Source organism: Canis lupus, chromosome 23 (genome assembly GCF_011100685.1).
Source record: "Canis lupus familiaris isolate Mischka breed German Shepherd chromosome 23, alternate assembly UU_Cfam_GSD_1.0, whole genome shotgun sequence".
Lineage (NCBI taxonomy): Eukaryota > Metazoa > Chordata > Mammalia > Carnivora > Canidae > Canis > Canis lupus.
Window position 1 is genome coordinate 4,302,759 of NC_049244.1, and position 144,179 is coordinate 4,446,937.

General features: G+C 40.1%; 1 protein-coding gene across 2 annotated transcripts; it reads left to right on the top strand.

The window, feature by feature from the left end:
- The first annotated feature begins 5,771 nt into the window (after positions 1-5,771).
- PDCD6IP (programmed cell death 6 interacting protein) lies at positions 5,772-92,707 on the top strand. Of its 2 annotated transcripts, none has more exons than XM_038570338.1 (18): positions 5,772-6,066; positions 24,403-24,457; positions 26,320-26,389; positions 30,416-30,543; positions 33,196-33,349; positions 35,182-35,282; positions 37,526-37,657; positions 45,426-45,648; positions 46,666-46,789; positions 49,377-49,554; positions 58,128-58,239; positions 59,820-59,989; positions 75,727-75,975; positions 76,322-76,456; positions 78,055-78,149; positions 85,847-85,970; positions 87,862-88,052; positions 89,156-92,707. In XM_038570338.1, exons 1-18 carry the CDS (start codon positions 5,858-5,860, stop codon positions 89,328-89,330), a joined length of 2,625 nt encoding a protein of 874 aa, XP_038426266.1. In that variant the 5' UTR covers positions 5,772-5,857; the 3' UTR covers positions 89,331-92,707. The 2 variants fall into 2 exon arrangements, with proteins under 2 accessions (XP_038426266.1, XP_038426267.1); XM_038570339.1 differs by having other exon boundaries at positions 37,541-37,657.
- Positions 92,708-144,179: the final 51,472 nt, after the last annotated feature.

The window sequence follows — 144,179 nt, forward strand, 5'->3', positions numbered from 1 at the left end:
TACTGGGTATTTACCCCAAAGATAGAAAGGTAGTGATTCAAAGGGGCACCTGAACCCCAATGTCTATAGCAGCAACATCCACAGTAGCCAATTATGGAAAGAGCCCAGATGTCCATTGACGGATGGGCAAAGAAGATATAGTATATATACACAATGGAATATTACTTAGCAATCAAAAAATGAAATCTTGCCATTTGCAATGACATGGATGGAACTAGAGGGTATTATGTTAAGTAAAATAAATCAGAGAAAGACAAGTATTAAATGATCTCACTCATATGTAGAATTTAAGAAACAAAACAGTGGATCATATGGGTAGGGAGGGAAAAATAAAACAAGAAATCAGGGCAGTAGACAAACCATAAGAGAATCCTAATCATGGGAAACAAACTGAGGGTCGATGGAGGGGTTGGGAGTAGGGGGTTGGAGTAAGTCGGTGAGGGGCATTAAGGAAAGCAAGTGATGTAATGAGACTGGGTATTATATAAGACTCATGAATCACTGAACTCTATCTCTGAAACTAATAATACACTGTATGTTAATTAATTGAATTCATTTTTATTTATTTTTAAAAAGATTTTATTTATTTAATTTTTTATTGGTGTTCAATCTACCAACATACAGAATAACCCCCAGTGCCCGTCACCCATTCACCCCCACCCCCTGCCCTCCTCCCCTTCTACCACCCTTAGTTCGTTTCCCAGAGTTAGCAGTCTTAAGATTTTATTTATTTATTCATGAGAGACACACAGAGAGAGAGAGAGAGGCAGAGACACAGGCCGAGGGAGAAGCAGGCTCCCCGCAAGGAGCCCGATGGGGACAGGACTCGAACCTGGATCCTGGGATCACACCCTGGGCCAAAGGCAGACGCCCAACTGCTGAGCCACGCAGGCGTCCCAATTAATTGAATTTAAACTAAAAAATTTTGGTGCTATGTAGACAAAATTTACACTCCTGTATGTGGAAAAAATGACTTTTTTTTTGCATACATTTTAAAATTTTTTTAGAAGTTAAATATGCAAATAGATTAAAGAGACAAATAGTTCTTTATTACATATTGCAAAAAACACAGTGCCTCTGCCCAGCACCATTCCCTGCTTTCCGTTCCTTACACAGGATGTGTCTCTACAGGTGACACAGGGGTACCATTCTTGCTGTTCTTGATTTGTCTCTTTGTTTCTACTCATCTCCTCCCCTGAGGCCGGCCCCTGTCCCCTGGCTACCCAACACTCTAGAGTGTGGAGTAAGGAAGTGGGGACACTGCATTAACCTTCTGCCCTTCACTCTCTTTCAGACCCTTCCTCTCAGCACCCAAAGGCCTTCTCTTTCTTACATTGTGGGAACTTTCCTTCCATCAAACCTATTTACGCTCTTATTCCTTTAAAAAGCTCTTTTTTGTGGCCTTCTGGGCATGGCTACCATAAGCCTCTTTTTCCTCAACAAATCTTGATGCCAGGGGCACCTGGGTGGCCCATTGGTTAAGTGTCCCATTCTTGATTTCAGCTCAGGTCATCATCTCAGGTTCCTAGAATTGAGCCCAGCAGGGAGTCTGCTTCTCTCCTTCTGCCCTTCCCCCTCCGCTGTCACTCTCTCAAATAAATGAATAAATCTTAAACAACATCAGCAAAGCTTAACTCCTCTAGAAATCATAGGTGCTTAATTTCAGGCTATTGTCTCAATATGGACTTCAAAAACTCTGTTTTGAAACTTACCTGTTTTCAGTGGGGTTCTATCCTTCTAAAGAGGCGATTATTTCCATTGGTTCAATCAGTGGGGATAATGATGGGTTTACCGGAACTACAGATTATCAGGGAGGAAAATCTACTGATTTAATATCCTCCCTCCCCAAACATTACACTGAGACTACTATACTCTATGAATGCATTTTATGGAGTTTCACTACACAGATGGAAAATCAATGTTACCATTAAGTTTGGAAGCAAGTGAAACTCATTCTTGGAATGGATCACTGTTGCTCCTTAATATCCAGCCTCCCCCTCCTTCATGGGCATGGAGAAGACTACCTTTCCCTGTCCCACTGCAGTTTGATGGGACCATGTGAGAGGTTCTAGCCAGTTAGATCTGAGTGGAAGTGAGGGCTGAGGCATTGAATAGCTGCTGCACGATGCCATAGATTTCTTCTTCCCCTTTGAAAGTGGCATCTCATGTTGAGATAATTAGCTGTCTTATATAGGTCTTTGTGTGCATAAGGGACAGATGTGTATTTTGTTAGGATACTAAGATTTTGAAATTGTTTATTATCGGAACACAAAGGTAGCCTATCCTAATATACCGTCCTTCTTTGGCCACTGGCCTACTGCCTAATTAATGATTATTGCCTAATTAACAACACTGGCGTATGCCAAATTCTTTTCAAAGATTTATTTATTTATTCATGAGAGACACAGAGAGCAGCAGAGACACAGGCAGAGGGAGAAGCAGGCTCTCTGCAGGGAGCCCGATGAGGGACTCTATCCCAGGACCCCGGGATCACACCCTGAGCTGAAGACAGACACTCAACTACTGAGCTACCCAGGCGTCCCTGGCTTATGCCAAATTAATGAGGGTATATTACTGAGAAAGGCGTGTTACTTTGATAGTAGAAATCTAATTTTTTTTAAAGCAGTGAAACTGATTTAAAAATATTTACTGAGTGCCTACCACATGCCAAGTGCTGGGTACAACAGTATTAAAAAGAAAACACAATTTGCTTACATTCTAGTGGGGAAGTCAGACAAAAATTCAATCAACAACAACAAAAATATTTGCTAGTTCGGATAAATGTTTTGAAGGAAATAAACAATGGCTGAATTAGACATTAACAAAGGGGGAATCTAAATGGTATGATGGAGAGGAGACATTTCAACGTATGTATATGAAGAAAGTGAGGGGGGGAGTATTGTCATATTTGGAAAGAAAGATCTTAGTGATTTTGAGAACTGAAATAAGACCAATGTGACTGGGCAGTAATAAATGAGGAACAAGTGACAAAATATGAAATTGAAGAGATAATGCAGAAATAGATCACACTATAGTAAAGAGTTTGGATTTTATTTTAAATTCCATCAGAGGATCACTTTAATCTTTCCTTTACCGATGCCATACAGTTAACCACATCTATGTTCATTCCCCATCTGCCTCAACAAATGATTTATCCCACATCTTTCTGACAGTTAATCCCTCTCTCCTACCCTCCCAGTTATGGTTACCCTTTCTTCTCCTCCTTTCATGTGCTTTGCGCCTTAGGCTCTTCTGATTCTTCATTCTCTCTCCAGTGGATCATTTTTGTCAACCAACCTATAAGATACTCCATCATATTCTGCCTTAATAATATACCTACTCTGATCCTATCTATCCTAATTGATAGCTTCTGACCTATTTCTATCTCTCTGTGTTCCTTTATAGTCCCAGGGATTTAAAAATAATTTGTAGGCTGACTGCTGATTCCAAAACAGGACCTCTCTCTGAAGCTCTAATTTCATAAGCCCAATTGTGAATTTATTGACTCCATCTGAATGGCTAGGTCCAAACACTCCCCATCGCCTGCCCCCATCAGTGGATGATCAGTTTTCCTTGTATTAGTAAATGATTCTACTGACCACTCAGAAATTCAGGCACTGAAGCCAGGAGCCATCCGTGGTCACTCTATTCTCTTCACCTTCCTATCCTGATTATCAGTAAATTCTTCAATTTGTAACTCAAAAAACACATAAATTTAGCTCACTCCTGCTAATGTTAGCTTTCTTGACCTCTTGCCTGGATTTCTGGCATGATCTCATGACTTGCCTCCTTATTTCCACTTTGCCTTTCTTTAATACATTCTCTACTTAGCAGCCAAAGTGGCTATTTTAACTTAGAATTTTTTATTAATAAAAAACCCACAAAATTTGGTGAAATAAACTTTTATAACAAAAGTAGCATTTGTGCTGTAAAAAACTTACACAAAAAAGATAGGCAAAACCCATAAGTAGAGCTGATGGCTGTCAGGGGATGGGCAAAATGGGTGAAGTGAAGTGGGAGAGGTTTCCAGTTACGGAATGGATAAGTCATGGAGACAAAAGGTACAGCACAGGGAATATAGTCAATGGTATTGTAATAGGATTGTACGGTGACATATGGTAGCTACACTTGTGGTGAGCAGAGTATAATTTGCAGACTTGTAAATCACTATGTTGTACACCTGAAACTAATGTAACATGGTGGGTAAGCTACGCTTCAATAAAAACATTAAAAAATGTAGCAAAATTCAACTATTACAAAAAAAGGTAAAAATAAGAAAATAAAAAAATATATTTCTACTTCCAAAGATTACAACTGCTAACACCTTACAGTATAATTCTAGATTTTTTTTTGTAGTACAGATACACATATTTTGTATTTGTAATCAAAGTGAGATACTGTAACATATACTATTCTGTGACTCAAGTTAAACATTTTTGCTTGGAATATATCATAGATGATATTTATTATGTACTTCATACTACATCCCATCAAGAGGTACAATATCAGGTTGATACACAGGGTGGCTTTTTAAAAATGTAAATTCTAGGGGCCCCTGGGTGGCTCAGTGGGTTAAGCATCTGCTTTGGGATCAGGTCATGACCTCAGGGTCCCTGGACCGAGCCCTGTGCCGGGCTCCCTGCTCAGCTGGGAGCCTGCTTCTTCCTTTCCCTTTCCCTCCCCCTCTCCCCCTGCTCCTGTTCTCTTTCGCTTATGAATTGTCTCTCTCAAATAAATAAAAATATCTTTGATAAAAAAATATAAATTCTATCATGCCGGGATCCCTGGGTGGCGCAGCGGTTTGGCGCCTGCCTTTGGCCCAGGGCGCGATCCTGGAGACCCGGGATTGAATCCCACGTCGGGCTCCCTGCAGGGAGCCTGCTTCTCCCTCTGCCTGTGTCTCTGCCTCTCTCTCTCTGTGACTATCATAAATAAATAAAAATTAAAAAAAAATTCTATCATGCCAGTATTGCTTAAATTCCGTTTATCGCTTCCTTTGCATTTATTCTATAATACAAATTCTTTAAGTAGGCCTCTAAAGCTGTGATTGATGGATGCCTGCTTACCCCCCCCCCCCCCCGATTTTATTTCATTCCACTCCCCATAGGGTCTTTACAGTTTTGCCACAGTTTGCTTCAACTCCCAGAACAAGGGCGGTGCTTGCGTCCTGGGGCGCTTGCGCTTGCGCTCACTTGATCTGGGAGGCTCTCCCTCGCCACTCTTCCCTTGTAATGCCAAGCACCTGTCACACCGCAGGTCGTACGTTAACCTTCCCCGAGACGCCTTCTCTAATCATCTTGTTTAAGCCAGGTTCTCCCACGGGACCTTACTATCGCACATCCCAACACCCTGTGCTGCGCGCCGTGCCTTGTCCACCTTCGCACCTGCGCCCTGACCTGACCGTGAGCTGCACAGTGGCAGGATGGCTCAGCCGGCTCGCGGCGCCCTCAGGCTCTGTGCTTAGCAGTCCCTTCAGTGAACTGCCATAGGTCACAGTAGCCGAGACTGCAAGGCGGCAGCACCTACTTCAGAGCTGTGCGAGGGGAGGAACAGGGACTTGCACGCGAAAGCGCTCGGCCGGCCGCCGCAGCGCTGAGCTGGGAACCCGAACAGCACCTGCGGGAAGAGCCGGCTCCTCGCCGCGCGGCCCACGCCGGGCGGGCCCCGACGACGCTGCCGCGCCGGCTGCTCACGTGACCCCGGCGGCGCGCCGACTGCGCCTGCGTGGGGGCTCCCGGAAGTGGCCGGACCCAAAGCCCCGGCGGAGATCCCGTCCGTCGGCTAGTTGGTCCGCCCGCCCGCCCCTCGTCACCGCCCCGCGGTCTCTGCGGCCCGAACAGCGGCCGAGGTGCTCGCCATGGCGACGTTCATCTCGGTACAGCTGAAGAAGACTTCGGAGGTGGACCTGGCCAAGCCGCTGGTGAAGTTCATCCAGCAGACGTACCCGAGCGGCGGCGAGGAGCAGGCCCAGTACTGCCGCGCGGCGGAGGAGCTCAGCAAGCTGCGCCGGGCCGCGCTCGGACGCCCGCTGGACAAGCACGAGGGCGCGCTCGAGACGCTCCTGAGGTGGGTGGGCCTCGGGCCGGCGGCGGGAAGGTGGTCCGGCCCGGCTGCCCCGCGGCTTCCTGCGCCTTTCCGGGGCCTCCCTCGCCCCCGCGGCCGGAGCCGGAGCCGGAGCCGCCCCGCGCCGCCCCGCCCCGCCCCGGCCGGCGTAGGTGTGGCCCGCATTCCTTCCCGGTGGGCGGGAGCGGCCGGCGGGCCCTGCTCCCCTCTTCCCGCTCCGCGGCTCCCCGGGCCGCTCCCCTACCGGCCCCGCACGCCGCAGCGCCGCAGCCCCCGGTCGGCTGGGGCTCGGCCACCGTCCACCCGGGTCGCACGGTCGGCCCCGACTGCACCCTCTGGCCACATCTTCCTCGAAGGAATTCTCACTTTTTGGGGTCTTCGGGACTCCACCCTACCCCCATTTTTGCATCACCGCGAAAACTTTCTTGGCCAGGTTGAGCTTTCGTAATAATACTCGTTGCTTGAAGGAGTGGGGTTTGGGGCCCTGGAACGAACGTCTAGTACTTACTACATTTAATTTGAGATGAGCGGTCTTCTTAGATTCATCATGATCGAATGACGGAAAATCACAAAGGTTAGGAGCTACAATTATTTGAAATTAAGCTTCAGTGACAGAGTGTTCAAGATCGGTTGTTTAAAATCCGTTTGTTCACAAGCAGGTATGCACCTGGAGTGGATTTGTTACCTTAACAAAAACGGACGCCTACGAACTCCTGCTGTATTTTACGAGGGTTCCGTTTGTGGTACTTTTAGGATAGGACGACGACATTCTTCTAGTACTTTTTTTTGTAAAAAACTTCCTTTTGCCTACTTGGTAGTGTGTCTCATTTCCTATGTGGAACATGTTCTGCTTGTTTCACAGGGAAACAGCTGTATTAGGATGCAAAGAGAAGCCCAAGTTTGTTTGTTAGTTTGTTCTCGTGTCTGAAAAGTCTAGGAATATTGCTTCTTTAGCTTTAAACATCACTGGAGATCATCTTGCATCCCTGATGATTCCCTCAGTATAGGTGAGCTTTGTCCCTGTTTTGGAGACATGCCCCCTCGCAGCTCTACTATAATTACCGTGGTCTGGAATACTCAGGATCTTAAATAGGACAGTGCTTTTCTCATCTCTGGCAAAAGTCCATGGGAGGGGACGCCTGGGTGGCTCAGCGGTTGAGTATCTGCCTTGGGTTCAGGTCGTGATCGCGGGGTCCTGGGATCCAGTCCCGCATCGGGCTCGCTGCATGGAGCCTGCTTCTATGTCTCTGCCTTTCTCTGTCTTTCATGAATGAATAAATAAAATCTTAAAAAAAAAAAAAAAAGTCCGTGGGAGGTCTCTGATTGGATTGGCTTGTGCCCATTTATGATAATGGGAAATAGGGGAAATAGGCTAATTTAATTGCTCTTGCCTGAGTCACGTTGCTGGTTTAATTTTTCCATCCCACATGGATCAGAGCGGTATTGATGTGGATTGGGAAAGGGCTGGTTCCCCAAAAGGAGTATATTGACTAGACTGCTCAGAGAGATTGTGACCCTTTGGTGTCATTTTTAAAGATGTGACTGTTGGTTGCAAAGATCATTAGTTTGGTACTTCGTTTGAACACTTTGTTAAGGTAACCTAGGAATTCTTAGCCATTTTTTAGAACTAACATACTTTAAGAAAATCTCCAAAGTGATTTTTATGTAGACAAAATAATATTCAATGAGAGTTTTCTACCACTAGTATTAAAAAGCATGACGGCGCTATGACATTGTGATAACAGTCTTGTTAAGTAGATTAAATTTGGCCCTAACTCTTAAGGAGCTTGGAGTTTTCAGAGACAATTGGTGCACAATTTTAAGGCTAAAAGAAAAGAGGGGATGGCGGTTTCAATAGGATTTTGCTGTGAACCTTAAAATCGTCACTCATTTGTTCAGTCCTTATTCTTTTCTCAGGCATAAATGTGAGAACTATTCCTAGGTACTAGGGCTGTTGTGGAGATAGTGTCTTTGAAACTAACCATGTGTCATCAGTCACCTCTGTATTATCCTTTTCTAGCCCATTCATTTAACAACTATGTATTTTTTTCATTTCTTGCCCTTCTAGTGTGTTAGGATAAGCTAATAGATAGGCTACATTCTGTTAAATTTTAACACGAAAGTGTGTATAAAATTTCCTTGAGCATGTATGCTATAAAAATGAAACAGTTGTGAGACAGTCACGCAAGAAGAATATCTTTATTTTTTGAAATTTTGTTTTTATTTTTAAAAAATTTTATTAATTAATTTGAGAGAGAGAGAATGAAACCTTGAGAGAGCATGAGCAAGGGGGGAGGGGTAGAGAGAGAGAGGGAAGCAGACTCCTCGAGGAGCAGGGACCCTGATGCAGGACTTGATTCCAGGACCCTGGGATCATGACCTGAGCTGAAGGCAGATGCTTAACCCAATAACCCTAGGCACCCTCACATTTTATTTTATTTTATTTTTTTAAAATTTTATTTGTTTATTCATAGACACAGAGAGGCAGAGACATAGGCAGAGAGAGAAGGCGGCTCCATGTAGGGAGCCCGATGTGGGCTCCAGGATCACGCCCTAGGCCTGAAGGCAGACACTCAACCGCTGAGCCACCCAGGTGTTTTCAGAATTTGATTTTTTTTTTAAAGTAGGCTCCACACCCAGCGTGGAGTTCAAACTCATGACCCTGAGATCAGGAGTTGCATACTTGGCAGCCAGGTGTCTCTGGAATCTCTAACTTTATTTTTATTTTTATTTTTTTAATTTTTTGAATCTTCAATAATTAATAATTATGTTTCGGCAATTGTGTAAACTGAATGTTAATTTACATTTTTTGAACTTGGTGAATTTTTTATTTTATTTTTTTAAAAAATAATTTATTTATTTATTAGAGCACATGTGCATGCAAGCTGGTAAAAGGGCAGAGGGATAGGGACAGGAAGAAAATGTTAGCAGACTTCCTGTTGAGCCAGCTGAGCATGGAGCCCAGAGCAGTGCTCATCCCATGACCCTGAGATCATGACCTGAGCTGAAATCAAGAGTTGGATGCCTAATTGACTGAACCACCTAGGTGCTCCTAATTTAATGAACTTTTAATAAAATTTTTGAATCAGAAGGTTGGAGCTAATTTCTGAAGAATAGAAGCTAGCTTGATAAGTCCTGGTACCCAGCACAATATAGAGGTCCTGTGATGGACTTGTCTTTTTATTATTACTAACTCATAGAGATCTATTAAAATTTCCTAGAATATCCATTTGTACTTGTAAGTATGATATTGAGAATGGACATTATCTTTTACAAAGTTTATTTAACTAAAAATTGATAGAAGAGCCTTGGTAAACTTTAGGGTGATCAGAGGGAAACCATGCTGTTGTTTTTTTTTTTTGGGAAGGAAAGTTCAGATATCAGTGCCTGTGTCTTTTGTGGCAGTTAGGTTTTTTTTTAGAGAAAGCTTCCAGTCTTCTATGAAAAAGCCTGGTTGTCAGCTTTCTGAAATTTGATCCAGGGGAATGGAGGTTGGGGATTTTAGCAATCATATATGCAGTCTTATACCACCTAGTTTAGTGTGATACTTGTATTAGGGTTGGATTTAGCTGCAAGTACGAGATCTTAAATTATCAGTGAGTTAAATAACGATTGTATTCTTGTGTAGAAAGCTGGAGGTAATTCTGGTTGTCGGGATGGTATAGTGGTTCTGTGAAGTTCATCAGGCTTGAGTGTCTTCCAGCTATCTGTTCTGTAAACCAAGAGTCGTTTTCAAGGCCCAGATAGTAGTCATACCCAAGTTTCAGAAAGTAGGAAAGAAGAAGGGAGAAAGGAGGCAGAAGGCTCAGTTTCTGGAATATTTCCTGGAAACTGCCTCCAACACCCCACTCATATGTTATTGGCTGTTCATATATGTCCACATCTCCTAGAAGGATAGAAAAAGGAATTTTTATTAAGGGCAGTCATATACCCACCTGAAATCTGGGGTTCTATTAGTGAGGGAGGAGAGAGAATGATGCAGGCAGTTAGCACTCCAACCATAGCCTCTTGGTCTGCTTCTTCCCACCTTAGCTGTGCTAGATATCCCTAACATTTTCCTCAGAGGAGTGGAGCTGGGAGACTAAAGGTGTCTTTCAAAGATTTTCAGGCATACCTTCTCTTCTCAGACTCATGCTAGATTCTTTCCTTGAGTATCTCATGTTTCTTAATTTCTGGCTCCTCTGGCATGATTTGGTTTATATTTTGTTAGCTCCCTCCCCTCTAGGCAGTCAGATTTTCTGCTTTCTCTCTCTCTGCTTCATTCATCCACTTCTCACCTTTTAGAAAATTTCCTGAAACCTCTTGTATACTATTGTGCTGTATCCCATTGTCTCTCCTCGTGCATTTACATTTTTAAAATATTTTATTCCTTTTTTAAATGGAGTTTTGGGAGGAAACAGAGAAGGATGTTTATTCAGATCTCCGGTTAACTGGAAGACAGTTAACAGGCTCTCCGCAGTGGTTTTATCAACTTGCATTCCCATCAGCAGGAATATGTGAATTTTTTATTCCTCCACATTTTTGCTGATACTTGCTAGTTAATAATTTAAATTATTGCTTTTTGTGAAATGATGGGTGAGAGATGGTATCTTGTTTTCGCTACATTGCCCAGATTTCTCTGAGGTAGAACATCTTATATTTACTGGTCACTTAGTTTCTTTTAATGCGAATGGTCTGTTCTTTTTCTTTGTGCATTTTCTGGGTTGCTTGTTTTTCTTTCCTTACTGATTTTTAGGAGCTTTTACATTTTCTGGTTATTTATTCTTTTTTTTTTTTTTTTTTTAAGATTTTACTTATTCATGAGAGACACAGAGAGAGAGAGAGAGAGAGAGAGAGAGAGAGAGAGAGGCAGAGACACAGGCAGAGGGAGAAGCAGGCTCCATGCAGGGAGCCTGACGTGGGACTCTATCCTTGGTCTCCAGGATCACGCCCTGAGCTGAAGGTGGCGCTAAACCACTGGGCCACCAGGCTGCCCTCTGGTTGTTTATCCTTTTCCCGTCATGTGTATTGTAAATATCCATATTTAAGTCTTGCTTCTTAATTGTTTTTATGATGTTGTTTGTCATACAGAAATGCTTGCGAAATGTTTTATTTTTATAATCAGTAGTTGTAATTTTTTCTTATTCCTAATGTGCATGTGTTACATGTGATTTTCCCCATTGGTCAAATTTGCTAAGGGCTTGGGCCCTGTCTTTTTTTTTTTTTAAACAAAACAAAACAAAAAACAAAACAAATCGAGGGGCATCTGGGTGGCTCAGTTGGTTAACTGTCTGACTTCGATTTAGGTCATGATCTCAGGGTCCTGGGATAGAGCCTAGAGCCCGGCTCCCTGCTCCATGGGGACCCTGCTTGTCCCTCTGCCCCTTCCCTGGCTTGTCTTTCCTCCCTCTCTCTCAAATAAATAAATACAAACCTTAACCTAGTGTATGTTTTTTTGGTTTGTTTTCTGCGTTTGTTACTCATTTTTCTTTTTCCCCTTTTTGTATTGAATGATTATCTTTTCATCTTTTGTTTTTCTAATACCTTTTTTTTAAGGACTATATGCTTTTTCTCAGTCTTTTGGTTACATCCATAGGTTTTGATATTAGTATTTTCATTGACATTTTTTAAAAAAATTTTTATTTATTTATGATAGTCACACACACACACACACACACACACACACACACACACACAGAGGCAGAGACATAGGCAGAGGGAGAAGCAGGCTCCATGCACCGGGAGCCCGATGTGGGATTCGATCCCGGGTCTCCAGGATCGCGCCCTGGGCCAAAGGCACGTGCCAAACCGCTGCGCCACCCAGGGATCCCTTCATTGACATTTTTTTAAGAGTTTGTAGTTTTTGTTTTCCTTAACTCAAGAGTCATTTATGTAGGTTTTGTAAAAATTCTAAATTTGTTATTCTCTTGTGGGTTAATATTTAGTTTGTTGTGTTATGGTAATATTTTCATTTGTGATAAGTAAAGGTGATGGAATTAGTTTCAAAATTTCTGAATTCTTTTTTCAAGCACTAGTGTTTTATAGATCAGGAAAGAAAATATTGCTTTTCCATTTTACTTCACAACTGTTGCTTACATTCTGATTGTTAGTTTGGGGAGGAATATATTAAGATAATTTTTAGTGCTAATGACATTACTAGAAGTTTGTTATTCAAACTGTTTGGAGGAAATTAAGATATGTAATAGTTGGCCCTTCATCTCAAAAAGTATCTGTACTTGGCTGACCTTGATTTGGCTCAGTAATTTTATTCCATAGATGAATAAATATGGTTTCTTTCTTTTTTTTAAAGATTTTATTAATTCGAGGGAGAGAATGAGTTTGTCTGCATGGTTGAGCTTGTACAGAAGCTTGTGTGAGCTAGGAGAGGGGCAGAAGGGGAGGGAGAAGGGAACAGAGAGAATCTTAAAACAGGCACTCACTGAGTGTGGAGCCCAGCTAGAGGCTTAGTCTCATGATCCTGAGATGGTGACCTGAGCCGAAACTATGAGTTGGAAGCTTAACCGAATGAGCCATCCAGTCTACCCTGAATAGACATGATTTAAAGGAAGATTAAAAGAATCTGATTAGTTTTTCTGTGTTCTGACTTCTAACATTTGTTAAATAAAAAAGCTTCTTAGGACTGTCTTTATTCTGTGCAACCTTAAAGGAGAATCTTCTGCACACAGATTTACGGCCATACAGTTGACTTTGTGGCAGAATTAGACAAATATCCTGACCTCTTGACTCCCTGACTTGTTACTTTCTACTGTGCTGCAAAATGCTTTATTAATGATTCTTCATGTGATTAATTAGGTGACGAAAGATGTGTGAAAATGAGGTTCCAGAAGGATCTATTAACTCTAATACGTGGTCCAGCTCTTTGTATTCTCTTGTTCTCTCGGTAGTCAGTGGCGACTGGAGCTGTATAGGTTATGTGAATATGCATTGCAGTATCGCTTTGGCCACTGTGGATTGGTTGTTCTCAATCTTCACATGTTCCCCTTAAACTTCAAAACTAGAATTTCTTTCCTTTTTTTTTTTTTTTTAAAGATTATTTATTTATTTTAGAGAGCAAGAGCGCGCGCAAGTGATTGAACCTGTGCACACACACAAGTCAGGAGAGGGGCAGAGGGAGAGACTTTTCAAGCAGACTCTCAGCAGAGAGCCTAACATGGGCTTGATCCCATCACCCATGAGAATATGACTTGAGCTGAAACTAAGAGTTGAAGGCTCAACTGACTGAGCCACCTAGGTGCCCCTAAAACTAGAATTTCTAATGGGAATTTGTTCTATACCTGCCCTTTGTATGTTCAAAAGGATGAATTCATTTCCTAGGTTTTTTTTTTTTTTCCCCTGTGAGCTTTTAAAAATTGAGCTATGGATATTTGCTCTAAGGTGACTGAAGTTTATAAAGTTATTGGAGAATGTATAAAGGTACTGCTGAATAGTTGCAAAATAATAATCTATAGCTATCATTTATGTCACATATACTATACATCAACACTATTTTAAGTACTTAGCATGTATTGTATAATCTTTTTCCACATGCTTAAATTCACTGATCTATTACCTCACATTAGGAAGGGTTTGGAGAGGTTATTCATAACTTACACATAGTCTAAACAGCTCTGAGTTGGTGGAGTTGGGATTCAAGCTCAGGGTCATCTGACTTGCAAGCCCAAGCAAGTTTAGGGTTTTATAATTGATAAAAAAAATTACTTCTAAAATATTAAAGGTATGTTTGGGTTCTTTGTAGCATTATTTCCCATAACACTTCTCTTTTCTTTTCTTTTCTTTTCTTTTCTTTTCTTTTTTCTTTTCTTTTCTTTTCTTTTCTTTTCTTTTCTTTTCTTTTCTTCCATTTTTAAAAAAGATTTTTACTTATTTATTCAAGAGAGACACAGAGAAAGAGAGGCAGAGACACAGGCACAGGCAGAGGGAGAAGCAGGCTTCATGAAGGGAGCCCAACGTGGGACTCCATCCAGGGTCTCCAGGATCACGCCAGGGCTAAAGGCTGCGCTAAACCACTGAGCCACTGGGACTGCCTCCTTCCCTTTGAAAAGGGAAAAGGAAAGGAGGAAAAGTTAAAAGGAAAAGGGAAAATAGGAAAAGGGGGGGGGGGAAAAAGGGAAAAACGGGGTAAACGGTTACCCCTTTCCAATGGCACACTGGTGAACAATTGCCCCTTTCCCCCTTTTTCCCCCTTTCCCCCTTCCCCCTTCCCCCTTCCCCCTTCCCTTCCCCCTCTGGTATAGGACCCTGGTTTGCTTTCTTCCTACTTTATTAGAGGTATAGCCTGAGCTAGAATCTGCTGATCTAGTAAATCATATTTAAATGATAGAGAGGTGGGTAGATTCTTTTGCTTCTGTTCTTGTTCCCTCTCTTGGAATTTTGAGACCTGAGATCAAGGTTGAATTACAAGGGGTGGTATGATGGAATTTTTTTAAGGAGTAGTTCATTGTATTTAGTGCTACTGTAGGAACAGCATTTTGCCTGTGGTAACTGCAGTTATCAATGGCTGCTTTCTTTGAAAAGCATTAGTTGGTCTCTCTTGGAGTTTACTCCATGTGAGTCAGATATTGTTGATTTCCAATGACTGCTGTCCCATAGTACTTTATTTTATACTTTTTAATATAAACTTTATAATAAGTTTTATATAAATTTTATAATTTTTGAGGATTCCATATAACTTCTGGTCATTCAAGTATAGGCTGTAAACGCACTGTTTTCCTACACAACTTAAGTTTTGAGAGTTGACCCCCAGAACTTTGAATAGAGTAGTTAAAAAAAATTTTGGACATTCTGTTGCCTTTCTCTTTTTTTCCTGATCCATTTGCAGAGAAAGTAGCTTCTTGCTTACTCTTTAGAACAGAAGTCAGCAAACTAAGGCCTGCCCAGCTGCCTGTTTTTGTATTGTCCACAGCCACTTCTCTAGTGGACTAGGGCTGTGAGCCTTGGGGACCTTGCTGGAGTGTTCCCTTCTGTTGGATCCCCTTTATTCCCAGCGCCTTCCTCCCTAGCCGCTGGTCACATCTCACTGCTGCCCAGGGTTTGCTTTGGTGCCACCTACACTTGGCAGTGAATGTAGAATCTCAGACTGGGAATTGGTGATTCAGCAAATTGCCTTGTCTCCAGCCGCTGAGCCAGCTGCCCAAGTTGAGATGACGGCTCTCTGGGAGAAGACAAGGGTGTGCTGGAATTTGGGTGTCACTAGGGCCAAGAGTGAAGCTGACTGTATTGGGACCCTCTTTACCAGACTGGATACTCTTCCTTTGGAAACGGCTCCAGCTAATGACAGTTGGACCTACTGTGCCCCCTAAGATGGCCTAACTTAGATAAAGAAGCTATAGGTCAGGCAGGACTTTTCTTTGTTGTTATATAAGAAACTACACATTATCCTTGGTTTTGCCTTTTGCTTGGCAAAGCCTGCAATAGCCCTTCTCAGAAAAAGTTTGTAAATCCCCACCCTATAGCCATATGGGCCTTCTTACTGTGCCATGCATACCCTCAGGCACACCGTTGCCTTCTAATGCCTCAGGCCCGTGGTACTTGCTATTCTGTCCTGGGCATTTTCTTTAGTAGCTCCTGTTCATTATCAAAACAGAATTTTGAGTTTTACTTTTCAGAGATAAGGAAAAAAGTTACTTTTTAAAAACTTTGCATTTTACTGATTTATTTGTTTGAGGCTTGCAATAAAATGGTGAGCAAAGAGACCCAGTCTCTACTCTTAGGGAGCTTAGAATCCTTTGAGAGAAAAGACATTTAACATAATTTTACAAGTAAATATATTACAAACTGTGATAAATTCTATGAAGGCAGAGTTCAGAGGCTTAAGAGATTATAAAGGGAGAGGGGAACTAATTTAAAACAGGAGTTAGAGTGACTGCCCTTATACTTTTTTCTATATATTTTTAAAGATTTCATCTTATTTACTAAAGATTTTATTTATTTATGAGAGAGTGTGGGCAGATACATATGAGTGGGGGAAGGGGCAAGGGCAGGGGGAGGGAATCTTTTAGGCAGGCTTCGTGCTGAGCAGGGAGCCTGATGCAAGGCTTGATCCCAAGACCCATGAGATCATGACCTGAGCCAAAACGAAGAGATACCCACTGAGCTACCTAGGCACCCCTGCCCTTATAACTTCTGCCACCACTGTAGAACACCCTGGTCCATGCTACCATCATCTTTTTTTTTTTTTTTTTTTAAGGTTTTATTTATTTATTTGCTAGAGAGTGTACAAGCAGGGGGGAGGAGCAGAGGGAGAAGCAGACGCCCCACTGAGCAGGGAGCCTGATGTGGGGCTCTGACACAGGGCTTGATCTTAGGAACCTGAGGTCATGATCTGGGCTGAAGTCAGATGCCCAACCAATTGAGTCACCCAGGCACCCCGCTACCATCATCTCTTGACTGGATTACAGTAATAGCTTCCTGACTGATCTCTCTTCTGCTCTTGCACAATTGCACATCAGTTTTGCACACAGCAGCCATGGATGATGACTCTGCGAAAATAGGTTAGCTCATGTTATTCTTTTGTCCAAACTCTGTGATGGTTCCTCTTCTTACTGTATATAGTAGAAGCCAAAGTCTTAGAGTTGTACTCAAGACCTCATTACTACTTTGATTCCATCTCTTACTGTTTTCTCCTGCACTTGTTCTATGACCTTACTGGCCTGCTTGTCATGGCAGGATATTTTCAGTGATACTCCTGTCCCAGCTTCTTGGCACTTGATCTTCCATTGACTGGTAATGCTTTTATCTCACTTATCTACTTGCCTCATCACATCACCTCCTTCATGCTTTCATGATGTTTTAGATTTTTACAAGTAACCACATATAGTGAATCAAGACCCCAGTCTCTTTTTTTTTTTTTTTTTTTTTGATTTTATTTATTTATTAATGAGAGACAGAGGCAGAGGGAGAGGCAGGCTCCCTGTGAGGAGCCCGATGAGGGACTCAATCTTGGGAGCTCAGGATCACACCTTGAACCTAGGGCAGACACTCAACCACTGAGCCACCCAGGTATCCGAAGACCCCGGTTTTCTCATATCATCCCCTATAACACCTTGTCCTTCTTCCTTCTTTTTCTCTATAATCTATTTTATTTTTATTTATTTATTTTTTTGTTTCAAAGATTTACTCATTCGAGGGAGCTTGAATGTGAGCTGGTGGGGAGGGGCGGACGGAAAGAATCTCATGCAAAGAGAAAAACTTCTAGAGAAAAAAAGTTTTCAGAGAAAAAAATAGGTGAAGACCCTAAGCCAGGAGTGAGCATAGATAGACTAATGACTAGAATGTGTAGTGAATATTCTCAGATGAGGCTGAATAGTTGAGTGATGGCTAGATAATTCCAGACTCTGTCAAAAATTTTGTATGTAATTTGAAGAATAATAGGAATCCATTAAAGAGTTTAAGTATTTAATATTTCAGTGTTCATTTTTTTCCAGAGTTCATTTTTTTAAGTAGAAGAATACTCTCCTACATAACCATAGTACAACTTTCAAAATCAGGAAGTTAACATTGAATTGCCATTTAATCCATAAAACACATCCAGATTTTGCCAGTTCCCCCGATAATGTTGTTTACACGTGTGGTATCTAATCCAGGATCCTGCATTGCATTTAATTGGCTCTTTAGGGATCCCTGGGTGGCGCAGCGGTTTGGCGCCTGCCTTTGGCCCAGGGCGCGATCCTGGAGACCCGGGATTGAATCCCACGTCGGGCTCCCGGTGCATGGAGCCTGCTTCTCCCTCTGCCTGTGTCTCTGCCTCTCTCTCTCTCTCTCTCTGTGTGACTATCATAAATAAATAAAGAAAAAAAATTAAAAAAAAATAATTGGCTCTTTAGTGTCCTTCAGTCTGGAACAGTTTTGTTTTTCCTTGTTTTTCACAACCTTGACATTTTTAAAGTGTACAGGCTACTTTGTAGACTGTCCTTCAGTTAGGGTTTGTCTTATATTTTCTTGTCATTTTTGCATTTTTGGACAGTAGTACCACCAAAATGCAGCTCTTGTGTTTTCTTTTTGTTTTGGTGTCTTTCAGGAAGAACTTGATTTTGATTTGTCCTGTGCTGCTAATGTTTAACTTTATCACTTGGTCAAGATGATATCTGTCAGTTTTGACCTTACAGTTTTTTTTTTTTTTTTTAAGATTTTATTTATTTATTCAGAGAGAGGAGGGAGAGAGAGAGGCAGAGACACAGGCAGAGGGAGAAGCAGGCTCCATGCAGGGAGCCGACGTGGGACTTGATCCTGGGTCTCTAGGATCACACCCGGGCTGCAGGCGGTGCTAAACTGCTGCGCCACCTCTGCTGGCCATTGACCTTACAGTTAATAAGTATATTGATAATTAGTATTTCATGGGGAGATATTTTGAGTCTTTGTAATACCCTATTTCCATCAAACTTTTTTGCTTTAGCAGCCAGTGATGTATCTTACCTAAAACATATTATACTCTGAAAGGTGCCAACTGGCGATTTTTCTAACTCTGTTATATCTTATAGTGTTACTAGGTGGCATTGAACAGTAGGTTAGCACTTTGCTGTTCACATATTTATTTATTTGCTTCAGATTGGTATTCTTATTTTCCTCAATGGGTTATGATTTATTTAAAATTTTCTGGATTTGGCTAGCAGGGGCCTCTTTTTTTTTTTTTTTTTTTTATTTATTTATTTATTTATTTATTTATTTATTTTTTTTTTTAGCAGGGGCCTCTTAAAGCTAGTTCTTGTGTCTTTGACATGTTCTTTTTTTTTTTTAGTGCTTCCTTAACTCTGACACATAGCAAGATGCTTTAGGCTTGAATCTTGAATTTTCTTGGTCTCAGGAATAGAATCTGCCATTTTTTAAAGGAGTGTTAGCTCCTAAAGCAGAATATTACTCATCTGGGCTCTAGGTGTGCTTATTGCTGCTGAGGTATAACAGGGCTTCGAGGCCCTTTCAGTATATACGTTTAGGAAATACACTCACACACACATTTATACCTGTTTTTGTATTTCTTCACTATATTAAAAAATAAGTTCACACTGATATCTCCAATTCCAAGCAGAAGCGACAGAATTTATTCTAGCCATCTCTCTTCCCATGTTTGTAACTCCTTTCTCTGATAGTTAGAAACTTAGCTTACATTATCTTCAGTGTATTTACTTAATTGCTTAATTAAGTGTTTTCTGTTTGTAACCAAACTCATGGCCATGTCAGCCAAAAACTTGGTCTCAGATGTGCTGCCCCTCCCCCTGAAAAATTTGCCTCAACATAATAAGAGAAGAAGATAAGGGAAGGAGGAAAGATTACAGGCCAGTTAGAAGGCTTGTCCTTGGTTACTCGCAATCCCCCTTTGCTAGCTCAAAGGTCATCCTGATGAGAGAGAAGACTCCTTCATGTTTGATGATTATTCTGGCTGCTGTGTGGAGAACAGATTGAAAAGAATGAGAAGGAGCTCGTGGGTGGCTCAGTCAGTTAAATGTCTGCCTTCAGCTCAGGTCATGATCCCAGGGTTCTGGGATCGAGTTCTGCTTCGGGTTCCTAGCTCAGTGGGGAGTCTGCTTCTCCCTCAGCCTCTGCCCTGCTTCCCTCCACTTGTGCATGCCCTTTCTCTCTCTCTCAAATAAATAAAATCTTAAAACAAAAAATGAGAAAGGACTCAAAGAGACAAGGGAGGTTGGCTAGGAGACGTTTTGATTTAGTCTAATTCAAACGAGGATAGAAGGTTTTTTTTTTTTTAAGATTTTATTCATTTGAGAGAGAGAAGCGTGCATGGGGGGGGAGTGGGGGGGGGGTAGGGAGGAGCAAAGGCAGCAGGAGAAGTGACTTCCCACTGAGCAGAGAACCCGAAGCAGGGCTTGATTCTAAGACCGTGGCCTCATGACCTGAGGGAAGGCAGAGGGCCAACCAACTGAGTCACCCAGGTGCCCCCAAAGGTTTTTTTTTTTTTTAATCCAGTATAGTTAACATACAGTGTTAGTTTCAAGTATACAATATAGTGATTCAGCATTTCTGTACATTACTAAGTGCTCAGCAAGATAAGTATATTCTTTTTTTTTTTTTTTTTTTTTTTTTTAAAGATTTTATTCATTCATGAGAGACACAGAAAGAGAGGCAGAGACATAGGCAGAGGGAGAAGCGGCTCCATGTAAGGAGCCTCATATGGAACTTGATCACGGACTCCTTGATCACTCCATATGCCAAAGGCAGGGGCTCAACCACTGAGCCACCCAGGCATCCCGATAAGTATATTCTTAATGGGGAAGAACTTAGAGCTTTTCTTTCCCCTATGGTCAGGAACGTGACAAGGATGGCCACTCTGACCACTTTTATTCAACACAGTATTAGAAGTCCTAGCCACAGCAGTCAACAACAACAAGATATAAAAGGCATTCCATCCCGTACACAAAAATCCCATTTACAATTGCATCAAAAATAATATGATATCTAGGAATAAACCTAAAGAGAAAAGAGATGAAGATCTGTACTCTGAATACTGATGAAAGAAATTGAAGACGACACAAAGAAATGGGAAGTTCATGGATTGGAAGAACAAGTATTGTTAAAAATATCTATACTGGGATGCCTGGTGGCTCAGTGATTGAGTGTCTGCCTTTGGTTCAGGACGTGGTACTGGAGTCCCAGGATCGAGTCCTATATTGGGTTCCCTGCATGGAGCCTACTTCTCCCTTTGCCTGTGTCTCTGCGTATCTCTCATGAATTAAAAAAAAAAAAAATCTATATTACCCAAAGCAATCTACACGTTTATTGTAGTTCTTATCAAAAATATCAACAGCATTTTTCACAGAACTAGAACAAACCTAAAGTTTGTATGGAACCACAAAAGACCCAGAATAGCCAAAGCAATCTTGAAAAAGAAAAACTAAGGTGCCTGGGTAGATCAGTTGGTTAAACATCTGCCTTCGGCTCAGGTTGTGATCTGGGAGTCCTGGGATTGAGCCCCGGGTAAGGCTGTCTGCTCCCTTAGCAGCAGAGAGTCTACTTCTCTTTCTCTGTCTGCCCTTTCCCCTGTTTATGTGTGCTCGTTCGCTCTCTTTCTCTCTCTCTCTCTCTCTCTCTCTCTCAAATAAACATGAAATCTTATGCTAGAGGCATCATAATTCTGGACTTCATGTTCTATTACAAAGCTGTAATAATCCAAACAGTCTGGTACTGGCACAGAATAGATACATAGATCAATTGAACAGAATAGAAAACCCAGAAATGAACCCACAATTATATGGTCAGTTAATCTTCGACAAAGTGGGAGAGAATATCAGTTGGTAAAAAGTCTCTTCAGCAATTGATGTTTGGGAAACTGTACCACTTTCTTAAACCATACACAAAAATAAGTTCAAAATGGATTAAAGGGGAGATGCCTGGGTGGCCCAGTTGGTTGAGCATCCGACTCTTGGTTTCACCTTGGGTGGTGATCTTGGGGTCATGAAATCGAGCCCTGCATTGGGCTCTGCATTCAGCTTAGAATCTGTTTGGGATTCTTTCTCTCTATCCTTGCTCCTCCCCTCCGCATTCTCTCTCTCTCAAATTGGTAAATCTTTTTTTTTTTTTTTTTTAAATGTATTTTTATGTTTGAGAGAGTGAGTGCACATGAGAGAGAGCACAAGCAGTAGGGAGAGGGGTAGAGGGAGAAGCAAACTCTTTGCTGAGCCAGGGAGTCTGATCTGGGACTCTATTTCAGGACCCGGGATCATGACCTGAGCCAAAGGCAAGTGCTCAACTGACTGAGCCACTCAGGCGCCCTGGGTAAAGAAATCTTAAAAAAAAAAAAAATGAATTAAGGACCTAAATGTGGGCCTGAAACCATAAAAATCCTAGAAGAGAACATAGGCTAACTTCTCTGACAGTTAGCAATTTTTTTCTAGATGTGTCTTCTGAGGCACAAGGGAAGCAAAAGTAAAATTAATCATTAGGACTACATAAAAATAAAAAGGTTTTGCACAATAAAGGAAACAATCTATAAAACTCAAAGATAATCGATGGAATGGGAGAAGATACTTGTAAATGATATATCCAGTGCAGGATTAGTGTGCAAAATGTATAAAGAATTTATAAATCTTAACACCCCCAAAATAATTCAGTTAAAAAATGGGCAAAAGACATGATGCACAACAGACACATGAAAAGATGCTCAGCATTACACATCATCAAGGAAATGCAAGTCAAATCTATAATGAGTATTGCCTGGGTGGCTCTGTCGGTTAAGTGTCCTCCTCTTGATTTAGGCTCAGGTCATGATCGAGGTCCTGGGAATTGAACCCTGTGACCGGCTCCCTGCTCAGTGGGAAGTCTGCTTGTCTCCCTTTCCCTCTGTCCATCCCTTCTTCAAGTGTGTGCATGCATGCTTTCTCCCTCAAATAATAAATCTTTAAAAAGTAAAACTATCATGAGATACCACCCCACACCTGTCAGAATGGCTAAAATAAAAAACATATACAACAAATGTTGGTGAGGATGTGGAGAAAAAGGAAACCCTTGTGTACTTTTTGGTGCAAACTGGTGCAGCCACTGTGAAGGACAGTATGGAGGTTCCTCAAAAAATTAAAAATAAGGGTGCCTGGGTGACTGAATCAGTTAAGTATGTATCCCACTCTTGATTTTGGCTCAGGTCGTGATCTCAGGGTCATGAAATCACTGTGTTGGGTTTCACATTTGACATGGAGCCTACTTAAGATCTTTCTCTTTCTCTATCTCCCTCTGCCCCTCTCCTGATTCACTTAAAAAAACATTAAAAATAGACCTATCATATGATGCATTAACTACACTACTGGGTATTTACCCAAAAGAATATGAAAAACTAATTTGAAAAAATATATGCATTGCTATATTTATTCAAACATTATTTACAATAGCCAAATTATGGAAGCATCCCAACTGTTCATCGATAGATGAACGGATAATGAAGATATGGTACACACACAATACACACAATGGAGTATTTCTCAACCATAAAAAAGAGTGAAATCTCACCATTTGCAACAACATGTATGGATCTAGAGGGTATAATGGTAAGCAAAATAAGTCAGAAAAATGCAAATACCATATGATTTCACTTGTATGTGGAATTTGAGAAACAAAATAAATGAACAACAACAACAAAAGAACAAACCAAAAGGCAGACTCTTAACTGTAGGGAACAAACTGATGGTTACCAGAGGGTAGGTGGGTGGAGAAATGGATGAAGTAGGTGAAGGGGATAGAGTACACTTATCTTTTTTCTTTTTTTTTATTTAATTTTTTTAAATTTTTAAAAAGATTTTATTTATTTATTCATAGAGAGAGAGAGAGAGAGAGGCAGAGACACAGGCAGAGGGAGAAGCAGGCTCCATGCAGGGAGCCCGACGGGGGACTCGATCCTGGGTCTCCAGGATCACACCCCAGGCTGCAGGTGGCACTAAACTGCTGCATCACCGGGGCTGCCCTTTCTTTAAGTTTTTAATTCCATTTAACATACAGTGTTAGTTTCAGGTGTACAATACAGTGATTCAACACCATACATCACCCTGTGCTCATCATCACCTTTGTCCCCCATCGCTCACTATCCCCCCTCTAAGAAAGTGGTCCAGTTTCATTCTTTTGCCTATTGCTATCCAGTTTTCCCAATGCCATTTGTTGAAGAAATTGTCTTTTTTACATTGGATATTCTAACCTCCATTGTTGAAGATTAATTGGCCATATAATCATGGGTTTATTTCTAGGGAGGATGGAAGCTTTGATGAACTGTTGTGACAGTGGTAGAGATAGAAGTGGACATAACCAAAGCATAATTGAAACTTAGTAAACCTGTTTTAGGGGTGTGTGGTGGCTTAGTGGGGGCATTCAGCTGTTGATTTTGGCTTGGGTCATGATCTCAGGGTCATTGGATCAGGTCCTGCTTTGGGCTCTGGGCTCAGTGGGGAGTCTGCTTCTTCCTCTCCCTCTGGCCTCTGCTCCCCTATGTGCCATTCCCTCCCCCCTTGCATGTGTGCTCTCTCTGGAATAAATAAGTAAATCTTCGAAAAAAGTCATTTTACCAGATATATTAATTTGCCCAATTAATATAAACAGTTACCTTAATAAGAAATAGTATTTTAAGAAATATATTTGTTCTCGCCAGATGTTAGTTTGCTTTTAGCCAATAATACTTGGTAAGTATCTTTCTTTAGTGGTATGAGTCTTTTGTTCACAGTTTTTTTTTTATTGCATGCATTTTAGGTTCTGTTTTACACGTTAAAAAGTGTTTATGAACTTTAAGATGACTGAATTTGTGTGTGGACCACTCAGAGTAAGCATGAATAATTTTCATGTATTCTTAAGCCAGTTGTATATATATAAATATGTATAATATTTAGCTCTGGTAATTATAAATTCTCTTCTGTTTTTTAGATATTATGATCAGATTTGTTCCATTGAACCCAAATTCCCATTCTCTGAAAATCAAGTAAGTTATTGATTTTAATTTGTTTTAACGTTATATAATAATAATGGTAAATCACCTGTTTTCTCCCATACATGGTATGTCTTTAAAATAAATGGTGCCACTTTACTATTTTTATGTTTTTATGAGACCTTTTGATATAAGCTAGAAGCTTGTAAGCACATCTGATAAGAATTGTGGGTTTTTTTTTTTAAGATTTTATTTATTTATTTATGAGAGACACAGAGAGAGAGAGGCAGAGACACAGGCAGAGAGAAAAGCAGTCTTCACGCAGGGAACCTGATGTGGGACTTGATCCTCGGACTCTGGGATCATGCCCTTGGCTGAAGGCAGACGCTCAACAGCTGAGCCACCCAGGTGTCCCGAATTGTGTGTCTTTTTGAAGAGTCTTGTGGAATTCTATTCCTGTCATTCTGTAGTCACTTCTGGATTTTTTTGGAGCATTGGACTGTGTTTTTTGTTTTTTTTTTTCCTGCAATATGATCATATCAGTATGATTTATTGACTAACAATCTGTAATGTCCTTCCCTTTGGTTTTTACAGAATTAAGGAAGAAACTATAATTGAGGAAGTGTTAGTTTTAGTTGATGTGTTTTAAAATTTGACACAAATTATGTTTGCATATAAAGTTGCAAGTTCTGATATGATTAGATGTTACATGGTAAGAATGCTTTCTCTTAAAAGCCAGCTATTGAAAATGGATGATTTCTTAGTTTTTTTTTTTTTTTTTTTTTTTTTTTTTAGAGACATGTTAAAAGTTTTTAGTTTGTGTGACATTTCTAAGTTTTAAAATATGTAGTTTATGAGGGCATCCTGGGTGGCTCAACAGTTTAGTACCGCCTTCTGCCCAGGATGTGATCCTGGAGACCTGGGATCGAGTCCCACGTCAGGATCCCTGCATGGAGCCTGCTTCTCCCTCTGTCTGTGTCTCTGCCTCTCTCTGTGTCTCTCATGAATAAATAAATAAAATCTTAAAAAAAATAAAATATGTAGTTTATGAAAAGTGAACATTCTTGTACTGAAGTTTTACAGGTGATATAATATCTTGAAACTTGCTTTAAAATATTTGAGGAAAAACATGTTTGGGGGCTAGGGGTGGGGCAGGTGAACCAAGAAGGACGAAAGGTCAGAACTGGTGATGGCTATATGGGGTTCATTATTTTATTCTCTCTAGCTTTGTGTATATAGAAAATTTCTCTAATCCTGAGTTGCAAAATTTTTGTGTGGGATTCCAGTACATAATTTTAAAGGGAGTAGGTTCTCTTTAACCTTTATGTTTGGAATATTTTAGAAGCAGAGTGAGTGAGATGCAGTTTTAATTAAATCAACTTTTTATTTATATATAGCATACATACAAAAGTGACTATATCATGTGTATAGCTTGAATATATATGTATAAGTACAACCCAAATCAAGAAATATTATCTCCTCTTATTCTCCCAAAGGTCATGCTTTTCCTACTTTGTCATCATGGAATAGTTTTTAATTTTATCTTCTGGGAAACTTGTAGTACTGACTTTGTTGCCTTTGCCTCTCTTGGCTTATTTTACCGTCATTTAAGTTTCTGTTCTGTTCAAGCCATTGTATGCTGTAAAGATGAATAAGATACTGTTTTCTGGAGGGAATAATGTGTGTATAATTACTGAGGCAGAATGGCTATTAGAGATATCTTAGTGCCAGTATTTTACTTTTAAAAAAGTAAATTTTATGGTCCCAGAAAAGGGAAAGGAGTTACTTGGCTAGAGAGGATAATATTTTGACAAGATTGATCCTTTTCTTCATTGTGTATTTTTCTTCAAAAAACCTAATATTTAATAAGATCCAGGAAGGTAAGGTAATTTTCTGTTTTCTCTCTTTCTATCAAGATCTGCTTGACATTTACCTGGAAGGATGCTTTTGATAAAGGTTCACTTTTTGGAGGATCTGTAAAATTGGGTATGTAATTATTTTTATAAAAATAATAAGAGACTTGGTCTAAACATGTTATTTTAGAATATTTCAATATTTTTGAAGTTGCTCTCCTAACAACTCTGTGCAAATAATAACAATTTTTATATTTTATTTTCTTTTTCATTTCAACTTTTAATGTTATTTCCAAATATTTGTAGAGAGCCTATGCCTTGCCAGGCACTGTCCTAGTTATAAAAATGAGTAAGACAAGGATGCCTGGGCAGTTCAGCAGTTAAGCGCCTGCCTTCAGCCCAGGATGTGATCCTGGAGTCCTGAGATCAAGTCCCACATCGGGCTCTGTGCATGAAGCCTGCTTCTCTCTCTGCCTATGTCTCTGCCTCTTTTTCTCTCATGAATAAATAAAATATTAAAAAAAATAAAAATGAATAAGACAGTTGTATTCAGTCTGTCTAGGAAGACAACTGATCATTCTAAAATATAGTGTGTAGTATACATGTGTATATGAACAAAGTTATGGGAACATAGATGAGGAAGACATGAATTCTGCTTGTTGAAAGAAAATGATGTTTGAGTTAGGCTCTGAAGGATGAATTTGTTTTCCCAGCTAGGAAATAACATTACAGGTAGAATATTATAACCAAAGGTCAGAAGAGTGAAGGTTTTTTTGATCTACTAGCTTGGCTGGTTAGCCTCTCTGTGCATCGGGACGCCTGGGTGGCTCAATGGTTGGGCATCTGCCTTTGGCTTAGGGCGTGATCCGGAGTTCCGGGATCAAGTCCTGCATTGGGCTTCTTGCATTGAGCCTGCTTTTCTTCCCTCTGCCTATGTCTGCATCTTTCTCTGTGTCTCTCATGAATAAATAAATAAAATCTTAAAAAAAAAAACCTCTCTGTGCATTAATTTTCTCATTTTTGAAGTGAGGAATAAATAGTATTGTGAACTACTATTTATCTCATTGGGTCCTTGTGTGGATTAAATGAGTGAATACACATGAAGTCTTTAGAAGAGTATACAATAAATATTAGCTGCAGTGAATAATAGTAATATTGTTTTTTATACATAATTACATGTAACATTTATAGTATGTATGCATTATAGAGTATATAATATAATAACCTACAGTACAAATTATATATAATGTATATTAATGTAATTATTGTTAAGGCTCAAAACTATAGGTTGAATAGAGGATCATGGAGGGTGAAGACATTGAAAAGTAGATTATGAAGAATTGGAAATGTACTATGAATTTGTACTCTTCTCTTATATGTTAATAGCTAATGTTCATTGAGTCCTTATTCTGCCTAGGCACTATGGAAGGGGCGTCACACATATTATCTTACTGAATTCTCCAAAAGCCCAATGAAGAAAGGCACTGTTACTACTAGTTGAACATACTGGTTTAGAAAGATTAAGTGACTTTTTAAGGTCATAAGGCAAGGATTTAATGAAGTGGGATGTGACTCCAGAAAGCGTAACTCTAGAGACTAGAGGATACAGACAGAACCAGTGAGGTACATGGTGAGAGTTAATGAGATTAGACAAGGTGGTTATTTTTTTTTTTTTTTTTTTTTTTTAGACAAGGTGGTTATATGTGGGTCAGAGAAGGAGTGGGTGTGAGTGACATTTCAGAGTTTGAAACTAACTGGGTCTGCTATCTTTCAGAAAAGAGTAGTAGTTGAAGGTTGACTCCCAGATTTATAACTTGATTTGACTCTTTGAATATTTATTCCTTCCAGTAGACAAGTTGAGTTAGACTTTTCAGTGTTATATCTGGGTAGACATTTTTTTTGGCATTTGGAAACTGGATTTAAAACTCAAAAGTGGTAGAGACCCTAGATTTAGGAACAATTATCATTAAATGATAATAAATCTATCTCCTCTTTTAGTCTATAGATTGGGGAAAATGTAAAAGCCAGAGCTAGGGAATATAACATTCAAGGGAAACAGGGGATGAGCATCCTGGGAAGGAGGATGAGAAAAAGCTTTCAGATCTCAGAGGAACCAGGGAAAAATAGAGACATGGAATTGAGTACCAGAAGGGGTTCAAAGGTCAGGTAGTTTAATGGTTTCCTGAACCTGGCTGCACATTAGAATTACCTGAGGAATTATATGAAAGATACAGATGTAAAGATACAAAATGCCAGATATGATAGGAATTTTCAAGGTACGTCAGTGGAATTAGTATCTTTGAAAATACCTCCAGGTCACTAATATTCATTCAGGTTGGAACATCATTGACAGAATTATTGTGGCAGAGGTAAAATCTTGTAAAGTTGGAGAAGTCATTTGATTTGGCAATGAAAGACGTTCCACTAGGTGCATGTTAAAGAAGCCAGATTGCATCAGGTTGAGGGGTGGAACAAAAGTGAAGAAATGGAAACAGCAAATATGGATTGGTCATTTCAGAAAATTTGCAGTAAAGATTTAAGGACAATGGAGCATTATGCTGAGAGGGAGACCAGATCAAGAAAAAGGATTTTTAATGCCAAATGGACAGGCTGAGAATAAGGTGCAGATGGCAGAATTAGGAGGTATTAAGTGAAATAGATTAAGTGATGAACCAAGTGTCTGGAAGAAGTGGGAAGCAAAAAACAGCATAAATAGAGCAGGAAGTAGTTCATCAAGGCATCTCCAGTAGCAAGTATTGGGATTAAGTATCCTTCAGGAATGTGTTGGTTAAATAAAGCCTGGGTTTATCCACTCATTGGAATATTGTGTAATTTTAGGGTACTAAGAAGGAGAATGGAAATCTATTTTTGTTCACATGTAAAGCTCTGTTCTGTTTCTCAGTGCACATAAAAGTTATTTATACTATATTGCAGATTGTTGTGTGCAGTCTAAAAAGCTGTATATAACTTGATTTAAAACTTTGTTGCTAAAGACTCTAACCATCCTCTGAGCTTTTGTGACTTGTAATCACTGATCACAGATCACCATAATAAATATAATAATCATGATGAAAAAGTTTGAAATATTGTGTGAGACTTAACAAATGTGACACAGAGCTACAAAATGAGCAAATGCTGCTGGAAAATGGCACTGATAGACTTTCTTGATGCCACTAACCTTCAATTTGTGAAAAATGAAATTATCTGCAAAGCCCAATAAAGTAAAGCACAATAAAATGAGGTATGCCTGTAAGTTTGTCTTTTTGTGATCAGCATATTTCACTTAGCATAATGTCATCAAGGCTTATCCATGGTGTAGCATGTGACAGGATTGCCTTCATTTCTAAGGTTGAATAATATTCTATTATGTGTAGATGCCACATTTTATCTGTTCATCCATCAGTGGACACTTCGGTTTCTTCTACCTTTTGGCTATGATTACAGGTGTACAGGTGTACCTTTTTGTGACTGCTCTCAGTTCCTTGGGTATATACCCAGAATTGGAATTTTTGGATTATATGGGAATTTTATTTCTAATTTTTTGAGGAACTGTCATACTGTTGTCCACAGCAGCTGCAGTGTTTTACATTCCCACCAACAGTGCACAGCAGTTCCACTTCTTCCACATGTCTGCTCACAATTGTTTTTTGTTGTTACTGTTCTTGATAGTAGCTGTCCCAGTGGATGTGAAGTGTGTAGTTTCTTGATCAGAGTTGTATTTTAACAACATAATCTGCTGGCCTTCTGAGAGATGTATTGGCATAAGGGAGTGAGACTTGGAGGTACTTGCATTGGGTTAGGTTTGTAGTAGTGAAGAACTGGTTTGAATGTGGTGAGAATAGAATTTTGAGGGAGGCAATGAGAAAACAAGTAATTTATTTGAATTTAAGTGACAATTGACAGAGAATGACTTTTCATTTGGAACCTAACAGCATTGTGGACTTAAAGGGAGGAAAAGAATAACTCATTGACCTTTTGAATTTTAGATGATGGGAATATTGTGGAAATAAGTGCCTGGCAGGACAACATTAGAAATATGGGCACTATTTTGGGTTAGAAAACAGATTTGGAAACTTGTTTTTGTGAGAGCCAATCTCTGAAACATTCATTTTCTTTAGAAAAATAATCTGATAAATTTTTCCTTCTTAATTTTTTACAGCTCTTGCAAGCTTAGGATATGAAAAGAGCTGTGTGTTGTTCAATTGTGCAGCCTTAGCTAGCCAGATTGCAGCAGAACAGAACCTGGATAATGATGAAGGATTGAAAATCGCTGCTAAGCATTACCAGGTATGCAGAAAAGTAACCATGTAATGATCAACACTAAGTTGGATTAAATTGAAAATAATTTGTATTTAGGTTTGTAGATGTTTCTTTATACACAGATATTTCCTTGAAAAATAATGCCCTTTTTAATGAATTGATTAATACTTTAAAACCCTTAAACTACTTACCTATAGCTAGCTCTATTTTTCCTCACCATTGTATACCCAGCACCTAGCACAGTGCCTGGCACATAATAAGGGCTTAGCAAATGTTGGGAGAACAAATGATTGAATGAGGTGAAGATCTTGGTAAATCCCCTTTAAATAATTGACCTCATTTAAAAATTTTGTACAATTGACCCTTGAACAGTGTGGGAGTTAGGGGTGCTAACCCCCTGTACCGTCGAAAATACACTGTAACTTTTGACTCCCCTAGAACATAACTACTAAATAGCCTACTGTTGACCAGAAACCTTACTGGTAATACAAACAGTCCAATAACATGTGTTGTGTATATTATATGTATTATATATTTTATTTTTACAATAAAGTAAGCTAGAGAAGAGGCACCTGGGTGGCTCAGTGGTTGAGCATCTATCTTTGGCTCAGGGTGTGATCCTGAGGTCCTGGGATCATGTCCCACATCGAGTTCCCTGCAGGGAGCCTGCTTCTCCCTCTACCTATGTCTCTGCCTCTCTCTCTGTGTGTCTCATGAATAAATAAATAAAATCTTAAAAAAAAAAAGTAAGCTAGAGAAAAAATTGTATTAAGAAATACATAAGAGAAAATACTTTTACAGTACTGTACTGTATTGAAAAAAATCCCCATGTAAGTGGATCTGTGTAGTTCAAACCACTATTGTTCAAGAGTCAAATGTACATTACTTTAATACTTTTTTTTCTTAGAGTGAGACACATCTAAAATTTCACCATTGTCGTGAAAGTTAAGACCTCTTACTAAGAAAATTTTAACTCTGAGACTTGGAGAGGTCGTATTTTTTTTTAAATGTATTCAGATATGTAATGTTCTTAAGTTAGCTAAATTTAGATTTTAGGTATTATTATTTACTAATATGGCATATTTTGTGGCAGTATATAACTTTTATTTTGGTTTTCATTTAAAGTATAAACAGTTGCTGCTAAGTGATATGTATGATTATATTTTCATGTTTTATGTTGTAATTTATAAAGTGTGCTCATGTACATTACTGTCAGATAAACCTTGTTAATTCATGTTACATATTGTCATTCACATTTTACACGCAAGGAGACTGAGAGGTCAGAGAGTTAATAAAGTGGTTCATTGGGGTTTCAGGTGTTCTGATTCCAAATTTTACAGAATTCCAAGTGGTGCTTCCAGTGTTTTCATTGACCCTGGAATTTGCTTGTCCTAGAGGTAGAGTCTGAATTTTCCTGTTATTTAAGTTTATGGGTGAGATGAGGAATGCTCTTCTAAGAAAGTGAAAAGAAAATACATTTTAAGCAAACAAGATGCCCCACGTTGTGGCTTGCCATGCAGTTTTGAATGGGCATGATGACAAACATGATGCATGTACCTTTTCTTTTTGAGGCTGTAAAGGGCCTCAAACATTTAAAATGTTAAAATGAAGTAAATTTAATTATTTACTTTTCTATTACTGTAACTCAGTTAATTGGCATGTGATATCTTAGAGGGCATTCTCAATTACTAAGGACATTCCATTCTGGGAGTCACTTCTGTGATTCATAGCAGGTCATCTAGTGTGATGGAAATGGAGGAGTGATATTAGTAAGAAGACCTAGACCCTAGGCTTGTTTAGGCTGTTTTCCATCAAGATGTGTGTCCTTGGCTATGTTCTTTAATAACTTCTGTGGGCCTTCACTTCTAAGATTTGTGAGAGAGACTGGATGACTTGCTGTTCTAGTCTGTGATTTTCTTAGTTGATTGAGCAAGTTCAGGTCATTACCTCTTGCAGTTGTTCTAGTTTTATAAGATATTTCATGACTGTAGAAAACATGATTTTCACTTTTAATACAGTTAACCTTGAGTCATCTCTGTGTTGCTTCTTTATATAACCCACAATATCTTTTAATCCCAGGCTGATGTCTTACTTTTTCCCAGAATCATTTATTTAGTAAAAGCAGTTACTTTTGTGTTAATCTCAGCAAAATATAATTGGGAATAAGAAATCTGATGGGGAACATTTCACTAGGGACCTTTGAAAGCCAAATAAGAATCATTAGTAGTGGATAATAATGCTCTTCTTCAGAGTACTAGGTACCTATACTATCTGAGGTTTTCCCTAAGTATGGCATGTTTAATTATTTGACAGATGAGTTTGTTTGGGACTGAAGTAAGTACTAAATGCATTTAATAATGTTTTATCCGTGCCTCTGTTCTCATGTTAGGCTTGGGGAAGTATATCTAAAAATAAGTTTAATCAATTTGTCTCTAAAGTTACTGTATTCTTTGCTGCAATGTACTTTTAATCTTTGTTAGATCTTCTGTTAACTATATAGCACTTTAGAAAGATACCCTTGTTGTCTGTAGGTCAGATGTTTTAGATCTGTAACAATATAAGAATTTAAAAATAGTAACTGTTCAACTAAATTAACATTTGAAATGACTTGTGTGTAACAGAAAATTGTCTTACTGAGTTTCTGTAGATTTTAAAGAAGTTCTTTTTTCTTTCCTCTAGTTTGCTAGTGGTGCCTTTTTACATATTAAGGAGACAGTTTTATCTGCCTTAAATCGAGAGCCGACTGTGGACATATCTCCAGATACTGTTGGGACCCTCAGTCTTATAATGTTGGCACAGGCCCAAGAAGTTTTTTTTTTAAAAGCCACAAGAGGTAATTCTAATTTTTCTTCAATTTTGTTGCATTTGAAAGGAAGGTGATTAGAATATAATATGTTCAATGTAGAGCTTTATTCTCTGAACTTGACACATAGGTTATTGAAAATTTTCAACTTTCCTTTTCTGAAATTAAGGTGGTACAAAATAAACATTTATGAATGTAGGCTGTATTTGCAGCATTTTATGAAGTACGTAGTTATTGTCTTACAACACTAAACTCTGGTATAGTATTTATGTAGGTTTGTAATGGTTCAAAAATTCATTCATTCAGCATATTTAATTGGGTATCTACTGTGTGCCAGTTGTTGCTCTAGCCTCTAGATGAAGGTTGCAGACAAGCAGGATTCTTATTTTCAGAAAGCTTACATTAGTGTGAGGAAGATGATAAGCAAGAAATAAGCTAAGGTGATTTTATTTTATTTATTTATTTTAAAATATTTTATTTATTCATGAGAGAGGCAGAGACAAAGGCAGAGAGAGAAGCAGGCCCCATGCAGGGAGCCCAATGTGGGACTCGATCCTGGGTCCCCAAGACCACACCCCAGGCGTGAAGGCAAGCGCTAAACTGCTTAGCCACCCAGGGATCCCGGCTAAGGTTATTTTATTTTATTTTATTTTATTTTAATTATATTATTTTTTAAAAGATTTTATTTATTTATTCGTGAGAGACACGGAGAGGAGGAGAGAGATTGAGAGAGAGGCAGAGACACAGGCAGAGGGAGAAGCAGGCTCCATGCAGGGAGCCTGACATGGCACTCGATCCTGGGGTCTCCAGGATCAGGCCCTGGGCTGAAGGCTACGCTAAACTGCTGAGCCACCTGGGCTACCCCTTAAAGAGAGATAATTGCTATAAAGAAAATAAGGTAGATTATGTGATAATGACTGGTGGCTTGGCTCTGAGTAAGGATATATGTAGGGGAAGTCATGCTAATTTTAGATTAATTAGTCAAGAAGAGTTTCTTTGAAGAGATCTCCTTTAAACTAGTTGTAATTAATAAGAAGGAGCATCTGGGCAGAGTCCCTGGTCCTGTGAATGAGGGAATAAAAACAATTCTTAGAAGGCATGTAAGTTAGTGTGAGATATTGGGATATGGTCTGAATATGTAAGTACAGAGGAATTGAAAATAAGAGAGCAGTCATCATGTGAAAGGAATATGAACTGGAATAGTTTCTTTCTTTCTTTCTTTTTTTTTTTTTTTTAAAGATTTTATTTGAGAGAGAGAGAAAGAAGAGAGCATGAGCAGGGTGAGGGGCAGAGGGAGAAACAGACTTCCCTCTGAGCAGGGAGCCCGATGTGGGGCTCGATTCTAGGGACTCTGGGATTCATGACCTGAGCTGAATGTAGATGCCTAACCGACTGAGACACCAGGTACCCCTGGAATAGTTTTTTTTTTTTCTTTTAAAATAACAGCTTATAGTAAGATAGAATTCATATATAATAAAATTTACCCTTTTGAAATTTACAATCATTGTTTTTTAATATATTGAAGGTTTTGAAACCATCACCACTATTTCTTATTTTAGAATATTATCATCACCAAAGAACAAACTTTGTTTGTTTAGTTTAGAACAAACTCCAAACTCCAAACTCAAGTCACCATTCCCCCTTTTTTCCTAGCCTGTAGCAACCACTAATCTATTTTCTGACCCTGGATTTGCTTATGAATTAGTTAAATTTTATGTAGAAGAATTGATTTCAATGATAAGGATATTTTTTAAGGCAAATGTACAAACTTGTGATCTCAGTGTTACACTAAGTTATCATGATATATCAGACTATTTTATATTTATTTAAATTATAACGGTCAATTTAATATTTTATTCCAGATAAAATGAAAGATGCCATCATAGCGAAATTGGCTAATCAGGCTGCAGATTACTTTGGTGATGCTTTTAAACAGTGTCAGTACAAAGATACTCTCCCCAAGGTCAGTTATTGTTTTTGTAAACACTTGGTTAATTTGCATGTGGAAATACTTGGATGTTTTTGTGTATAAAAGGTGTGTTGAAAATTATGTTTTATAAAGAAACTTGAAATTTTAGGAGAGGCTTTTTGAGAATGTAGAAATAATTTTTAAATTTAAGATGCATAAAAATTCTTTTATATTTAGGGGATGCCTTTGTTTATACTCTTTACTAAACTTGTTTTTCCAAGCTAAAACTCTTTCTGGAAATTTTTGAACCTCTGTCTCCAATAATTTTTACATGAAGGCATTGCGTAGTTCTGATGCATTGGTGATTTGGTTCGAGCATGAATACTTGAGCATGTTGATTAGTCACACTTTTAATTATTGTCCTGTTTTCTTAAAGATGAGTCTTAAAGCACAAAAACAGACATAAAGACAAAAGGAAAAGAAAAATTCATCCAGTATTTTGATTAGAATTAAGTTTTGCCAACAGGGATAGAAAATTGGGCTGCTATTGGACAGCTAAGGAAAACAACCATCTTAAACTACACATCACGGGAAGTATTAATTGTTTTAATGTAAACTTTTCCAAAGTGGCATTTGAAAAGACTAGTCAGTGATGATCATTTGTAACTGACAAAGTAGATGATTAGAGTAACAAATAAACTCAGAATGGTTAAAAAAGGGAATTTACAGATTCAGTGAGTGAAATGTAGTATGTTTTAACTACTCTTTCAGAAATGTTCAGGTAATTAGTTTTATGTGTATAATAGCATATGGCTTTTGTTAGATGATCTTTTATAGAATTTATTGATATATAAGTCATTCAGAAATCTTTGTAAATTATAAAATTGCAGACAATTTTGTAGTGAAGTAAAACATGTAAATATGTCAATAGCACAAATTAGTTTAGTCAGAGAATAGGAATTAATGTGAAGGAATTCCTGGAGATTTAAAATACACCAAGAGATCAGTAGAAATTTGCCCAGGACTCTTGGATGTTAATACTGTTACTCCTGAAAAGAGCCTTGGGATCTTCTCTCACCTTTTTTTCATCTGAAAGACCTCATGTTCAGCTGCACAGTGTACCGTTACATCCTGTTGGGCCATTAGTTCAGTCGTGTCACGGAGAGAAGAATGTCACCTTCAAAGACTTGGAAACTACTTCTGCAGCATTCCTGGTATTCCTTGAAAATCTCCTGTTTAAATACAAAATTGCTCCAGCCTTACCTTGAGAACTGGCATGAGTACAGTTTGAGATTTAGATGTCTTTTTTGCTTTTTTACTAATAAAGCTCATAAGGTATTTTCGTATTCTAGTTATAAAACTGGAATATCTGCAAATAGAGATCCAGGAAGCTAGGAAATTATTCACTGGGAGACAGGAAAGCAGATCAGGTAGTACTTGAGTTTTTGATTGTCTTATTTTTTTTCGTCTAGATTGTGATTGCTTAGTATATTTCTTGGATTTCATATGCCATGTATTTCCTAAAAATAGCGAGGTTGCAGGCTAGGATTTGACATTTTGGAAGAGCATCTACCAATATAAGTGCTTCTCTGGTTCACGTGTTTGGATCTTTTAAAATAGATTTTGACTGGACCTTTTTTCAGAACAAATTAGGGCAAAATAACACTTTATCATGTTAGATACTAGTGCATTTGTCTGTGCTATGTGTTTTTGAGTGATCTGAAATGTTAGTGTTTATACTAAATAATTTTTATATGGCTAGAAAGAATTTTTATTAAAAAATCTTGGGATATAAATTCAAGTGGGAACTTAATTTACTATCTTTTGTCTTTTAAACATGATGAAACAGTCAGCTATAGAGCATTTTCATTAGTATATGTGAGTAATGGTGGTTTAGTTAACTCTAAGGGCTGGGTAAGGACTCATACGAAAGCTTCTAAAGCCCTGTGCTTTTGTTATTCCTCTGTGAATGTCTGTTCTCCTTCTCTTTCTAATGCATGCCTTCCTTTCTTTCTTCTTTGTAAACAAAATGTTGACTTCATGGCTTGATTGAAGACTTAAATTGGCTTCACTTAACAGTTCAGAAAAAACCCTCTTAATTTTAAGTGGAAGAACAAAATTGAACTCATTGAATTCAATTCCTGCAAAATCATGTGGTCTTCTCTGTTTACACCTAATGACTAACCTATCTCTAAACCAATAATGGGGTAATTCTAATTTCTGTCTCCTTTTCCTTTTTCTTCCTGCATCCCATGTTGTCTGTGGTGGTTTGTGTGGTTGGACTCTCCCCTGGTCAGTATTTTTATTTCCAGGAGGTGTTCCCTGTCTTGGCTGCAAAGCACTGTATCATGCAGGCCAATGCTGAGTACCACCAGTCTATCTTGGCAAAACAGCAGAAGAAATTTGGAGAAGAGATTGCAAGATTACAGGTGAGTGTTTTAGGAATAGATATTTAAGTAACTTGGCTCTCTGTTTTTTTCCTTAGTGAGATTTCTGAGTTTGCCCATAAAAACTTTTCTACTCATTGCCCCTATCAGCAGAGAAAAGTGATTGTTTTTATCTTTAGGCTTTACTTGCTGGGTATTTTTTGAAGTCTTATATTTTATCTAGAAATTTCATGTAAAATATATCTAAAAAATTCATGCAGAATTTGCATTCAGTTCTTTTGTTTATCCCTTTTTTTTTTTTTTTTTTAAAGATTTTATTTATTTGAGAGCGTAAGAGTGAGAGAGAGCATGAGCTCAGGGAGGGGCAAAGGGAGAGGGAGAAGCAGACTCTCCACTGAGCAAGCAGCCCAATGTGGAGCTTGATCCCAGGACCTTGGCATCATGACCTGAACTGAAGGCAGACACTTAAGCCTGAGCCACCCAGGCACTCCCATTTCGTGAGTAAGGCTTCTTCTGGTTAACAGTAGGTTATTAATAGTTAAGCTCCAGGGGAGTCAGCAAATTTTTGGCTGTGTTGTGGTTGCTATTCATTTTTATTTTTATAGATTTTATTTATTTAATTATTTTAGAGTGAGAGAGGGAGGGACAGAGGGAAAGGAAGAGAATCTTAAGCAGACTCCTCACTGATCATGGAACCCAATGTAGGACTTGATCCCATGACCCCAAGATCATGACCTGAGCTGAGACCAAGAGTTGGACACTCAACTGACTGAGCCATCCAGACATCCCTATCTGTGTTTGTTTTAATATAAAATAATCTAAATTACCATTACTTTTGAAAGGCTGTGCAGTGCTTAACTTGAGGCCTTGCCTTTGTTTGAATTGGGACATACAGTTCCATAGCTTGAAGGACAGTGGTAATACAGTTGAGCCTTGAACAACACAGGTTTAAATGGTGTGGGTCCACTTAAGCAGATATTTTATAGTACTGTAAATGCATTATCTTTTCTCTCTGATTTTTAAAAATTTATTTATTTTGGGGGAAGGGACAGAGGGAGAGATAGAGACAGAATCTCCAGCAGACTCCTGCTTTGTGCAGGGCCCTGATGAGGAGCTCCATCTCCAACCCTGAGATCATGACCTGAGCCAAAGTTTAAGAGTTGGAGGCTTAAATGACTGAAGCACTCAGGGACCCCTCTGTGATTTTCTTAGTAGCATTTTCTTTTCTCTAGCTTACTTTAAGAGTATGATGTAAAATATATGTACAAAATATGTGTTATTTGTTTATTTTATGGGTAAGGTTTTTTTTTTTTTTTAAAGATTTTATTTGTCAGAGACAGAGGCAGAGACAGAAAGTGCATGAGCTGGGGGAGGGGCAGAGGGAGAGGGAGAAACATACTCCCCACTGAGCAGGGAGCCAGATGCAGGGCTTGATGTGGGGCTCTATCCTAGGACCCTGGGATCATGACCTGAGCTGAAGTCAGATACTTAACAGACTGAGCCACCCAGGTGCCCCATTTTATGGGTAAGGCTTCTGGTCAACAGTAGGCTATTAGTAGTTAAGCTCTGAGGGAGTCAAAAGTTATAGTGGATTTTTGACTGTGTTGTGGGTGTCTGTGCCACTAACCCTTGTGTTGTACAGGGTCAACTGTATTTATTTTTTATTTTTACTTTTTAAAAGATTTTATTTATTTATTCATGAGAGACAGAGAGAGGAAGAGAAGCAGGCTGTCTGTGGGGAGCCCGATGTAGGACTCCCATCCCAGGACATTGAGATCACGACCTGAGCCAAAGGCAGATGCTCAACCACTGAGCCACCCAGGTGCCCTGGGTCAACTGTATTTTTTTTTTTTTTTTAAGATTTTATTTATTTATTCATAGAAACACAGAGACACAAACACACACACACACACAGAGGCAGAGACACAGGCAGAGGGAGAGAGAGAGAGAGAGAGAGAGAGAGAGAGAGGCAGAGACACAGGCAGAGGGAGAAGCAGGCTCCATGCAGGGAGCCCGACGTGAGACTTGATCCTGGGTCTCCAGAATCACACCCCCAGCTGCAGGCGGCGCTAAATTGCTCTCACCACTGGGGCTGCCCTGGGTCAACTGTATTTATAAATTTTGTAAACAACAGAGTGTCTTCTCTGCACTTGTCCATACTGTCAGCATTGGGGTTGTCAGAAACTTGCTGTGACATCTGGGTCAATTTCACAACAGGAATAACGGCTGTTGCTATGAGTTGTTTGTATTTTGAGTATTGGTAAGCAGAGGATAGGAAGAGGACTATTAGGGAACTTTAAATATGGGTGGATATTAGAAGATATTCTACAGGTAACATTTAGGAAGTTCAGATTAATTAGTCTTTTCATGGGGGAAGAAACCTAAATCTCATAAAAGAGAAAATGTATGTACTTCACGGATAAAATCAGAGAAAGATATACTTCCTAATAAAACACAGATTCAAACATAATCTCATTTGTCCAGAGTTCACTTTGATTCCAGTAACTTAGATTCTTTTTTTTTTTTTTTTAAAGATTTTATTTATTTATTGATGAGAGACACAGAGAGAGAGGCAGGCTCCCTGCAGGGAGCCTGATGCGGGACTTGATTCCAGGACCCCAGGATCACGACCTGAGTTGAAGGCAGACGCTCAACCACTGAGCCACCCAGGCAGTCCCCAGTAACTTAGATTCTTACATAAAAATGCTTTTTGAGGGGATTCCCTGGGTGGCTCAGTGGTTTAGCACCTGCCTTTGGCCCAGGGCGCGATCCTGGAGTCCTGGGATCGAGTCCTGTGTTGGGCTCCCTGCATGGAGCCTGCTTCTCCTCCTCCTGTGTCTCTGCCTCTCTCTCTCTCTCTCTCTCTCTCTCATAAATAAATAAATAAATCTTTAAAAAAATGCTTTTTGAATAAGTGGTTTTTGTGGGTAGGATTTTTTTTTTTCAGGCTAGCATATTGTAAGTATTAGAAGTTTAGTTCCTTTATTTTCTGGGAATTCTAGGACTATTCAAGTGAGCTCTTCTTTAGTGTTTATGAACCAGTCACATTAGAATTCTTTTTGAAATTTTAATAGTTGGGCACCTGGGTGGCTTAGTTGGTTAAATGTCTGCATTTCCTTGGGTCTTGATCCTGGAGTCCTGGCATTGAGTCCCACAGTGAGCTCCCTACTCAGCGAAGAGTCTACTTCCTCTACCCCTCCCCTCTGCTTGTGTGCGTGTGCTCTCTCTCTCTTATGCTCCCCTCCCAAATAAATAAATAAAACCTTTTTTTAAAAAAAGAAATTTTAACATTTAAAATCCCCTCTGGAAAAAGCAAACTGTTTCAAATGTGAACAGTGAAAGATAGACTTTTTTCAGTTATAGACATATAAAAGTTTGTGACTTTGGTTTTAGCTTTAGTCCTAGGTCAAGAGTTAACCATAGAATATGGACACAAATTCATATCTCAAAGGGCTGTTCCTCTTTCCAGGTGTGAGTTTTTTTTTTTTTTTTTTAACTTGATTTGAGCTCAGAAGTAGGCAGAACAAATAGATTAAAAAAAAAATGACCAGTCAATCATATTCTCTCTAGTTTGTGGCTCAGAGGTACCCCATGAACCTGATAGAGATCATTAGATGGTCACACTATGAAACCAGCTTTCAATCATTGCTGTCAGCAATGGGGAAAAGAAATATTGGTCATGAGCAAATAAGAAACAAAAGCAAAACCACAGAGTCAGGAAAAATCAAAACAGATAAAATAGTAATGAAGATAAGACTTGCTTGGGATTTTCTTTTGGGGCAAGAAAAATTGTATCTGGGCTTGAAGGGCTCATGAACTGCCCTTCCTGGACAGTGGGAAAGAGTGATGAAGCAAATATGGCCAATTGGTAACACTTGTTGAACCTAAGTGTGTATCTGTTGTTACTCATTGTTCTTTTGTTTCAATTTTTCTGTGGGCTTGAAAGTTTTTGAAATAAAAATTGGGAAAAATAGGTATACATATAAGGTGTACACTTTACCCTTTCTCTTTCCCTTCCGTCCTGTTCCGTCCATCCTTTTTTCCCACTGCCCCAAAGGTAATTTCCATTAGATTCTCATTTAATCCTTTCAGTTTTTTTCTTTGAAATACAAGCAAATGAATACACATGCATACACAATACACACAATGCATGTTATTACATGTGAGGTACTGTGCTACATACAGTATTATGTGTCTTGCTTTAATCATGTAACAGCATATCCTAAAGATCTCTCCATTTTATTTTTTTATTTTTATTATTTTTTAAGATTTTATTTATTCACGAGAGACACAGAGAGAGAGGCACAGATCTAGGCAGAGGGAGAAGCAGGCTCCATGCAGGTACTTGATACGGGACTTGATCCCGGAACTCCAGGATCATGCCCTGAGCCAAAGGCAGAGGCTCAACCACTGAGCCACCCAGGCATCCCTCTCCATTTTAATATAGCAATAGAGTGCTTGCTTTGGTAGCATATCATAATAATATAATAATAATAATAACAATAGCCACAGAGATACCTTCTTTACTCTTATTTAGAGCTAAATTATATTTCATTGTATAAACAGCAGTTCATTGCTGTCCCCTGTTGCTGGATACTTGCATGTTCCCAAGATTTGCTACAAGTAATACTGCAGTGAATAATTATGCACACATGGCATTTTGTATTTCAGTGCATATTTTAGCTCTGGCTTCCATAATCCTAGACTGAGGGTTTGAACAACAGAAATTTATTTTCTCATAGTTGAGAAGGCTGAAAGTTGTGAACAGGGTGTCAGCATGGTTAGGTTCTGGTGAGAGATCTCTTCCTGGTTTGCAGACTGTTGGCCATCTTCTCTCTGTGTCCTTACATGGGTTGGGGGGAGGAGAGAGAGCAAGTTCTCTGGCTCATCCTCCTAAAAGGGCACTAATCCCATCATGAGGGCTCTGCCTCATCTAAACATAATCTTCCAAAGTCCCATCTCCATGTACCATCACTTTGAGGGTTAGAGTGGCAACATATGAATTTTGGGGGCAGGGTGACACAGTTTAGAATATAGCAGCAGGTTTATCTTAAATTTCTAGAAATGAGATTGCTGATAGAATAATACATCTGTAATTTATTATATATTATACTTGGATCTTTGATGCACTTCAAATTTATCCTCATATGTAAAGTATGGATCCCGTTTTTTCTTTTTCCAAATAGCTACCCACTTGTCACCAAACCATTTATTATAGTGACTTTCTTATTCCACTGATTGGAGAGTCTGCTTCTGTCACATACTAAATTTGTCATATAAAAAAAAAATTGTCATATATATTTGGGTCTATTTCTAAACTTTTTATTGTGTTTCATTGGCTTGTCTGTTCATGCTTCAGTTCCACACCATTTTAGTCATTGACTCTTTAGAATGTTTTAATGCCTGATAATCATCTCTCATTTTCTGATACCTCTTATTTCTCATTTCTGAATTTTCCCGATTGTTCTTACTTGTTTATGCTTCTATATAAATTTTCTTTTATTTAAATATTTACTATGGGAAATTTGAAAAAAATATATAAAGTATGAATCATCATATGTCCATTGTCCAGCTCCAGTGATTATCAGTATTTTGTTATTTGTGTTTCATTTATTTATTTCCCCTTCCCCTCTAATTTTTTTGGAGTATTTCACATATTTCATTCTTTTTTAAAAAATTTTATTTATTTATTCATGAAACACACACACAGAGAGAGAGAGAGAGAGAGGCAGAGACGTAGACTGAGGGAGAAGCAGGCTCCATGCAGGAAGCCTGATGTGGGACTTGATCCCCAAGCCCGGGACCACGCCCTGAGGTGAAGGCAGAAGTCAACGGCTGAGCCACCCAGGCATCCCCACCTATTTCATTCTTAAGTACTTTACTACTTATCTCTAATAGATAAGGCTTAAAAAAACAAAAACCCTAAAACTACAATGTCATCTCACCCAACAAAATTGATACTGATTAACAATTAATACTAGTAATGTAATATCCAAATCTAATTTAGTTTTTCCCTGATTTTTTTCTATTCTAGTTTTTTCATAGTTGGTCTGTGGAAATCAGGATCCATGCAGGTCATCACATTGCATTATTTGGTCAATGTGTCTTATAAATCTTTGACTTATTTTTTTTTTTATTTTTTTATTTTTAATTTATTTTTTATTGGTGTTCAATAAATCTTTGACTTATAATGGCCTCCCTCTCCCCGACTGCCATATTGAATTTTCCTCAATTTCTTGTTTTACATGTTTCTTAAAAGATGTCTGTTATCCTTTTTTGTTACTTGTGTAAATATTTCAATCTTTTTAAAAGTGATTTTGAATTTTTCTTCATTTTCTTGCCTGAGTTCTGTCAGTTCCTGTTCCACATTCTCTTGCTATTCACCCACTGCTGTCTGGGCCATCTGGTCCTCTGTTCATGTTGTGTGTTCTTTCAATACTATGATTATATCCTTAGGATTTTTAGTGTATTTTAGTATTTTCAGTATGCTGTTTTCATCTGCTTTGTGACAACATCTCTTTGGTGAATTTTCAATACCTTTTGGAAAGTTATATGCTCATTTTCATCCTTTTTCTCTTGGTTTCTTTGTGTTGGGGCAGATGGGCTGCCTTTTTGGTTACTTGTATTTGAATGAGATTGATTTTAGTAAAAGAACCGCAAGAGGCTTCCGATTTGAGAAATGGTCCTCTAGTAGTGTTCTTTTTTTAAAAAAATTTATTTATGAGAGATTTATTTATTTATTTATTCATGAGAGACAGAGAGACAGGCAGAGACCCAGGCAGAGGGAGAAGCAGACTCTCTGTGGGGAGCCCCATGCAGGACCCCATCCCTGATCCCAGACCCTGGGACCATGCCCTGAGCAGAAGGCAGACACTCAACCACTGAGTCACCCAGGCATCCTTGCTCTGTTGATTTTGCATCTAAGCTGGCACTCTAATTATTTAGAATAGTTTAGTTGACTTTTTTAAGGTTTTCTTGGTATATAAATACATCCCCTGTAAATGACCATTTTTTCTTTTTCTAAATTTTGTGTCTGATTTCATTTTTTTATTCTACAGTTGTTTTTGATGATACTATTTTATTTTTGAAAAAAAAACTGCTTCTTTGTTGCCTTCCTCCGTTGGCTGAATAATTTTGTTCTGATCCATCCTTTCACTGTTGGAGTAGCTATTTGAGGTTCCTGCCTCCATGTGAGGTGGTGAAGGGAATGTTTGTCAGTAGATAGGTATGTCTCTGTGTTTCGAGACTCCTGTCTCAGGTTTCCGTGATAGCTTTTAGAGTGTGTGATTGTGTATGCACGTGGGTTTTTAAAAGATTTATTTGATAAAGAGCACACACACACAAGCAGGGAAAGGGGCAGAGGGAGAGGGAAAGCAGATTCCCTGTTGAGCACAGAGCCTGACAATTGGGCTCAGTCCTATGACCCTGAGATAACCATCTGAGCTAAAAATAAGGTTCACACGTTTAACTTAATGAGCCACCTAGCCACCCTTCTTTTAATGTGTTTTAATTACTAGTCCTTTGGATTACAGAAGTATTTGACAGCCAGCCTCCCTCAGTGTCAATTTATACTTATTGGCTCAGGGATTTCTTTTACTTTCTTGGAATCCACTCATGTATTTAGAGGAATGCCTGCTATGTTTATTTTTTATTCTTGTTATATTTTGTGATGGGATAATTTTTAGGTTATTCTGGTGACGACATTGCTGGAAATGTAAGTCCTTAGAGATTGTTTTGAAAAACCAATGCTTATTAGATCCTTGGTTGAGAAAAAAAAAACTTTTTTTTTTTTTTAATATTTTCTCTTTAGCATGCGGCAGAATTGATTAAAACAGTGGCATCTCGCTATGATGAATATGTCAATGTGAAAGATTTTTCTGACAAAATCAGCCGTGCTCTTACTGCAGCAAAGAAGGATAATGACTTCATTTATCATGATCGAGTTCCAGACCTTAAAGATCTAGATCCTATTGGCAAAGCCACACTTGTGAAATCTACCCCAGTCAGTGTACCTATCAGCCAGAAATTCACTGGTATGTCAAGTATTCAGATATGCTTTAATCTTACTTATCTTTCCTCAGTTTAATCTTTTTTTTTGTAGCTAAAATCATATAACTTCTATTGCATACTTGAGTATGATTTGTATTCATGTTGTTTGAAATGATTATGAGAATAAAAATGAAGTAAGTGTTGTATCTATAGTGAAATTTCAAGATGGAGAGTAAATGGTAATAATGTATATGTATACAACAGAGTCAGAATTTGAAACTGAGTAATGTTGGACTTTAAGCTTTTGTCATTTTGTTAACATTTGTTAAGATTCTGCCATTAAAAGTAAACATTCATAAATATGATTTTAAACATAAACTTATGGAGTCATGGTTGTATGAGATAAATGTTATAATATCCTTGGATATTGTAGATATATTCAATGTATAGTCTCTAATTGAGATCCTAAGAATAATACTCTTAAGTTATTGGGAAAGGGTGATTATTTTACTTATTTCTATTTAGCAAACAAGATGTGTTTACCATGTGCCAGGGACTCTTCTAAGTACAGATACTAGCTCAGAATTCATATTCTTACAATAGTCCCATGAGATAGGTACTATTATTATCTGCATTTGACTGATGAGGTTATTGATGTACAGAATGCTTAAGTAATTTATCCAATGTTGCAGAGCTAGGAAGTGGTGGAAGGACATGGAAATTAATCCATGGCACTGTGGGCTACTTAATCAGTTTAATCAACAGATGAACAGTTTATTTTCTTATGTGTAAGTCTTCTTTACCAAAGGTCTTTAAACGTCAATGACAAACACATCTTAAAAAGTTAAGAAAATTAAGTTCAGAGAAAAAGAAAGCTTTCATTGTCATTGTCCTTGAATATAGTCATCTAAAAATTCTCTTCATTGTACCTTTAATAATGGTTTTGATTTTTATATATTTATAGGCTTTATATGTGAATATTGGAAAAGGAATATGAGTATTCACTTTACAGATGGAGTTTTGTCTTGAAATTTTGTTGGAATTTTCATTCCTTATTTTAGATTTGTTTGAAAATATGGTTCCTGTGTCAGTACAGCAGTCATTGGCTGCCTATAATCAGAGGAAAGCTGACTTGGTTAATAGATCAATTGCTCAGATGAGAGAAGCCACCACTTTGGCAAATGGGTACGTAGAGCTTAACTTCCATAAATATGTCTCTAAAGTTTTAATGTTTTCTGTTTGATTGTTCTGTAACTAGTTTATGAACATTTTATTTTTTTGAGTTCGGAGCTGTACATCAAGGAATATGAAATAGCAAATACACATACACACTTCTTGTGGATATTATATTTAGTGAGCCCTAGCAAATGTATTTGGAATAAATTTGATTAATGAAATGAACTGAGAAGTTTTGACCACTAATTTGCATTTTAGGGGGTATTTATTTGAGAGAGATGAGAAGTAGAAATGAACTTCTAAGTTAAGATACATGGTACATTCAGTATTCTGAATCAGTTTTTGTTTCTTGTGGATTAAGGCTAAAAAGTAATTCATTGGTTTTTAAAATATCTTAAGTAGAATTTTCAATAAAATACAACTGAATATACACGCATTTTAAGTGTGTAGTTCAGTTCTTTCTGATAAGTGTTCATACTCCTGTAACCACCACCACTATGATCAAGATAGAGAACATTTCCATCACCCTAAGAAATCCTTCATACCTCTTTCACCGTAGTCCTTCTTCCCCTGGCCCTTAGCTACTGCTGTTTGCTCCCTCTTGTTCTAGGTTTAGTTTTACTTTTTATACAGTTTAATATGAATATAATTATTATAGTATATGTATTACATTATATGTATATTCCAGTATATAGTACATTGTAGTACTGCTATAGTATATGTAGTATGCAACACTTATGGTGTATATAGCACATACAGCATATACTCAAAATGTGACGGGCTTCTTTGAATTAGCATAATATTTTTGAGATTCATCTATGTTGGATCAATTTGATACTTTCTATTACTGAGCAGTATTTCGTTTTATGATTAAATAGCAGTTTGTTAATTCATTCATTGTTGGTAGACATATCAGTTGCTGTGACCATTGATGTACAAATTTTTGTGTGGATGTGTTTTATTTCCTTTGGGTAGATACTTAGAATTGCAGAGTTGTGTGGTTGGTGTATGCTTAACTTCATGCAGAATAGTCAGATTGTTTTCCAAAGTGGTGGTTCCAGTTCATGTTCCCACCTGCACTTTTTAGGAAACCTTAACACTTGGTAGCATTGTCAGTCCTTTCAGTTTTAGCCATTTTAGTGTGTGTATCAGTATCACATTGGGGTTTAATTTGCATTTCGGTGATTACTAATGACGTTGAGCAACTCTTCATGTGCTTTATTAGTCATTCATATGTCCATTGTGTGGTGTCCATTGAAATTTTTTGCTCATTCTTTTAAATTGAGTTTTTTGTGTTCATTACATATTTTAGAGCAAGTCCTTTGTCACATATATGCCATTGAGAATTTTTTCCCTAGTTTATTTTCCTTTTTCATGTTTTTAATTCTGATGAATGCATAGATTTTGACCTCATTTTTCTTTTTCTAGAAAGAAAACTTAAGTTTACTCTAATATCCCCTCCATTGTGTAAATGTAATGACAGAATATTTATTACTGTGTTGTAAAACTGAGAACATCTGATGAAGATTCTGTGATTAATACCTAGATTCGACTGTGTAGTTTTGACATTCTGCTTAGATGACATGATATTACAACTATTTTGTATGTTGTTTCTGACTTGTCAGTGGCAATGGGACAATCAGATGTATGATAAAAGATTGTATTTTTAAAAATTTCTTAAAAAAATTTACTTATCTGAGAGAGAGAAAGAGAGCAGAAGCAGGGTGAGAGGCAGAGGGAGAAGCAAACTCACTGCTGAGCAGGGAGCCTGATGCCTGGCCTGGTCACGGAACTCTGGGATTATGACCTGAGCCAAAGGCAGACACCTAACCAACTGAGCCCCCCAGGAGCCCCTAAATTTTTTTTTTAAGATTTTATTTATTTATTAGAATGCACACATGAGCAGTGGGTAGGGGGGAATAAGGACAGAGGGACAAGCAGACTGTCTGCTGAGTGGGGAGTGCGATGCAGGTCTCAATCCCAGAACTGTAGATCATGACCTGAGCTGAAGTCAGATGTTTAACCAACTAAGCCACCCGAGCAACCAACCTTTTAGAGCCAGCCTCTAAAAGGTTGTGTTTTTTTAAGATAGAATTTTTGACTTTTAATTACTTAGACTGGAAGAAGTTAAGTTTGAGCTGTGAGTCCAAGGTAGCTAGTATTTTTTAATTTTTATTTCTTACTTTTTGCTCTTATTTTTTATTTTTAAAAGATTTTATTTATTCATTAGAGACAGAGAGGGAGGCAGAGAGAGAGGCAGGCTCCCCGTAGAACATGGAGCCCAGTGTGGGGCTTGGTCCCAGAACCCCGGGATCATGACCTGAGCCAAAGGCAGATGCTCAACCGACTGAGCCACTCAGGCGCCCCTACTTTTGTTTTTAAATTCTGAATTGTGCACTTATTTCTTAACAGTTTTGTTTTAATTTTGTCAGACACTGATATTCTACTTTTTCCTTTATCTTTGTTTTATTTTTCCATTGATGAGGGTAATCCACTTTTTGGGGTGCTAATTCTTGCTATTAATTACGATACATAGGAGATGAATGTTTTAAAGATGATTTAGACTTATAGATGACACAGTATCTCATCTTTTCAGGGTGTTAGCTTCCCTTAATCTTCCAGCAGCAATTGAAGATGTATCTGGAGATACTGTACCTCAGTCTATATTGACTAAGTCTACATCTGTGATTGAACAAGGAGGCATCCAGACTGTTGATCAGTTGATCAAAGAGCTACCTGAACTACTACAAAGAAATAGAGAAATATTAGATGAGGTATGTTTTAAGAGATTTGTTTTTTCAAGTAAAAACTGTTTTACCCCTTGGTGTCCAGCAGGGATTAGGACTGGATGCTTTCTTCTGTTGGATTTCATAGGGTAATACTCACCATCTTGATGAATTTACTATGGCCTGGAACTGCCTTTCAGCTTTTAGAGGCATTCTGATTGAGAATGAGTTCATACATGTCTTATGGGTATATAAATGGACATAACAATCATACAACAATCATACATAACAATCATGTGACCATGATGTAATATTGATAAACTGTGAGAAATTACTATTACACAAACTGTTCAGAGCCTTCATAACTAATGATTTCTGTGAAAGATTAGATTTCTTGGTAAATGTGGACTTGGACTAAGGAAGTTAGGCCATCAAATGTTTTATAAGCTCACTGCATCTGTCTTCCAGTAGAGAGGGGATTTTATCAATAGGAATGGAACACTAAAGTTTTTTGGCTAAAGTCCATAGTTTGACAATGTTATTCTTTTACTGTGCCTTGAGCTCTTTCTCCTCATTGACTCATTTCTTTCCTTAATGATTAATGCATTCAAAATGGTTATATTGGGTGTTATCAGTTTAGGAATCATATCTTTTAGGTGACTTCTGTTAACAGTGCTTTAATCCATGATGTTTTAATTTTTCAGTTAACTTTCTGAGGATATTGTATTTACATCATTTCCAAGTACTTTGGGACAGGATAGAGTACTTAAGTATAGTTGACCCTTGAACAACATGGGGTGCCAACATCCCCATGCAGTTGGAAATCTGAGTATAACTTTTGTTTTGTTTTTTAAAGATTTTATTTATTTATTCATGAGAGACACACAGAGAGAGGCAGAGACAGGCAGAGGGAGAAGCAGGCTCCATGCAGGGAGCCCGATGTGGGACTCGATCCCGGGATTCCAGGATCATGCCCTGAGCCAAAGGCAGACACTCAACCACTGAACCACCCATCCGTCCCTGAGTATAACTTTTGATTCCCCCAAACATAACTACTTAGAGCCTGCTGTTGACTGGAAGCCTTACTGGTAACATGAACAGTTGATTAACACATATTTTGTATACTATATATATTATATATTACATTCTTAAAGTAAGCTAGGAAAAGGAAATGTTATTCAAATCAAAGAAAATAAAATTATAAAAAATCATACATTTATACTATTGTACTGTAAAAAAATCACTAATAAGTGGACCTACAAATTTCACATCTGTGTTTTCAAGGTTCATCTGTACTTAAGACAGTGTGAACCTTGGGGATGAGAATATTTACCTCTTAGGGTTTTTTTTTTTTTAAAGACTTTATTTGTTCCTGAGAGACACAGAGAGAGTAGAGACACAGGCAGAGGGAGAAGCTGGCTCCTCGCGGGGAGCCGGATGTGGGACTGATCCTGGGACTCTAGGAACAATGCCCTGAGCCAAAGGCAGATGCTCAACCACTGAGCCACTCAGGCGTCCTCCTTCTAGGGTTTTTAAAAAGGATTACCTAAACTAAAACAGTGAAACCTGTAGCCTATGGAACACATGGTATTGCTTAATAAGTGACAGCTATTGTTACTGTGATGATGAGGGTTTTGTGATTATACTAACTGATTTGGTCATGGTGGTGGTGGCATATTAGCTATTGAAAAAGGTCAGGAAACTTAAATGAAAACTTACTGCAGTATTGGCCTGGGGAATCTGATTCATGAAGGGTTCCACATTATACTGTCAGTGTTACAGCCTCTTCTGATTATGTAGTCAATAATCAGAAAATTGAAAGCAAGCAGAATTGATGTTATATAGTTCCAGTACCAAAGCCTTGCTGTACTGAGCTTGTTTGATATGCAGAATTTCAGACCCCCATCTCAGACCTTCTGAGTCAGGATCTGCATTTAACAAGAGCTCAGGGTGATTTGTATGCACCATTAATGTTTGACAGACACTGCTCTTAGAGGTCTTAGCTTTATTCATGAGAATGCCTTATAGTCCTTTAAAATCTGTTGATTTTTGGGTCACACAAGCTTGTTATCTGGTGTTGCACTTGAAAGGATGTTAGAATAGTAGAGAGGCAGAGGGAGAAGAAAGTGGAGAGTGTTGTTTAAGATCACACGTACGTGAAAGCAACAAGTAGTCATTGTCTGATAGGGAGAAGACAAACACTGGAAGATGCAGGTATATCAAATCAAATAGTAGACTGGGGCATTCAGTAAGCTATAGTAATAAACCATTATTTAATATTGGAGTTATATTTGGACTTGATTCTCAGCTTTTACTCTTAGCTGTGACCCTGGGCAGATTACTTAACATCTGCATGTCTCAGTTTCTTATCCAAGAAATAGTAGTATTTACCACATAAGATAGCCGTGAAGTGGGATCATGCATGTGCCTGCTAGTTAGTAGTTATTTAAATATTATTAATTTTAAGATGTCATTGATTAGAAGATGCATATTTGATTTTTGAAACCAGCTTTACAGAAAAAGAACATTACTGTATGTCAATTGTGAGGAGCATCTTCACTAGAAATTTTAATGTTTAAAAAGCTTATAATTAAAAACTGGCATTAGTGTGTATGGCATTTATCTGTTTTGCCTATCTTAAAAATGAGGTACTTTTATTTAATTTTTTTAAAAAAGATTTTATTTGTGAGAGAGAAAAAGAGGGAGGATGAGAATGAGCAGGGAGGAGCGGCAAAGGGAGAAGGATAAGCAGATTCCTTGCTGAGCGAAGAGCCCGATGTGGAGCTTGATCCTAGGACCCCAAGATCATGACCTGAGCTGAAGTCAAATGCTTATGCAACTGAGACACCTAGACTATCCTAATTATCTTGTTGGATATTTCTTTTTTTTTTTTTTTTTTTAAATTTTTTTTATTTATTCATGATAGTCACAGAGAGAGAGAGAGAGAGAGAGAGAGAGGCAGAGACACAGGCAGAGGGAGAAGCAGGCTCCATGCACCGGGAGCCCGACGTGGGATTCGATCCCGGGTCTCCAGGATCGCGCCTTGGGCCAAAGGCAGGCGCCAAACCGCTGCGCCACCCAGGGATCCCTTGTTGGATATTTCTAACAGCCTTGTGAAGTAGTCACTGTTACTCTGTCAGCTGTATTGGAGAGTCTCATTTTAAGTAAGTTGTGAGTTGAGAAGTAACGTGAAGTTAGTCTTCTTTTTGAGTGTTCATCTTTCTGGTAGCTTTTAGAAATTTAGTCTTGATTTTCAGAAATTTTGAAGTATCCACCAGTTTATTTTTAAAATAATACCATTTATCTTTGCTAGGGACCTGTTGAGCCCTTTTAATTTTTGATTCATGTGTATGGATTCTGTTTTTTTCAGTTATTTCTTTTTCTCTGCTTTCTTCTAATGAATTTCAGTTAGATGGGTGGTGGTTCTTTTGATGATGATCAGTTTACATAACTTTCAACATTTCTTTTACTTCTTTACTTTGTGCTCTCGTTTCAGTAATTGGTTAGTTAGCTGTGTTTTTCAGCCATCCTATTGAGTTGTTTTGTTTTTCATTTTATTGATACCTTTTGTTTTGTTTTGTATATGTTTTTATTGGAGTTCGATTTGCCAACAGATAGCCAGTGCTCATCCCGTCAAGTGCCCCGCTGAGTGCCCGTTACCCAGTCACCCAGTACCTTTTTGTTTTCAACATACCTAACTAATTCTTTCAACATACCTAACTAATTCTTCTTAAAAATCTCCTGTATTTATTTCACAACTGTGTGTCTGTCTGTTTTTGAGGTAAAATTTGCATAACATAAAATTCATTTTAACCTCTTTACACTGTACATGACAGAAGCTGTTAGTACATTTGTGATACTCTGCAAGTACCAACACTGTCTAATTTCAGAGTGTTTCCATCACCCACTAGGAAACCCCACCCTCTTTAGCAGTCACTCCTCATTCTCCTTTGCCCCTGCTCTTGGCAGTCTCTACTCTGATTCTGTTTGTGTGGGTCTGCTTATTTTGGACATTTCATGTAAATGAAATTGTAAACAGTGTGTACACTCTTGCCTTCTGTCACTTAGCATAATGTTTCCAGGTTCATCCATGTTGTAGCACCAGCACTTCATTTCTTCTTATGGCTAACACTTCATTGTATAGATGTATCACATTTTGTTTATAAGGAATTGTTATCAGTAATAGATACTGGGATGTTTTGCTTTTTTGTTTATTAATAATGCTTTTTGTGAACAAGTTTTCTTAAGCACCTGTTTTAAATTCTCTTGAATATATATAGAAGAGTAGAGTTGTTGGGTCATACAGGAATTCGATGTTCAACTTTCTGAGGAACCACCAAACTATTTTCCAGAGCAGCAGCACCATTTGACATTCTTACCAGCAGTGTGTGAAGTTCACAGTTTTACATCCTTGCCAACCCATAGGTTCTGTTTTTTTAAATTGTAGCCATCCTTCTGGGTATAAAGTGGTATCTCATGGTTCTGGTTTAATCTTTATATATAGAAAATCCTAAAATTAATAGTTTGATATAGGTATTGTACTGAATGTTTAGACCAACTTGGGGAGTATTGCCAATTCTTACAGTATTAAATCTTCCAAATCAAGAATATGGATGGGATGTCTTTCTATTTATTTAGGTCTTCAACAGTGTTTTTGTAGCTTTTAGTATACAAGTCATACACCTCCTTGGTTAAATTTATTCTTAAGTATTTTATTCTTTTTGATGCTATTGTAAATGGAATTGTCTTAATTTTCTTTTTGCATTGTTTGTTGCTAGAGTATAGATATAGAGTATAGATTTTGTATGTTGATTTTGTATTCTGTACCTTTACTAAATTTGTTTATTATCTCTAATGGCTATTTTGTGGATTCCTTAGCATTTTCTTTATATAAGGTCCTGTAAACTACAAGTAGAGATAGTTCTTCCTTTTTTGAGTGCCTTTTGTTTCTTTTTCTTAATTGCTGTAACCAGTGTAGTGTTGAATAGAAGTGATGACAAGACAGATGCTCTTGTCTTATCCCTGATCTCAGGGTGAAAGCTTCTCAAGTTTCCTTATGTGGTTTTAGCTCTGGGTTTTTCATGGATGTACTTTATGAGGTTGAGGAAATTCTACTCCTATTTGTTGAGTGTTTTTGCTTTTTTAATCATAAAAGGGCATTGGATTTTGTCAAATATTTTTTTCTGCATCTTGAGATGATCTTATGTTTTTTTTCCTTCATCCTACTAATACAGAGTATTATATTAATTGATTTTCAATGTGAACCATCTTTGCATCCTTAGGATATCCTACTTGGTCATGGTATATAATCCTTTGCTTTTGTTCTGAGAGAGGGTGTGTACACTTGAGCAGGTGGGAGAAGGGGCAGAGGGTAAAGGAGAGAAAATCTTAAGCAGGCTCCATGTCCAGTGCAGAGCCTGACTGGGGACTCTATCTCATGACCCTGAGATCATGACCTAAGCTGAAATCTAGAGTGGGACACTTAACTGACTGAGCCACCCAGGTGTAGCGGCATATAATCCTTTTAATTTGCTCCTGGATTTGGTTTGGTAGTATTTTTAAAATTTTTTTTTTAGCATTTTCCATCTGTATTTATGTATCTGGTCTATAGTTTTGTAATATTTTTGACTTTTAACTTGTGTATCCTTATGGCTGTGTCTTTTGTAAATAGCATGTAGCAAGAGTTTTTGTCTTAATTTTGTTTGGCAGCCTTTATCTGTTGTCTGTGGAGGGTTAAATTCATTTATATTTACTTATTATTCATATATTTAGAATCATTTTCTACTACATTTTGTAGTTTCTATTTGTCTCTTTTTCATTCTGTATATTTCCTTCTCTTTCTTTGTTCTTCCCTGCCCCCTTCCCCCCACCTTTTCGTGGTTTTATTGAGTAGTTAGTTAGTTACTTTCCTTCCTTCCTTCCTTCCTCCCTTCCTTCCTTCCTTCCTTCCTTCCTTCCTTCCTTCCTTCCTTCCTTCCTTCCTTCCTTCCTTCCTTCCTTCCTTCCTTTATAAACTCGTTGTATACTTGTGCTTTTCTTCTTTAAAGTTTATTATGTTGTGTCTGGCTAAGGATTTTCTTTCATTTAAATTGCTTGATGTTGATATTTTATTGGATCCAGTGAATCTGAGGAACTTTATCTTTCATCCATCCTGGAAAATTCTTAGTTTACATTTCCTGGAATATTTCTTTTTCCCTATTTCGTTATTATCTCTTTCTGGGTTGATTATATTTAAGTTGAATCTTCTTAACTTTCTTTTTTCTTTTTAAGATTTTATTTATTTATTTATTTATTTAAGAGAGAAAGAATGAGATCACAAGCAGGGGGAGGGGCAGAGGGAGAAACAGACTCCTCACTGAGCATAGAGCCTGATGTGGAGCTTGATCCCATGACTGAGGTCATGATCTGAGCCAAAATCAAGAGTTGATGCTTAACTGACTGAGCCACCTAGATACCACTTAACTTTATTTTCCATGTCTCTTAATCCTTCTTATTTTCTTCCTCTGTGCTTTATTGTGTGTAATTTCTTTTGATCTATCTTCCTAGTTCAGTGGTTCTTTTCAGTTATACCTTAGCAGCTTTTAACTTGTCATTAGCTTCCTAATTTATTGTTACTTTTTATTTCTAGAAATTCTAACGTAGTCCTTTTTCATTTCTTCCTGTTTTCTTTCTCCTATGTCATACTTTTAATTTATCTCTTATTCTAAAAGGATATTAAATATATTTTATATTCTTTATCTTATAATTCCAGTATCTCTGATCCTCATAGTTTGGTTCTGTGATGGTCAGTTCCTTTTGCCAACTCTTGCTCATAATTGTTTGTTTCCTCTTGTGTTTGGTGGTTTGGTCTTTGTTTTTAAGTTTAAAACTTTTAATTTAGAATAATTTTAGACTTATAGAAAAGTTGCAGGTTTGGTACAGAGAACTCCTTCACCAAGCTAAAATCTTATGTAACCATGGTACATTTGTTGAAACTAAGAAATGAACATTGGTACAATATTATTACTCAGATTTTACCACATAGTTCATCAGCGCCCTTCTATTTCAAGATCCAATCCAAAATATTATAGTGCATTTAATGTTTAATGATTTTCTTTTTTTAAATTGTGAATTCACATTTCCTGAACTTATGTGGGAATTCTTTGGGGTCTGGGTTTTAAAGTGAATTCTAGAGAGAATTTTTATTTATTTTTATTTATTTATTTGTTGTGGTTTATCTTTTTATTAGAAGTCCATCTTAGGGCTTTGTGTCACACAGGTAGTGTGATTTCCAGTCCTAAGTTTAAGCTTTTGATTAGGAATCTTTTTTTTTTTTAAGATTTATTTATTTATTTATTCATGAGGGCCACACAGAGAGAGATAGAGACATAGGCAGAGGGAGAAGCAGGCTCCTCACAGGGAGCCCGGATGCAGGACTTGATCCGGGATCCCAGCTGAGCCACTCAAGTGTCCCTTAGGAATCTTAGGTGATACTTCTTTTTTATTTAGAGCCAAGACAAGTAAATATCCTTTTTAAAGATTCATCCACTGAGTGTCACCCCTTTGAAGTGTCCCAGTCTGAGAGAGGGTTGTGTCTTTGATGTGACCTCCACTCATAGCAGCCCCACCTGTGTTTCTTGTCTCCTACTGTTCCATTACATCTACACTCTAAGCCAGTAGTGAATTGTATATTTGGTGAACTGTGGACAAGTGGACCAGTTTTGGCTTATGGCCTATTTTCTGTATGATTCACTAGTTAAGGATGATTTTTATCTTTTTTTAGAGGGTTTTTAAAAAACTATGACAGAGATGGTCCACAAAGGCCCACAAAGCTTAAAATATTTAGTGTTTGACAGAAAAGTTTGCAGACCGCTGCTCTAAAATGCCAGGGATTAACAGGTACCAGTACTCTAGCACTTGTTTTTTCTGGTAGATTATTAGCACTTTCTTGTATTTCTTGCCCCCTACTATTCTGTCTTCTCAGATATACATTCAAAAGTCATTTTTAAAAAAATATTTTATTTATTTATTCATGAGAGACACAGAGAATGAGAGAGAGAGAGGGGCAGAGACACAGGAAGAGGGAGAAGCAGGCTCCATGCAGGGAGCCTGACATGGGACTCAATCCCGGGTCTCCAGGATCACACCCTGGGCTAAACCACTGAGCCACCTGGGCTGCCCTAGAAGTCACTTTTAATTTATTTATTATTTATTTATTTTTTGAAGTCACTTTTTATATGTTAGAGTCTAAATCTTTTATTTTCATATAGTTAGATTAGTATCTTTCTCCTTGTTTTGTATATATCTAAGGTCTAAAGGCTTCCTGTTTCTTTTAATCTTAAAAAGAATCTTTGTTTAAAGTAGTCTTGGTATATGGATATACATATAATCTTTTAGTTTTTCTTCTTAATTTTCTGAGCAAGGTAATAGCTAACAGTTTTATATTTTATAAGACCTTGTTAAATACATTTAACTTGGATTTGTGCAACAAAAATTGTACCATTTTATATTCCAGCCAGTAAAGTAGGGGCATTCCCATCTCATCAATTTTCACCTATATTAAATCTGACCATTTAAAAATGTTTTAAATTTTTTTATACCAGAAATGATATTTCATTGTTGCTTTGCCTCTTTTTTAACAGTCATTAAGATTGTTGGATGAAGAAGAAGCAACTGACAATGATTTAAGAGCAAAATTCAAGGAACGCTGGCAAAGGACACCATCTAATGAACTCTATAAGCCTTTAAGAGCAGGTAAAAATGTGATGTGCATAAATGGCTTTCACATGAAGAAATTCCCAATTTTTTAAAAAATTTTATTTTTAAGTTATCTCTGTACCCAGTGTGGGGGTTGAACTCACAATCCTGAAATCAAGAGTTGCATGCTCCACTGACCCAGCCAGCTAGGTACCCCTGTAAATTCCCAATTTAGATCCACATTTTTGCCTGATTAAATTAGAGTCAGTAAAAAAAAAATAGAGTCAGTTGTAAAACCCTTTTTTGCTCTAACTGCTATTGTGAAAACACAGGTGTTTTTCCTTAGTTCCTTGTAAGATTAAAAAAATAAATAACAGATAATCCATGTTCATTCTAAGAAGTTCATATTCTTAAGAATTCTAAAAAAAATTCTTTTTTGAAAAAGATTTATTTTAGAGAGAGTGCATGTGCATGCATGCTTGTGCACAGGGAGTGGGGGCTGGGGTTAGGGGATAGGAGGGAGGAGGAGAGAATCTTCAACAGATTCCCTGATGATCGTGGAGCTGGATGTGGGGCTAGATCTCATGACCCTGAGATCGTGACCTGATCTGAAATCTAGAGTTGGATGCCCAACTGGCTGAGCCACCCAGGTGCCCCCAAAATTCTAAAAAATTCTTTAAAAAATAAAATTAAAATGATCCTGTAACTTTCTTTCCTTTTCCAAGCCCTGTACTTTTTTTCTTTTTTTAAGAACATTTATATGACCACTAGCTAACAGTGGTTCCAGGAACTATTAAGCTCTATGCATATTTTTAAAAGATAAGTGAGATCATTTTTAAAAAAATGATTTTATTTTACTAATTTGAGAGAGAGACATAGAGAGCTTGCACTCTTGTGTCCTCGAGTTGGAAGAGAGCCAGCAGGAGAGGGAGAGAGACAGTCTCAAGCAGGCTCTCCATTGAGTGCAGGGCTCCATCCCAAACTCTGAGATCATAACCTGAGCTGAAACCAGGAATCAGATGGATACTCAACTGACTGAGCCACTTGTGTGCCCCTATATGTTAAGGTCATATTACATGCATATGGGTTTATAATTTTATTTCACTTAGTAGTGGTTGGTAAAGGATGAGTTTTACCAGTTAATTTGAAGTCAAATTATTATTTTTTAATACTTTAATTATTAAGATTTGTGCTTGTTAAGATTAAGTGCCTTTGAGACTTCTTTTATTTCTCTGTAAAAGGAATTAATACTATTGAGATTTTTTTTCCCTAAAAATGTATTTAAGTCCGGTTGAAACAGTGATTCTTTGAGAGGGGAATACTTTTTAAAGTAAGCTATAACAGTTTTTATAGTGAATGATTTATTTCTATGTTAATGAGTTATAGGAAAGGATTAGACTAATGTCAGTTTTTATTTGGTAGACAATAACCACAAATGTATTTTAAGGTATAACTGCATTTTACCAGAAACAAAAAAGTGACAGGAGCTCAATTTCTATTATATAGTGAATGAGGACCCATGGAAGAGGGGGGAAAAAGTAAAGTTGGAGAGCAGAACTAAAATTGCTATAAGTAGCCTATAAATGTTACTGGTTAAAGTCACTACTGTGCTTTGGTAACATTTTTTCCCCCTGCAGAGGGAACCACCTTCAGAGCAGTTTTGGATAAAGCTGTGCAAGCAGATGCGCAAGTGAAAGAACGTTATCAGTCTCACCGTGACACCATTGCTCTTCTTTGTAAGCCCGAGCCTGAGCTGAATGCTGCCATCCCTTCTGCTAACCCAGCAAAGACCATGCAGGGCAGTGAGGTAAGAAGATACATTTTGATGTGAGTGGTCATCTATTTATAAAAACTATGTTCAATGGGATGCTTGGGTGGCTCAGTGGTTTAGTGCCTGCCTTCGGCCCAGAGGGTGACCCTGGAGTCCCAAGATTGAGTCCCACGTCGGGCTCTATGTCAGGTTGCATGGAGCCCGCTTCTCCCTCTGCCTGTGTTTCTGTCTCTCATGAATAAATAAATAAAATCTTAAACAATGTTCAAGCTATAATGAACACAATGAATTGCCAATTTCCTTTTAAAAATGCAGATGTAAATTGATGTTGTTATATTTGAAGTAGCATGATATAGATGCTGTGTAATATAATAGGTTATTACATTAGTAATATTACTATCCTGTAATAATTTCTATTTATTGAATGTTTCTTATGAGCTCAGTAATGTATTCTAGATACTTTATAAGTTTGGTATTTAATTCAGGTTTTATAAAAGAAAGGCTTGGAAGCATAGAAACTTCCCTGAAGTGGAAGAATTGGATTTCGCCAGGTGCTCTTCTGACCATAAATTTTTTTTTTTTTTAAAGATTTTATTTATGTATTCATGAGAGACACAGAGAAAGAGAGGCAGAGACACAGGCAGAGGGAGAAGCAGGCTCCATGCAGAAAGCCTGTTCTTTGTTGTTTGTTACATCATTCTCTACTGCCATCTACTGTATTCCACTAGGACTAATCTCTGGAGGGAAAATCACCCAGCTGTGCATGTTAATAAGTGGGTAACATCATTATGACATTTCTGCTTGTTGCAGGAAGGGGAAAATTAATAATAGGTCATGTGAGTCAGAAAGTACTAAGAAGAGAACATGCAAATATGCCCTAGTGGCTGATCACTGTAGTAGAGGTAATAGAATAAGATAGACCCTGAAGTGCATAGGAAAATAAGCCAAGGGCAAGAAGTATTTGCTGAAAACTTCTTAAAAAGGTGAATTTCCTGGGATAGTAGATCTCAAAAATTACCAATTTTGTGCCTTGCCTGCCTGCCTTCCTTTCTTTCTTTTTTCTTTTCTTTTCTTTTCTTTTCTTTTCTTTTCTTTTCTTTTCTTTTCTTTTCTTTTCTTTTCTTTTCTTTCTTTCTCTTCTCTTCTCTTCTCTTCTCTTCTCTTCTCTTCTCTTCTCTTCTCTTCTTTCTCTTTTCTTTTTTCTTTCTTTTCTTTCAGATTTTATTTATTCATGAGAGATACAGAGAGGCAGAGACCTAGAAGAGGGAGAAGCAGGCTCCCTGTAGGGAGCCTGATGTGGGACTCAATCCCAGGATCCAGGGATCACGACCCAAGTCAAAGGCGGACACTCAACCACCTAGCCACCCAGGCGTTCCATGCCTTGCCTTTCCACAGAAGCATTTCATGTATTTCTTCCACCAAGACTTTGGATACCTACTCTGTAAGGCACTGTGCTAGGTACTTTGAAAAATCAGCAAATGAATCATACACAGCCTATGGTCCAGTGTGGAAGATTAGACCTATATAAGGATTACTGTACAGGGTAGACATGTAGAAGTGTTGTGACTATAGAAAGTATGCTATGGGGGCAGCCTGGGTGGCTCAGTGGTTTAGTGCCACCTTCAGCCCAGGGCCTGATCTTGGAGACCTGGGATCGAGTCCTGTGTCAGGCTCCCTGCATGGAGCTTGCTTCTCCCTCCGCCTGTGTCTCTGCCTGCCCCCCCCCCCCCCCCGTATGTCTCTTATGAATAAATAAAATCTTAAAAAAAATTATGCTATGAGGTTTTAGATGATGAAGCACTTAAATTCTAGCATTTTGGAACTTCTCTCTTAAGAGGCTTCTTAAGGGATTGGCACAGGACGAGAACAGTAAATAGGTAGATAAAGTGAACACACACAAAATCTGAGGATGATGGAGTGAGTGGCATGTCAGAGATGCTACTAGAAGTTCTGTGGAAATGAGCCCCTATGAGACTACATAGTTTAATGTGTGCAGAACCCAAATCTCTAAAGGTGGGGGGAACTTGAATAAAAACAAAGAATATCAATTAGATGCTTTAAGGAAATGAGAGGAAAGGAGAAGGAAGGTGGTTAGATTAATTTGTGAGGAACAGAGACGGCAGACCCATAGAATGGCAACAAAGTCTGGCCCTTTTTAAATTTTAGGACAAAGAACATCCCTGTTTAGTATTCTCTTTTCTCTCTCTCTCTCTCTCTCTCTCTCTCTCTCTCTCTCTCTCTCTCTCATTTTTTTTTAAAGTAATCTCTGTACCCAACGTGGGGCGTGAACTTACAACCTTGAGATCAAGAGTCGCATGCTCTACTGACTAAGCTAGCCAGGCGCTTCCTCTCCTTTTTGGTGTCTTGTACATGACTCAGAATTTCTCTGGCTTTTGTCCTTTGATTCTCCTGCTTTCCCTAGAAAAGCAAAAATGGTTTCTGCTGAGCAAATCAGAATAAGCATGCACTACATTTTTATTTTATACAGTTATAGTCACAGTTGCTTTTGTTAACTCATAGTGGTATTACATAGGGGAAGAAAACATTTATAGTCAATATGAAGTTATTTTACTGAAGCTAGATTTTCTGGATAAAAACAACCAAAAATTTTTTAGTGCTGTATTTGTCCACTCATCATGTGCCTTTGTCAAAAAAGACTAACATCATATGTTTATCAAAGCTATTTCAGATAGTCGTCATAGTTGTTGATGACACATTTTAGCCAGAGTTTTTTAATGATTAAAAGCATAGTCATTTGAATTCTGATTATTAAAGTGATACAGAGTACACTTTTTTTTTTTTCTTCAGAGTACACTTTTTATTAAGAAGTCTGATCTTAATGGAAGGGCTCTTTTTTTTATCATGAAAGGGCCTACTATTTATCTCTGGTCTCTTTGGGCATCTGTCTTTAAGATTTTGAAAGACTATGAAAAATTTTACAAGCTAAGAGTAATTTATATTTAAAGACCCTTTTTTAAATACGGAGGACCATTGCTTGTGATTGTGCACCTCTGATTGATCATCAGGGGTATGGAATCTAGTCACATTTGGCCAGCCAAACCTTGGCCCTAGTGCAGGGCCCAGAGGAACGGGCCTTTTTTTTTTTTTTTTTTTGGACATAAGTATAAGTATATCCACTTACACTCACAGTATTGCATCTACCTGGGGTAATGGAGGAGTCCCTTTGGAAAAAAATCTCCCATCTCCCCAGAGATAGTGTGTAAAGTAGCACTGTCCAAAGCTGTGTGCCCTTCTAGGACTTGCTTTTTCCCGGTTCACAAAGTCCTCTTCTAGATTAGTGGGTGATCTATATATGCAGCTTTTATTCTTAGTTTTTCATAACAGAAGTGTCTAGACAGGTGTCGAGATTGCCTGGCATCTCTTTAGTCATTTGTTCACCAAACATTTGTGAAGACCTCCTATATGCCAGGAACCCATGGCACTATGGTCCCTAACAGAGAGAGATGGAAAACTCTAGGTTAGCTTTTGTAGGGTGAGTGTGATCAGGTTCCTGCTGTTCTGTTGAGATATTGTCATGTCTGCCTTTTCTGAAAATAAAATGGCACAGTCTGAAAAGTAAAGCTGAAAATCTTATTGAGAGTATTTGTTCTGTGACTAAATGTGTTTGGTTTTGTTAGATGCTATGGAGAGCTTTATCGTTTAAACAGGGCTGACGAATTATGACCTAAATCCAGCTTGCCTCCTGTTTTTGTATGGCCTATGAGCCAAGAATGCCTTTTACATTTTTAAATGGTTGAAAAAAGTCAAAAGAATAATGTTCTATGACATGTGAACGTTACATGAAATTCAAATTTTAGTATCCATAAATAAACTTTCATTGGAGCATGGTTACACTCCTTTACATTTTGTCTATGGCTGCTTTCACACTAGAAAAGCAGAGTTGAATAGTTGGAAAAGAGACTATGGCTCACAAAGCCAAAAATATTTTTTTTTCTCCCCCTTCTGTTTGGTTCTTTACAGGAAAAGTTTGCAGCCCTTAGGCTTAAGGTGAAGTAGAGACAGCTGAGGTGATATCATTATTCCTGTCTTTCTGTTTGGCCTTATCTCCTTCCCTTCTGTCTTTTTTTACTATGTTTCAGCCATACTTGCCTTTTTTTTTTTTGTTCCCCTTTGAACATGCAAACGTTGTTTCTGCCTCAGGACTTTATTTTTTATTTTTAAAAAATATTTAATTTATTTATTCATGAAAGACATAGAAGCAGAGACATAGGCAGAGGGAGAAGCAGGCTCCCCACAAGGAGCCCGATGCGGAACTCGATCCCAGGACCCCGGGATCATGCCCTGAGCTGAAGGCAGAGATGTTCAACCACTGAGCCACCCAGGTGTCCCTGCCTCAGGACTTTAACATTTACTTTCCTTCTGTTGGAGTCTTTCTTTCCTTTGTATGGTTACTGCTTCTTTTTCTTTAAAGCTCCAGATGTCAGTCACCCTTTCCCTTCCTTTGTCATTGTCTACTATGTTGCTCTATTTTTGTGTATTTAATTCTCCCCTCTCTTCCCCTGTCCCCCACGTGAAGGAAGGACTCTGCTTTAGTTAATAGTTGTATTTTAGAGCCTAGAATAGTACTCAGTATGTAAGGATTCAGTGTTGATGGAATGATAGAACTACTTGCAGCCTCACTTAATAAAGGGATGCAATTAATTGCAGTTGAAAACTAATTGGAGCTGTTTTTAAAACATAGAAATAAACACAGCATTCTAATTATTATTTAAAACATTTTTAAATTGAGGTATAATCGACATAAAACATGTTTCAGGTGTGCAACATAATGATTCAATTGTATATATTGTGAAATGAGCACATTAAATTTAATGTCGGTCATCACACATAGTTCCAGAATTCTTTTCTTATAATGAGAACTTTTAAGATTTACTCTCAGTGACTTTCAAATATACAGTATATTATTATTTTAAGGATTTTATTTATTTGAGTGAGTGAGAGAAAGCACGTTTGGGGAGGAGAGGCAGAAGGAGAGGGAGAAGCAGAAGCCAGCTCCCCGCTGAGTGGGGAGACCAACGCTGGATTCCATCCAAAAACCCTGGGATCATGACCTGAGCTGAAGGCAGATGCTTAACTGACTGAGACACCCAGGAGTCCCACAATATAGTATTATTAACTATAGGTGCCATGCTGCACATTGTATTCTCATGACTTACTTATTTAATTAATGGAAGTTTGTACCTTTGGGTTACCGCCCACCCCTGTCCCTCACCTCAGGCAGCCATCAGTTTGTTATCTGTTATCTATTATTTGTTATCTATCTGTTGTTATCTGTTTGTGAGCTTGTTTTTCTTTTAGATTCTACATATAAATGAGATTATAGGGTATTTGTCTTTTTCTGACTTGTGTCATTTAGCATAATGCCCTCAAGGTGCATTCATGACACCTATGGCAAGATTTTGTTCTTTTTTTTTAATAGCTGAATGTTCCTGTTTGTGTATATATACCACATCTTTATTCATTTGTCCATTGACAGACATTTAGGTTTCCATATCTTGCCTGTTGTAAATAATGCTACAGCAAACATGGGGGTGTAGAGATTCTAATTATTTATATATACTGTAACTTGATAACACATTAAGCCTCAGACTTGAGCGTATATAAGAAAATGTAGGCTGTGGTTTACTTTTCTTACTATTCTGGTCATTCATTTGTGGAAGCAGTTTAATTCCTTTTTTGCTCTAGTCACTCTGTTAAAATTAGGCCAGTATCATACAATCTAAAATATGGTTAAATTAGTATATATGACTGTTTAAAAAAAAAAAAGGATGTTTGTCATACAAGGACTCTCTGTGGTGGTCTAAAAGTTCATTTATATATTGTTTCAAATGTCATTGTTTTTCAGAGATTTAGAATCATAGCATTTTGGAATACAATAGGACTTACTAATTACATATTTGGTCCTTTTTATCACTGATTAGAAAACCAACTACCATAAAAGGAAGTTAGCTGATCTCCATAGTGGAGCTGACATTAGAACTTGTGGTTCTATAAATTCTGCTGCAATTCTCTTCCCACCTTACTCTCTGCCATGTGCATGGTTAGTTCTTCACTGGTGAGGAGGTTTTATTCATGTGAGCCATGTCTGTCTTTTCGTATTACTTATTAGCTAACTTGAGGTATTATCACCGTAATTTGACCCATTATTTGATGAGAGGTTCCTAGTTCTACTATGGAAGAAGCATCCAATCTATTTCTAGATAATAGTGTTAGTGTCCCTGACTTTCAGCTTTGTTTTATAGACTTACTTACTTACTTATTTATTTTTAAATTTTAAAATTTTTTAAAAAAAGATTTTATTTATTTACTTAGGAGAGACACACAGAGGCAGAGACATAGGCAGACGGAGAAGCCTGATGTGGGACTTGATCCCAGGACCCAGGGATCACGACCTGAGCCAAAAGGCCGATGTTCAACCACTGAGCCACCCAGGCGTCCCAAGATTTTTTTTTTTAAAGCCAGTTCTGGGGGATCCCTGGGTGGCGCAGCGGTTTGGCGCCTGCCTTTGGCCCAGGGCGTGATCCTGGAGACCCAGGATCGAATCCCACATCGGGCTCCTGGTGCATGGAGCCTGCTTCTCCCTCTGCCTGTGTCTCTGCCTCTCTCTCTCCCTCTCTCTCTCTTTCTCTCTCTGTGACTACCATAAATAAAAAAAAAAAAAAAAATAAAGCCAGTTCTGCATATTCCTATTTCTCCCTGAGCTTTATTTTTAGTTGATTATTTTATTTTTTTTCTTTCTAGCTTTTTTTGGACATAACTGAAAGATAAAAGGTGGGATTTTTTTTTAGTAGCTAAACAACCTTCACATACAGTCACAGTCATGGTTGAAGTTCCATTATCAGGCTAATATTATCACAAACTTTTTTTTTTTTTTTTTTTTTTAGATTTTGTTTATTTATTTGACAGAGCGAATGCATAAGCAGGGGGAGTGGCAGCAGAGGGAGAGGGAGAAGCAGGGCACTGTCAGAGCAGGGAGCCCAATGTGGGACTCCATCCCAGGATTCTGGGGTCGTGGCCTGAGGTGAAGGCAGGTGCTCAATCTACTAAGCCACCCAGGTGCCCCTTGCTGCAACCTTTTAAAATTATATCCTTTTGTACCCCCCCCCCCCCCCCCCCCCCCCCCACAAAATATGTGACATAATTACAGGAATAGTTATCATTTGGGTTGCCTGGGTGGCTCAGCGGTTGAGCGTCTGCCTTTGGCTCAGGACGTGATCCTGGGATCCCAGGATTGAGTCCCACATCGGGATCCCTGCATAGAGCCTGCTTCTCCCTCTGCCTGTGTGTCTCTGCCTCTCTTTGTGTCTCTCATGAATAAATAAATTAAATATTTAAAAAGTAAAATAAAGAAATAGTTATCATTCAAAACAAACAAAAGAAATAGTTACACTTTAGCAAAATAAAAGATACTTTAACTCTTTTTCTATTCCTCATTGTTCCTCTCTTATGTTAATGTTTAGATGCCTAAGCCTCTTTATACTGTACCAAAGTATAGAGTTAAACCATAAACCCTACCAGTTAATAATACTGGCTCTAACTGATTGAGTGCTTACCCTGTATTAGAAATTACATTGAGTACTTTATGTGAATTATTTCAGTTTTCACAACAGTTCTGGGATAGGTACTATTATTCTTGTTTTACAGATAATGAAATTGAGTTTTCCAGGTAGTAAAGTATCCTTGGTTACATGGTAACTGAGTCTTAATATGTCCATTAAGGGAATATAGTGAGGTTTGAAATATTTTTTTGCATGAAATTTTGTTTCACTTTGATGGATAACTAGGTACTTGTTTTTCTCTATTCTAGTTTTGATTTACTTTTGTGTTTTTTTATTTTATTTTATTTTTTAATAATAAATTTTTTATTGGTGTTCAATTTGCCAACATACAGAATAACACCCAGTGCTCATCCCGTCAAGTGCCCCCCTCAGTGCCCGTCACCCATTCACCCCCACCCCCCGCCCTCCTCCCCTTCCACCACCCCTAGTTCATTTCCCAGAGTTAGGAGTCTTTATGTTCTGTCTCCCTTTCTGATATTTCCTACCCATTTCTTCTCCCTTCCCTTCTATTTCCTTTCACTATTATTTATATTCCCCAAATGAATGAGACCATATAATGTTTGTCCTTCTCCGATTGACTCATTTCACTCAGCATAATACCCTCCAGATCCATCCACGTTGAAGCAAATGGTGGGTATTTGTTGTTTCTAATGGCTCAGTAATATTCCATTGTATACATAAACCACATTTTCTTTATCCATTTATCTTTCGATGGACACCGAGGCTCCTTCCATAGTTTGGCTATTGTGGACATTGCTGCTATAAATATCGGGGTGCAGGTGTCCTGGTGTTTCATTGCATCTGTATCTTTGGGGTAAATCCCCAACAGTGCAATTGCTGGGTCATAGGGCAGGTCTATTTTTAACTCTTTGAGGAGCCTCCACACAGTTTTCCAGAGTGGCTGCATCATTTCACATTCCCACCAACAGTGTACGAGGGTTCCCTTTTCTCCGCATCCTCTCCAACATTTGTGCTTTCCTGCCTTGTTAATTTTCCCCATTCTCACTGGTGTGAGGTGGTATCTCATTGTGGTTTTGATTTGTATTTCCCTGATGGCAAGTGATGCAGAGCATTTTCTCATGTGCGTGTTGGCCGTGTCTATGTCTTCCTCTTTGAGATTTCTGTTTATGTCTTTTGCCCATGTCATGATTGGATTGTTTGTTTCTTTGGTGTTGAGTTTAATAAGTTCTTTATAGATCTTGGAAACTAGCCCTTTATCTGATACGTCATTTACAAATATCTTCTCCCATTCTGTAGGTTGTCTTTGAGTTTTGTTGACTGTATCCTTTGCTGTGCAAAAGCTTCTTATCTTGATGAAGTCCCAATAGTTCATTTTCGCTTTTGTTTCTTTTGCCTTCGTGGATGTATCTTGTAAGAAGTTGCTGTGGCTGAGTTCAAAAAGGGTGTTGCCTGTGTTCTCCTCTAGGATTTTGATGGAATCTTGTCTCACATTTAGATCTTTCATCCATTTTGAGTTTATCTTTGTGTATGGTGAAAGAGAGTGGTCTAGTTTCATTCTTCTGCATGTGGATGTCCAATTTTCCCAGCACCATTTATTGAAGGGACTGTCTTCCTTCCAGTGGACAGTCTTTCCTCCTTTATCGAATATTAGTTGACCATAAAGTTCAGGGTCCACTTCTGGGTTCTCTATTCTGTTCCACTGATCTATGTGTCTGTTTTTGTGCCAGTACCACACTGTCTTGATGACCACATCTTTGTAGTACAACCTGAAATCTGGCATTGTGATGCCCCCAGGTATGGTTTTCTTTTTTAAAATTCCCCTGGCTATTCGGGGTCTTTTCTGATTCCACACAAATCTTAAAATAATTTGTTCTAACTCTCTGAAGAAAGTCCATGGTATTTTGATAGGAATTGCATTAAACGTCTAAATTGCCCTGGGTAACATTGACATTTTCCCAATATTAATTCTGCCAATCCATGAGCATGGAATATTTTTCCATCTCTTTGTGTCTTCCTCAATTTTTTTCAGAAGTCTTCTATAGTTTTTAGGGTATTCATCCTTTACCTCTTTGGTTAGGTTTATTCCTAGGTATCTTATGCTTTTGGGTGCAATTGTAAATGGGATTGACTCCTTAATTTCTCTTTCTTCAGTCTCATTGTTAGTGTATAGAAATGCCACTGACTTCTGGGCATTGATTTTGTACCCTGCCACACTGCAAAATTGTTTTATGAGTTCTAGCAATCTTGGGGTGGAGGCTTTTGGGTTTTCTATGTAGAGTATCATGTCATCGGTGAAGAGGGAGAGTTTGACTTCTTCTTTGCCAATTCGAATGCCTTTAATGTCTTTTTGTTGTCTGATTACTGAGGCTAGGACTTCCAGTACTATGTTGAATAGCAGTGGTGACAGTGGACATCCCTGTCTTGTTCCTGATCTTGGGGGAAAGGCTCCCAGTGCTTCCCCATTGAGAATTATATTTGCTGTGGGCTTTTGGTAGATGGCTTTTAAGATGTTGAGGAATGTTCCCTCTATCCCTACACTGAAGAGTTTTGATCAGGAATGGATGCTGTATTTTGTCAAATGCTTTCTCTGCATCTAATGAGAGAATCATATGGTTCTTGATTTTTCTCTTGCTGATATGATGAATCACATTGATTGTTTTACGAATGTTGAACCAGCCTTGTGTCCCGGGGATAAATCCTACTTGGTCATGGTGAATAATTTTCTTAATGTACTGTTGGATCCTATTGGCTAGTATCTTGTTGAGAATTTTTGCATCCATGTTCATCAGGGATATTGGTCTGTAATTCTCCTTTTTGGTGGGGTCTTTGTCTGGTTTTGGAATTAAGGTGATGCTGGCCTCATAGAACGAATTTGGAAGTACTCCATCTCTTTCTATCTTTCCAAACAGCTTTCGTAGAATAGGTATGGTTTCTTCTTTAAACGTTTGATAGAATTCCCCTGGGAAGCCATCTGACCCTGGACTTTTGTGTCTTGGGAGGTTTTTTGATGACTGCTTTGATTTCCTCCCTGATTATTGGCCTGTTAAGGTTTTCTATTTCTTCCTGTTCCTTTTTTGGTAGTTTGTGGCTTTCCAGGAATGCGTCCATTTCTCCTAGATTGCCTAATTTATTGGCGTATAGCTGTTCATAATATGTTTTTAAAATCGTTTGTATTTCCTTGGTGTTGGTAGTGATCTCTCCTTTCTCATTCATGATTTTATTAATTTGAGTCTTCTCTCTCTTCTTTTTAATAAGGCTGGCTAATGGTTTACCTATCTTATTAATTCTTTCACAGAACCAACTCCTGGTTTTGTTGATCTGTTCCACAATTCTTCTGGTCACGATTTCGTTGAGTTCTGCTCGAATCTTTATTACCTCTCTTCTTCTGCTGGGTGTAGGATCTATTTGCTGTTTTTTCTCTAGCTCCTTTATGTGTAAGGTTAGCTTTTGTATTTGAGTTCTTTCCAGTTTTTGGATGGATGCTTGTGTTGCGATGTATTTCCCCCTTAGGACTGCTTTTGCTGCATCCCAAAGATTTTGAACGGTTGTATCTTCATTCTCATTAGTTTCCATGAATCTTTTTAATTCTTCCTTAATTTCCTGGTTGACCCTTTCATCTTTTAGTAGGATGGTCCTTAACCTTCATGTGTTTGAAGTCCTTCCAAACTTCTTGTTGTGATTTAGTTCTAATTTCAAGGCATTATGGTCTGAGAATATGCAGGGGACAATCCCAATCTTTTGGTATCGGTTCAGACCCGATTTGTGACCCAGTATGTGGTCTATTCTGGAGAAAGTTCCATGTGCACTTGAGAAGAATGTGTATTCAGTTGAGTTTGGATGTAAAGTTCTGTAGATATCTGTGAAATCCATCTGGTCCAGTGTATCATTTAAAGCTCTCGTTTCTTTGGAGATGTATTTAGAAGACCTATTGAGAGTAGAAAGTGCTAGACTGAAGTCACCAAGTATAATTGTATTATTATCTAAGTATGCCTTAACTTTGGTTATTAATTGCTTGATATATTTGGCAGCTCCCACATTCGGGGCATACATATTGAGGTTTGTTAAGTCCTCTTGTTGGATAGATCCTTTAAGTATGATATAGTGTCCCTCTTTATCTCTCACTACAGCCTTTGGGGTAAATTTTAGTTTATCTGATATAAGGATGGCTACCCCTGCTTTCTTTTGAGGGCCATTTGAATGGTAAATGGTTCTCCAACCTTTTATTTTCAGGCTGTAGGTGTCCTTCTGTCTAAAACGAGCCTCTTGTAGACAGCAAATAGATGGGTCCTGCTTTTTTATCCAGTCTGAAACCCTGCGCCTTTTGATGGGGTCATTAAGCCTGTTCACGTTCAGAGTTACTATTGAAAGATATGAGTTTAGTGTCATCATGATATCTATTCAGTCCTTGTTTTTGTGGATTGTTCCACTGGACTTAAAGGGGAATTTTAAGAGTCCCCCTTAAAATTTCTTGCAGAGCTGGTTTGGAGGTCACATATTCTTTCAGTTCCTGCCTGTCTTGGAAGCTCTTTGTCTCTCCTTCCGTTCTGAATGAGAGCCTTGCTGGATAAAGTATTCTTGGTTGCATGTTCTTCTCATTTAGGACCCTGAATATATCCTGCCAGCCCTTTCTGGCCTGCCAGGTCTCTGTGGAGAGGTCTGCTGTTACCCTAATACTCCTCCCCATGAAAGTCAGGGATTTCTTGTCTCTTTCTGCTTTAAGGATCTTCTCTTTATCTTTGGAATTTGCAAGTTTTACTATTAAATGTCGAAGTGTTGAGCGGTTTTTATTGATTTTAGGGGGGGATCTCTCTATTTCCTGGATCTGAATGCCTGTTTCCCTTCCCAGATTAGGAAAGTTTTCAGCTATGATTTGTTCAAATACATATTGTGGCCCTCTGTCCCTTTCGGTGCCCTCGGGAACCCCAATTAAACGTAGGTTTTTCTTCCTCAGGCTGTCGTTTATTTCCCTTATTCTATCTTCATGGTCTTTTAATTGTTTGTCTCTTTTTTCCTCAGTTTCCCTCTTTGCTATCAACTTGTCTTCTATGTCGCTCACTCGTTCTTCCACCTCGTTAACCCTCGTCGTTAGGACTTCTAGTTTGGATTGCATCTCATTCAATTGATTTTTAATTTCTGCCTGATTGGATCTAAATTCTGCAGTCATGAAGTCTCTTGAGTCCTTTATGCTTTTTTCTAGAGCCACCAGTAGCTGTATAATAGTGCTTCTGAATTGACTTTCTGACATTGAATTGTAATCCAAATTTTGTAACTGTGGGAGAGAGGACGGTTTCTGATTCTTTCTTTTGAGTGAGGTTTTCCTTCTAGTCATTTTGCTCAGTGCAGAGTGGCCAAAAACAAGTTGTATTGGGAAAAGGAGAAAAAGAGAGGAGAGAAAGAAAAAAGAGAAAGAGAAAAAAGAAAAAAAGGAAGAAAAAAAAAAAGAAAAATAGAAAAAGAAAGCAAAAAGAAAAGGGTGGGGGAAGCAAACAGAAATCAAAAAGCAAATAAAAAAAAACCCAAAAAAACAAACAAAAAAAAAACCCCCCAAAAACACGCGGGGAGTACCTTCTGATTCTGTATATTTTAAGTCCCTTGACTTCCCCTGGAACTTGTCCGTCTAGCTGGTCTTCTGGGGGAGGGGCCTGTTGTGCTGATTTTCAGGTGTTAGCACTTGGGGGAGCTGCTCTGCCCCCTGCCTGGTGCAGGGCTCAGTGGGGGTTGTTTACCCTGTGAGGCCCCAGGAGGAACAACCCCAGTGGCGGGGCCAACTCTAGAGCCCCGGATTCAGCTCCCGCAGTAACTCCAGAGCTCTCCTCCGTCTGCAGGGCCTGGAGGCTCCGGGCGGGGCCGCTGATCTGCTCAGCTCGGGGCAGGAGTGTCCTTGCTGTCCTGGGCCCTCCTGGCCTCTGCCTGCCCCGGGGGAGGCCGGATCCTGGGCTGTGTCCCGGCGCCCTGTGCTTGGGGCCTGTGCTGATGGATTTGTGCTCCGGCCCCGCAGCCCCCTCCGCGGAGCCGCCGCCCGAGCCCCTCTGAGCTGCTCCGGGTCCCGCCGTGCGCGCTGCAGCCCTTAGGGAGCTCGGCGCACTCTCCCAGGGCGCAGGTGTCTGTTAGTATCCCAGGGAGCCCGAGGGCACCCCCGCCCTCCTGGGGTCCTGCTCTAACTCCCTGCGGGTGTCTTTCCGCCCGGGAAGATTGGTGAAGCTCCTGCTTCTCTGGGATGGAGCTCTCCTGTCCTGGGGACATTCGCCCCGGCCTTAGCCCCCCGGCCTTAGCCCGGCTCCTCGCGGGGGCCCCTCCTCCTTGGAGGCCTTTTGTTTCTTTATTTCTTTTTCCCCGTCTTCCTACCTTGATAGAAGCTGAACTCTTCTCACTGTAGCATTCCAGCTGTTCTCTCTTTAAATGTCAGTCCGAATTCGTAGATTTTCAGGATGATTTGAAGGTTATCTAGGTAATTTGTTGGGGATGGGTGATATGGGGACCCTACTCTTCCGCCATCTTGCCCCTCCCTCCTAATTTTGTGTTTTGAATGTGTAAAAATTCATGATTCAAAAGGTGCATGCAGAGAAATCTCATCTCTGTTCTTTCCATCTTGTTCCCATCCACTTCTATAAGCAACCTTATTTATTAGTTTCTGGTTTTGTCTTTAGTGTTTTTCCTTTTGTAAAAAATACATATGCCTACATATATACATAATATATTATGTGTGCATGTCTGTTTCTGATTTCCTTTCTCTCTTACTCAGAATGCAATATGCTATATGTAGCTTTTGCACCTTTTATTTTCATTTAATGATCTATCTTGGAAGTCATTTGGAAAGAAGATTTTGATGTACGTTGTTGAACATCAGATTCCACTAGATCCCTGAAGCCGACTTGCCATCTCCATCTAGGTGTGATTTTTTTCTCTTCTTCCTTCTGTTGAGAGGGTCTGGGGCTTGAGGCTTCTGGACCTGTAGGAGTCACAGTTCTTTCCACTACACTGGATGTTAAAAGGTGGTGAATTTAAGATAGGACACTTAGCAGATATGGGTGGTAAACAGGCCAAAATTTGGAAGAAATTTTAGATTTTTCCTCAGGTCTTTAGTTTTCTCAAAGGAAGACTTTCCAAAGGACAGAAATGCTTAAAAACAGGCAGTAGATGGGGATATCCATTGGATTTGGAAATGCCACAGTAAGAAGATAGATGTAGATGGAGTTCATGGGTGTCCCCTTCTTCCTTTGTGTTTCCCATCAGCTTACCTTCTCGAGCATCATCAGGGGAAAGCACAGTACAGAGATTGGAGTTGCTGTTCTCCCTGGTGGTCCTAGCAAAAGTGCAGAGACGTGAGTGTGAAAGGGGGCAGCTTGTGAGTGGCATTGGAGGGCACTTGGGCACTGTAACACTGTTACTCTACAGGGTTGTTTATGAATCATGTGGGTGTTAGAGACTGCCTGGGCTGAATCAGATGCAAAACTCTTAATGAGTTTTGTACAAGAGATGTACAAGAAGAGATGAAGAGATGTACAAGAGCTCTTTTCTCTCTTCCTCTCCCAGTGTATAAAATAAACACATACCTTATAGCTTTTTATCTGTATCTCTGGCTCTTTTTCTTTCTCTAAGATGCTCGCTCCATATATAACTGCATCTCTGTTTCTATCCACATGTCTGTCTCTGTATCTCTCTCCTTCAGTCTCTCCATGTGTCTCTTTAGTTGGGAAAAATAAGGTATCTCCTTAGTTCACAAAAATATATGTTCTTCTACCTTGAAGCCATGACAGGGACATGGTATATAGTATAGAGTGGTTAAGAGATTGATTTTTGGAGTTAGGCTGACTTAGATCTCAGATTTTGCTTCTGCTCCTTTAGTAGCGGTGTAACCTTAGGCATAACTTAACTTTGCTGAGACCCAGTTTCTGCATCTGTGGAGTAGAAGTAATAAATACATACCTGATGGGATATTGGAAGGATTATATTAAATTATATTTGTGAAGTGTTTAGGATAGTCCCTGGCACATAGTAAATCATTGTGCTTGCTACTGTTATCATAATTGCTGCCTGCTGTTCCAAGCTGAGTTCACTAAAGGTATAATGACTGTATCTAAGTAAACCTGATGTACAATTGATGCTTGGCTCTCTGAGAAATCATCTGACCCTAAGTGAACCTTTGTATATAATTCGCTTCTGGAAATTGGCTTCTGGGTTTTTTTGGGCAATTGAATGAAGGGATTTTTGTATTTTATTTTAACTGTTTAGGTTGTAAATGTCTTAAAATCCTTATTGACAAATCTCGATGAAGTAAAGAAGGAAAGAGAAGGGCTGGAGAATGACCTGAAATCAGTGAATTTTGACATGACAAGCAAATTTTTGACTGCTTTGGCTCAAGATGGTGTCATAAATGAGGAAGCTCTTTCTGTCACTGAACTGGATCGAATCTATGGAGGTCTTACAACTAAAGTCCAAGAATCTCTAAAGAAACAGGAAGAACTTCTTAAAAATGTTCAGGTAAAATTTATATGCTTTAGTAAGATTTATGTTTAAATCACAGGAAGGATAAACCTGGACTAAATACCTGTTTAGGAGTTTGTTTTTTGTAAGTGCTACATATTAATAGAAATCTAATCATTATTGGTTATGTTTTGTTACCTGCTGAATTTGTGGTATTTTTACTTTCAGAAAAGGTTTAAAGTACTGTGTTACCACTAAAGAATATTATATTCTGTAAATTTCAACTAATTTCAGCATGTAACCATATATGATTTTTGTATATAGTTAGAAAAGTATCAAAAATATTGTGAACTCTATTAATTTGGTAAATAAATGTAAATACAAAGATCTTTCTTTTAACAAGGTCTCACACCAAGAATTTTCAAAAATGAAGCAATCTAATAATGAAGCTAACTTAAGAGAAGAAGTTTTGAAGAATTTAGCTACCGCATACGACAACTTTGTTGAACTTGTAGCTAATTTGAAGGAGGGCACAAAGGTATGAAGTACAAAAAAAAATAGTTAAGCAGTACAGCTGGGAAAATACGGTTTGAGAAGTTAATGTTTCTAGTTGGACATTATTCTTGAACTTTCTAGTTTTAATGACTTTTGCTTCTGAGAGGCTTGTTATAAGTGAGAGAAAGCCTATGAAGGTGGTGATATTTCATGGGGCTGTTTGAAGAATGAATTGTATATTTTACCAGGCAGAAAGAGGGTATAGGAATTTCAGGTAAAGAAAACTCGTATAGAGATGTCAGAAGCTAGTGACACTTTTTGGGGGGAAAGAAAAGAAAGAAAGTTGACTAATAAAAAAATTTTTTAAAAAGATTTTATTTATTTGAGAGGGAAGAGAGCTTGCTCAAGTGAAGCAGTGGGGAGGGGCTTATGGGAGGGGCAGGAAGAAGGACAAGCAGACTCTGTGCTGAGCATAGAGTCCAACATGGGGCATCTGACAGCCCTGACATCATGACCTGAGCTGAAATCAAGAGTCAGATGCTTAATCGACTGAACCACCCAGGCACCATAGAAATTGAGTAATTTGAGTGGATTATGAGGGAACGGGAGTAGTCAAAGCTGATCTGTGATGGGGAAGAGAGGAGAGGGTATATATATAGCCTTTATACTCTGTGCTGATGGTGCTAATGGATAATGGTAGACTTGTGATCTGCCTGAGTCTCAGGGTGCTTACTAAATTGTTAATTATTTTTTGCCTTTCCTTAATAGCTTGGGGGAATGATTATATTTGTTTTTACCATTGACTTTGCTTTTGAGGGAACAAGTGATTTTTTAAGTTTTTCAGATACATGATACCTTGTGTTTCAACTCTATAATGATTATTGAATAAAGTCATCTTGATACAAATACAGTAGATATAACGTAAAAGCTCTGAAGAGCGGGTAGAAATACTACAAAGCCTTGGAAATAGAAGAATAAGACACTTATTTTATTAATTTATTATTTTATTGAGATTTTATTTATTTACTCATGAGAGACAGAGAGAGAGGCAGAAACACAGGCAGAGGGAGAAGCACGCTCCATGCAGGGAGCCCAGTGTGGGACTCGATCCTGGGACCCTGGGACCATGCCCTGAGCCAAAGGCAGAAGCCCAACCACTGAGCCACCCAGGCATCCCTAAGACACCATTTTAATTTGATTTAAAACGCTTTGTTGAAATAGATAAGCTGAGAAAACTCTTCAGAGAGCCTTTGGAAGTACTTCTGAGGGTTTCTGAAGTGATGCTTGTATTTCTGAAGTGAACGTGCAAATCTAATCCTTTCACTTAATAGATTTCATGTCCTTATTAAGTAATTGACTTTTCTTTAGCGATTGAGAGCATACTCATGATCATGAAACTTACAATTTGTTCCACTTAATTTTTGATGACAAGTGTTCTCTAGAAATGATTTATTTTTATTTTTTTTAGGAATATTAGATCATATTTAATATAAAGGTGAACCTCCATAGTATGACTGTCTCCTAAAGAGGATTTTAGTTCCTTAGCTTTAGTCGTGATTAACAAATGAGCTTTAGATTGTGTTCCTCTTTAGATTAAAAAATTGTTCTGGTTTATTACTTGTATTTCTTCTTTGCTTACAGTTTTACAATGAGCTGACTGAAATCTTGGTCAGATTCCAGAACAAATGCAGTGATATAGTGTTTGCACGGAAGACAGAAAGAGATGAACTCTTAAAGTAAGTTTATTTTGTGTATCAAATTGTAGAGTACTTTTCTTTTGAAAAGTTGTTCGTGGAGACTTTGGGTGATGAACTTGGCAGTATGAGGTAGGAATTTCCTTCCTTTCCTCCTGGACATTTCCAAAGCAATAAGCAAGCTGCATGATCTGAGAATAAACAAAAAGGAGTAGAAACTTTAGGTGTCGGAAGCACACTGATGTTACAGAAATGATAACATGTCAGTTCAGGATATCAGATCTCAGAAATAGCAATAAACATAAGTAGTTTACTTTGAAATAGCAAATAGGTTCCTTACATATAAAACTGAAGGTACGGAATATTGAGTAGACACGGTGAATAGCTTAGAAAACATCAGCTTATTGCCCTTCTGAAGGAGCCTGCTGAGAAAGCTGGACCAGATAGGGCTCATTCCATGCTGAGTGACCAGTAGAGTTGACACAGCATTGGTACAGAGATACAGTATTCTTAAAAATGGTGAAAAAAATGAACCAAATTTTAATAAAACCTAATAGAATGGAGAATATTCACCAGAATAACATCACAGAACAGATGAAAATTCTGAATGGATATTTCATCATGAATTAAAATAAAAAGGGTTAGGAAGCAACCACCCTCAGGAATATGATACACAGAAATGCCAGAGCCAAAAAGATGGTGAGGAGATAGGACATGATAAAATGTGAAGTGTCAGGTTTCAGGAAACAAGTAGAAGAGAGAAGAACAAAACCATCACTAATACAAGATGAAATGGGAAGGAGCAAAAAGGAGAATAGACAGTGAAGAAGATGCAGGAACACAAAGATTAGAAAAGAGGAAATCAAAGAAAATAAAGCCAAAGCAAAAAAAAAAAAAATTTAAAAAAGATTAGCAAGATGATGGACAAGGAAGATTCAAATATATGCAAAATTGAATTCCCCTGAAAGAAGAGAAACCAAAACCATGAACAGAAGAAATATTTAACAGTATTACTCAAGAATATTTTCCTAAAATAAGCAAAGGCTTGTTGAAAAGATATATTTTATGGTCAGGAAAAATGAATAAGAACTGTCAACACGAAGGCGTATTATTAGCCTTAAAAGATAATGGCAGAATCCTTTTAGGCAATTGGGCAAAAAGATGAAGTCCATTTATGAAAAGGTGAAAAGTTTAGGTTCATAGCACTGCATGCTAGAGGAGAGAGGAGTGATCGCTATTGGAGCTCAAGGGAAGCAAGTAAGAGCCAAGGATTTTATATCCAGTCAGACTGTCCTGCACGTGTATACAGAACCATATGCTCATTAGTCATGAAAGGGAAGAACTCAAGACTCTTCTATTCACAAGTCTTTCTTGAGCCCCGCAGCTAACCCAACCGTTATTCACCTCTGTTCACATTTAAACTGTTCTTCATAGAAGTTGTTGGAGAAATTATCAAAGAGCTACCTCTCTCCACCTCCTAAGAAAGAGCAGTGTTGTTTTTACAGTTTTTCTACTAAACCTTTAAAAAGCAAATAAAGTGCTTTTCATTTTTTATTTATTTTTATTTTTATTTATTTTTAATTTTTTTTATTTATTTATGATAGTCACACACACAGAGAGAGAGAGAGAGAGAGAGAGGCAGAGACATAGGCAGAGGGAGAAGCAGGCTCCATGCACCGGGAGCCCGACGTGGGATTCGATCCCGGGTCTCCAGGATCGCGCCCTGGGCCAAAGGCAGGTGCCAAACCGCTGCGCCACCCAGGGATCCCCTCAAAGTGCTTTTTAAATGATTTCTGAGGTTTAAAAAAACCCCTCCAAATTTAGTCTTGTTATGATTACTCTTGTTATAGTTATGGTAAAGAAGAAAGGTACAGAACAGTATAAAGTATGCTTTTTTTGTGTAAAAAGGGAGAAACTAAAATATACATTTGAATTGGCTTATTTTTATGTCAGGAAGCTCTGGTCAGTTTCATAAGGAAGAATAGTGTGGATCTGGGGGTGTGAGTGGTGGAGTGGGAACTTGCAGATAAGAGTCTTTCACTCACTTTTTAGTTTTTGAAGCAAGTGAACACATTACCTTTTCAGAAAGTTATGTGAAATTAAAGAATTAATGGGACTTCATCTGTTTTTATAGCCTCATCCAAGTCTGATTTTTATTTTTCTGACTCTACAGTCGAATTTTCAGATACATTCCCTGCTGCCCATCTTAAAAAAAAAAAAAAAAAAAGCTATAGGACCTTTTGCTCAAGCTTCATCTTAAAGAGAAGTCTGGTTTGTAAAACAAAGATGGATCTGGCTCAGATGCAAGCAGGGTGAGGGGCTTGGAGCAAGACCTTTTGCCCCCTTTCCTTTCCTTCATCCAGATAAGCAGCTGCCATTGAGATGACTGTATAGGACCGTTAAATTCTGTAGCTCAGGACCAAGTGAGAGCCAAAAAAGATTTCTTAGTTTAGATTAGAGGTTGGCAAACTACACTGTCCAGGTCAAGTCAAGCCCTCTGCTTATTTTTGTAAAGTTTTACCGGAACACATCCATGTTCTTCATGTTTTACGTATTTTCTATGGCTAGCTTTGCACTAACAGCAGCATTCTTGTGTGTGTGACAGAGTCCTTATATTCTGTGAAGCCGAAAATACTTGCTGTCTGGCTCTCTACACAAAAAGTTTTGCCAACCCCTCGTTGGAATCATTTTGTTGTCCATGATAATATACTTTCTAGTTGTATGTACTGTTAGTTTCTCCACTTAAATCTTCAGTGTATTATAGGCTAACATACCTGTTTTTAGAATTGTGTAGTGTAGTAGGAGTTCATGGCTTAGGAAGAAATTTGGGGATATTTTCATTTTCAAATATTTCATAATTCATATCTCTAGCTTGAAAATTAGGTTGTTACTATTTGCATGTGTATTTCTATATTTATACTATGAACAAAATCAGTTCTGAGATAGTCATCTACTTGTCAAGTGGTTTTAGCTTGGTGATGAAAAGGTAAATGAAGGATGGGAAAGTAGGCTGAATAGACATAACATTAGCTTTTAAAAATCTGAGGGTTTATTTTGTTAAAATCACTCTTAATACTGAGGGCCTAAGTTCCTTAAAGCATGTTTATTGAGTATTAAATAAAAACACAACAAAAGTATACATAAGCGTACATCTTACTGAACTTTCACAAACTGAATACAGCAATGATCAATTCACAGAACATTCTCAGCACCACAGGAGCATCATCCATGCAGTCATTACCTACTTTCCCCAGGGCAACCATTGTTCTTACTCTGAGAATGTAGATGAGTTTCTCCTATTCTGCACTGTATATTAGTGGAATCACATGTACTCTTTTGTAACTAGTCTACAGTCAGCATTGTGTTCGTGAGACTCATCCATACAGTTGTGTGTAGTTGTATATCTTTAGTTCTCTTTTTTTTATCTTTAATTTTCATATTTGGGCATATTTCATTGTGTGAATATGCCATGAGCTACATATATATTCTACTGTTGTTATTGGAGTAGTACGTAGTTTTGGCCACTATATTATGACTAGTGTGAGCATGAATGTTCTAAAACATAAATCTTCAGTTTTGCTGGTAAAAGAAGAGAAACAAACCAAATGTCCAGGGCTGATGAAATAAATAAAGCTTCATCTGTGTAGTGAAAGTACTATGCAGCAACATACGCCATTTAAAATTTCCAGTAGCCACATTTTAAAAGCCAAATAGGTAAAGTTAATTTCAAAAATATATTTTGTTTAGGCTGGTAATACCCAAAATATTATAATTTAAGCATATAATTATAAAAATTATATATGAGATATTTTACCTTTTTTCAGACTAAGTCTTGGAAATTTGGTGTGTAATTTCCCCTTACAGTATGTCTCAGTTCACACTGGCCATATTTCATGTGTTTAATAGCCACATGGACTAGTTCTAGATCCTGAGCAGATACATGTGGTGCTGTTAGGTGAGATTTTTTTTTTTTTCATAATTCAACTTTTATTTGGTAGCTCAATGAATAAAAGAATGTACACGTATCATGAGAAAAGATCAAGGAGAGAAGACGTGGTTACGAGAAAGGAAGCAATAATGTCTCTTTACAGTAAGACAAGACACCAGAGGGATGGTTCATATGCCATTACAGCAAACCCAACTTGCCGTTTACACACCAGCCACTTCCCTCTAGAAAATTATTATTCTGGAACTTTCAAGAGGTTTGCAGAATGGGGGTAAAATGTAGCTAAAGCAGGAGACTAACAAGTACATTTTACAAGCCTTCAAAAGGACCAAAGTTTCCTAATTCTCACATTTTTGGTCATCATAAAATCTTTGAACACATCCTCAGTATGAGATCTTTGGTCACACTCCTCGCAGGTAATGTTTAAACATTAACTCAATCTTTCTCTCCTTTTTTTCTTTTTTGTCTTGCACATCTTGGTAACTTATTTTCAATTTCTTTTTTACCATGAATACCTCATTGGTGCATTAATCCCTCACTAGTGTATTTTTCTTGGTTAAAAGTCATTTTCAGAGTGTTATGAATCTCCCCACCACCACCGAAGTCATGGGGCTGTGACCCCTTTCCTGGGGAAGCTAAGTGCCAATGAACCTAGAAAACTAACTCTCCTTTCCAAGTCCTTCCCTCCTCTGACCAAGACCCCAGACTCGCCTCTCTGGAGCTTTCTTTCCTGATCACTACGCACCCACACCAGGGGGTACACTTTCCTCAGTTGTTAACTGGGACAAAAGAGAGGGAACCACTGGGAAAAAGAAGACTTTGATGGATGTCCCTGCTGCTTTCCTGCTGGTCTGCGGAATGGGAAGAGTAAGATACCCCTGCTTCTACATATCCCTCCCTCATTTTCCCATCCCAGGATAGATATAGAATTTCTTTGATATTTATAATATATATATATGTACACACACACCTGGTAACGCAGAGAGGAAAAAAATAGAATCCATAACAATAATAAAAAAATTATTTCTGGTTTAAAAATGATCTGGTTCCCTCCAGGGCGAGCAATTGCACAAATGTCCACTGAGTCTGGTCCAGAGGTTGAGGAGGGGGAAGGTCTTAAAAGGTTGCTACCCCAGTCTCAGGGCCCCAACTCTCTGACTCCCCAACCCCGCTGCATTTTATGAAACGCTCCTCATCCTCTTGGAATCGGTGGTTTAAAAAAATGTCCATGCAGGGGAAGGGAGCCCCTTGAGGAAAAGAAGGTGGCCAGCTGGGGCCCTTTGGTGTAGGCGCAGAGGCGTGGGGGGGAAGGGAGGTGCCCAAGGCTCACACAGAAATCTCATAGGTGGTACCACCCACCCCTGACACCTCTTGACTCCGCCCCTTGTGGGGCTGCTGAGAGGTTCCTGGCCTGGGCCAGGGGAAGCTGAGCCTATACTCTTGGGCTGCCCATTTGATTTGCTGTAGGCGGTCTTGAGCTGTACTTCATCTTTGGGTGTCAGTAATGGCTGCAAGGCTACTTCCTCTGCCTCAGAGATACCAGCTGGGGCTTTTTGGCTGCTGTAAGACATAGATTGGCCCAGGTACGGGGTGGGCCTGGTTCAGGGGAACCTAGTCCCCGGCCCCTTAGCCCATCTGGCTTGCCAAAACGGGGGGGCAGCTGGTCGTCCCAGTGTAGTCTTGACCAAGGGTGATCTCTTTGAATCATCTGAGGAGGAACTAGTACGAGGGGCATGGCCTGAGCACCCCAAGCCTGGTTCTTCCTCACGGCCTGGTGCTGTAAGAGTGAGATTGCTAGGTGAGACGGTATATATGCATATTGAACTTCAGTTGAAACTACTGGTTTTCCAAAGTGGTTGTACTAATTTATATTTCTACTAGTAGTGTATGAGAGTTGGTTGCTCTATATTTTTGCCATTAGCTGTTCTGGTGGGTGTGTAGTGTTATTTCATTGTGGTTTTAATTTTCATTTTCTTCATGACTTATATGTCTTCTTTATAGTAAGTATGCAAAAAGAATAAATATTTTACTCTGAACTTTACCTTCTTTTCACTAATGATTTAAAACTAATGTCAGTAATGATGGTTGTTGGCATCGAAATACTAGTAGGATTTTATTTCATGTATTTTTGTTTATGATACTAGTCTTATGATTTAATAACTTTGAGTTATATAGGAAATTTTCTTTTGTCCTGTAAGTTTGTTGTCTATTGCAACCATCTCTGGAGTTTACCAAAGATAAAAATATTATGTTAAGGTTTTATGATATAATTACATATGTTAGATATATTTTTAATATACTCAAATACCTAAATAACTAATTGTAATTATATGAATTATAAAAAATTTCAATATGATTAAATATATTTAGTGTATATGAGATATATGCATAAATTATTTCAACATGTGACCTTTTTGAATTTAAATATTGATTAAAAACTTTATGTTGTAAGCACTTATTATAAACTTCAAACGTTAAGAAGTATTTTTGGTTTCTTGATAAATGTGTATTAGCTTTCTTTATACAGAGAGTGACTAATTTGAGAGTGAAAGCATGGTCCGGGGGACTCTGGGAGTTGCAGTTAATTGTTACTTCGGCAACAGGTGGTGTTGCAGACACAGGGCTTGCCACATTTACTTATCTGTTTATATGAATCAGTGCAGGTAGAAGTTGATCGATACCATGTGTTTCATAGGGTGTATTTTTAAAAAAATATTTTATTTATTCACGAGAGACACACAAAGAGAGTCAGAGACACAGACAGAAGGAGAAGCAGACTCCTCGCAGGGAGCCTGATGTGGGACTCGATCCCAGGAACCCACAAGCACGCCCTGAGCTCAAGGCAGACACTTAACCGCTGAGCCACCCAGGCATCCCCATAGAGTGCATTTTACTTTAGGGTTTTGGTTAGTGAGATTTTGGGATGGATTCCAATGTATTATTAGAGGGGACTTTAAAATATTTTTCTAAATTTTAATACTAAATTTTAATAGTCCTTTCAACAATCTTATCATGCATTTACCTTAGTTATAGATTATGAGGTATCTTCTTTTTAAAGATTTTATTTATTTATTTGAGAGAGAGCTCTCAAGAGCAGGGGGAGGGGCAGAGGGAGAGGAAGAAACAGATTACCTGCTGAGCAGGGAGCCTGATGTGGGTCTTGATCCCAGGACTTGGGATCATGACCGAGCTGAAGGCAGACGCTTAACTGAGCCACCCAGGCACCCCATGATCTTTTAACATAAAATATCTCAGTGCTGCGTTTCTTTAATATCTTCAGAAAATTTTCATCAAGAAATTTGCATAATGGTTTGAATAGGTTAGCTTTCTCACCTGTTGTGTTTTGTTTTCTATAAACACCAATATGCTATATATAGCTAGCTGACTGTGAGCAGTTGTGGTTTTCTGATAACTTTTAGATAGGCTAGTTAGTTATGTTAGGAGTTTCCCATCTAGAGGATGACTTCTTACTAGAGAGTAGGAAGTCTTTTAAAATGCTTTCCCAGTTTGACGTGTTCCTTACTCCAGCTATAACTGTGATCTCTGAAAAAGTTTACCTTTTTCCTAGTCCTTCAGAAATAGAAAAAGAACTAACTTCATTTTATTGAATACTAGGAAAAAAGATTTAAGTTAGTTCTAGTCAAGAACAGAAATGTATATTTTAAAATACCATCATTGTTTTGAGTCTATTTTCTGTTTCATATGTAAAGAGAAGAAAAGTTTTTAAAAGACCTGGTATTTTATGTGTTGTTTTTTAAAATTGTTAATTCCTAACACTTTTGTCTTTAATAAGGGACTTGCAACAAAGCATCGCCAGAGAACCTAGTGCTCCTTCAATTCCTACACCTGCATACCAGTCTTCTCCAGCAGGGGGACATGCGCCAGCTCCTCCAACACCAGCGCCAAGAACCATGCCGGTTAGTAAGCAACCAGTTTTTTTTTTTTTTTCTTCATAAATTTATTTTTTATTGGTGTTCAATTTGCCAACATACAGAATAACACCCAGTGCTCATCCCGTCAAGTGCCCCCCTCAGTGCCCGTCACCCAGTCACCCCCACCCCCCGCCCACCTCCCCTTCCACCTCCCCTAGTTCGTTTCCCAGAGTTAGGAGTCTTTCATGTTCTGTCTTTCTGATATTTCCCTCTCATTTTTTCACCTTTCCCCTTTATTCCCTTTCACTATTTTTTATACCCACCATTTGCTTCGACGTGGATGGAACTGGAGGGTATTATGCTGAGTGAAATAAGTCAATCGGAGAAGGACAAACATTACATGGTCTCATTCATTTGGGGAATATAAAAAATAGCAACCACAGTTTTCTTTATTTTTTATTTTTTTTTATTTATTTATGATAGTCACACAGAGAGAGAGAGAGAGAGGCAGAGACACAGGCAGAGGGAGAAGCAGGCTCCATGCACCGGGAGCCCGACGTGGGATTCGATCCCGGGTCTCCAGGATCGTGCCCTGGGCCAAAGGCAGGCGCCAAACCGCTGCGCCACCCAGGGATCCCGCAAGCACAGTTTTTAAAGTTTGCTTGCTCGCTGTAAGATAAAACAGGAGGCTTTACATTGGAAAGATCCGGTGGTTACCCGTTTTCATCAGGTGACCAACCTTCTGATGTTTTGTAATATAACTCAGCATCATTCATGAATTCGTGCCAGAAAAGGTTTAACTTGAATCTAGTCAAATCTTTAGAACCACCTTTCAGTTTATAGCAAATATAGTGATAAAACAAGTGAGACATTTGACTTTGTCTTTTCTAAAAGTGAATGTCATGGAAAGAAAAAAATAGGTGTGGGGCATTCTGGTTTAAAAGAGAGCAAAGATTCATAATAATCACACTACATGAACCTCTATTGGATCTTGGTTCATAAAAACTCATTTCAGAGCTTTTTTTGGTGACAAGTAGGGAAACTTGAATATGGATTGGATACTCGATGACATTAGGAAATAATTGTTCATTTCCTTAGGGAGAAATGGTATTGTGATTATGTAAGAGAATATTAGGACTTGTATGGTACAGTCTTTAGAACTTTACAGTTTTTTTTTTTTTTTTTAAAGATTTTATTTATTTATTCATGAGAGAGACAGAGAGAGGCAGAGACATAGGCAGAGGGAGGAGAAGCAGGCTTCGTGCAGGGAGCCCGATGTGGGACTCGATCCTGGGAATCTGGGATCAGTCTCTGAGCCAAAGGCAGACGCCAAACCGCTGAGCCACCCAGGCATCCCTAGCTTTACAGTTTTTAGTCATGAAGTTTGCAGCTTACTTTCACATGGTTCTGCAAATATGTAGTTTGATAAATACATGGCCATAGCTATAAAAGTAAACATGGCCAAATGTTAATAATTACTGTATTTAATTGGTAAATCTATGCTTGTTTATTATACTATTCTTTTAAGTTTTTGGGTGTTTGAAATGTTTGTATAAAAATTTTGTGGCCAAAAAAAAAAAAAAAAAAAAAAATTTTGTGGCCAGGAGGAGATTATAGTAATAAACTGTACCTGATTTGTTCCTTCCTCCCATCTCAAATGTCTAACCATTGATGGGAGCAGTAATAAGCAGTAAATGATTAAATATTAGGCATCAGGAAGAGAACAGTAGCTGTGGAATATACACAAATTAGAGAATTACTCCTCAGCTATGATACATTTCTAGAGTAATAAGTCAACATTTAAAAATGGAAATTAGAAATATATTTGGTTGGATTCTAGAGTTTCTCATATGCTCTTATTTATTTTAACTGATAGTAATTGTAATTTGACAGAAACATGAAACATTTTGTCATCAGTGTTGACTTTTTCTTATAGCCTGCTAAGCCCCAACCCCCAGCCCGGCCTCCACCTCCTGTGCTTCCAGCAAATCGAACTCCTCCTGCTACTGCTCCGGCTCCGGTGGGGACGGGCACAGCCCCACCAGCTCCATCACATGCTCCTGGCTCAGCAGCTCCCCCTCCACAGGCCCAGGGACCCCCATATCCTACCTATCCAGGATATCCCGGGTAAGGCTGAAACTGCATATGTGAATGAATTGACTAATGTTTCTAGTACCGGTTAATCTTTTAAAAACAGGGTCACCTCTTCTCTGAATGAAGGTATCATGAATGAATAAGCTACATTATCAGCTTACACAAATAAAAATAATGTTATAGGCACTAATTTGACCATTTCTTGTTTATGTTTTTAATTGTTATGTGCTGGGCTTATCTTAAATACATCTCTTCTTTATGGAATGCAGTATATGTTTCCTTGGTCATCTTTATTTTGGTGATAAGTGGATTGGCACCTTTTCTGGACTTAGCATAGCAAGACAGATAAGGCCTTGTTTATGTACCTGTACCTTGAAACATTGGCATTCTGAAAGACTGTTGAACATGACTATATCTAATTATGGCATGTGCTTTCTTTAAAGAAAAGCTTTCTTTGTGATAATTTTTTAATCTTAAAAATCCAGACATTTGACTACCTCTTAAGATGTGCTCCAAACTTTGCTTTGTAAGTACATTCTTTGAAATATTAATATTAAAACTTTGTTAACAGTGAATTTATGTGCATAAGAGTGAATATTGAATCTTGTGAATTAGGAATTTTAAGTTGCTACATTAAAAAGAGGGTTCTCATTTTTATTCCTTGTTAAAGAAATTTTAAAGAAAGATATTTACTTATTCATGAGAGAGGGGCAGAGACATAGGCAGAGGGAGAAGCAAGCTCCCTGCAGGGAAGGGGAGCCCAATAGGGACTCGATTCCAGGACCCTGGGATCACGTCCTGAGCTGAAGGAAGACACTCAACCACTGAGCCATCCAGGCATCCCCATTTTTATTCCTTGTTAACAGTTGAATAGTCTTATTTCCATCAACACTATTATTTTTGGGATAGTATTAAACACTCAATATTCTTTCATCTCAAGTATTAATAGGATAGGAACACTATTCTCTAATAAGTACCTTGAAATAGTTGTTTTTTCTTCCTACTGTTGTCTGCTGGACTGAGAAAAAGAGAAAATGACTTTCTTAAAAAAAACTTGGTTTTAGAATAATTATTATGTTTCATTTTCCAGTATTTGATTTACCAATCCATGTTTTTGTTTGTTTTCTTTCCATCAGGTATTGCCAAATGCCCATGCCCATGGGCTATAATCCTTACGCATACGGCCAGTATAATATGCCATATCCGCCAGTGTATCACCAGAGCCCTGGACAGGCTCCATACCCAGGACCCCAGCAGCCTTCATACCCCTTCCCTCAGCCCCCACAGCAGTCTTACTATCCACAGCAGTAATATGTCATCTCAGAAGCTCAACTGGTTCAGTTCAAATGGAAAGAAGTACCAACCCTGCAATAAATGTACTAAACTCTATGCTCTGGTTAATATAATGTACTCTGTTGTACCGAACACAGTGTATAATTTCTGTCTGTGGCTGAAAGCTAAAAACTGTGTTCCACATTTGATTGCACACTGAGAGATGCTGCTGTTGCAGTATAAACACTATAATAGGTATAATAGAATTTGAAATAAATTACATTTCTGTTCATAAAAGTTGAAAATGAGAAATTAAACCCACAAGTGAAACGTTTGAATTATACTTATGTCTACATAAGACGTGGTTGGGACATCAGATACTTATAATGATGGTTTAAGTACTGATATTCAAGAAAAGTAAGTTTTCTTTCTCTTTTGGTTTATCAGTTTGGTTTAATTTCCATTATACTATTTTGCATAATCAAAGCATTGTAAATCTTATAATTTAAAAATAAATTACTTAAGAACAGTTGTCATTGTTATGTTTTGTCATTGATTCTCATTACTGTCTTTCTGGTATTAGTCTCTCATTTTATATGTACATAAGTTAAACAGATAACTGTGTTTAAGTGCATGATTAGTGCAAGTTAATGGGTTTATAGGAAAACCAAAAGAATAGTACCATAATTTATCTTTCATATGCTGATTAGTAAATAAATTTTGACATTTATTTTGAAAAGTCCTATAATGTGGAAGAAACACAATTGCTACCAAAGATTCTTCAAATAAATATACAAATAAATATGTATATTTAAAGTTTTATCATTAGTTTCTCCAAGAAATGGATACAAATTCTGATAAATAATTCTTTCCTTTTTTTCATAACCTGGTTAAAATAAATACGTATCATTGACAGTACTATCTAATGTAATGGAATTGTTTTAAAGAAAATTTACTGTACCCTTCTATTCCTTTTTCCACCTTACTGTCTTAACTTAGTAACATTTAATGCACAATGTATATGAATAGATGTAAGCCCTTTCTTTTTTATGCTCCTAAAAAATTAGACTGTTTTATAATTCAGGGAGCATACAAAAACAATTGTTGGGAGCATATGCCAGTTCTGGACGAGGCTGTATATTGAATATTAATCTCCGCTCTTTAGGATAATTAATCACTGTATAGACCTCAGTAAAAATAGTGAGACATGCATCGTGGAGTGAGTAAATGAGAAAGGAATGAGTTGTCTAATAGTGGGATCTGTTTTGTTTGAGGTTCATGTCTGAACACAGGCATATGAGCAGATTTCCAATGACTGTTTATTTTTTAAGTCTTGATGCTCACCTTTTCTTGCATTATTGTTACATTTAAATGATACTGTCATTTGGTCCACTGTTCTTTTTTCCTTGACAGTTTGGGTTTATATTTTAAATGTTGGGCTGAAGGTGTGACTGTAAAAGGGAGTGTATTGGTTAAAAAATATATGTACATTAAAAAAAAAACTTACTTTGTTGTTGTACGTAGAAAACATGGCATGTTACTCTAATATAAATGACCTTTCCCATGGAATATTGAAATTGGTTTAAAGTCCAATAGTTAAAACCTTGGCAAAAGTAGTTTTTTACATATCATAGCTAAATATTATTAATGTAGAATCATCAAACTATGGCATAGGCTTGTTTGATTCTTATGTAAAAGACATTAAAGTTCTACATTATTATTCAAGGTATCATATACTAATATGAAATACGCAATGAGAGTTAAGGGTATTCCAAATTGCTAGTTTATTCTTACTAATGCAGAAAAAACAAAAACAAATTGGCCTGAATATTCTCTTGGGGGAAAGAAGGCAGTAAGAAGAGTAAGCTCATCAGAGGGGCAAAAGAGGTTATAAGGTGCTTAGCCCCATTCCCTGTGCTGAGCTAGGCCTGCTCCCAGAGAGCCATGGAAGAAGATTGTTGCGAAACTGTTAGAAAGGAGGCTCCAAAGCCCCAAGTGGTAGCCTCTTCCAGCATGCCTGACTCGCTCAAAGCTTTTTTAATGCAATAACGCAGACCCAGTTCCTCTTGACACTTCACTCATCCTTTAGATAATTGAGGATACTTTATTTTTATCCCATCTGGGTACAGATGACCAGATTTCTGAAGCCCATCATTGCTGGGGCTGTCTTCATAGCCTTTCTAGTTTCACTAGGATAGCTCATGGAAAGAAGTTTCTCTTAACATCTGTTTTGCATTCTAGCAAACAAGGAAGCCCTCCCTGGGATTATTTTTGTTACCAGAATTTGCTCTTTGCTTGACTTCTGTAACACACATAATACCCTAAAAAGTTGTTAAGGACAATGCTATTTATTTAGAGGTAGGAAAGCTGTCAACTCTGGTTCAGGTATGTTGTTATCTATGGCTTTTTGATTATTTTCCTAAACTAAAGAAACCATTCCCAGACCATTTATGTTTGGGTTTGGAATACTGTTTTTAAAATGGACTGTAGGTAATGAAGCTCTGCATCGAGCTAGTCAGAAGTGGGGAAAAGCCTCACTTCTCTTATTTCTGGTTCCTAGTTGGAGACAAATGGCTTGACTTCTCAGTCTAGTGTAAAATATTGGTCTACTCCTATGTCCTTTGGTCTTTATTCTCGGTTAAGAAAAACAGTCACCTATCACTGCAAACCAGTCAATCTTTGTGAGATATTCTTGTACCCATCCCCCTAGCTTCTTTGCAGTTTATAATCTCTCCTTCCCCAAGTGTAAGTAATTAAGAACAACAACAAAAAGACTTCACAGAACCTTCTGTCCCTGACATTCTAGCTCAGTCAGCAGCCTTTGTAGTTAAAACAGATTTTAAAAATGTTTTCCGTTAGAGCTTTACAAAGTTTGCAAAAGTGCTTTATACACATTTTCTAATTTCATAAATAAAATGCAGTTTGTTAAGTAGGTTTCAGTTTGCTAATGGGGATTTTTTTTTCTTTTAATGATCAGTATATCTTGAAGAATCTTGCTACAACCTAGTGGCATCTCTCTTTGTAAACACTTCTGCAATTATTAGTTAATGTCACACTACAGAACAGGATACAAAGTAGGGAAAAACTGCTATAGTGTTACAATTACTAGTTTAAAAAATAGACTGTAGAACTAAATGATTGATTATAAGATTTACATGGAAGAGCTAAGAAGGAAAAATTATATTTTTAAAGAAAAAGAGAATATTCAGGCTTTATTTCTGGTATGAAGTTTATATTTTTTAAAAAAAAATCCTATATTATCACACCAGAGATTTTAGATTCTTTTCTGGTTACAAACATTGCTGGTAGTTGGATTATATTTTTATTGTATTCATTTCTCTTAGGGGGAAAATTGTAAAGCAACAAAAAAGGTTCCAGATGAATGTATCCTAGAAATAAAAATTGAAAGATTCTTACTTGCTTGGAGTATGAATTCTTATTTGAAGTTTTATCCTTCAGCTTTATAGTTTCTGCAGTTTATTTGACAAATGGTGGTTTGGGAAATAAAATATCCACTTTGACTAAATGCATGAGACAGCGTTTGAATGTCTTCTTACAGCGGTCAGCCCCATACTTTATTATGAATGGACCATGTTTTTCATTACTTATGATTTGCCCTAGTTATTTGAGATGAAGAATCGCTTTAAGTGTAATTTTGGGGGTTGATTTTTGGAAATGTGTAGCATATTTTCACTCGGTTAGGAAAGGGGAGATGGTGAAATGTGTTCATCTCTTATTTTTAAAGTTTTTTGAAATGTGTTCATCTTTTAAAACATTTATTTTCTTCCTACTGCCATGTTTTAAGGTCAGATGCAACTGTTTTATTATGTAGCTCACAATGCACAATTTATCAGAAAATGTGTCAATGTTGTATGTCTTCCAAATTTGTTGAACAAGCCGGCCCCAGGAATGAATCAATAGTCTGGATCCCTATTATCTAAAATTAATTAATTTATTTATAAGATTTTATTTATTTATTCATGAAAGACACACAGAGACACAGACTCCATGCAGGGAGCCTGATGTGGGACTCGATCCCAGGATCCCAGGATCATGCCCTGGGCCTAAGGCAGATGCTTAACCGCTGAGCCACCCGGTGTCCCCTTATATAAATTTTAAATATATCAGATGGGCATAGTTAAATCTTACTTTTGTTTTCACTTACCTGGCATCCGGGTTGGAGAGTACGGAAATCACTCCAGGGGCTTGGACACCAAGATGTCTGTGATGAGAGGCCAGTGGAAGCCTCAGGGCCCCTGCCTGGCAATGGGTTGTGTTGCAGCCTAAAGGGAAAGGAGCAGCTCCGTGTGCCTGGGTGGCGTTAGCATTTATTCTGGCACGTGGAGCTGGCTTAGGAACTGTGGTGAGCAGGCAGGAACTTGTCCAGACCCTGCACCGAGAGCCTCAGGCTACTGCCAACCAGCATCCCCATCGGCTGACAGGCTTGCGTTTGTAGATAATCAGTCCGGGCACATCCAAGGTGTCTGCCTTAGCATCCTGCCTACAGGGGCCCTGGCTTCTTTCTGTTCTGTGGTTCCCGATATTCCTTCTTGTTTAAAAGTTGTGTAAGTCCCTTTCAGCTAATGAACACCCAAGTGGTACAGGTGACTAGGTTCCAGTCTATTACCATTTTATTTCTTCTTGAGTTTTCTTGTAATTTTAACTCTTTTTACACATTTTGAAGCCCCGTGATTCAATATTCATGTTAATTATGTCTATTGTGAACATGAAATGACCCTTCCTTTTTCACCTTGTAATATATTTCTTTATTAACATTGCCACCATTGTTTTCTTTTTGGATGCTTTAGCAAAATAATTTGTGTGTGTTTGTCTTGGTTTTAGGTGTCAGATTTAGTTATTTAACCCAATCAGGTATTTTTTTTTGGGGGGGGGGGGCGGTAATTGGAAAGCTTAATTTGCAGCTTTGTTAACATTAATAATACTTTGTTTTGATCATTTTGTTTGGTATATTTTGTCCTGTTTCCTTTTGTCTTTCGTTGCTTGGATTATGTTTTCTCTCCTAGTTATTTGGAACATTAATACTTTAATTTTCTTACTCCTCTCCGCCTATCCTCAGCCAAATCTTGTCTTTTTTTATTGTTTTTTTTGTAAATATTTTTATAAGTGGGGTTTAGACTTAAATTATTGTTAATATACTATTTTTACAGTAGGCATCCTCTCTGGATTGTAATAATTGGCCTTTGCAGTTTGTTTCTATTTCTCTTCAGTTTTATATTACTCAGTTTACAAAATACATAAACATGACAGAGCTTGGTCTTCTTCCTTTTCTCTTTTTGGGGTGTCCTTTTAGCATTCAGGATGTTTGATGTTCTCTCTTACGTCAAATCCCTTAGTGCCTCCAGTTGTATGATCTCTCTGTTGCCAGTAAGCACCAGTGGTGCCAGGCAAGGGATTCCCCTGAGGGGCCAGTGCCTTCTTTTTCTACCGGAACCTGGAAGAAGGGATAAAGAACCTTCATCCCTTCAACCTTCACCACCCACCACAATACACTGGGCTGCATAATACATTCTTTAAAAAATAATACACTTTTTGAATAGTTATATATACGTATAAATTTCAAAAGGTAAAAAAAAAAAAACACAAAAAAACAAAATGTGATAAAGTATCTCTTATCCAGTTCCCTTTCCTAGAAACAATCTCTGCTACCAGCACGCACAGAGTTCAGATTGTCTTTAGGTCATAAACTCCCAGAAGCAGATGTGGTGTGACCTTTGCTGGAAGGGATGCAGTGAACCGTTGCATCTAAAACCAAAGTCTGCCCTGGCTTTGCCTTCTTTCACAGAGACCAAACCTGCACTTAGAGCTGGAAATGTCACAGACTTAATTCGAAGTTCAGGTACACCTGGCACTATTTTGCACTAAGACATGTGTTGAATGATCACTTATCTCTATTCCCACTATGCTATATGAGTTTTCATAATTACCCAGAGTATGTCTCATAATTTTTGACAATATTTACATTTCAGACTGATAATTATTTTTTATTTTAATTTTTTAAAAATTTATTCATGAGAGAGAGAGAGAGAGGCAGAGACACAGGCAGTAGGAGAAGCAGGCTCCATGGCAGGGAGCCTGACGTGGGACTCAATCCTGGGACCTGGGATCACACCCTGAGTGAAATGCAGACATTCAACCGCTAAGCCACTCAGGCATCCCTGGTACTTCATTTTTTAGCAAGAAAACTTTTAACATTGGATCATAGAAGATAAGCTACAGCTAAGAGAGAGAACAGATCATAAGCACATTTAATTTTCTTTTTACTCTGTGATATAATGGCCTCCCAAACACATCTCTGTCTTACTCCTCAGGACCCATGTGTGTATTAGGCTGCATAGCAGGAGAATTACGGTTGTTGGTAGAATTAGGCTTGCTACCCTGCTGACCTTAAAGTGGGTAGTTTATCCTGAATTACTAGTGGGCCCAATGTAATCATAGGTTGTCTTAATCGTGGAAAAGGAGGGCAGACAAGGGACAAACAGATGGCAGCCTGAGAAGGACTCAGCTGCATTAACGCTGCTGGCTTTGAAGCTGGAGCCGTGGGAACATGAGCCAAGGAAAGTTGTAGCTTCTAGAAACAGGAAAAGGTGAGGGAACAGATTCTCCCCTACAGCCTACAAAGTGAACACTGTTCTGCCAACGCCTTGAGTGTAGCCCAGGGAGACCAAACTTCTGATGCTCCAGAAGCATCAGATTATTAGTTTGTGTTGTTTAAGTCACTAAGTTTATGGTCATTATAACAGCGATAGTAAGAGAATTATAATCAGTTTGGTTTTTTTTTTTTTAATTTATTTATGATAGTCACACAGAGAGAGAGAGGCAGAGGGAGAAGCAGGCTCCATGCAGGGAGCCCGACGTGGGATTTGCCCAACATGGGATTCGATCCCGGGTCTCCAGGATCGCGCCCTGGGCCAAAGGCAGGCGCCAAACCGCTGCGCCACCCAGGGATCCCATCAGTTTGGTTTATTAATTGTTTCCCCATTGGGCTCCCTGCTTCTCTTGGGAGCAGGAAGGTGGAGATTTACAAACAATGGTGACTCCTCAAAGGACATGTTGGCCCAAGTGTCAAAAACCAAAAGCAAACAAAATGAGCAACCTGGGTCTTTTTTTCTTGCCTTTTAGCACACCTTATAGCTGTTTGTTGAGAGGCAGACATGTTCCGTTGGGTAAGAGAAGCCGAGGTAAATAGGCCTTTAGGAAAAAAAAAATTAAAAAATAGGCCTTTAGTGAGAGGGTTTATATTTTTCTGGAGAGCAGTTAGATTGTGTTTATGGTATTCTGTAGGTTTGTAAACTTCAGTTTGTGGTGGCCGAGAAAAACTAAGGCCATTCCACCTCAAGTTTAGCATAAGCACAAGTATAGCCATCTTAGGTCCCTGGGAGTAAGAGCTGAACTTTACAGGAAAAACTGCAGATTGTCCTAGGCAGGGAATCCCATATCGGAAGGACAATAAAGCTTAGAATGCCCTCGGCAGAGAATCCCGTATCAGATCTTTTTTTTTTTTCCGTATCAGATCTTAAGAAACTCCCCCTACCCCTGGACAAGCAGAGCAGGACTAACTCCATTCTGTGCTAACCCCCCACACGCCCTGCCTATTGCTGAAGGCTCTCCCTCACCCTAGTTTAGCTATTAAGCACACCCTTATCGGAAACTAGCACACCTAGGAATGCGGGACCTCTGACCTTTAATCACCAAGGAATGAAAACCCCTTTTGCCCCCCAAACCTACGCGCCAATTCTAACCAGAATAATAGGCTAGTTCAAATGGTCACTATAGGGTGAATCGTAATTCAATTGGCCACCTGCGTGTGGACCAACGTGACTGTGCAACTTTCTATGTATGTTACAATCTCATTGGCCACGGGCCCCTATAACACTACTATGCTTCTTAGTCTCGGGGTCCAAGTCCCTGCTCTGCTGTATGGAGTATACTTGGACCCAAGCTCAGGCTTGTAAATAAGCCCTCATGTACTTGCATGGGCGTCGGCTCCTTGGCGGTTTCTCGGATTCGCAATCTTGGGCACAACAAGTTCCCTCTAGTGTCCATGTTTTTTTTTTTTTTTTTTTTGTTTCTTTTATTGTCTTGCATTTCCCTAGGAACTCTTCAAATAGAATCCGGGCCTCCCAGTCCTCCCAGCTGTGGGCCTCTAATTATCTAGGAGCCCTGTGAATGGGGCAGTCAGGCTGGAGGGAGAGGAGTGTGCTAGCATCCCGCGATCAGGCCGAGCCCGTGGCCCTGGGCTGTAACTTTCACAAGTGCCGCCCAGCCTTCCCCGACCTCTTTGAAGACACTGGGGCTAGAGGACCCCAGAATGGAATATTGCCCCTTCTCCAAGCTGGTTTGCCTCTGATGAAGTGGCTCCCCTTGAGGGCAGGCAGAGAACAGAACACTCCTTTGGTTCCTTTCCTTTTCCCCTGCTGGAAGTCAGAGGAGATTTTTCTCAATCTTCCCCCCTAGAAATGTGGTGAGGCTCCTGGAGGCAAAACTCATGAAAGAATCACTTCCATCTAAGCCTGGCCCCCAGAAATTTTCAGCTCTTGCGCTAGTTCACATTCTGTTGCAGCGTTTTGTCCACTCCTGTGTATTTTTCTCCCAGATCCTGGCTCCAGTGGCTTCTGCTCCTGGGGAGGGAGCTGTGATTTCCTGCCTTTGCCTTTCTCCAGTTTGGGGCATGTCTGTTTCCCCTGTGACCTCAGTTCTTTAAAAAGAATGGTTGGTTTTCAGTTTGTTCAGCCTTTTTCTTGTGTGTGTATGGAGTGGTGATATCTAAGCTTTACACATGTCAGAGCAGAAACCGAGAGATCAAATGAACTTTTGATATAAAAACTCGAGCCTAGGGGGCCTGGGTGGCTCAGTTGGTGAAGCTCTGACTCTTGATTTTGGCTCAGGTCATGATCTCAGGGGTTGTGAGATCGAGACTTGCGTAGAGCTGTGCAGCAGGGAGTCTGCTTGAGGTTCTCCCTCTCCCTCTCCCTCTGCCTCTCTTCCCACTCATGCATGTGCATGCACGCTTGCATTCTTTCTCTAAGAAACAAAACAACAACAAAACTCAAGCCTTTCTTAAATTTAGAGAATTATCTCTCTTCCACATGCTTTTTGATTGCCCTCTGGAATTCCTACTGTTATGATGCTCGATCCCCCCCATATGTTTTCTGTGTACCTAGCATATATTCAATAATATTAGCCATTATTTTAATCTTCAAACTTTTCTTTCTAAATTCTGGGAGAGTTTCTTGAGATGATTTGGCCCCTTCCCCTTTTTCCTTAAGTAGGTTCTACATCCATCACGGAGCCCAACATGGGGATTGAACGCACAACGGTGAGATCAATACCTGAGCTGAAATCAAGAGTTGGATGCTCAACTGGCTGAGCCACTTGGGTGCCCTGAAATGGTTTTTGTATTAGTTATAAGGAATTGGCTCACATATTTATGGAGGCAGAGCAGTTCTAAGATCTACAGTGTCAAGTCCTGAGAACCAGGAGAAGACATGCCTGACTCTGAGAACCCAGGCAGACAGCAGATTCTCTCTGGCTCAGCCTTTTATTGTATTCAGGCTTTTCAGTTTCATGAAGCCTGCCCATATCTGGGAGGGAAGTCTGCTTTACTCAGCCTACTGATTCAGGTGATAATCTTACTCAGAAACACCCTCACAGACACACCCAGAATAATGTTAAACTCAACCTGGGCACCCGCTGGCCCGGTCAGGTCAACAGGTAACATGAACTATCACAGATGTCTAATTCAGAATTCATTTTTCTTCAACATTTACTCTTCCACACACCATCTCCAAAGCATCTAAAATTGGACTGTCACAGATGTATTTTTATTGCCATCTTCAGGGATCTCACATTTCCTTCCATAATGAAACACATTGACATCATGGTCGTTACTCTATTTCATATAATAGTGACTTGCTCAACATCCACTATACACTTCTAGTCCTAGGCACTCTACTTCATGTTTAAATAATAATTTATTACACTTCATAAGAACCCTATGAAAGTGATATTTTGATTCACACTCCAAATATGGGAGTCACTGGTTGTAGACAAGTTGAGCTACTTGTCTGCGGCCACATGGCTGCCTAGTAGTTGAGCTGGAGCTTGGGTGGCTCACCTATTGTCTCTGATCTTAATACCTCTAACGAGAGCTCCTCTTCTGTGCTGCTGTTGCTGCTGTTGCCCAAACTAGCTAACATTGATTGTCCATCAGCTTCCAGGTCCTTTTCTAGGCTTTCAAAAATCCACTAACTTATCTGAGCAGCCACTTATGAAGTGGCCACTAGCTTCCCTCCAGTTTACAGGAGAGGAGAAAACAAGGCATGGAGAGTCTGAGTACCTGGGGCTGGCATGTAATGGAGCTGAGCCCTCATCGAGATGAGAAATTAAAGAGTTTCTAAAGTCTCCCTTGTTGCTTGGAGTGTATGTTTTATAAGAGGGCATTTGTTTCCATTTCTTTTTTTTTAAAGATATTTTATTTATTTACTATGAGAGACACACAGAGAGAGAGGCAGTGACACAGGCAGAGGGAGAAGCAGACTCCCCGCAGGGAGCCCAATGCAGGACTCGATCCCAGGACCCCGGGACCATGCCCTAAGCTGAAGGCAGGTGCCCAATCACTGAGCCACTCAGGGGTCCCTTTGTCCCCATTTCTTACATGCATCTATCTCCTTACCCATTCATTTTCTTCTCCCCAGTAATTCAATGTTGGATGTTGAGAGACTACTCATTGTTCTTGGTCCTGGGAGGCAACTGTGCCCCTAAGGAGTTTCCAGTCCAGAAAAGAGTGAAGCTGGCCTGGAAATGATAGTGGGTATAAGGCGGGTGTTATATTAAGGTGTGAATTTGTGTGAGGGTGCTCTCCATGTTTGCAGCTCCAGCGGGGTAGCTAAGCTCCTTGCTTGTTCCTGCCCCTGGAGTCGCTGGGAGCAAGAGTTGAAGAAAGTGGCAAAATCTCAAAATTGCTTTTTGGTGTAGAGGGATCACAGCTTTCCCAGAGGGTGTCTCACTCCACATGAAGTGGGGCATCTATGTCCGGAGGGGCTGTGAGGCTGGGCAGCAAGGCATAGTGACCCCGTACCAGGCACTACCTTGGGCATTCATATGGGGAGTCAGTAATGGCTGAAACGGAACTTCTCATCACCCTGTGGGATGGGCTTCAGTGTCAGAAACAGACTTCGATGAATAAAGAATTGGATGTGTCTTGTGCTGTACTACTGTATCTGGGCCATCTCTGGGATAGCAAGGAATGTTTATGCTGTGCGCAGCCACACTCATGGTTTGAGGACAGCAATGCATTTTGATGGATTGGCTGAGATCCCGCTGGAGAATTGGCAAGCAGAAATAAGGGGGTGTCTCAGTGCCTCTGCTGGGTACATGATGAGTTTGAGTTCAAAAGAGTAAATGGTTTTGCACTGGTCAGGTCTGGGGGCTGGGAGAGTGGAGAGGAGGTAAATCATTTATGTGGTGGGCCCGAGGAGATTGATTTTTCTCATTCCCAGCAGGCAGCTCCCTGTGGGAGGTAGTGCCTGGATCCTAAATGGCTGCAGCCTGGTCATACCACATAAGGCCTAGGCCACACAGTTGCCCAAATTCTGGGGATACCTATTTTGCTGTGGTGGAAATGAGCCCACTAAAGGCATGGGTGTTCTGGGGAGATAAAGCTATGACTTGGGCCTGGGAGAAAAGTCCTTGAGCTTTACTCGGGCCCATTTTTGAGGTACAGCAGATGGGTGGCTGAGAGACTGTGGAATCCCAGGGTTGAGGCCCTGGGCCTCCAGGGCTCTTGGAGCAAAGGTTCAATTGCTGAGACCTGCTTCTTAGAGCCAGAGCAGAGTTTCAGGGGGTTGCAATCCTCAAGAGCATGTGGCTGGCTGTTGAGACCGCACCTACAGGTGAGGAGAGAAGGTGTAGAAGGCCCTTCCCAAGAGAGTTCTGGACTTCATAAGCAGGGCCTGTACATTCACAGTAGGAGTTGACAGACTTGAGTGGCATATCCCAACTCAAGGGATATGAGTTCTGAGACTCTCACCTCATGCCTCCTGGCCACTGATGCTGTAAAGACTGGGTACTGGTGGGTGAGAGGAACCAGTCAGAAAGGCTGGTTTTAGTGTCTGCAAAGCAGGTCCTGATACAGTAGGCCAACAAATGACGATGTGTTTCAGGCCCCTGGGAAATGGGTGGTGGAGCCTGGATCCTGGGTGAGGGTGACCCTCGGTCTGTTGTTATTGGGGTTGCTCTGGGGAGTGACTTGCTCAGGAGGGACAGTGTGGTGAGCCAGTTATGCCCATCCTCAGAAAAGATGGTCCTGAAGAAGCACTGCCTGCCCATGGAGGATATACAAGGTATTTCACAGGCTTTTCAGCCATAGAGAGAAATTGTAGTTGGTGAAATGGCTGAGAGTGGGATCCAGGGAAAGTATACAGAGTATAGCCAGTCAGAAACCATTGGTGTTCCTTCCAACGATGTCCAGATGAATAAGAGAGACTTCCCCTCACCTGTGCGTGCATGTGTGTGTGTGTGACAGGGGAGGTGGTGCTGGTTCGGCGAAGGCAATGTGTGGGAAGTCCCAGAGGTGAGAGGGCAGCAGGCGAGAGACCTCACCTGGCAATAAAAGGGCCCAAGAGGGCTGTAAGCAGAGGAGTGATGTGGTCAGATGAAGTTTAGACAGCCCAGTGGGGAGAAGGGACATGTCTGGACTTGCTGTGGAATTGCTTGGTAGAGTAGAGGCTTGTGATAAGTGGGCCAGGCACGCTAGCCAGGAGGCCCCTGGTTGCCATATTGTGTGGGTCAATCTCCATGGCCGTCGGCCCTCAGCTGACCTGTTAGGACTTGCTTACATGCTGCCTTTCCCAGAAGCACTGATGGGACGGAGGTTTGCCCTGTGTGCTGGCTTCCCCTCCGATTTATCATTCCAAGTAGTGGCTATCACTGGTGTCCTCTGGGGGTAGGGGTCCTTCCCACTGAGGCAGCTGTTGAGGCAACAGATTGATTATATTGGCCCCCTCCCCCTGAGTGAGTGTTCTAAACAGGCCTTGGTGTGTGTGGACACTGGAGCCAGCCTAACCCAAGCTTTCCCTTGTCGCCATGCAAACGAAGCCTGCTACCATCAAGAGGTTAGAGAAGCTGAGTACCATGTGTGGATACCCTCACTGATTTGTCAGTGATTAGGGGTCACATTTGGAAGGTCAGGTTGTGTAAGATTGGGCAAAAGAATGTGACATTGAGTGTAGGTGCCATCTCTCCCGTAACCTACAAGCAGCAGGGCTGGTAGAAAGAAAAACAGTGGAATATTAAAGCAGCAGATTAGATTACTAACAGGAAAATCACCTCGGCTGGGTGGACTAAAGTACAGTCTCAAGCTTTAATACATTTGAATGGTCAACCAGTAGGGCTTGGTGCCCTATAGGCCATATTGGAGACCCCTGCTGAGGCACCCAATCCTGTAAAGACATGGAAGTTGAGGGAGACAGCCATCACCTGGACTCCCACCCAGGATGAATGTGCTGAGCTGCTGAGAACACCGAGTCCCATCGTGACTGGGAAAGGTGTTATCTACTGGGACATGCAATGGGATGTCCTTCTAGTATGGGTGGGGTGCTCTGCACTCTTGGGAGAGAGGGAACTGCTCTGTCTCTACTGCGATCCCAATGTCTTGCTGTAGCCAGGTCTGTTGAAACCCACTAGACATGGGATGCAACACACCCCATCGACATGGGAAAAGGTAGGGGTTCTCTTGTGACATATCCTGCCCCAGTCCACTTCTTCATGCCTGGCAGCTGCCTCCTCTGGCCAACATGGATGGTATGCACAGCCTGATAAAATTTCCAAAGCTGCCAACCTGCTTCTCCTGCAGACCAGATAGATGGATGTTCTGTTTTCTACTGATACAGTCCATCTGGCTACTGTCTGTGCTCCCTCCATTGGCCTGGAAGCCTTTATAGCACAAATAGGAGCCATTGCTAAATTCACCCAATAAGTTAGTTTGTTTGTTTATTTATTTATTTATTTATTTATTCCCAATAAGTTTTAAATACTAGCCAACAAAACATATCTTTAGGAACACTGAAATGTCTTTAACAAGAAAAGCTGTCTTCCAAAATATGGTGGCCTTGGACATAGTTGCTGCATTGCAGGAAGGCACCTGTGTCACTATCCAGGGTGTTGTGTTCATACCTGATAAGTCTGCTACTGTATTTTCTTTACTAAATGAGGACACAGGTGAATACCCTGAGGGGTATGATCCCCCTTTACACTTGGGGGAGTTAATAAATCAGTGGTTTGCATTATGGAGCTTTCTTTTTTTATAAAGATTTTATTTATTTATTTATTCATGAGAGACACACACACAGAGAGGCAGAGACACAGGCAGAGGGAGAAGCAGGTTCCATGCAGGGAGCCCGATGTGGGACTCGATCCCAGGACCCCAGGATCACGCCCTGGGTGAAAGGTAGAACAGGTGCCCACGGAGCTCTTAATGGAAAAAACTGTTACTTGTGTGTGGGAGGTGTCATTATTTTACCCTGTGTTTTCTCTTACATGTGCCTAGATTGTTGCTATGGTATCTGCCTCCGATGCAGCCCGAGAACCACCAAACTGTCATATCCATGCTAATGAAACTCCTTGTGACCCCTTGGAGCCCATTGTGGAGTAAGAGGGATTGTAGGATCATAAGAGTGGGTCACAAGGGGTTAACCTTTGGAGGAGGTCATCCATTTGATCCATGAACTGAACAGGGCATTTGAAAGCTCCTCACCTCCTCCTCTGTCCTCGAAATTTATGTTCTACCCACTTTTCTCACTGTGGGAGCCATTTTCAAGGATGCAGCCTTGAGAGAGCAGTGTGTTTTTGAGACCCAATGGTATAGGTGGCCGACCTATTAAGGTGTCTCTATAAACCTCCAGATTCCGGCAGTGAGTGTGGAGAGCTGTGCATCTTGCAGCTGCCCAAGACAAGCCTCGCATGTCATTTCCCTTGCTTGTTAAAACTGCCACTTGCCAATCTGGAGTGGCCTCCCTCTTTGGTCTTCCCTGCCCGTGAGTACCTGGGAAGTTCCTGACTTGGCAAACCAACAGGGTTGAAGACTTGATGGCCAGAGCTGGACTGCCCTGGGTTCCAGTCCTGGCCTTCCCACCAGCCAGCTGTGTGATTCTGAGCAGACGCTTCTGCCACTAGCTTCCATTTCCTCCTGATGAAACAGGTACCAGTGCCTTCCTCAGAATGGCAGAATGCCGGGAAGACTGGCTCCCGGGAGGGGCCACACTGGGTTGTTTCAATGATTCCTAGTGCTAGGAGTTAGTTGGACAATTAGGAAGTCAGGGCCAAGGTTCCCAACAAGAAAACATGGAGTCAGAACAATTAAAGCAGCACTAACATCCCATTTTACAGCTTAGACAGGAGCACACTTGCACTGTTTTGTAGCCTTTGCAGAAATGGCTTCTGCAAAACGTCCTAAAATAAAACAACCACAAAACATTTGCCACCATCACGAGTAAAGGACAGTTAAGACCTAAGCCCCCAGATGTCAGCAAAAAAGAAGACCATCAGCACATTGACAATAACCTAACAGTTAGACATGTGACCAAAGCCCTGATTGGCACGACTCAGCGCACCCTGATTGCTTAAGATAGTTCTGCAAAAGAGCTCAGAAGGACCCCTAGATTTGAATGCCCAAACGCCAACCCTCTCAGGTCTCCTCCCTCTTTTGGAGCTTTGTACTATCATTCAATAAACCTTGCTTTGCTGCCCACTGCTCTTGGTCTGGTCTACGTCTTCACTCGTTGAAGTGCTGTGACCAAGAACTATGGGCACTAATGGAGTAGAAATCCTACCACACCAGCACAGGCAAAGTCCCCCCTAACTTGTGGAGAACTGGGTGGGATTGTCAGCCTTTCTATGACTTCTGGCTTATCTGAGCTTGGTCTTGCTTCCATTCTGTGCATGTTCAGCTAGGATGGGTCAGAAGCTGGCGCTCCTGGCTTTGGGATCAGTGTCATTTCTGTTACATTAAACGTATTGGATTGGCCATTTTATTGAGATCCCCATGTTTTCATACACCCTGGAGATCGCCATAGCATTTTTGCCTCTGCAATACTACCAATTGGGAACCTTGCCTCGTGTGCAGAAGCTGCTCATTGGGTAGATCAAGCTAGGTTAGGATAGCTGGGCCCCAGCGACCCCAAAGGGGTCTGTGGATGAATTCAGGAGACCCATGTACTAGACTGGAGAAAGGTTGGAGCTTGACCTGTAACTGGAATACAGAATTTCCTTCAATTATAAATGGCAGTAAAAGGTCAAATGCCGACCTTTATAGTAGTGTCAGAGCCTGTGACTTTGTCACTTCTGGAAATCCCACCTATTTGCATATCACATCCCAAGAGTCACTGATTTCTCAAAACATCATTTATTCTCATCACTACTTTTTATTTATAGTAATAATACTTGCCACTAGGCCTTGTTATTTATTGTGAAAAAGAAGCACATATATTCATAGAGCCCCCACTTATTTAATAATTGTGTAAATAAATCTAGGTTTAATTGGTTTTTCTTGTAATCCTGTGTATTTTACCTTATGAATTTGGGAAGAGGTCCCTTGGTTTTACTTAGCAGCTGGTATGGTTAATGGCACAAAAACTTTTATGCATTTCAAGCAGTGGAAAACTTTCTGGGTAAGAACGGCGGTTTCCAGTTCGACCACAAGAGGGAAATATTTCCCAACTAATGCTTTAAAAGAACACTGCAGGGCCTTTTCTGTATTCCTTTTTAACTCGTTCTAAAATTGGTTCAAGTTAGCTTCTTTACTGCTAGCAATGTAATTGGGGCCCTGTCGTGAGGCTCTGTGGCTGATACGCTGCCAGGGATCTTGTGCTGGGAATCCAGGTGGTTGTGCTATGAAAGAGTGGGTCTCCCAGCCCTAGAGACCTGAAGCTTAGAGCCCTACCTACCCGCCAAATCCCAGCCTCGTGAAGCGGACGTGGACGGTATATTTGGTTTTGTGATCCTCGTAGCTACAGACCCTCTATCAGAAATGTGGCAGAAAGTTCTCCATGAAATCAATGGCTGCTCAGAGAAGGTGTTGTGTTTGTGTGTGAGGGAGGGGGGGACAGAATTTAACAGGCAGAGAAAGGCCACTTGCTAATGCAGTGGCTGCCCCCAGGGCTGATTTTAATGGGAACAATTTCACGCGTTCCTTCTCCTTTGGCCACATCAGCACACAGGTCACTGTATATATTTAAGGGCTCAGAATGGAGGCCTAGAACGTCTAATTGCAAAGGGCAGCAGCCACTTTTACAAGTCAGCATGGAACCAAGGAACAGCTCTGCAAACCCTCGCAAGCACTGAACTGGGTCAGGCTGAAGGAGACACAGCGAAGTGTCTCTGTGGGCCGGTCGCCGCGGCGCTGCAGCTGGCTCTGAGTTCCAACTCTCAAAGTAGCATTTGCTACCTTACCTGCTTCTCTGACCTTTGAGGATTGTTGGCTGTTATTTTTGCAGTTTGACTTACGGGCAGTACTGCCTCATTCACTCATTCGTGTGTGCATGCACACATCTCCAGAAGACCTCATCTATTGAGAGCTGCCTGTTCAGGTGCTTTCCTGAGTGCGGGGCCATTCAGGTGCCATGGGGTGCTTGGCACATGTTGGGTAAAAGCGACCATTCTGAAGAGGGGCATTTCAAATCTGTCTGCTGCATGACTGTCAGGCAAGGTGTTGATCTGCTCCAAGTCTCAGTTTCCTCAAATATAAAATGAGAGTAATATTATCTACCTCATGAAATTATTGTGAGAACTAAGAAAACAAAGCAAGTACTCTGCCCTGTGCCTGACTGTTATTAAGGATCACAGGTCATTGTGGTTTCGTTTTGTTTTTGTTTTTTAAAGATTTTATTTATTTATTCATGAGAGACACACAGAGAGAGGCAGAGACACAGGCAGAGGGAGAGGCAGGCTCCCTACAGGGAGCCCGATGGGGGACTCGATCCCAGGACCCCAGGATCACGCCCTGAGCTGAAGACAGATGCTCAACCACTGAGCCTCCAGGTGCCTCTGCTCACATGTTTCTTAGACTATTGAGAAATGGCATCTGGTTTACAAGTCTTCCTGGCCGAATTAATGTTTGTTGAAAAAAATGGGATCATGTCATTATATTTCAACCTCCCCTCAACTATGGAGAAAGAAAAGCTCTTTCCTTTTCCGGAGTCCTACTGGGCACCTTGTCTCCTGTGTATTTGTCTGTGAGCCCAGTTCCTTCCTCATGAGACCAGGGTCCAGGGCTGGGGGGCTGAGGCTGCAGCAGGGGGGAGGTTGCAGGGTAGACGTGAAGTTCTCATTTGAAACTTGGCTAAGGGACACCTGGGGGCTCAGTGGTTTAGCACCTGCCTTGGGCCCAGGGTGTGGCATGACCCCCAGAGTCCCAGGATGGATCCCACATTGGGCTCCCTGCATGGAGCCTGCTTCTCCCTCTGCCTGTGTCTCTGCCTCTCTTTCTCTCTGTATCTCTCATGAATAAATAAATTAAAAAAATCTTAAAAAACCAAAAAAAAAAAAAACCCCAAAACTTGGCTGAGTGAGGGGCACGGGCCCTGCCCTGGCCAATAGGGAATGGTTTTGGAGAGAAAACAACTGTAATAAGCAAACCTGATATTTTTGACCGCTTAAAAAAATTGGCTCCACATACAATAAAGCTGGGGAACATCACAGTTCCCTGGAACAAAGCAGCTGCCATTTCTTCCAGGGCACCTGTGAGGATGGGCTGCAGAGCCTGAGAGGCGGTCAGTGGCATGGGCCCGGCAGGTCGGGCTTGCCTGCAGGCTACTGTATTCTGCCTGAAAAAGAAACAAAAGGGTAACACTTCAGGACATGCTCATCTTCAAAAGGCTGCTTCCTAAAACTGCTAATTGTGCATGTTGAACAGGAACCCGAGGCTCCTGGCAGCCTCTCCGACTCCTCTTTGCAGATGTTTTATGGAGGTGATTTAAACCTTAGGCCTCTCTTCCTTTCCTCTCCCTGGTGAAGGATCTTGGTGTTAGCAACTCATTAACTCGTGTTCCTGTTATTTGCCTGCTGTTGCAGTCCTTGCTTTCAATAAAGTGGCACAGCACTGTAGGGGGATGCTGAAGTCACAGAGGTGGCCTCAGTGGATGATCAACAGTGGTGGCAACCTTGCCTATTTAAGAACAGCACGTAAGGCAAAAATGAGCAGCAGTATCTGAAATGCTGATGAAGAGCAACTTTCTAATATTCTCGTCCTGTGGTTCCACGTCAGATGGGAGCTGAGAAGGAGAAACAATTAGAACAATTTGGTGCATGGTTCTGGGATTCTGAGGGGCTTTGGGATGTGGAATCTTGAGATATTTATTCCACGGGCATCCTAGTGGCCTGCTTAGGGATGAGGAGTACCTGGATCCTGCCATCAGGGAATAAACAGTCTTATGGGAGGGGTAGAGGGACAGTTATAGCAAGAAGTGCAACACAGGAAGAAATGTTGGGGAGGGCATTGTTCTGAATAAGGCTCAAGGCAGCTGGAAGCATACACAGGTAACACAGGAACACATGAAGGATAAGTTCTGTTCTGCTGGATTGGAGAAGGTCAGAGAGGAAGGGATCGTCAATGGCCACTTTGGCAAAGGTCCCCAGGAACACACATATGGTTAAAGTTGGGTTCGTAACTTGCTATGAAAAAGGAGAACACACATGACAGACAAGCAGGGAGTCTCTGGGTTCGGGGAGGCTTAGTACGGGATCTTGGCTTGTGTTTGGTAATTTGAGTGCAAGGAAATAAGGGATGTTTTCTGGAATGGTGGTGTTAGAAAGTGGAGCAATTTGATAACTAGCCATCTTAATACTTTTAATCTAGGAGGTAGGAGAAATGGAACAGGGTTAGAAAGATCACTGGAAAAGAAGCAATAGAGACTCATGTTAGCTTAGGGAGGGGATGTTTGGTCATTCTTGTGGTTGGACAGTGTCTTCGTTTTTATCTCTGTTCATGGATGATTATGGAGTGATATTGCTTTTGTTTTCTTGGAGTTCTCCACTGATGTTGATACTCTGAAATTGCTTTTTCATTAGAGGAGTATCACAGCCTAGCTGGTAGCAACTAGGCCAACTACTGGATAAGAATTCTTAGGGCTGCTTTTCTCAAAATGCTTGATCTGGGAACAGGAGGATGAGTAGGAGTTTTCCGATCAAAAGGGGAAGACAACTCCAGCAGAGAGGGGTGTAGCTGGAGAAGAGAGAGGAAGACATCGCCTATCACAAGAGGCTGAGGACACACTGTGAGTAGCTCAAGATGCTGGAAGTGAGGGTGTGTGTGAAGAACCACAGAGAGAGAGGCTGAAGAGTCAGACAGGGCTGGAAGTGGAGGGCTTGTGGCTCTGATTAAGGTGCTTAGACCATGTCCTTTTGCCATCTTTACCTGAGTGCTCAACTCAGAGCAGCTGGCCAATGATGCTTGTTGAATTGGGGTGGACTTGGTTTTCCTTGTGCGTACTCTTCTCTCTTCCATACCATATATTACCATCGGAGCCCAGGAGAAGCTATGGAAGAACAGATATCCTTCTCGGCGTACAGATGTCCTCTTCTTACAGTAGCTCGTAGAATACTATCATCACAGAGCTGGAAGCTTTCTCCTTTCGCAAAGGGGGACCTGATGCCTGACATGGCAAAATACTTGCTGAAGGCTGCACAGCAAACCATGAAAGAATGAGGACCTGAGCTCACATCTCCTGCTCCCAGAACCCATGCGTTAGTCACGTAGAACTTTCCTAAGTTCATGCTTACACAACTCTAGTTAGCCCTGCGCCTCCACATGGCTCAGCCGTTGCAGAGACCCTCCTCCCCCTAGTGCACGGAAGCAAATTCCAGCCGCCAGAAGGAATCGATAAGGAATTCCATTTGTTACGTGACTGTTGAAGAGCTTTACGGGGCCATGATTCATGAGCTACAGTAATGCCTCTCAAAGTCTCTGTCCTCCACTTGGCTCAGCTTCTCCAGATGATCTCTTGTGCCAACACCCAAACTACTTCTCTAAGTCCACAGCCTGGAGCTGAATCTTCTCTTGCTCCGTCTTTCCTCTTGTCTAGTTCTTTATTAAATGGGTGGCTGGCCTCTCTGTGCAGAGCCTCCTTACCTTCTTCCCGTCTCTCAGGACCCATCCCTCCTCTTGCATTAGTCAGGCCTGTGTCTGGCTGCATATTGCAGGAACATCATTACAGTGCTTAAAACAGATAAGAGGTGTGTTTTTCTCCCCAGTCAAGACGTTCATAGGAAGGTGTTCCACGGCTGGTTCAGCAGCTCCTTCTGCCTCTCTGCTCTGCCATTTATGGTGTATGGCTTTCTTCCTCTTTCTCACAGATGGTTGCTGTATCTTTCGGCACCATATTTACATTCAAGGCCAGAGGAGGGGGGTATAGCCAAAGGCAAAAGATGTGTGCCTGCTGAATATGTTCTGTTTATCAGGAAAACAGTTGTTTTTCCAGAAGCCACATCCTGTAGATTTCCAGTTATATCTCATTGGCCAGAAATGGTCACATCATCATCACTAGCTGCAAGGGTAGCTGGGAAGGGATGTATAACTAGTCACCTTGCAGCATTGAAAAAATAAGCAAGGTCATGTTACTGAAGAAGGGAAGATTAGACATTGGGTTAGAAGCTGGCAATGTCTGGCATACTCATCTTCTAAATTTTGTATTACAAAAGGCTTGGGGACCGATCTGGCAAAAACAGAGCCCTTCTCCATGTTGAGAAGGGGGTAAGAAGCTGATGAGGCAAAGTTGTTCACAAGTGAATTAATATTTGCTCAAATGAGTATGACCCATTCTAGAGCACATTGATTTGTTTTCATTTTGCAAATTTTTGACCTATAAAAATAAGCTGGAAATTTAAAAAGACATTTCTGATAATTTGCCTATAGGCAGTTTTTTTCTTTTCTTTTTCTTTTTAAAGATTTTTTCTATTTATGAGAGACACACACAGAGAGAGAGTCATAGACACAGGCAGACGGAGAAGCAGGCTCCATGCAGGGAGCCCGATGTGGGACTTGATTCTGGGTCTCCAGGATCACCCCAGGCTGAAGGCGGCGCTAAACCGCTGAGCCACCCAGGCTGCCCGGCTGTTTTTTTTCTTAATGTGTTATAGCTAACATTAGGCTTAACTCTGAGAGATCTCAATTCCAAAAAGATAAGGTTGCAAATACAATCTACTTAGAAAGATTATAGTTGTCCTTCCCTTATCATACACTAAAATAAAATAATTACAGAGAGTAAAATTGAGCTCTTGGAACTGTAATTTCAACTCTCATCTTTGTCATTGTACAAATAGGCATTTAAGTTTATTACAATGGGTGCATTCCATTTGGTAGTGATCTGTTCTTTTCCATTTAACATTATTTTATAGACATGGTTTTATGGACTGACAGTTCAACATAGTTATTTTAGCAAAAATATAATATTCAGATATGCTATAGATGACTTAGGGATTTCCTTTTGATCAGAAATATTTAAAAATACTTAACAACTGATATGTTATTAATACTGATCAATCAGAATAGACCAGGCTATGGAAACAGAGAAAGACCTGGAAACCCCTGCTGGGCCAAGCATCAACTCTTTTGTGGTTGGAATGTAGAACAGTCCAGGGGTCCATTTGCTGGTGGTGGTGGATTAGGTAGTGAATATTTACTAACTGATACAGAAGAACTGTAACAATTTAATAACAAGTCATCAGTTAGTGTATGCTGTGTAACAAACTATTCTAAAACTTAGTGATTAAAAAATACATTTAGCTCATTCTGTGCATTGATAATTTGTGATGGGGTCAGGAGAGTGATTTTTCTGGTCTTGACTAGAGTCAATCATGTATCTGCGGTCTGCAGCTAGACAGTCAGATAATGTGTTATTGGGTGTTGAAGGGATACCTGGCATGATGGGAGTGACTTGGCCATGTATATTTTATCCTCCAAAAGGCTAGAATGAATATTTCACATGGCTGGATGGAGTTCTAAGAAAACAAGCAACTTTTTTGATTTTTTAAAAAGATTTTATTTATTTATTCATGAAAGACAGAGAGAGGGGCTGAGACATAGGCAGAGAGAGAGGCAAGCTCCCTGTGGGGAGCACAATGTGGGACTTGATCCTAGGACCCTGGGATTGCAACCTGAGCCAAAGGCAGATGCTCAACCACAGAGCCACCCAGGTGCCCCTTATTTTTAAATTTTTTTTGTGGTATCTCAAAGAAAGTCTGTCTCTTTTTAAAAAAATAGTCAATTTATTTGAGCTAAAAAACCAAAAACAATTCACATGTCCCCCTTGCTCCCCTCACCTCTGCCAAACACCAATCTGTTCTCTGTATCTATGAGCTTGGTTATATATCTTTAGATTTCATATATAAGAGAGACATATGGTATTTTTCTTTCTTTGGCTTATTTCACTAGGTATTATGTCCTTAAGGTCTATCCACATGGTCACAAATGGCAAGAATTCATTTTTTATAGTTGAGTAATGTGTGTATGTGTATATGATATACATATCACATCTGCTTTATCCATTCATCCATTGATGGACACTTAAGTCGCTTCCATATCTTAGCTATTGTAAATAATGCTGCAATGAACATGGAGGTGCATTTGTCCTTTTGAATTAGTGTTTTTGTTTTCTTTGGATAAATACCCAGAAGTAGAGATATGGGATCATATATGATAGTTCTGTTTTTAATTTTTTTAGGAACTTTCATACTATTTTCCATAGTGGCTGTACCAGTCTACATTCCCACCAACTGTGCACAGGGTTCCCTTTTTCCTCATCCTTGCCAACACTTGTGATTTCTAGCTTTTTTGATAAAAGCTGTTGCAATCGGTATGAGATGGTATCTTGCTCTGGTTTTGCATTTCCCTGATGATTAATGATGTAGAGCATCTTTTCATGCATCTCTTGGTCATCTGTTTGTCTTCTTTGGAAAAATGTCTATTCAGATACCCTGCCAATTTTTAAATTGGATTTTTTTTTTTTTTTTTTTTGCTGAGTTATAGGAGTTCTTTATATATTTTGGATACCAGTCCCTTACTAGGTATATGATTAGCAAATATTTTCTCTCATTCAGTGGGTTGCCTTTTTATTCTATTGATGGCTTCCTTTCCTGTGCAGAAGATTTTTAGTCTGATGTAGTTCCATTTTTTTGTCTTTGCTTTTGGTTCCAGGTACAAAAAATTGCCAAGACTTAAGTCAACGAGCTTGCCACCTGTGTTTTCTTTTAGGAGTTTTATGGTTTTAGGTTTCATGTTCAGGTCTTTTATCTGTTTTTGTTTGTTTGTTTTTTTAAAGACAGAGTGAGAGCAGGGGAGAGAGAGTGAAGGGGCAGACAGAGAGGGGAGAAAGAATCCTAAGCAGGTTCCACACTTGGAACAGAGCCTGATTGGGGCTCAGTCTCACAGCCCTGAGATCATGACCTCAGCTGAAATCAAGAGTTGGATGCTTAGTTGACTAAGCCATCCAGGCACCCCTCTTTAATCCATTTTGATTTTTTTGTGTGTATAGTGTAAGATAGGGTTCCAGTTTCATTCTTTTGCATGTAGCTGTCCAGTTTTCCCAGAACCACTGATTGAAGAAACTCCCCCGTTGTATATTCTTAGCTCCTTCATTGTAAGTTAATAGACCATATATATGTGGGTTTATTTCTGGGCTCTCTATTATGGTCCATTGATCAGTGCATCTGTTTTTATTCCAATATGGCACTCTTCTAATTAATATAGCTTTGTAATACAGTTTGAAATCAGGCAGCATGATGCCTCTGGCTTTGTACTACTTTCTCAAGATTGCTTTTGGCTTTTCAAAGTCCTTTATGGTTCCATACAAATGTTCTATTTCTGTGAAAAAAGAAGTTGTAATTTTGACAGGATTGCACTGCATCTCTATATAGCTTTGGGTAGTATGGATTTATTTATCTATTTTAAAAGATTTTAATTATTTGATACATACACACACACAGAGTGCATAAGCAGGAGGAGCAGCAGAGGGAGGAGGAGAAGCAAGTTCTCCACTGAGGGAGCCTGATGTTAGGCTTAATCTCAGGACCCTGGGATCATGACTTGAACTGAAGGCAGATGCTTAACCGACTGAACCACTCAGGGGCCCCAGTATGGACATTTTAATAGAATTAATTCTTCCAACCCACAAGCATGGAATATCTTTCCATTTATTTTTTGTGTCTTCTTCAGTTTCTGTAATTAATGTCATATTTTAAGGGTGCAGGTATTTTACCTCCTTGGTTAAATTTATTCCTGGGTATTTATCCTTTTTTATGCAATTGTAAATGGGATTACTTTCTTAATTTTTCTTTCTGGTAGTTCCTTATTAGTGTATAAAATTGCAACATATTTTTCTGTATTGGTATTTTATCGCTGCTTTATAAAAAAGATTTTATTTATTTGTGAGAGAGATAGCACAATCAGGGGGAGGGGCAGAGGGAGAGGGATAAGCAGATTCCCTGCTGAGCAGGAAGCCTGATCTGGGCTCTATCTCAGGACCCCGAGATCATGACCTGAGCTGAAGGCAGATGCTTAACCGACTGAGCCACCCAGGGGCCCCTATATCTGCAACTTTAATATATTTGGTTATCAGTTCTAACAGTTTTCTGTTGGAGTCTTTAGGGGTTTCTCTAAATATCATCTACAAATAATGACAATGTTACTTCTTCCTTCCCAATTGGATGCCTTATATTTCTTTTTCTTGTTCAATTTTTCTGACTGGGATTTCAAATATTATCTTGGATAAGAGTGGTGAGAATGGGTATTCTTGTCTTGTTCCTCACCTTAGGAAATATTTTTAGTTTTCACCATTGAATATGATGTGGAAGTACATTCCCTCTATACTTGTTTTATTGAAAATTTTCATCATAAATGGATATTGAATTTTGTCAAAGGCTATAACTGCATCTATTGAGATAATCATGTAATTTTTAGTCTTCACTGTATTAATATGATTATAACATTGACTGGTTTACAGGGATTGAACTATCTCGTATCCTTAGAATATATCCCATTTGATCATGGTGTATAATCCTTTCAATGTATTGTTCAATTCAGTTTGTTAATACTTTGTTGAGGATTTATATGTCTATGTTCATCAGGGATATTGGCCTATAATCTTTGTTTTTTGTGGCATCCCTGTTTGGTTTTGGCATCAGGGTATTGCTGGTCCTGTAAAGTGAGTTTGGAAGAATTCCCTCTTCTTCCTTTTTTTTTCTTTTTCTTTTTTTTTTTAAGTTTGAAGAGGATTAGTATTAATTCTTATTTGAATGTTTGGTAGAATTCACCAGGGAAGCCATCTGGTCGTGGACTTATGTTTGTTGGAAAATTTTTGATTACCAATTCAATACTCTTACAGTGATTGATCTGTTCAGATTGTTTATTTAATCAATATTCTGTTTTGGTAGGTTACATGTTTCTGGGAATTTGTCCATTTATTCTAGGTCAAATTTGTTAGTGTATAATTGTTCTTATGATCCTTTGTATTTTTGTGATATCAGTTATAACATTTCTTTCTTTTCTGATTTTATTTATTTGAGCCTTTTGCCTTTTTATTGGTGAGTCTAGCTAATAGTTTGTCAATTGTGTTTATGTCTACAAAGAACCAACTCTTAGTTTCACTGATATTTTCTCTTGTCTTTTTAGTCTTGATTTCATTTATTTCTGCTCTAATCTTTATTATTTCCTTCAATCTATTAAGTTTGGGCTTTGTTTGTTCTTTTTCTAGATCTTTGAGTTGTAAAGTTATGTAGTTTATTTGAGACTTTTGTTTTTGCTTCTAAGGGTAGGCAGTTATTACCATGAACTTTTCTCTTAGAGCTGCTTTTGATGCATCCCATAAATTTTGGTATGTTATATTTTCATTTTTATTTGTCTCAAAGTATTTTTTGATTTCTATCTTTATTTCTTCCCTGACCCAGCGGTTTTTCAGTAGCATATTATTTAATTTCCACATATTTGTGAATTTTCAAGTTTTATTTGTGTAATTAATTTCTAGTTTCATACCATTGTGACTGGAAAACATGGTTGATATGGTTTTAATTCTCTTAATTTACTAAAACTTCTCTTGTGGCCTAACATAGGAACTATCTTGGAAAATGTTTTATTGGCACTTGAGAAGAATGTGTATTTTGTTGCTTTTGGATGGAATGTTCTGTAAGTCCATCTGATCTAATGTGCCATTTATAACTACTGTTTCCTTATTGATTTTCTGTCTCAATGATCTATCCATTGATGAAAATGGGGTATTTAAATCCACTATTATACTGCTGTCTGTTTCTTCTAATAGGTCTGTTAATATTTGCTTTTATGTTTAGGTGCTCCTATGTTGGGTCTGTAGATATTTACAAATGTTATATCTTCTCACTGGATTGACCCCTTTGTCATTGTGTAACATTTTTCTTTGTCTTTTATTACAATCTTTGTTTTAGTCTGTTTTGTTTGATGTAAGTATAGCCACTCCAGCTTTCTTTTGGTTTCCATTTGCATGGAATATGTTTTTCCATCCTGTCATTTTCAGTCTGTATGTGTCCTTACATTTTTTTTAAAAGATTTTTATTTATTTATTCATAAGAGACACACAGAGAGAAACAGCGACAGAGGCAGAGGGGGAAGCAGGCTTCTCGCAGGGAGCCCAATGTGGGACTGGATCCTTGGACCCGGGATCACGCCCTGAGCCAAAGGCAGACACTCAACTGCTGAGCCACTCAGGCGTCCCTGTATGTGTTCTTACATTTAAAGTGAGTCTCTTGTAGGCAGCCTTGACGGCTTTTAAAACAAATATTTATTTATTTATTTATTTGAGAAAAAGAGTGTGAGCAGGAGGTGAGGCAGAGGGAGATGGAGACAAGCAGACTCCCCATGGAGTGGGGAGCCTGATGTGGAGCCCAATTCCAGGGCCCTGAGATCATACCTCAGCCAAAATTGATCTGGACACTCAACTGATTGAGCCATCCAGGCACCCCTAGATGGGGCTTGTTTATTTACCTATTCAACCACTCTATGTCTTTTGATTAGATAATTTATCCATTTACATTTGAAGTAATTATTGCTAAGCATGTGCTTATTGCTATTTTGTTCATTGTTTTCTGACTCTTTTTGTAGTTCCTTTCTGTTCTTTTCTCCTCTGATGGCTTCCTTTGTCATTTAATGACTTTCTTTAGTAGTATGCTTATATTCTTTTCTCTTTATCTTTGGTATATAATATAGGTTTTTGTTTTGTTGTTATCATGAGGCTTACATATAACAGCATAAAGCTGTAATAGTCTATTTTAAGTTAGTAACAACTTAAATTTAATCCTACTCTAAAGCTAAACGTTATTATTACTCCCAACTTTTATGTTTTTGATGTCACATTTTACATCTTTTTATCTTGTATATCCATTAACTAATTATTGTAATGATTTTTTTTACTACTCTTGTCCTTTAATCCTCATACTAGCTTTATAAGTGATTAATTTGCTACCTTTATATTTATCTTTTCAATGAGATTTTTTTATATGTGTTCTGTTTTAAAAGATTTATTTATTTTTTTTGAGAGTGGGAGAGCAGCAGAGAGAGAGAGGGAGAGAGAGAATCTCAAGCAGACTCCCCATTGAGCATGGAGCCTGACATGGGGCGCAGTCTCATGACCCTGAGATCAAGACCTGAGCTGAAGTCAAGGGTCAAATGCTAAACTGGCTGAACCACCCAGGTGCCCCTATTTGTGTTCTTGTTACTAATTGGCACCCTTTCTTTTCAGCTGAAAGAAGTCCCTTTAACATTACTTGTAAGATCAATTTAGTGATGATGAACTCCTTTAGCTTTTACTTATCTGGAAAACTATCTCTCCTTCAATTCTGAATGACAATCTTGCTGGGTAGAGCATTTTTGCTGGGGTGGCATTTTTTTCTTTTAGCACTTTGAACATATCGTGCCAATCTCTTTCTGGCCTGCAAAGTTTCCAGTGAAAAATCTGCTCGTAGTCCTATGGGAGTTCCTTTGTGTGTAACAAGTTGTTTTTCTCTTGCTACTTTTGATATTATCTCCTTGTCTTTAGCTTTTCACATGTCAATTATAATGGTATGTGTCTTTTTTTTTTTTTTTTTAATGGTATGTGTCTTTTGGGCTCATCTTATTTAAAATATCCTGGGCTTCTTGCATCTGGATGCCTGGTTCCTTGCCAAGGTTAGGGAAGTTTTCAGCCATTATTTCTTCAAATAAGATTTCTGCCCCTTTCTTTCTCTCTCTCTTCCCTCTGGGAGCCCCTTGATGCAAATATTATTCCATTTGATGTTGTCCTATAAATCTTTTAAGCTATCTTCATTTTTTTATCCTATTTTCTTTTTGCTCCCTTCTCTGGTTGGGTGACTTCCACTGTCTTGTCTTTGAGTTGACTGATCCTTTCTTTTGCTTCAACAGTGTGCTGTTGAAACTTCTGTATATTTTTAAATTCAGTTACTGCATTATTCATCTCTGAGCCTTTTTTTTTTGGGGGGGGTGTGCTTTCTTATATTGTCTATCTTTTTGTTGAAGTTCTCAGTATGTTTATCTATTCTCCCTCACATGTGCTGAGCATCTTTATAACATTACCTTGAACTTTTTCTCAGGTAAATTACTTATCTCTGTTTCATTAAGGCTTTTTTTTTTTTTCCTGAGGTTTTATCTTGTTCTTTCATTTGGAACATATCCCTCTGTTTCTTCATTTTACTTGACTCTCTGTGTTGGTTCCTATAAAGTAGATGAAACAAACACCTCTCCTCATCTCGAAGGAATGGCTTTGTGTAGGTGAATCTTGTTCAGGATTGCCTCAGTTCTTCATTGTGTCTCAAACTTTGTGCTTACTGAAGCAGCCTATTACATTTTTAATAGCCCCCAGATGCTGAGGATGTGCTATGAGCTGTCAGTGTTTCAAAAAGAGAGGATATCAGCACCTAGATTCATGCTAACTGGAAGCCAGACCCTCAGGCAGCATCTTTTAAAAGCGCAAATATATACAATCTTGTGGGACCAAAAGTATAAGCCCTACTGGCTACCATAACCAGGTGATCCAGAGGTGTCCCCTGGTGGCAGTTGCAAATATCGGGTCTCTAAATGAGTTTATCAGCTTTTTTCTGTGAGCTATAACACAGCGGAGGGATAGTGTCATAATGGCATCCATTGCCTACATTTCTTGAGTGCAGCTCCAAAGACCAGTAAATGCGTCCCAAATTTGAAGCTTGTCCCTCAGGCTAATGTTCCTAGATAAGAGGCCTCCCTCACAGAAAGCCTGGGGAATATGCCTTAGTCCATTGTCTGTGCAGTGCCCTGGCATTTGTAGCCTGCCAAGAACTGTCTCTCTAATTGCAAAGTCCTCAGGGACCCAAGAATGCAAACCCTCCTTGGCCAGAGCCAATCAATCAAGGATGGTGGCCACAGGATGAGGTGCCAGACATAAAAACCAGGGCAGCAGCTATGCTTAAAGCGCTCCTCCAGGAGATGCTAGTGCTCTGGAGTGACGTAGAGGGTTACTGTAAAGATAGCATCTACCATCTGAGGTTTCTGGAAAGGATTACAGTCAGCACCTAGATGTGTATTTAATTAGAAGCCATGGTCATAATGATTACCTAATAGGCCTTTTTCACAGAAAGTCTGAACCCCTAGGTCTGTTGCCTCCTCTGTGTCCTGGGGGTGGGAGCTATTTAAGAACTCTTTCTTTATTGGTTATAGTCCTGTGATGCCTGCAAGTAAGCCCCACTGACCACCAGAGCCACACAATATAGATGTGTGCCTCCTGCAAAACTCAGGGTGCCAGACAGGGGTATGACCTTCTTTCTGAGTAACACCAATCATTACAGTTTCATGGTACCAGGAATCCAAACTCCCTTGGCCTTCAGAGCCAGGTGATCAGGAGATGTTCCCTAGGAGGCAGCTGTAAAAATCAGGGTACCAGCTGCATGTGAAAGCTCCCTTCTAGGAGATACTGGTGCTCTGGAGCATGTCAAAAGGAGCATGAAGATAGCATCTCCAGTCTCTACCCTTGGAGAATGTTCTAGCAGGCTCCTTCATGTGTGTGTTAAATTAGATGACTGACCCTCAGGCTGAAGCTTTAATGTAAGTGAGTCTCCTTCACTTTAAGTTTGGATGCAATTGGTTGCCTGTGAGCTGGGCCTTAGGTAGGTGAGTCCAGGCACCCTGGTGAGTACTTTAAGAGTGGTTTCACAGATTACTAATCTTATGGGTTTTAAAACATGAGCCCCATTGTTTTTCAAGGTGGAGTATTTTGGGGGGCTCTTCTCTTAAGTGTATGTCTTAAAAGTTGAGATGCCCAACATGAGATTTGAGCCCTTTGCTCCCCTGGGAGAAGCTCTGGGGTTTTGAGTTTTCTCCCAGTTGTAGGATGCTGGGTCAGGGGTGGGGTTTATGGTGAGAAGAAGCAAACAGGAAAGAAGAAGAAGAAATAATGGGTGAAAATATTTCAAAATAGTGTAAAATTTAAAAAAAATTATGTAAATGATCAATGAGTCTCAGAAAATGCTTAGCAAGATAAATACACACACACACACACACACCTGCACATAGACACACAGAGACATTTCATTTATAAACTGCAGAAATCAAAGTTAGGAATAAAGCCAGAGGGAGGTGAAAAAAAAAAAACCCTCATGTTACCTAGAGAAGAAAAAGGATAAGAATTGCAGCACTCTTTTCTCCAAAACCATATGAGCAAAAAGGAAAAGGAGTAAAATGGAGTGACACACTTAAATTGTTGAAAAGAAAAAAAGTAAAGGAAGAATCCTATTTCTAGCAAAAATATCTGTTGTATTAGTGTTCTCCAGAGAAGCAGAACCAACACGTGTGTGTGTGTGTGTGTGTGTGTGCGCACACGCGCGTGCATGCCTGCACATGCATATATAGCACAGGCTAGTCTCCTAACTAAATTGTGCTGGTAAAACTGGACAGCCACATGCAAAGGAATGAAATTGGTCCACTATTTTATACCATAGCCAAATGGATTAAAGATTTGAATGTAAGACCGGAAGCCATAAAATTCCTAGAAGAAAACATAGACAGCAAGCTTCTTGACATCAGGATTGGTGATGAGTTTTTGGATTTGACACCATAAGCAAAGACAATAAAAGCAAAATTTAAAAAGTGGGACTGTGTCAGACTAAAAAGCTCTGCACAACAAAGGAAACCATCCACAAAGTGAAAAGGCAACCTATAGAATGGGTGAAAATATTTACAAATTATACATTTGATAAAGGCTTAACATCTAAAATATATAGAGTACTCATAAAACTCAATAGCAAAAGCAAACTGATTAAAAAATAGGCAGAGGAACTGAATAGAAAATTTTCTAAAGAAGACTTACACGGATGGCCAACAAACCCATGAAAAGGTGCTCCACATCACTCATCACTAGGGACATGCAAATCAAAATCATACTAGGATGTCTCCTCACACCTTTTAGAATGGCTATTCATCAAAAAAATAAGAAATAACAAGCGTTGAGGATGGGGAGAAAAGCAAACCCTGTGCACTGTTGGTGGGAGTTAACTGGTACCATTCTTTGGTGGTATGGAAGGCCCTTGAAAAAAATTCAAAATAGAGCCAAAATATGATCCAACAATCCCATCCCTGAGTAGATATTGAAAGGAAATGAAAACAGGATCTGGAAGAAATAGGGGCATATTTATGTTCATTGAAGCATTATTCACAAGAGTCCAGGCATGGAAACAATCTAAGTTGCTGTCGGTGAATGAACTGATAAGGAGGATGTGGTATATATCTACAACAGAATATTGTTCAGCCTTGAGAAAGAAGACATCCTGCTATTTGCAATAACATGGTAGACCTTAAGGGCGTAAGCCAGATGGAGTAAGGGAAATACTGCATGGTATCACTTACATGCGAAATCTAAAAATATAAAGTCCAATTCATAGAAACAGAGTAGAAAAGTCATTTCCAGAGACAGGGAGGAGGTGAGGAAAATAAGGAGAGGCTGGTAAAAGGGTACAGATTGTCAGCTACAAGATGATTAAGGTCTGAGGATGTACTGTAAAGCATGGAGGCTCTAGTTGATATCACTGTATTGTATAATTCAAATTTGCTAAGAGAGTAGGACTTAAATGTTCCCCCCCCCACAAAGTGTGAGGTGATTGATGTGTTAATTAACTAGCTAGAGGAATCCTTCCGCACACATGCACATACATCAGCTCAATACCAGATTTGTGTTAGGTAACTCTTCTCACAGCACTAGCCATGTAAATTTTGAGGCTTGAGAAAGGAGCATGGAACTCTGATACACATGCCACAACCTATGACAGGTCTCAGATCTCATGGATCAACCATATACTAAGATACAAAAGGTGTTACTTGATCTGAGGACACAGGGGCATCCAAACATGTCTGAGAGTTCTCATAGAAGCTCTAGAAACAGAGCTGGTCAATCATGACCCCTCTACATACACTATTTATTCATATGAGATCACAATTTCTATTCCTCTTACAATCCATCCATTTGAATTGTGAAGAATACATAGAATTATATATAAAAATTATGTCTAGATAAAAATTAGCCTAAAGTTGTTGAAGAAAACTCAAACGGCGGTCCATGAGATGCTAAAATTGAGGGGGAACAAAATTATGAGGGGAAATGCCTCCTACATGCTAAAAATAAACATTTTCACCCTTTAAAAACCATTCTCTCTTTAAAATAATCTTAAAAAAAAAAAGACACGCAAGGACTTCTGCCACTCTTAAATGCCCAAAGCAAATCCCAAAATCAGACCCAAGGACAAGGAAGCAGACTCTACCTCTGGATGGAGGGTGCTGCAAAATCACAATGAAAAGATAGCTATCCAGGGAAGAGAATAACCTGGGCCCTTTTGGCAGCACACTACCATGCTGATGTACCAGCATGGCTGGCTGAGGGTCAGCTCTGTTAAGCATTTATAATTTGCATTTTGGGGGACATTGTATATACCACTGCTATGAACATCACCATCTTGTTGATTTTACCATTCTTGGCATTAGAAAAATACTTACAAATTGAGCAGGGTTGTGGGATCTTCACTGGTTCAGGAATCATTTATGCACCGTCCCTCTGCACTAGGGTTGGCAAAAGCAGCAGGCACATTTGCCGGGAGTCCTGCAGAGAAGACACACAGCAGTGAACAGCACAATGTGGAACGTGGTTGCTGCTTTGGTAGCTGTGTGTGTGAGGGATCTGGGGCATGTACGTGTGGCCCAGAGGGAGGGATGTGGGTGGGGAATGTGAGCTTGCCATGTGTAAGGCAAGGCAACCAAAGGATAATGGCTGGGTTTATTTTTGAATTTTTTATTCAAAAAAGGTTTTTTAAAAAAATTATTTATTTATTTGACAGAGGAAGAGAGAGGGAGCACAAGCAGAGGGAGTGGCAGAGGAAGAGGGAGAAGCAGACTCCCTGCCTGAGATGGGAACCCGACTTGGGGCTTGATCCGAGGACACCAGGATCATGACTTGAGCTGAAGGCAGAAGCTTAACCAACTTAGCCAACCAACACCCCAGTGGCTGGGTTTAGATTTGAAAAATGAGTAAGCAGCATATCAATTGTGGTAAAGAGTGAATTCCAATAAGCACAGGCATTTCATCCCAGAAAATGAGGGTGTTCTGGGCAAGGGAACAAGCCAAAGAGAGACGGGGGTAAAAAGTAGGGCAGGGCCCTAAGTGCCTTTGACCTTTGTCATTGGAGGCAATGCAAGACCACTGATGACAGACAGCCTGTGTTCTTGGGAAGATTCTCAGAATCACTACTCAAGACTGTGGCTTTCACCAACGCAGGCCCTTTTGATTCCCTGCCATTGGAAACAGGTTCTTGGCCTCCAACCAGAGGAAGAGTTGCATTTCTTTTCTGAACACACTGGAGGAAATAAACTTGGCTTTACCTCACATCTTCCATCAAAGTAAAGTCCAGGTGGATCAAAGATTTAAGTATTAAAAAAAGTAAGTCATAAAGTGTTACTAGAAATGAGACTTGTTTTAATCTTAAAATGGACAAGACTTTCCCAAGAATGATGCAAACTCAGAGGTCACAGTGAAAGAGATCAATGTATTTGACTCCATAAAGCACAAAGAAAAAAAACCTCTGCCTTGCAAAAGCGCCATATTCAAAGTAAAAAACAAAAACAAAAACAAACAAACAAAAACCAACCACAAATTAGGAAAAAGAATATTTGTGATGTGGCAGGTCTGCTATCTGGTTGTTTAGTTTTCCCAATATCATTTTGTTGAAGAAATATTTTTTCTTGCTGATTCAAAACGTCTTTATTGTATGCTATGTGTTGATTTATATACACTTACATTTATTCATGAATCTTTATTTGGGGTTTAAATTCTCTTCCTTTGATCTGTCTGTCTATCCTTTCATGCACCAGTACCTTATTATTTTAATTCCCAAAGTATTGTAATATGTCTTAATATTTGGCTGTCTTCTTACACTGCTTTTAAAAGAAGAATTTTTTTTGGAGATTTTTGCTCTTTTAAAAAAAATTTGTGTAAGGCACTTCCTATTTAAGAATACAGTACACCGTCTATTAACAAAGTCCTTTTTTGGGGGGAGCACCTGTGTGGATCAGTCCTTTAAGCATCTGATTCTTGATCTCAGCTCAGGTCCTGAACTCAAGGTCATGAGTTCAAGCCCTGTGTTGGGCTCCATGCTGGGCATGGAATCTGCTTGAAAAAAAGGTAGTGGTTTTTTTTTTTTTGGTCTGGTTCCCTCAGGGGTGATTTAAATTTTCTTCACATAGATTTTTGCACATGTTCGGTTATTTCTATATGTTTTATCCTTTTTTGGTTATTACATGAAATTTTCTTTCATGATACCTTCTGACTTGCTATTATTAAATTCTCTATATTAACTTGGTATCTATTCAACCTATTAAAGTTTTTATTTGCGACCGATTTACACTGTATAGATTCATTCTCATTTCATAGATGTTTGCAATAGATTTTCATTTAATTCTCTTTTACTAGTTGATAATCACACTGACTACAAATATTAACTTTGCCTCTATTTAAATTTTTTTTGTGTGTGTTTAAAACTATTTCTGTTTTTTGTTGATTTGCATTGGTTAGTATTTCCAGAACCATGTTAAGTAATAAGAGTGATGGAGGGCATTTTGTTTTGCCCCTGACTGTATTATTATTATTTTTAATTTTTTAAATTCATTTGAGAGAGAGAGAGAAAGAGAGAGAGAAAGAGAGTACGAGTAGAGGGAGAGGCAGAGGGAAAGGGAAAAGTAGACTCCCCGAAGAGCAAGAAGCCCGATGTGGAGCTCAATCCCAGGATCTGGAAATCATGACCTGAGCAGAAGGCAGATGCTTAACCATCTGAGCCATCCAGGCACCTCTTTCCCTGACTTTAATGTGAGTTTCCTGTGTTTTCCCATTAAACATGTGGCTGGTTTTAAAAAATTGAAATAGATATATTTATTACATTAGGGACACATTCATCAGTAGCTTCTGTGATAGCCAATTACTTTGGCTACCCAAGTATCTGGATGTACCTTTTCCATATGTGGAACATACTTATCCATCCGCCAAAGGGAACAGGGTCCCATTAGAGTCCTGTATCTGTGTCAAAGGCTGGGATCTCTGGGTAATGCACAGTTCCATTTATTGGATCACAACAGGCCTCCTTTGGTCTGGTGGTCTTTAAGCTAAGAGGAAAATAATCTAATCACAACATGGCCAATGTATATGACTCAGTGAACACAGGACAATCACAACCCAAACTCCATCTTGAAAAGGAAAAGTGGGAAATTCTGTAGACGTTGGTCCATGGCAGAGATAACACTGGGCTGTCATGGCAAATAGTTTCTTTTCTGGCTGTAGATCACATTTCATGGTTAGTCCATTGGAGATCACCTTCTCCTGCTCTCTGGGGAGAATGCCTTTGTTCATTGTCTGCTGAAGTCCCCAGCTTTTCCTGTGGGACATTTCTTCCTTGTCTGTTATTTCTCAAGTCCATAAAAGTACTAGACTCCCAGTCAATGTAGACTGCTGGCCATAGATAGAAAGTCTCTCTCTTGCACAATTCTGTCCCTTTCCATCTCTTGTGACTGTCTCTCGTGTAACTTGTGGGTGAAAGAGAAATAAAGGCAGCTGATGCCCTCCCCACCCCCACTCCCAATTTGGAAACATCCCTAACACTTCATCTCCATTGGCAGGTTATTTGTCTTCTACTGGTGATGGTGTAACTAAGAGCTTTGTACGGAATAACCAGGATCATCAGATGAGCAGCCTGTGATGCCACGTTTTATGGAAGATGTTAGTGATTGCTATGCACATCTTATGCAACCATGTCCCAATGTAAAAAATGGCCCATGGCAATTGTAAGATGCTCTCAGTTGTGAGATGCAAATCAATTTCCGAGATGTTAAAATGGGCAAAAAATGTGCATTTTATATGTGATGAAATATCATGTCTGCATCTGAGCCATCTGCTGTCCTAATCTCGTTTGGACAGTGTCTCATTTTAGGTTTCGCCACTTGAGGATCCCCACCTGTGGGTATCTCATTCCGTTTAAATTAGGATTGTCATTGCATCATCCTCAAGCTTCTTTTTCCACTTGTAGACCAAGGTGACTGCTCTTGCACCAGGAGCCTTGCCTGCTTTTCTACCAGCAGGAAGGAAGGGAGGGACTAAAATGGACATGATCTTTCCCAAATGTCCAGGAAGTTGCTCATACCATTTCTGCTTATATCTCCCCACCAAGAACTTAGTCACAAAGTCAGACTAGCTGAGAGAGTGTAGTTTTTATTCTAGGTGACCAAGTACCCAGCTAATATTCAGATGTTCAATTACTGTAGAAGGAAAGAATGAATATCAGGAGCAGCTAAGTTTCTAAAGTTTGTAAGGTAGCCTGTAAGATAGTCGCTATTCTTACTAAGGATCGAATCAGCCTCAGGATGCATGTAATTTCATTAAATGCTTTTTTAGCATCTCTGGAAATGATTAGCCCCTAGCCCCTGACTCAGTCTGAGCCTCTTGTCCTGTAGTGCAGGATGCACCTGTCACTCTAAGCTTTGTAGCTGCTTTGCAGGGCATAATTAAGCTTTTGTTTTTGTGATTCTTTGGTTCAAATCTGGGCCCACCACTAGCATGTATCCCCAGGAGAGAACAGGGGCCACTGTCTGCTCTGCTCACCTCTGGAATCTAGCACCTAATATAGAGCGTGGCGTATAGTGAGTGCTCGGTCAATTTCTAAATGAGTGGAGGAGCCGTTCCTGTTTTGGGTAAGCTTTCTGAAGGAGAGCACAGCGAACAGCTTTCTGTCCCCTCCCACCCAGCTCATCCCTCCTGCCCACGTGCTGCAGTTCCAGTTAATAGGACAGGTGGGTGGCTTCGGGTGTGTAGGCTGTAGCTTCCAGGCCTACCTCCTGGGGCCTGTGTGGACAGGAGGAACTTTGAATTAATGGTGGAGGAGAGTCCTGAGAGCCTTCGCAGACAGCGCTGGGTAAAGTGTACGGAGCCGTTGGTGGTGCCAGGCTGTGAGGCCATTAGCACAGGGGACAGGGCCCACTTGGAGAGCCCTGGCCAATTACTGGGTGTGCAGGCGGCAGAAAGGTGCGCTCAGGTTCACACACGTCCCAGCCTGCTGGCAGGTTATCTAACATGGCAGGCCCAGGGTGACCCTCCTGCCTTTCGGAGCAGAGAGATGCCATTTAGCATTTTTTTGACTCTGGCAGGAGCAGCAAGCCAGGCTGAGAAATCTTTTCTTGCCAAATCATTAAAGATTGGGCTGGAGCCTCAGGAAACCTGCAAACTCGGGCCACTTGGCGGGGAGAGAAGGCCCACAGGCATTTCCTCACTGGAGGTCCTCTCACTTTTTTATGGCTTCCCTCGTGATCTCTTGGGAAGGGATATGGGGGGTAGGGAGGACAGGAGAGAAAAGAGGAGGTGGGGTGTCAGGGAGAAGATGGTGTCTCAGTGTCTCCTCACCTTTCTCAGGGACCCATGTGTCTGAGGGGTCATTATTTGGTCATGACCATAATATTTGGTCATTATTCTGGGTGTTTCTGCAAGGGAGTTTTGGATGGATTTGCATTTTAATTGGAGAGTAAAGCAGATTGTCCTCCATATTGAGGATGGACCTCATCTAATCAGCTGAAGGCCTAAGTAGAACAAAAAATGGACATTCCCCAGAGTAAAAAACTCCCCAGCGGACAGCTTTTGGACTTCATCCCACCATCGGCTCTCCTGGGTCTCCAGCCTTGCCGGCCCATCCTGTGGATTTGTACTTGCCAGTTTCCATACTCACACGAACCATTTCCTTCCAATGAATCTCTTTCTAGGTATATAGAGAACTGGAGAGCTCTGACTAAACTAACCATCTTCCCAGTTGCTCAAGCAGAAATGGAGGATTCATTATTGACATACTTGTCTGTACTCCCAGCACTGAATCAGTCACCAGGTCCTGCTGACATCACTTCTGGGAGCACTCCCACATCCCTCCACTTCTCTTCTGCTGCCACCTCCTAGGCTGGTGGCCATCACCTCCCTCAGGATGACAGCAGTGCCTGCTAACTGAGGTCTGAGCTAGTCTTGCTCCTTCTCCAGACACTATTTACACGGCAACCAGACTAACTTTTACCAAGGCAGCTCTTACCCTGTCACTCAGCTATTTGAATGTCTGAATGACCTCCCCTGATCTCAGGGTGAAGCCACGGGATTAGTTAGCTTTTGCTGCATAACAAATCATGTCAAACTTAGTGGCCAAACTAACAAGCATTTATTATCTATCTATCTATCTATCATCTATCTATCTATCATCTTCTATGTATCTATTTATTTATTTATAAGATTTTATTTATTTATTCATGAGAGACACACAGAGAGACAGAGACACAGGCGGAAGGAGAAGCAGGCTCCCTGAGGAGTTCGTGACTGTAACTTGGTTCTTCTGGATTTGTGTGGACTCACTTATGAGTGTGGGGTCAGCTGGGGAGTCAGCTGGCAGCTAACTATATGGGAAGGGGCTCAGCTTGGATGACTGGGCTTTGTGCCACATAATCTTTCATACAGGATCTAGGAGAGGCTCTAAGAGAGAGAGAGAGAGAGGAGAGGCTGCAAGGCACAGAGAAGCCCAGGCTCAGAACTAGCACTTCACTTCTTCTGAATTCTTTTGGTCCAACTAAGAGAAAAGTCCAGCTCAGATTCAAGGGAGGGAAATGGACTTCAGTTCTTGGTGGGAGGAACTGCAAAATCCATTGCAGGGATGCCTGGGTCTCTGCCTCTCTGTGTCTCTCATGAATAAATAAATACAATCTTAAAAAAAAAATCACATTTGCAAAGGGCTAGATCCAGGTAGGGGGGGTAATTGTAACCATTTTGCAACCTACCAGAGCCCCAAGCGCTTACCCTGACCCATAAAATTCTTTGTGATTTGGTTCCCAGCCTCCTCTCCCGTGTCCTCTTATATCACCTGTCCTCTCAGTCTTGGCACCCCACCCCAAAGGCCTTCCTTCAGTCTCTTGTTTCTGCCAAGTCCTTCCTGCCCTAGAGATTACACACATGCTGATCCTTTTGCCGAAAATGCTGTTCTCTCATTCAGCTGGACGATTGGTCTTCATCTTTCAGGTCTCAGCTGAAATGTTGCTTCTTTGGGAAAATCTTTATTGACTTCTTTGGACTACTAGATCAGGTTCTCCAGTTACCAGTTCACAGCACATCACTCTTTTCTAAGCATTTTTGTAACAGTTGTGATTAAATAATTATTTTGAATGTTTGTTTAATATCTATTTCCTCCTAGGGCACCTGGGTGGCTCAGTTTTTGAGCATCTGTCTTCGGCTCAGGGCGTGATCCTGGGGTCCTGGGATCAAGTCCCACATTGCGCTCCTTGCATGGAGCCTGCTTCTCCCTCTGCCTGTGTCTCTGCCTCTCTGAGTCTCTCTCATGAATAAATAAATAAAATCTTAAAAAAAATCTATCTCCTCCTAAACTGGAGACACCCCCCCCCCCCACCGCCTGACTTTAATCAAGTCATCTATTTAACAAATGTTTATGGAATGCCAATTTTGGGCTAGGCATTGTACTAAAGTGCTGGGGATATGGTGGTGATAAAAGTAGCTCCAGTTCCTTTCCTCAGGGATTTTATAATCAGATGGGGACACCATCATAAAGAAATAATTACCAAAACAGAAGTAAAATTGAACAAAAGTGGTTCTACAAAGAAGGGTTACATGATGCTGTGAGTCTCTCTAGTGGGGCAATTTGAGAGGTAGGAGGTTGAGGAAGGCTTTGCTGAGAGCTGAGGTATGCAGAGTAAATGTTCACTAGGTGAGGGCTGAAGGTAGAGGAGTTTGAGTGAGGCAGCTGTGACTGGACTTCTGGGGGAGGCGGAAAGAAGCTGGGGGTACAGAGGACTGAAAGGGGAGGCTGGAGGGCACCCAACATCATACAGCATGAGGCTGCAGAATTAGGCCTGGATCATGCAGTGTGTTCTCTGCTGGGTTGAGGAGCTTGGGAGGGGGCCTGCCATGAATTTGGCTTTGGACATGCTTAGTTTGGGGTAATTTTGAGATATTCAAAAGTTGATCTTGTTTAGGCAGTTGGGTGTACAGGTTTGGAGTTCAGGGTAGGAGTCTAAGCTGAAGATGTTTATGTGAAGATATTGATGATAACTAAAGCCACAATCATACATAAGACCCTTTGGAAAGCAGCTTTTCTTTGTGTGTATGTGTGTGTGTGTGTGCGCGCATGTGCTTTGCATTCCTTTGGCAGTCTGGGAACACCTATGATTTTAAAGGTGTGGAATAAAGTGCATAAGATAACAATGGGAACCAATTATGCTGTAATATAGTTATCAAAATATTAAAAATAAATTGGTGATATGAAAGTATATATGCTTCTTTATTAACTCATTAAATAACAATCCTCAGTGGCAGCTCTAGTAGTTATTATAATTTCAAAGTAGTGATGAATTTAGATTTTGAGGCCCTTGCAACAAATGTTGTGTGGGGTGAAGATACCTGGGATTTTTATTGGGAACAAAGATACAGGTCCTGCTAATACTGTTGCGGTTTGTTGCCTGCATTCATAGTAGAAGGAACTGCTAAATTTCAGTAAGAGGTAAGTGAAAATACAGATGCAGTTTTTTTCATACTCAATTTCACTGACTCTCAAGGGGCCTGGGATCACAGGGTTAAGACCCTTGGTCTAGAGTGAGAGGAAGAGGGTACTGGGACAGAGTCAGGGACCACAGCGGGGAGGGCAAGGCTGAAAAGAGGCAGAAGAGAATCCTTTTTTTTTGTTTTGTTTTTTTTATTTTTTAATTTTTTTTATTTTTATTGGTGTTCAATTTACTAACATACAGAATAACCCCCAGTGCCCGTCACCCATTCACTCCCACCCCCGCCCTCCTCCCCTTCTACCACCCCTAGTTCGTTTCCCAGAGTTAGCAGTCTTTACGTTCTGTCTCCCTTTCTGATATTTCCCACACATTTCTTCTCCCTTCCCTTATATTCCCTTTCACTATTATTTATATTCCCCAAATGAATGAGAACATATAATGTTTGTCCTGCAGAAGAGAATCCTGAGAGGTAGATGGAAAAATGAGGATTTTGTCTGTAAAAACCACGGGAAGCAAATGATCAGGAAGGGACTAGTCAATTGTGTCAAATGCTAGAAAGTTCTGCGGCATGAATGATAAATGTCTGTTAGAGTTGGTAGCTTTGTCTTCCTGTTAATTCCTGATGCATCACAGGGCACATGGTAGACATTGAATACCTGTTGAAGGAAGGAATGTGTTGTTGGCTTTCCTTACCAGATTTGGTGGGAAATTGCCTGGTGGAACAATCAGAGGAGCCTGTAAACTCCCTTAAATTGATTTCTTGACTGAAGGCTTTGGAGTCTGGAGAGACTTTGCAGGGATTAATCAGCTCACAGAGTTTTCGAGGCTATCATTTGTGTGCCATGCCCTGGGTAGGGAGGTTAGAGTGACCCCTACCCACCCAGGAGAGTTGGGTTTGAAGCTCTGGGCCTCAGGATGACACTCTGCTCTGCCCACAGCTGCTCCGAGTGGGTTCTCCCATTGAGTCCCTCATACTCAGAGCTGAATGCGTCCCAGTGGAGGTGACTTCTCTGATTCACCTCCATTTTTGCATTTCCTTCTATACCCGGCAGCAGGTGGGTGCACCCATGTACTTGAGAGGTGCTCTGTTGTGTGTTGGGGGATCTGGATTATCACTTCAGATCTCTTGGCATTTGTCTAATCTCTCACTCTTTAGCATCTTCCTGTGAAGTGGGGTCATTCTTGTCATTTGTCTCTTATCCATGTTCTGGTGCTGTGGGGGTAAGAGAGCTGAGTCATATGTGGTTACCAAGGAAAGTGACTGTTAAGAGTTTTTGTCATGAAGGTTTCTTTACTATGGGTTTTAGCTGTTTAAAACAGCAGGACATTCCCAGGTGGTGGATGGGCTAGGAGGCAAGGTCTTGGCAATGAGAATAACATAGTTTAGGATTTGGTGAGGACTTAAAACTCACTCAGTTCAGGATTCTTGGGTGGCTCAGCGGTTGAGTGTCTGCCTTTGGCTCGGGGCGTGATCCCAGAGTCCTGGGATCGAGTCTCACACTGGGGTCTCTGCATGGAGTCTGCTTCTTCTCCTTCTTCCTATGTCTCTGCCTCTCTCTCTGTTTCTCATGAATAAATAAATAAAATCTTAAAAAAGAATAAAACTCATTCAGTTCAAGGGGTTTCACCCTGTGTTCCAATGATCCCAGGGAGTTCTATGGGGTATCCTGAGGGCTTCAGGATCCAAGCCAATCAGATGGGATTCATGACCCACATGTCTCCCTGGAGCATCTCCTTTACATATTAGAGTATCTCTTATATATATTGAGCTGCTCTACAATCATTTGAAGAAAGAATTCTGGTTCTCAAAATGTTGAGTCACTGATTTAGTTCAACTCACTTATTTTGCACAAAAGGCAATTGAAGCCCAAGGAGGTAGAATTCTGTGCCCAAGGTCATGCAGATGGTTGGCTGCAGAGTGAGAACTCGCACTCAGGTCGCATATATAGTCTTCTTAATGGTTTGATTAAGCCCTTACTTAAAAAGTCATGCATGTTACCATTTTGGTATGTGTGTGAGACACCAGGCTTATACATGGATCGTGGGTAATTTCTTTTAGTTATACATTCCCATGGTGAGTTTGCTCTGAAAGTGTTTGGGGAAAGATGCCTAGGATTCTTAAAATTTGGAAACTTTTTTTTACTTTTCTGGCTTAAGAAGCACAGTAAATTGAGTGGGACTATGAAGATGCTGAGTGTTTTTACATGCAGAGAAATGAACCCCAAAAGGAAATGGTCTAATGGGGTTTAATAAAGGTCAGCATTCCTCGGGGAACTGAGAAATTAATCTGACAGCTAAAACCTCTGAGGGGTTAATGGAATTGTAAAGCAGCAGTTCTGCATATTGAAAAGTCTAAAAATAGCTCAAAGTCCTGAACTGCCTCTCGAAGCTGTGATATCCTCCATATGAACTTCTGCAGCTTTGTGCCAGGCTAGGCTACAACCTGAATTTATTCTGGCCGCATCCAGAAAGCCCCTGCGATACCTTTCAGCCATGACTACACACGGTGCGGGGAGAGAGATGAAAGCCTGACTGTGAATTATGTGCCAAATTCCCTTAGAGTGAATAGTGAGGGGGCTGTGTTGGGGTGTGTGAGCGTTTGTGCCTGTGTGTGTGAGCGAGCGAGTGAGAGGGAGAGAGAGAGAGATTGAGAGAGAATGTTTGTTCAGTATCTCAATTTGACTAGGGCATGTAGGCCTCCTGATGCTTAAAACCTTTTAAAAAAAAATCTTGAATTTTTTTTGGTAATAGGATTTTGGGTAGCAGGACATGGTAGACTCATTTACAGGCCTTAGGGCTTGTCTCCTTCAAGCTCCTCATTTTTCATGTGATGAGCCCTTTGCAATCCAGAGGGGGAAGGTAAGTGGCTGCTCCTCAGACAGCTGAGGAAGTGGGCACAGTCTTCCCCAACCCCTCGAATGAAGTTGCCTCTTCTGGTTCTGTAGACACCTTCTCCCTCCATCACAGCCCATCCCACCTGGTGTTTGTCTCTCTCTCCCATTAGCCTGTGACTGTCTTGGTAGCAGGGAATCTGTCCTACTCAACTGTGATGTCCTGCACCCAGCAGAGGGTCTTGGCACATGGCAGGTGCTTACGGAAATTTTTGTTGATGAATTGAATGAATGAATGCATGGATGAAATTCCTTAGTAGAAATTTTGTAAGAGTCAACTTTTTCATAAGGAGAGACAGAAGAACATGGGAAAAAATTTCGAAGAAGCCAAACCTTTTCAAATTAAGAAAGAACAATGTCTTTCATCTCCATAAGATTTATGATTATAAAAAAATGTTCATTTGATCCTCCTGATAATTTTGGAGACAGACTGGGTGGGTGCTCATTTTCCCTGCTCCATGGATGAGGAAGCTGAGGCCCTAAGAAACTCAGCACTCACTTGAGGCTGCCCAACTGGGAGAGACCGGGACTCAGCCAAAGCTGGCTTCCGTATTCCAGGGGCAGGTGGGCTGCTGGATTGTCTTAGAAAAACCTCGTAGGAAATCTCTGAGTGAGAGAGAGAGCCAGGCATTTGGCAAAATAAAACCAGGTTAGCATCTGTTGGGGGCTTCCAGACCCTTTGATGTGCTCTCACAGATCATCTCCTTGCCCCTCTCTACAACCCTGAGATGCTTCTGTTATCATCACTCACTTGCATGGACAAGGTAACAGAATCAAACACTCTGATCTGCTCCTTTACAAATCGATAAATGATGGCATTGGGGCTGGGTCCAGGTATCCAGTCACCTGAGTCCCAGATCCAACTGCTGTGCACCAGGCATCAGTCTAGAGAGTGGGGCGCAGGTCTGAGAGCACGAAGAAAGTCCCCACACCCAAAGGAAACTGGATCTTGTGTACAAGATGCAAGCATCCCTGGGCTGATGGCTGTGCTGGAAGATTCTGGCAGGGCAGGTTCAGAACCTGGGGGAGGGAGGGAGGTTGAGAAAGGAAAAGTCTTGCAAAAGATGAGAACGCAAGCAAAGACAGAGGGGCAGGAAGGAAACAGTGATTTTATCACAGGACATGGGTGGAGAAGGATGATGTCAGCTAAACAAATGTAGAGAAACAGAACATATAGTTCTCCCCGTGACATGCCTCCAAGCTGCAAAATGTAAAGGGATGTTATTTTTGTATTTGTGACATTTTAGGTTTCAGCTACTTGCAACTGAAAAATGAAAAAAGAAGATCCCAAATCAACCTAACTTATTCGTTACTGAGTTAAGGAAAATGACAGAGGAAGGACACAACACAGAACTGCTAATTGCCATTCTTTGACAACACACGAAGACTGTCCTCGGCTTCTTTAAAATAGGCACTTTCTCACTTTGTATCACTGACATCACTGCTGAGAGAAAGGTGGTGAGAAAGGATCAGGAACCAAGCATCAGAGCGAGTTTAAGGAAATTAACATTCTCTTGCAGGGAAGGCCTGCGCACAGCGGGCCGCTGGGTTTGGGGTCACCGGGGAGGCTCCTTGGCCCTTGTGTCTCCTCTTCCATGTGTCCTTTCTCCCCAGGAGGATGACAGGGCTCTCTCCAGGCCTTAGCCCTGCAGTCGGGTTCTTTGAGGTTTTGATTGATCTCCGATTTAATTTTCCTTTCTGGAATTTCCTGATAAATCTCAGAGTAGGAACCAATATCATTTTTCCTTCCTCCTCAGTGAAAAGAGGGCAAGACCTGACAATATGTTTTCTTTGTGAAAGGGGATGAATTGAGATGTTTGCAGGGTGGGGAGGAATAAAAATAGGACTATAAATAAAAGGAGCTTGGAAGGCCTGATGAGTGAATCTCAAACTATCAGGAGTAACTGCCTCCATCAAGTTACCCGCCCTCCCTACCCTCGAGTGGTCGTTCCTGCTGCATCACCCCTGCTCCCTCTTCTGCCAAAAATATTCCCAAACCTTCAAGTGATTGGGATCAACCTTGACCTGGCACTTACATGCTGCTTGGTGCTATAGGAGTTGCCAAAATCTAATTTTTGGAATGTTCAACATGCCTCTCACACAAATACAGAATGAAAATGTGTCAAAGATATAATTAACTCATTAACTCATGAGGGGCTTAGCAGGATGCTAAGGCTGTTTCCAAGTAGGGGTGGTCACCTGGAGGTCTAACTTTTCCTGGGAGAGGACTCTCCTTGGCTCTACAAGGCCCCACAGTGTTGCTTCAGCTCTTGTCTTTTGCCATCTCGGTCCCTGAATGGGGCAGATGAATGCAGGTGGGCTTAGCATGTCTGCTGGCTCGTAAGGGCTACCACAGCTGCAGCTTTCCTGAGGTCACAGTTTCAAGGAGCACTCTTTCCCCCTCACAGATCATAGTGTTGTCATAGACAGGATATAATAGATTCTTCCAAGAGGTGAGTGAGGCTGCTTTCTTTGGAAACTGAGCTGAATAGGATTGATTTTTAAATGGTAGGTTTAAAATAAAAACAGTCAATAGATGAGATTGTGAGTTTGAATTTTGAGATCAGACTTGCAACTACTGAACTCCTTTGTTTTAGAAGCTCGCTTGATTTATTTGAACACATAGTAGGTGCTCAGAAAATGCCTGCTGAATGAATCATCTCAAGAATTTCCCTTAGGGCGGCAAGGACCCCCTTTCCAGGATGGGTGTGTAGAAGGGTTGGTAGGAGTAGGGAGGATGCCATGTTCATTGCTGAGGGCCATTTCTTGCTCTTACCCCCATTTCATATTCTAACTCTTTTAAGGAAGAGACGAATTTGAGAATATTTCCTTTTTCTTCTTCATTTTTTCTCTTTGTGATATCACTGTCATAATCCTCCTGGTTGGCATTTTTCGGTGACTCACCACTTTGCTATTTTGGTGGCTGTACATTTCAGTAGATAATTGTCTTCCTCCTCTCCTGAGCATGACACCTGCTCACATCTGGAGACTTCCAACACAACAGATCCTTGCCAACGACTTGTTGAGGCTGGTACTAAGGGTGAGAGTCACTTATGAATGAAAGATGGAAACTGAAGCAGGAGGTGAAAAGATAGGCCTGCTCCACCAGACATGAGCTGTGACTTAGTCCTCAAAGTCCCCTGAGGCTCAGCTTTTCTTAGACATGAGGACAAGAGGGAAATCTGAGAAATGAAGGCTTCTACCCTTCAAACCAACCAATTCCTGTTCCAAGTGGGTTGACACTCTCAGGATCTTCGGCAAGGCACTCCTGAGGGAGATAGGGCTTCTCAGGCGATACTTCCAGAGCATGGTGTTCTGGGGTTTTGTGATGTCCTCAGTAGGTCAGAGGGTTCTTGTCCCCTCTGGAAAATCTCTCCATTTTTTTGGAGGGGGCTTAGGTGACCTCAAGAGACCCCTGCGACCCCCAACTCTCCTGGTAATAATCTTTTCTGGAGTCCACATGGTAACTCTGAACATACTTACTCATGGTATGTCTTGTATGATGATTTAAAATTCTTACTTAACTCTTGATATACTGAATCCGTGTATTTTCCTTTTTGCTATTTTGGTAACTTGGCTGATACACGGGTCCTATTGTATCTGTAAGACTACCTCACATGTATAATAAGAGGATTTTGTCATTTGGCAAGGATGGAGGACACTTCAGTGGGAAGGGAATCACTAACCATTAAACCAGAGGTCCAGGATCTTAGATCATAGAGATTCTCTCTTAGACCAAGTACTCCTGATAATCACAAAGGATGAAATCCTTTCTTGTTATTTAACTTTCCTGACATTTATGACCTGTCTCCCAAATAAGCCCGTGTGTACTTTGAAACAGGAGCCATGCATTATTGTTCATTGAATTCCTCGTAGCACCCAGCACAGGGCTTTGCCGATGGCAAATGATCTATGACTATGTGATATAGTTTGAGGGTTTATGCTTGATCACAAGTCCAGGCTCACTCATTTCTTCATTCATTCCACACTAAGTTATTGAGCATCTGCTGTGTGCTGAGCACTGTTCTTGGCACTTGGGAATCAGTAGTCTCTGTCTTCTTGGATGTTATTTCAGTTAGAGGAGACACAATAAACAAGACAGAGGTGGTGACTCCTCAGTGTCCTCTCTGCAACCCTGAGGGCATTTTTCCCCAAGGCTTTTCTGGAGATTTATTGTAAAATGCTCCTGGCCCTCCAAAGATTTGTTGCCTTTTAAAAAAATTAAAAAAAAAATCATTTTATCTATTTGCCACTTAAATATAGAAAAAACAGAATGGAAAGGCCTTGGGAAGAATCAGAACAATGCAAATGTATTTACCTCCCAGTGCTTCTAACACTTTGGCTTCTGGCTGCTTCTCATGGCCGATTATGGCTTCAAATAACAGATTTAGTAGGCAGAAAACAATTTCTAGCTCTCAGATTGAAGAAGTTGCAATAGAGAATCAGAAAGTTTGTTAAAAAATGTCTGTAATTTTTATTCCTTTATGTGGGAATTTTGATACATTTCAGGCTAGTCAAAATGATCATTTAAATAACCAAAATAGAGGCACCTGGGCAGCTCAGTCGGCTAAGCATCTGCCTTGGGCTCAGGTCATGATCCCAGGGTCCTGGGATGGAGCCCCATGTCGGGCTCCCTCCTGAGCAGGGAGTCTGCTTCTCCCTCTCCCTCTGTTCCACCCCCACTCTGCTGGATCCTGCTCTGTCCCTATCTCTGTGTCAAATAAATGAATAAAATCTTAAAAAAAAATAAAGTTTCTCTTGTTCTTCCTACCTCTTCATACTGCCAGCACTTTAGGGCCTCAGCGTGGGAACTGAGCAGGATTGCCCATTACCCACCTTTGTCCTGGTGGCACTGACTCCGCACAGCGCCAACCTGCAGGCATTCGGTGTGCGGTGCAAAGCCCCAGGGCCCGGGGGCTGATTACCCGCTCCTCCCTCTGCCTAGTGCTCAGTGGCGGGAGCGGGATGGTGGTGCAGCAGTGAAGCCATCCCCACCCCGTCGGAGGCTGTGTGGGGGGGCGCCTTGCCCCTGGCCCGCATCCCGTAACAGCTCCTGGGCTGGGCTGCTGTGTTCCCTCAGAGAACCACTTATAACTGACCAAGCACGTTCCAGAGGCTTCGGCAGACACCGAAAGGCAGCAGTAGTGATTATCTTGTCTGTTCCTCACATCCCTCCTCTCTATCCTTCTGCTTCCCTTAATATAAAGGTCTGCTGCTTTGGCCTCTAGAAGCCCCCGTCTAATTGAATATTCGTCATCTTTCATGGAACAGAGTGAAGGTCAGAGGGCAGTGGGATGAGGAACTTGGCACTTGCCTGGCAGCCAACGACAATGGTATCAAGCCACTCAGCGGCAACCTCGGACTGTTACCGCTTGATGTGTGTTATCCTCCAGTCGTGTCGCTGTCCTGGTTTCATAGAGGAGAAAACTGAGGGTGAGAGAGCTTCAGTGTCTTTCTGCAGGTAACTTCGGACGCGGCGGAGGCAGCCTTTATACCCCGAGTTCAGGACGTCCGCGCTCCCCACGGTGCCCACGGGAGCGCAGGGCTCTGTGGGCTCTGGGTTGGGCGGCGGGACCCTGTGCAATTTAGAGACAGAGCTGGGCTCCTTCTGAGTCTGTGCCGGCTAATGAATGCCAGAGGGGTCCCCATCACCCCTCCCAGCTCCCCAGGACTGCTGTGGTCTCCCACCGGGTGCACAGCATCACCTGAGAGCCTGTTAGAAACGCAGAGTTTCAGGCCCCACGCCACCCCCCCACATCAGAATCTGCACTTTCACGGGATCCTCTTGTGATTCAGATGCACATGACATGTTGAAGAGCCCTGTTCTCCCCAGATGGCCTTCCTCAAGCTCAAGAAAGCTAGTGCGAGAGGCTTCTTTGGGCAGGAGGCCTAGGTCAGCCATAACAGCAAGCACCTTCCTTGGAGGAAGGCCCCCACAATGGATCGACAAGGCCAGATTCACTCCCCGTATTTATTTCCCGAGGAGTGAACCAGATCGCCCGGGAGATGCGCTCAGCAGCCGCCTGAGCCGGAGGCAGACGCTGGATGGCCATGGACGGGCGGCTCGGGAAAGGTGTGTGCGGGGGCTGCTGAGCACGGTTGGGTCGTGAGAGGAGATTGTTGGGATGATATTAAAGAAACTCCGATTTCTCCAGCAAGTCCAGGAAGGCTGTTTTGTGGAATGAAAGATTTGGGCAAGAGTAATTGCTTCTTTTTCGCCTCAGGCTATGTTAAACGCACACAACCTCCCCACAGGAACGGGATTTCAGCAGCTGGGGATGGTGAAGCTAAAGGGATTTGGCTGGGTGAGAAGTTCTTGACCCCTCCGTTCTGCTCCTCGAGGCCAGGGAAGGCAGCGGCAGCCTGTCCGGAGCGTGGGTTGGTCGAAGCGGGCGGCCCAGAATGAGCGCATCCTTTCCCACCATGCACTGTGCTTGCAGGATGTGCCTCCCTCCCCGGTGCTGCCCAGAGGCTCTGGTCACACTCTCAGTTCTGAAGGGGAGGAAGCAGGGCTTGGACATCTGTTCAGATCATAGGTCCTGTTTCGCTCCTGTGTCCAGCTCTTTGACTTAATCCAGACTGGGAAAAGAATACACAGAATCCTTTTGTCTCCTAAGTCCCATTTTTATTCTCCATGGGCTCCCTAGGACTAAGCTCTAGGGTGGAGCCCTTTGACTCCCACGTTGGAAAGGCTGGAGTCCATTGTTTGACTTGGGGAGCTTGGCTTCCAAGAACATAAGGCAAAGAAGTTTCCTGAAATTCCCCAAATTAGGAGGTCACTTTGTAGAGCCTGGCCCCTTTCACCCTATAGTGGTTGGTTCCAGTAGAAGAACTTTTGCAGAACTATTTTAGAAATTCATTTAAGAAACAGTAATGTTTTCTTGACTATTTGATGCGAGGGTGATCTGAAAAAATCCTGGAGCCCTGTCAGGTGGGTAGAGATCCATTATTCTTAGAGATTTCAGAGTTGAAGTTCAGGGTCTGGACTTTTTCTAGTTATTCTCTATTTCTAGTCAAAATTTAGGCTTGGCTGGACAGCTGACTTCTGCAGATGTCTGCAAGCCTATTGGTAATTGGGTTGCAGAATTATAAAAAGGATGTTGGGGATTGTCTTGTCCCTCTCCTGTCTTAATCAGATGGAAAAATGGAGGCCCAGAGTATTCAATTTTTAAAAAGATTTTATTTATTTATTTGAGAGAGAGAGAGAGAGTGAGAGCCAGTGAGAAAGAGATAGAGGGAGAGAGAGAGAGAGTGCGCGAGAGCATACAAACAGGGGGGAAAGGCAGAGGGAGACGGACACACAGACTCCCTGCTGAGTGCAGAGCCTTATGCAGGACTTGATCCCAGAGCCCCCAGACACTTAACTGAGCCACTCAGGTGTCCCTCCATTTGGTTTATTTTAGCAAACCTTAAATGAGTGCCCACTTTGTGCCAGGCACTGTGCCCAGGACGGAGCCAATACAAGGAGCATGAATACAGTCTCTATCTGTGTATAGATCAGTGATCAGCTTACCCATCCAGCTTCTGGATCAGCTGATGGCCCAGGTCTCCCTGCTGGTAAGTGGTGAATGGAGATACAGGAGCATGGCTTCTTCCTCCCTCCATCTGGCCCTCTTCCTCCCTCCCTCCCTCCCTCCCTCCCTCCCTCCCTCCCTCCCTCCCTCCCTACCACTTTCCCTCTCTCCCTCCTTCCCTTTTTTACATTATATTAGTTTCCCTCTCTTTCTTTCTTCCTTTTTTTTTTTTTTTTGAGTTCTGTTATTTTTTAAACCCTAAGGTCTTTGTATTTACCAGGTGGAAGGGAGTAAGCAGCAATATTAGCAATTCCAAGGACGCGTTTGATCACTTCTGTCGTTCCCCAAAGGCCTCAATACAAGACATCGTGCTTTCAGACTCGAGGAAGCAAATTTTATTTTATTTTTTATTTGTAGGAACTTGCCTTGAATTCTGAGAGAGGAAAATAAACCAAGCTAATCAACGCAAAGGCTTTTTTTTTTTTTTTTTTTTTTGGCTTGAGGAAATACACCTCCTATGATAGATAACCTCAAGAATACCCTCTGGATGATGCTGTCCAAACTATAATCCAGCTGCAGTTTATGGTAGGCTTCTCTGATTTTCTAAGTTCTCAGTTTTCCTTCTCTTTTAAGGTATATATATTACTTGAGTATATTTTGTGAGTAGAAGGAAATGGTGAATTAAAAATAAAGACATTACCAACCACAACTGGGAAATCACTGGAGAATGTCTGCACATATTACACAGTGACATTCAGTGATATGAAAATTGCATGCAGATAGGCCCCTGGTCCTCCTCACTGTTCAGATCTGGTAAAGGCCACCGTCTGGGCCTCTGTGTCCTTGCTGATCAACATGAAGAAGTAGAAGCCCAAACATCAGGCACCTGAAGTTTGCATATAATCAAGCTTCTGGGCCTCTAAAAATCTTACATTTTATTCACAAACACAGGCATCTGCTACTAATTAAAGTATCAGGGTATAATTATACCCTTTCTTATTAGTAGATATGGAATCTGACAGTTGCTTAGATACAAAATAAGCAAGTGCAGATTTCGTTCTGTGCCCTTCACAGGCTGGGGAGATAGAACAACAGAATTTTCAAACGCTTGTGTAAATGAGTCTTGTTGCTCCGAAAATGTAAAGTTCTGAATTATCATTGGTAAATTTGCCTGGGAACAGATGTTAATTCCATCACAACTCTGTGGCTTGAGCTTTCCTATCATTCAATTATTTCCCTGGCTTGGTCTCTTCCCCTCTGTACTGCACTCCAACCCCTACACAGAAATCATCTGTCTTTCTAAGACATAGTTAAAGCCATTCTGGAGTCTAAGTGTTGCAGGGAGAAGGCAGATGTGGCTTGTTCAGGGAATTCTGGAGTCACACATCCGGAGTGTCAGGGCTGCGTTGTGACCAGATCAGCCCTTGGGCTTGTCAAAGGGTCATTTCGGGCTCCGGAGTGTGGATTTGGCATCCTGGGGAGCCTCCCCATCATCCTAAGATATCCTCTCCCTCTCAGAGATACCTTTTTTTTTTTTTTAAGATTTTATTTATTTATTCATGAGAGAGAGAGAGAGAGAGAGAGAGAGAGAGGTAGAGACACAGGCAGAGGGAGAAGCAGGTCCATGCAGGGAGCCCGACGTGGGACTTGATCCCGGGACTCCAGAATCACGCCCTGGGCCAAAGGCAGGTGCTAAACCGCTGAGCCACCCAGGGATCCCCTAGATATATCTTTCATCTAATACAATTAGGGAAATTTCCTGTTAACCCATCAAATGCAGGAATTCAGAGACCAGGTTGTTTTGGGGCCGCCTAGTATATCTCTAGTGTCTAGCATGGCACTTAGCACTTAGAAGGTGCTCAATAACTGGCTATTGAAAGAATGGGTTCCATTGACTTCCTCATAGGTAAGTCGCCCTGGGAGAGGTAATCTTTTCAACCTTAGTATTCATTTACTCCTCAGTGTGTGTGTGAATTGATTATGTCAAGACTCTCGTGTTCTACCTTCCAACCTGGTTTTGTGTGGCCTGTGAGCTAAGAATGGTCTTTACATTTTCAAATAGTTGGAAAAAAACCCAAATAAGAATATTTTATGACACACGAAGCTTATATGAAATTCAAATTCCCATGTCCATAAATTCAAGTGTCATTGGAATGCAGCTATGCTGTTCATTTATATATTGTCTTTGGTAACTTTTGCACTCCTGACAGAATTGACCCTCTGTAACAGGGACTGCATGGTCTGTGAAGCTAAAATATTTACTATCTGGCCTTTTACAGAGTTAGCCAGCCCCAGAATAGGTCATTTGCTAGGGTTAGTGTTGGATATTGCAGGCTGTGGGATGCAGGGACAGAGAGGGTACAGGGATAAGTCAGAG

Coding starts and splice junctions, on each gene's coding strand:
- PDCD6IP (XM_038570338.1), top strand. CDS start 5,858: ATGGCGACGTTCATCTCGGTACAGCTGAAGAAGACTTCGGAGGTGGAC. Junction 30,544..33,195: donor TCGCTGCTAAGCATTACCAG/GTATGCAGAAAA, acceptor TCTTTCCTCTAG/TTTGCTAGTGGTGCCTTTTT. Junction 58,240..59,819: donor CTATAAGCCTTTAAGAGCAG/GTAAAAATGTGA, acceptor TTCCCCCTGCAG/AGGGAACCACCTTCAGAGCA.